Genomic DNA, 139,450 nt, shown 5'->3' on the forward strand with positions numbered 1-139,450 from the left:
CAAAAATATTGACAGTTTTAGGGATTCTCTGCAACAGTTTATTGTGTAATATATAGAAGCTTGGCTGAGTTTTTAGGAATCTGTGCATATGCAAAAAATATTTTCCAAGGATAATAATTACATTGTTTGCTAAATCAAAAGCAAACAAGAAGTAGAATTTTCTTTTGTGAAGAAAAGTCAAACGTAGAAAATAACCACTAATGTAGATCTTCCTGAAAAAGCATTGGTAAATTTACATTTTTAAAATAAGTCACAATTCTTTTGATCTAGATCTAATCCATGTCATCTGAGGGCTATATGTTATGAGAAGGAGGATGTTGGAACCTTCTAGGGATGTTTTTACCAATACAATTAAACTTTGAGTGGTTTACAGCTTTTATTGCCTTTTGAGGACTTTCGACAGAGAATAACCTTGTTTGATGAATCTTGAATCTTTCCTTTAGAAAATTTCAGCCAATAATAGAGATGTTTCTTTGAGACCACATGTTCACATAAGTTACATCTATTACAATGTTTTCAATGGAAGAGGCAAACAAACATGTTGATGAACTACAGCAAAGAAATATTAATATAACTCAAAAAAACATGATATGGGAGGGTATGTGCAAGACAGTAAATGTTGTGGGTAAAACCAAAACTGATGAAATTAAGAGAAGATGGCAGGACATAAGAAGAACAATAGAAAAAATAGCTCATAATAAAACAGGTGGGGGGGCCGGTGAAAGAGATGCCTCAGATCAATATTGCGCAGGAGGTAAGAGCTGTGGCACAAGTGCTCAGGCGTGACACTCTGGCCATTGTAGTGCACACGGAGCACACAGGCAGCTGGTCAGCACTGTATCTGGTGTGACGATGGCCATCAGTGCCCTGGCAAGAGAGGCATTATTTTTGCTTCTTCAATTAAGACATACTAGCACGAGCAGAAAAAAAGCTGTCTTCTTCCATGCCGTCTCCTACCTTTCAAACGTATAAAAATATAGACGCAGTCACAACCACCACAATTATTTTCAGGCTTTGTAAATCACATTGCGTGTGCTAAATTGATTTACAATTTAGGGTTGGTGAGAGTTGAAGTTGGTGCCTCTCTGTCTGGGGCATCTGAGTTAGATATGAAAGCCTCTAAGCGTAGACACAAAAATGCACTGATGGTTGGTCCTTTATCAATAACCTGACCTTTGGTACTGCTTAGAGAGATAAGAGAGTAACTGTAGAATGAGACAGGCACTCTTCTCTCAATGGTGTATAGATATAATGTGATATACACTATACATACATAATACAGTATATAGTGGCATACACAGTAATGTGTGGATATACAAAAATTCCTTAATGTACAGGGGAACTGTTAGCCAATATAGCTTTAAACTGGATTGAGAAAGAAAAATCAAGTGTTGCTATATACAGATTCCAACAGTGCCCTGGAAAGCATAAAAAACTCAGACACAAGATTATAGGTCATACCGTTTTAGTAATAAGAGAATAGGGATTGAAATCAAGTTTGTATAGATTCCTGCACACATCAGGGAGCAAACGACCAACAAGGAAAACAATCGATTTCAGTCTGGTTTTAGAAGGGACAGCGCACCAAAACAGCACTGGTGTGAATAAGTGACATGAAAACTCTCTTACTGGCAGAACCTTTTTTTTAACCTCTGTGACCGTGTTTCACAAAAGCATGATAACCTTTTCGGGATACCATAGGGTTCCACATTCTTGGTCCTTTACTATTTTGCTTATATATGTTACCAATGGGAGAAATTATTAGTGATCATGGTGTGAAGGTGTGAACTATCTTTGTTATGCAGATGAATTATATCTATCTGATGTGCAAAATTTTTCAATTTCAAACAGTGTCACAAATATTGCCTTTTATCATTTAAGAAACATTGCAAGACTGCTGTAATGCACTTGTACAAAATTCAGCAGCCAGGTTTTTAATGAAAATAACAGAGTATGTCCCAAACTGTTCCCTAATGTCTTGTACTTGCTTGCTCAATATCCCAAAAACAAACTACAGCTGTTGATAGTTTTAAGAAACAACTCAATCAATGATTTTGCTTTTAATAATTATATATATCTAATACAGCTGTAATATTTCTTAACAATAATATTGCCAAATGATGATGTAACCAAGTTGGTCAAACAAATAAAGATAACAACTCAAATAAAATAAAGACACATTCAGTATGGGGGCCACCACTACTCCCCACCTCCAGCATGGTCCCTTAGCATGTGTCTCTCACAGCCACGACAACAGGGCCACAGAAAAAGACAGAGGTGCCTTATATAGCCTGGCTGATCAGAGTAGGAGTCAAGGCTGGGGCTGCGTTCAGCACTGCTGCACACTACGTTCACCCACAGTGCATGACACAGGCACATCTGACAGTTGTAATCAGCAGACAAAAAGTGTAACATTCATTTTTAGTCTGTCCACAATACCATCGACAGAGACAGACACTTAGAAACTCACTCCAAAGTAACAATTAACATTAAGTCTTGGAGAAACACTACAGAGAGACTCAGGTGATGCGGGATATAGGGCGATATTCAGGTTTCTAAAAAACACAGGACTCTATCACAGAATATACTTTAACATCATGGACTGTACTGCATGGCTCGTATCCATTCTGACTCACACTCTTTTCCAGACGGTGGCGGTAATGCACCCGTAAGTTGTTGGCCAACCGCCATTAAACATCATCATCATCATTGAAGAAGAAGAAGAAGAAGAGGAGGAAGAAGAAGAAGAAGAAGAAGAAGAAAGGCGCCTCTTGATTTGCATTTGTGCCCCCTTCTTCCGGTCACATGACCCGCTGGCTCGTTCGCGGACGCGGGTTTTTCAGTGTTGGCAAGCGATAGTAACGTCGTTCGATACACAGAAGAGTCTCCCGCACCGCGGACACATTCAACTGATACTCATTAGTATATACAACATGTCTGCGTGGACGGATGGAAGACGACGGGATGCTCACAGCAGCCAACACGACGAAAGGTACGCTTTAATGTAGTTTTAGCCGCTGTGTGTGTGTATCACCGTCGCTGCGAGCTGCCGCCGTGCTGCCCTTTGTTAAGTTGAGAGGAGCACGTCTCGCCTGAGAACGTGTCAGTAATGTGAGAGGGTGTCACTTGTTCTGTGCCGCGTCAGCCTTTGTGTTAGCTTCGTGTAGTGGCTGAGCTAACAGCCATTTAGTAGAGTTTGGTGTTCGGGTAAAGAAGATATGTGGTGGTGAACGGTCTCCAAGTGTTCGCCACACTGAAGCGACGGCCGTACGAGAGGGTATTGCCGACAGTGTCTATTCGGGACAAATCTCTAGTTGTGACGGTTAGGCCTCAGTCACACGCCAATCCTTCCAGCACACAGGCCCGAGACGCTCTGTGGGATGAAGGAGGAACACACAGAGACAGCCAGAACAATCGGAAGTGGTTGGCGGGAGAATGACTTAAACCAATGATTTCAAAATACTCTATACATATGCGGACAAACAGATTAAAGTAAAGCACATTGAATCTTTAAAGAGCAGTGATACCAGGGCAGATTTTCACATTAATATCTGATCACCACAGCTCTGGTGAATATTGTTCAGCAACAGTCAACGGGAACGGGAGCAGCCATTTCTCATTACTAGCATCACTCGTAGTCTGACCACATTCAATGATCGTACCTCATGTATAGAAGTGTTGACAGTTAAGCTTCATGTGGACCTAATGAAACCAGAAACTGGCACTTACAAACAGCGGTCAAACCAGCACCACCCCCCAGAGCGCGAGTGCGCCCATATTCAGTCCTTTATGGTACGTGATGATGCGGCCCAGAGCAGCTGACAAGAGCCATCTCAAGGCACTTTACGTACTAAGTTCGAGACCTTTAACCTTAGAGAACCCCAGCATTTGTAACAAAGAGCAAGCACTCAACAAACGACAGCTGGGACACCGGCTGCTGTTCAGCCGCTAAAGTCGTCTGGCCGATTCTTTTCCCGCGTTCTGCGCGCGATTCACAGCAGAATAGACAGACAGAATGATCTTTCAGCACAATTTTTTTTTACAACATAATCAAATATTATCTTAACTTAATCGGTTGAATATGTCACCAACATACATATTCATGTATCCTACCCGTTTTTGTTGCCTGAATCCATTCTTTTTTTTTTTTTAAAGGTCTTTATTGTGAAATATTAGCAGGAGCTGAATATTCACAGCTTCATACTGTATACTACTGCTATTTATTTGAGTACACAACTACTTTTACTCAAGGATATACAGCAGAACCTCAAAGGCTGTAGTTATATCACCTAAAGAACTTCAGGCAATGGGCAGTCGTCTCTCTCTCCGCGGCTGAACAACCACGGCTGTTCCGCAGCCGGTAAGCTCCAGGCATCACTAAACAGTTGATCAGTTTAGAGAAACATCACGTTCTAAGTCCCACACCTGTGACTTAAAGACAATTGACGTCTAATAGAGGTACTTTTACTGTGTAGTTTTGGTGTGATTACCAACCATATAACCCTGCCTAGAAGTGTTCTCTTGAGACATGTGTGTGTGTAAAGAAGAGCTGTAGAAGGTTGCAGAACAAATAACTGTTTGTTTAAATCCAGAATTGTCTTGTGTCTTGCCTGCATAGGACCACTGGCCCGTCTCGAGGGTCCCACTGCAGGAAGAGAGGGATCGATGGAAACCTGCGGGCCAACAGAGAGGCAGAAGGTAGTGACAGGGAAAACAGCCGGCACATAAACTCCGACAACAGACATGCCAGGTAAGAGTATATGCCTACAAAAGAAGATTATCATATATTTGTGGAAGTGCTGTTATGTCTACACACTTACATAAGATACACACGTAAAAATGTTTGTACCTTATTGAAGTTATTTGGGGCCAGTGTATCAACTTCATGTTGACTGCATTATATTCTTACTTGGTATCAGGTGGAACTGTTCTCAAATGAATGGACTCACTGAATCTTATTAATTTAGACTTTGAAATCTGCTTCTCCGAAGCTGCTTTCAGACACGCACTGAACTCTGCAAATCCTCCATATTTTATCGAAAGAGGTGCACGTGTGAATGCAAAAGTCTGAGCGAGAGGCTCCAGGTTATCTGCAAATTTTCTTTGTCTCCCCCCCAGTATGAAAGTTGTGAGAACACGGACAGATGAAAAAAAACTAAAAGAAAACAAATATATCCTGGTGAAAAGGCGGTGACACAGAAGACACAGGCGAAGATGTCAAGAGAGCTTGTGATGAGAGCATACACTGGTGTCTGTGTGTTGTAAAGTAAATCACGTGATCCCTGCAGACAAATTAATAAGTTACTCCCTGCCTCTGTCATCTGCATCCAGCTACACCTCTGCTCACCTGAATAATTCAGAGCATTATTTGTTGTTGTTTTGAACACGTCTGTGCAGAAAACCTCTCGCTGTGTTGTGCATGTGTGAAAAGCAAACTGTGGATGAAGTCCTTACCCAATTCTCTGGACTTTCCCTCAGGTTATGTCTGAAAATGGTTCCTGTTTTTCAGTGATTCTCCTCGTGCCAAAAATGTGCACATCAATGTCAAAATCAGACAGATGCTGAAAAGCTGATTCATGCCTTAATTTGTAGCAGACTGGATTACTGTCCCAACATTTTAACAGGCCTCCCAAAGAAAATAATGGAGAGACTCCAAGTCACTCACAATTATGCAGCTCGGCTGTTAACCAGAACCAAAAGAAGAGAACACATTAGTTCAGTTGTAGCTGCTCTGCACTGGTTGCCTGTAGGATTGGCTTTAAGGTTCGCATTGCATGCATGGCTCTGAATGGACGTGGACTGAGTAACATAGCAGACTCTCTATTCTAGAACAGTACGGTTCTCAACAACAGCTGAAAGAAAATAGGAGATGCAGCTTGTGTAACAGTTGTAAAAGTTGCGGAACAGACTGCCGCTAGATATCAGAGAAGCTAGTTCAGTAAATGTCTTAAAAAGAAAACATTTGTCTTTGATCTTGCACTCGATGGCACTTCTGCACTTATATTTTTTATCACTTGACTCTTTTAACATGTTATATCTTTTAAAATCAGTTCTCTTCTATTTTGTATTACATTTGAACATGTTTTGATTTGTACCTATATTGTATGTAAAGCACTATAAGCCAAATTTCTTTTGTGAAAGGTGCTATACAAATACAGGAAAATCATTATTATGCATGAAGCTTCAGGTGTCATCAGTCATAATGTGTAAACTAGCTAATGCCCATTTCTGCCTATAAAGGGGAAAACATTTTTAGATCCAATTCTAAAATGGAACATTGAGTCACTAGATCAACAAGTTATGACCACAGTTCATTACGTAACCATATTAGCTGTTGAAATTCCTGCAGTGTTTATGCTGATATTTTTCTCCTCTGTTTCCTCCCTAGTTTCACCACCCCAGAGAGTGCGGGCCCGGTGTCTCGCTGTGGTAGAGATGCTGACTGGGGCAGCCAGGTGGAGAATGATGAGATGAGGAGGGATGTACAGAGAGACATACAGCGGTAGCCTTCCTGCTTTTGTTTAAGTGGTTTTATCTTATTAGTTTAAAGCACTAGTTCTAAGCATCACTGACATGTGCATTGTGTTCAGTTACAGGAGGAAGATTCTGGGTGCAGAGGTCACCCAGAGAGAGAGGAAGACCTCCTCTGGCTCTTCTGGGAGGTATGTCACCTCTGATGTAGTCTTTTTCTCACCATTATACTCTTCCTTTACTGATAAATGATTGGCTTGAGAACACTGTTACATGCTATAGACTGTATTAGGGATGAAACAGTTACTGGTTTCACTAAATACAGTACTGATACAGTAAAGGCCATAATAATAAATGTGTAGAGTTGGGAAGCTGTTACACATTACAATTGCACTGTTGGAACAGCTCAGCCACAAAGATATGTTCTATTTTCAAGTCAGATTTATTGTTTCCACATGAAGTGGAATATAATCTGCATTAAGTGTCTTAGCCTTGCAAGACAGTGGCCAGAGAAGCAGAATTGAGGCTCCATCTACACTGATACATTTTACTTTTAACACTAAAACAATCTCGGTCTAGACAAACATTTGAGCTCTGTATCGGGGGGAAAAATCAACACAACTGAAAATGCATATCAAGTGACACTGATAGCCCCAAACCCCTGGAATAGTTCACCAGAGAAACATCACTGTCTGATTTTTCAACCTGTGCTCTTTTCTAATCACTCACACGTAGAGCCTGCTGAATTGTGAAATTTTTATGTTACGGGATGAACAAGAGGTCTCTTCTTCTGCAACAATGAAGTTAAAACACTGCATAAGTGCCATAATCTGCTGGAAGAACTCTGCTGTCTGTGTTTCTCCTCACACACAAACTGACACATTTATTAATAGATGGTGTTGGATCTTGAATCTGGATCATTGCAGTCACTTTAAGGTCCTTGGCTGTGTGCTTCCCATCTCATGTTGTGTGTGGCAGGGTACACACAACTAAAATGCAACCCTTTACTTTTCCTTATCACGGGCCTTATGAAACCTTCGCAGATGTTTCAGATCTTTTTCAATTGCGAAAGCAGGCTGCTATTTAGTGGTTCCATTCACAACGAAATCATCTTTATACTTTCAGTCTGTATGTGTTAATATGCTCAAGCCTATCTGTCTGCTGCAGCTGTGACTCCAGAGAGGGAGAAAACATGGAGACAGATGAGGCTGTGTTGTTACGGCGGCAGAAACAGATCAACTATGGAAAGAACACATTGGCTTATGACCGATACATCAAGGAAGTTCCAAAGTAAGTTCACACAAACATACACCCTTAATTAATACAATTCTGAAACTATCATGAACACATCTCTGTCAAAAGTTGTACTTAACAGTGAGGGTCATTTAAAAAATAAAAAGCGTGCATGCGTTTTTGTATACTTTTCCCTTTGGTTCTAGGACTGTCACAAATAAGTTACACGTTTCTTTTATATAAATAACGCTCATAGTGATGAATTTGACCCAGAGGCAAGTGCGATCACTAGAAGTTTCTACAGTAGAATTTAGTCTGGAGAAGGAGGAGTCAGATTTGACGGAGCCACTTCGCAATTCTCTGTTCTTTTTATTCTCTTCTTCCGACAATGATTCATTGAAGGAAAAACCCGTCAATGATCTGAATATCTTAAATTTATTATCTGGGGCAGCAGGGCTCCATCTGATTTATTGACATGCAGAGTGTGAATACATGGCACATGGAACACTATTTATCACAGTTCAAGCCATCTTTTGTATATGTATATTGCCATGAAATTACATCTTCGATATATCGTGCAGCCCTACAAGACATTTAAAGCCAAATTGACCAGTGATCACACACTGATATGTGAAAATGCTGTACATAGATGCCCTGTCTGAAGTGTATTATATATATATAATCATTTATTTCTCCGTGAAGTTCAAACAAAGTTAAAATAAGAGTTAAAAGATATCAATGTTTGGTTTTACTCAGACAAGTGTCTTATAAGTTCTTACCTAAATCACTGGTCTTTGATGTTTACAGTTAAGAAAGCACATTTTCAACCGCAAGACTAAATAACTGAATCAGATCAGTATTTGATGTGACCCTCATTTGTCTTTAAACCAGCGCCTGTTCTCCTCAGTTCACCTGCTCAGTCTAGGTACTTGGCAGTTTGGTTGTTCAGAACATCTTATTGTTTTGTCTGGCGTCTGTCTTGATGAAATTGCACACTGGCTCTATGATTTTTGAGATCAGTTCTCTGTGGGGATCAGACACAGTAATGCTTGGGAAAAGTATTTCAAAGTAATGCTTGTGCAGAGAGGGTTACTGCAGAATGAATTGATGGTCCAACTGCTGGCACCTATCTGCATTCACATGTTGCTCTTACAAGTCTCATGTTCAATAAATGATTACAATTTGAGCCCATCTGTTTCCAATGTATTGTCTTTTCTTTTTTGTTTCCAGACACATGCGCCAGCCGGGTGTTCACCCAAAGACCCCCAATAAGTTCAGGAAGTACAGTCGTCGCTCGTGGGATCAGCAGATAAAACTTTGGAAGGTCAAATTGCACGCCTGGGACCCCCCAACAGTGGACTGCCAAGATAAAGTCCTCGATAACATGTAGGAAAATTAGGACTCCAACTAACAATTATTTACCTATCCACAATGAGTTGTTGAAAAGGAAAGTTCATAGAAAATTTTTATTGTAGTCATTATCTACTCGCCACTATCCAGACAGAGAGTTAGGGTGAAGTGTTTGAGTCCACAGATCACTTCTCATGTCTCGGGTAAACAGTGTTGCAGCTGCATTAAGTCGATCACAAACTCTTCAGACGCAATGGAGAAAAAAAACATAACGTGCCTCAATACTGCTTGTGTGGTCTCATCCGAGTGTCTGCAAACCCGACGTTCATATTTGACGAAACAGCGTCATTTACACCATGTTTCAAGTGTCCTGTGATAGCCTCCTTGGAGGAAGGTTCATGTGTGCATGGGCACACTTGAACACCGCACACGATTCAAGGGCAAGCGTTGGGTGCGTGTTCTTGTGGCTACGTCCGCTACCTTTGCTACTTCCGGTAGTGGACTTTTAGGCTTAAAAATTTGTAAATGACTTTGTTTTAAGTCGGCTATGAATGTCGGATGACACCACACAAGCAGTATGGAAGCATGTTTTTTTTTTCTTGTTTTCCCCCAAAACTCCTGTTGTGTTTTGTGGGTTTGAACACTTCACCCACCCCTCCATCTGCATAGTGGTGAGTAGATAATGAGAATTTTACATTTTTCAGTTCTCATGGGAGAGAGAACTGCATTACATGGTATCTTCAATTAATCGTTTCAGTTTTAAAAATGTTTGAACTAAAGCAAGATACAACTCACTTTAAGCCCATAAGCCCAATTGTGCACTGTCTTGATCAGCTTATGGTTTATGTTTCTTGACATCTGTTCTTTCAGTGAGGAGTTGGGCCTTGATGACATCATGGACATTGAGCTGGACTTTCCAAACCTTTCAGACTCCCAGAATGTCTCAACCTCTCTCACCTCACACAGCCATTCACTGGAGGTGAGATTGATTACTTCTCCTCAGTAGATGCACATAATTAAGCACTATAATTGTTGAAAGTGAATTGTAGTACTCTTTATTTGATGGGTCTCCTCATAGATTCTTTTCATCAGGTCTCTGCAGATTATCCGAACATGCAAAAACCTCAAAATATATGGTTATAGTTGTTTTCAGTACTAAATAATGTATTTTTATCTACTGTATCTTTATATGTCGGCAGAAATCAGTGATGTTGGGCTAAAGTAGAGATCCTGACTGAAAGCAAGAGAAATAATGAGTGTTTCTGTTGCTTGTGCTCTTTTGCTCAGGGTGACGACTGTTTGGGTACCCCAGTAAAAATCCAGAAGACAGAAACTACAGAGGAGCTTGACAAGGTGTAGCTCATCATCCTGCCCCTCTCCAAACATACATGGTCACACACATCTCCATTTGTTTGGATGTGGTACCACCACCACACAGCGTCACTATTCCATGTCTCAGGTGGTTGGTGTTGGTGGTTCAGCAATGTAAAGTTAGCATTGTCTTTCAATATGAACTAGTGCTTCTTAACTCATATGGTCTTTCAAAGATTATCTGCTCAGGGTGTTGTTTTTTATGGTTTCACTTTCCAGTTGCATGTTAAACCAAGCTTCCCATGGTTTAGGATTTGTTCTTTACAAAAACATCTGTATCACTGATGTGTGGTTCTGCAGACATCCAGAAACTCCCTGCATGTACCTGGTAAATAGAAAGCAAGAATACATAGGAATGAACTGAACTCTGAAGGGTCTCTGTATATTTAAAAGAAAATGGGTAAACCAAAAGTAAAGTATTTTCCTTTTATTGATTCATATTTACAAGATTATTTTTCATGTAGAATTTTAAATGGTGAGTTACTTCAGTGATACTGGGCTTTGGTTTGTATTTACATTGCGTTCTTTCTTTTTTAATACAAATGTTGCTATGTTTCGTATGGCTTTTTCCTTTAATGTGAAGTCTTTCCAATAAAAAAAGAAAACTGAATTGTCTCGTCTTTTAGGAGAAGGACTTTGATGGTTATTACTTGTCTTGACATGACTGAACATTTTGGACGCAAAGCCACGGAGGGATTCCAGGGGGTACATTAAAGTTTATTAAAGTTGATGAATGCTCTGTAACATAAATGTAGCATGTATACAGTCCATGTGTATTTGGGCTATTCTGCATATTTTGTTCCTCAGGCTCTGAGCTTCTTGCACTCTCAGTTTAAAATCTGCTGTGCTGTGCATGTGTGAAATAAAAACTGGAGAATGTTGTAACTTAGTTTTGCAGAGATCCTCTGCAGAGGCTGTCAAACCTTTTAATTCAATTCAATTGTATTTATATATAGCGCCAAATCATAATATACATTATCTCAAGGCACTTTACATCGAAGGTCAAGACCTTAACCTTTGGGTTAACTTTATATCAAGAGGTGGCACAGTATAACAAGAGTCAAGATCAAGACACAGTTATAGATAAATTACCATGTACGCAACTGCATAGATGTGAAATAATCAGTAAATATCTAACTTTAAATTCTGTTTCATCATTGTTATTTTGGCCTGTTTGAATGTTCTCAGTGAGCTGGACATACGTGGCTCTTGACTTGTCGACAAGGACAAACAAGGAGCTACATGAGGGAGTAAGAGCCCGGAGTCAGTTGAATAAAGTCTGCTTTGGAAGCCCAGACCTTGTCAGAAGACTAATAATCGTTGGCCCTGTCCCAGGCACTGTTAATTTTCAGAAATAACTAGTTTTTATTAGTTTCATTGTTTTAGTTTTTATTAGCATGTGGGGGGTATTTGCCTGGGGAAATATTTGTTGTATTAAATAAACATTCAATATATCATACATTATTATTATTACATTCACTATATATATATATATATATATATATATATGGTGGTGTATGTGTGTGTGTTTGCACATGTGTATATAATGTATTGTTATAAGTATAATATATTACAATATATAGATAGTTATAACATTGACATAAACATGCTTGGGTGCCTCCTCATGCTTGCTGTATTCTTCATTAGTGCCTGCTTACTATGACAACATGTGTTGCTTGTGAGGAAACATAGAGATGGCAACTGTGACAACTACGGAGTCCTGGAGTCTGTACAACATGTTGTGCTGCATTGCTCACTCTATGCCAAACAAAGTAGGGAGCTATTTATAGCAGGAGGCAAACTGGGGATTAAACCTTCTCGGTAAAAACACTGCTTGGCGATAGGATGTATAAGAAGGAGAGAGTTAGGGAAGAGATGTACCTCCGTAAAACTGTCGTAAGATCTTAGTTTTGGGGGCATAAACTGCAGTGACTTTCCCCTACCGGTGGGAGCCAGCAATGCAGTGCATTGTGCGTAGTGTGACGGAAAGAAGAAGAAGAAGAAGTACACCGAGAGTAGAAGAAGAGTAAGAAGCGAGCGATAAGAGAAACAGAGGAGACAAGCTGTTCTGGCTCAGTCGATAACACATTGTGACTAAAACTACAGAGGACCATGCTGAGGGCTTGTCTGAGAGGAGCTAATGCTACAGCCTGGGTAAGACGCGCAGCCCAACTCTGCGGAGCAACACTGAGCACCATGTTGGCACATTAGCGTGTTGTCATTCAGTGACCCACAGCCTGGCTCAAGGTGCCACGGCGGCTCACAGTGACCAGGCCTGGACAAACCGAACCCAGCTAACGTTAGACCAACATTACACCAACATTCGATTAACTTTGGACCGCATTAATAACGCCACTCTGCACTGACTGTGTCTTGAGGAGAGAACACAATGCCAGAGCTAGCTATTAGCTTCCAGTGACAGATGGCTAAGCTAACGGGTGGGTGGATGGAGGATGTCAACCTCTCTTTTTTCTAAAATATATTTGTAATGTTAGTGTGTGTCAGTAAAAGAGCAGACGACGTGTACACATATAATAGCGCTATGTCCATGTCCCCCTCAGACTGGCACTTAAAGCGCCCTCACATGTCTTGCCTCATGTGAGGAACAGATGTAGGGGGACATTTCTTACATAGTTAGCATCATTGCTGGGTCACTGTGTGTCTGAGCGGGTCAGGTTTTTGCAGCTCCGCCTCAGATTTTGTTCAGACCAAACTGAATCTTTGAAAATTTGTGTCATTTTTATCTTATATAAATATTTGTAATATGGAGTCAGTGCTGCTAATGACCTGCATGTAATATGATGACTATATTAAATAAAGGTTTGTGTGCTTAAAGTAATAACACGTGCTGGTTATTACATTGTGACGTTTTGATAACTATTATAACAATGGATGGATTTTGCGGAAGCGGGATTTGGACACTGTTTGAGTCATCTTAGCAGTTCTAGTGCAGCCAGTAGAGCAGAAACTCCCCACTGACCCAGCACACACAACAACAATAATAATAATAGTACCAACAATACTCTTTGTTTCTATAGTGTCTTTTCATACAGGAAATACAGAAAGTACTTTACAATGGAGAAATTACATTCATTGAACGCTTAAACATGACAATGTCTGCCACACTGCGACTCTACCTAGTTTAGAAAGATGTGAGATTCCTTGCTTGTAGTACATAAAAGATGCTTCATTCTTTCCTGCAAAGCACCATTTCACATCCGTTTGTGCTGATTACTACACAGCTGGATCAGCTGTCTCTGGAACATTTTGTACATTACCCTCTACACCAGTTCCCTTCAAAATGGCCTGTTTGACATCATGGAAAACGAACCTGAATTTACAAATCAGTATACTGTACTAAATTATCTGAAAAACAGATGCTATTTCTGGCAGCAAACTGTTTGCTATGCAGTTACTTTTATATGTATGTGTAAATGTTTCTCTCGCACACATATAGATTTTTCTTTTTGTCAGAATGTATGAAGAAAAGTGGAAATAACTTTTTGATTTTTCTCTCTCCCCGATTCTCCTTGTACCTCTTTTTCCCACTGTTAAGAAGAACTGTGGGAGAACCCCTCTAAACAATCTGCAACACTGCCGACATTACACAGCAGGAGAAACCAGGTAACACACACACACACACACACACACACACACACACACACACACACACACACACACACAAAGACCTTGTGCATCACGTTTGATAATGTGAGAAATGGTCACTTAAGATTCATGTCTATCCTTTGTTCTCCTCTTCTGTCACAGTGGTGCTGCTAAAGTGGTTGCCGCTGGCCTGGTGACAGTAGGTGGTGGCATTGGAGGTACGATACTTTACGCCAAATGGGACCACAAGTTCAGAGCCGCCATAGAGAACAATGTTCCATACTCCGACTGGCTGTTGGGTCTGGCTTTGGGACCTGTATCACAGGATGGTGGCCTCCCAGTCAAGAAACAGGTCAGGATCTGTGCAGTCTTGGGACAGGATGGATTCATAGCCTTCTTATGCAATATTGTAGCTGTTTTCTCTTCCTCATTTGATCAGTCAAAATCAATTTCTGAGCAAGGCTAGATATCAGAACTCAGTAGTAGTTCAATTATATTTTTCAAATCCCACCACATCATGTAAATAGCAGATTTGCATAAAGAGCTTCAGATCATTTCTCCTTGGATCTTACATTTTGTGTACATTCAAGAAATGAGCAATACTGTTTTCTTCAATATTAAACAGTGTGAAGTTGCATCATTTCCTGGATACATAACTGTTGAACAATAATTGATTTTCCTGGGAAAATGTCAAACAAATAAAAGATGATAGAGGTGAACTGATTATTTGTGGTTTAAGAATGTCAGGCCTCTGTTAAAATGGCTACTGTTTTTGCTGTTTAGATGGAGATGGCCCAGGCACCCTCTATGATGGAAAAACAGGTGAAGACATCCAAAGCCAAGTCAGAGAAAAGGGTGAAGGAGGATGCAGTGAGTCCTGCCCCAACACAGCCTGCACAGAGCTTAGAGGGTAACTTTTTATAAGGCAGTTTTTTTGAGGTGACTGCTGTTGTCATTCATTTCATTGTGCCACCTCCCTACTGTATGTCGACATAGTAGCACTGGCCTATTTTTCAATGTGGTGTTAGCACCCTCACCCCACTACAAATAAGTGGCTAACCATAAGCCATATTGTAAAAATTGATACATTTGTGGACCTTTTTGAGAGGGAACAGCAAGTGGTAAAAGAACCTTTCACTTTTCTAAGTTAAGGCCTCAAGGGCTTGGGCAAAACACTAAAGCTTGCCCCTGATGGCCAGCAATGTGAAAAACAGCTGTGACTCTATAAATAAATGTGTGCATGTGAGCTCAACTCAGTTTAAACATCTGCAGAAGATTTTGGCATATTTGACGGCTCTGTTCATCCAAATGAGGAATGTGTTATAGTGTTAATGCTTAGCTTTGTTTCATTTGCATTGTCTTTTGTGCCCACAGAGTTGTCTCATGGTAAGCTGTTTTCTGTCTGTCCTCTGTAATGCTGTAGCCTCCCTATAGAAAGCTGTGCTGCTGTGTTGTTTCACTAGACCTTGGAGATGTAACAGTTCAGGGCAACATTTTGCATATTGCATTTCAAAATTAAGATTCTGAAATTCCATTATTATTTAGGGTGGATTTCCCCTACATATAATTTGATGCAGTGCCCTTTTGTGTATCCACTCTGGTGCCCTGCTTAATCCACAGACCTATGGCTCTGACACAGGGGGAAGTGATAAGTGTAAGAGAAGTGATTGGGCCAGCCCAGTGTCAGTATAGAAAATTAACGAATGGGCCCCTGTCCCTGCTTTATGGGGACAGTGTTGTAAAATAAATTATTTTATTTTACAACATTATATAAAATCACCAGTCCAGCCTTGGTTACAGCCCTGTATGAGTTCCTTTCATGTGTGGCCCAAATTCGTTTTCCAGCTCTCAGGGCATTACATTGTAATAAAGTGATATCTGTAGACTTAGCTGTTATTACAGAAAATAGATGTAGTTTGATTTTCTTTTGTGACGAGACCAGTTGATAGTCTTTGATTCAGGGAACATAACATCTCTCCTTTTCTTGAACTGAACAGGGCCAAAATTGTGTTTTTATATTTGTTAAATTCCTCTCAAGAGTTTGTGCATCATCATCTACAATCCCAAATCAGAAAATGTTCGGACGGAATCTTACATTAAATTTTTTTTAACTAACGTTTTTGTATTTTCGTACTGTCCCAACTTTTTTTGATTTGGGGTTGTAAAATCTTTCAGCCAAATAAGTCTAGTGAGTGTTGGCACACATGATCATGTACATCCAACCAACTGCCCGTGTGGTATTTTTCTCCCATCCAGAGGCTTCAGCAGAGGCAACTCATATCATCTCCGCCATCAGTGAGGTCCCATCAGTCCCTGCTCCATGTGATACAGAGGCACCAACAGTAAAAGGTAACATCTCTCCACCACTGGGTACTTTGATACCTAACATACTCACAAAACACTTTAGTAGTCTCAGAAGTAAACTTTGTTGCAGCAGAATCCAATGCAATTGAAGTCAATGGTGACCTCAACTTTAGATGTAATAAAACAACTGAAAAAACATACCATGTCTCCATACTGCTCGTGTGAACTCATCCAAGTCTCCACAAGCCCGACATTCATATTCCACTCGACACGAGGTCATTTACACCATGTTTTTAGCCTGAATGTCTGCTGATATCTTCCTATGAGGTGTGTTCGCGGACCGTTGGACGTGCTGTCTGCTAGCTTAGCCTCTTCTGGTGGACTTTTAAGCTTAAAACACAGTGGAAATGACATAATTTCGAGTTGAATATAAATGTCGGGGCTTGCAGGCACTTGGATGACACCACACGAGCAGTATGGAGGCATGTTGTTTTTTTTCTGTTTTTTATTAAGTGTTTTGTGGACTCAAACACTAACCCTAACCATTCCATCAGCATAGTGGTGAGTAGATAATGAGTGAATTTTCATTTTTCTGTGAACTATAGCTTTAAAAGGGTTTCAGGCTAACAATCATAACACACAAAACAAAAAACCAAACACCCAGCCTCCCTGTGGTGAACTGTATGCTAGAAAAGTGAATAGAATGTGTCATAGAGTGTGCATATCTTCTTCAGAGGAGTGCAAGGATTGCCATCACCATCAGGATACCCCAGAGACAGCAGTTTACCCTGACACAGAGTCACCTACAGCATCAGAACCAATGAAAGAGCGTCCAGTGGAAGAAGTGGCTGCTATACTGGCTCAACAAGACAAGGATGAGCAGGAAATTGTTGCATGTAAGTTGCCAACAGCACACACACACACACACGGACCGACGGACACACGCCCACACACACGCCCACACACGCCCACACACGCACATACACTAAAGCAATTAATCGGAGAGAGCTGTAATTCTTTCTCGTTTAATATATGGGTATGATACAGTTTTTTTGATATTATTCTGTAAACCAGATTTTTGGACCTACTATTGGTAAACAATAGACAGGCCTACATGTGCACATCAATCCTGACCACATTTCTCCTTTGTCTCAAAATACAAATATATTTTATTTTAGCAGCTGTACATTTAAGTGAACAGAATCTCTTGTTGATTAGCGCTGTGTAATGCGCCTCAATGCTGTGGCGCTGTCAATGCTATAATCAGAGCCATGTGCAGTAATGTAGAAAATTGACCTGATACATTGAGATGCATTGAATCAAGTGAGACATGTGAAGATTCACTGGCTTTGATGTTACCAGGTTGCATAAAAGAGCAGCTCCCCCTCTGCTCTCACTCCTCTCCAAGCTCTCTCTTTCAACCTCTACTGTAGAAGTGCATCCATTTTCTCTGTTTCCCAGCCAGGGAGACATTCTCTATTCAACAATTCTCTTCATTGACCTCCATACAGACCTGCCTGAAGCAGACCGCTACAACATTCCTCGAAGGCAGTGACAGGAGAATATCTCTTAAATTAATTTCTTCACCTTGGATCAGTTGTCACTTGGACTAAAAGATGAAATGGTTATGTTTCAGTGGTAAAAGGGCAAATGTCACAGTGACCAAATACGAACCTGTAAAAATTAAAGTATGTATATATGAAAATGTATACGGAAACCGCACTCGCTAGCAGTGACATACAACTGCAGTCTGGTAATTGTAGTTACCAAAGCAGTTTGACTGTATGATAATTTTGGATGATGTAGTTTGAACTGTATCTTCCTGTCTTTCTCTCGACCTACCTATCTGTCTCTCTGACTGCCTCTCTGTCTTGCAGCTGTATCAGCTAGTCTCGAAGACTCACTGGCTAGCTCAGCTAAAGCAACCCTGCAGGCCATTGGAGCTCAGGAGGCAGCGCTGCAGACCATCTCACAGCACACACACAAACTGAAGGAGGCTATGGAAGCAGAGGTAATTGTAAAAGTACCATTTGTGTAAACAGTGGTGTAAAAACACCACAGATTATCTGATGAATTCACTGTGAGCAAGTTAATGACGTTTCTTACAAACGACCAACTAGGGCTGCACGATATTGGGAAAACATGCAATATGTGATAACATTGTTTGATATCATGATGACTATGTGACTTGCGATAAAAACAGTCTCTGGTTACTGACGCAGTGACAGACGGACAGTTCCATAGCCTGGAGAGGGCTCACAGCCCGGCAGCAGCGCCACTAAGTCTGGTGCAGACACCAGGGAGCCATGCACAGCTCCACTAAGTCCACTTACAGTGTTAATTTGGGGTCTTTTCATACATGTTTTGACAGTGAAATGTTCTTTTTTTTACAGTTTTACGCGGCTCTGTCTGTTATTTACTGCTCCTCTGTGTCTCTATCATTTGAGCTGTGTGCTATGTCAACTGCGTCAAACCAAATGAAGCGCATCGACATCTCCTCCATTTATACATACATTTACTTAGTTTATAAAGTCTGTTGTTTTTACCCTGAGTGTGTGAGTGTGTGTGTGAGTGAGTGAGTGAGTGAGTGAGTGAGTGAGCGAGCGCTGATACTTCCCTCAGGTTCTTGAATCATAAATAAGCGTTATAATTCTTTTATATAATCAACTGCTCATATTAATGAATCTGACTCGGGACAAACATGATCACTAGAAGTTTCCACAGTAGAATTTAGTCGGAGGAGGCGGAGCGAGATTTGATGGAGTGACGCAGCTCTGTCTGACCTTTTCAAATTCGTTGTTTTCTCTCTATTCTCTTCTTCTGACAATGATTCACTGACGAAAAACCGTCAATGATCTGAATGTCTTTCATTTATCATCTAGGGCAGCAGGGCTCCATCTGATCGGCCAAATATATTGAAATGCAGAGTGTGAATGCTTGGCTCACGGATCATAATTTAATTTATACGTCTATCGTGCACGTTGCTTTTGCGTTGACAAAATATTTTTCAATATATCGTGCAGCCCTACAACCAATGCAAAACTGGAAACAAAAACTAAAAGAATTAAAATATCTAAAAATGAAAAAGACTTGCCTACTACTAGCCTACATTAAACCTCCTCAAACTAATCTGTCACATGTCATGCATTGAAATAGAAAACAAGGTAGGAATGCAAAAGTGACATTTGAGGCTGTTTAGGAGCAGAGTATTCTGAGGCACAGACATACTTTGGCCTGTGAAACATATCAGAACTGGAACACTGTGACACACAGAAGGAAATAGAAAACGTGAAAAGTGTAATATGGAGATTACCCTCTGTTTTGCTTTTAGTGATTGAGTGATTACAGTTCTCTTTAAATCCAGGTTCCACCTCAGGAGAAGTCAGCCCAGTGGAAGGATCTAGAAGCTGCTCTTGCTGATAGAACTTGTGCTATGAATGATGCTGGAACTGCTCTGTTGAAAGCCAAGTAAGAAATATCTAAACATGTGTACACATGCATGCACATAGATATAAAAAGGTGTCAGGCTGTGCTAATATCTTCTGATGTTACTGAGGGGTTTTTATTTTTCACATGAGCTAGGATTCAAGATAAGATAACATAAGATAAGATAATCCTTTTTTAGTCCCACAGTGAGGACATTTGCAGCATCAAGAGGGTAGGCAAAAATAAATCAGTAAAGTAATAATTAGTAACATGCCCTTGTAAGGAGATATACAAAATATAAATGGAATAAAAAATACTATATACAGTGTAAACAAATATGTACAGCACAAATGAACCAGCTGCTAATGGATGGGACCCACTCAGAGTGGTTAAACTAACTAAACTAAACTAACTAAGCCAATCCTGATCACGAGGGATCCCCAGAAGGGAGCTATTCCTTCCAACTACTGGCCAACAACCTGCCTCTCCAAAACATCCAAGCTCCTGTAAGGCATCAAAGCGGCAAAGATGAGTAGGGACTTGGCTCAATATATTATTGGGGCTCAGATAGGAATTGGTTGTAACGCCATAGGAGCCAAGCACCAGCTATTGGTGGACAGAGCAGTCACTTGAGACTGTAAGATTAGACAGTCTAAAAAGTGCACTGCCTGGAATGACTACAAGAAAGCCAAGGGCTCTATGCCACACACGGATACTGTACATTATTAACAGGACACTAAGAGCCTTCATCAACAACTCAATAGGACTCTAATAAGGATACTAATAGGATACTAAGAAGATGCTCTGTCACTGCTGCTCTGCATATCCCTGAAACCCCCCCAGCAAGATCATCAGAAACCGTGGCTAGAGATAACGCTGGTATAACCGATGGTTTCATCTACATGGATGACATCAAATTGTGTGTCAGGAATGAGGGAGACATCGAGTCAGGCAATAAAACAACGTAGATCTGAAATACACTAACATCCTCATGTATGTTCCGTGGTGCTCAAGAGTCTGCAGCTTTGAGAGCAGTTTTTATGTTGTCTTCTGTTGATCACCTGGATCTATAGGCTCATTGGTGTTGGTGCAGAGTGGGTGGAAGTTAAGATTTACTTTCCTCCCCCATCCCAACCAGCCCCTCTGGCTTCACAAATAATCACCCCAACCTGTCGAGGCAGATGACCGCCCACATTGAGTCCGGTTCTAGAGGTTTCTCCCTGTTAATGAGGGAGTTTTTCCTACACAGTTGCCAAAGTGCTGCTCATTGTGGGAACTGTTAGGTTTCTCTATATTAATAAGATTTTAAGGTCTTGACCTTCTATGTAAAGTGCCTTGAGATAATTTATATTATGATTTGGCACTATACAGGTAAAATTGAATTGAATTACTTGAGTATATTGGTCCCTCAATGAAGCCAAGATTACATTTCTTTTGTCAACATCATTATTCTGAGTCATTGTTGGATCTTACACATTTGCTTCTCAAACCATCCTCTTCCTTCCCCCAACCTTCCCATATCTCTCTCCTTATAGTGAAGCCTTGGACAGTCTCAAGTCAGTGATTGATAAGTCTAAAGGACTGAAGGTCACTGCTGTTCGCCCACTGGTTTTAGCAGCAGAGGAGAATCTCCATAAAATGGTGGTGGACTTGGATAAGGTGGTCACTAAGGTAATCACTTTTTGGACATTATGAACAAGCAGATGAAAACACTTGTATGGGTAATAACAATTTTGTAAATGGGTTTATTCTCTAATAAGCATTAAATACATCGAGTCTGTGTGTACGTGTTTGCAGGTGCAGTCTGCTGAGTCAGAAGCCAAGATTGTCTCCCAGTACAGTGAACTGGTTAATGAAGCCAAACATCAGTTTCAGAGGGAAGTGAGCAGCCTTACTCCAGAGATCCAGGCCAACTGGAAGGGACTCAGTAAGACCATACACACCTTTTATTTTGGGACTGTCCACCTAAGCTTTTAATATATTTAGGAAATACCATACAGATTACACTTTTCATCATATTAATTCAGGAACAAAAGAGGATCTAGAATTTGTGTTTGCTTCAAGCTGCAGTTGTAGCAACTGCTGTATGGCATTATATTTATGTCAGAAGTTTTGAACACAAAAACTCACAAGTTATAAGAGAGTGCCTCTTACAAGTATAGCCAGCTGCAGCCTGGCAGATTCTACAAACCATGCCACAATTCACAAAACAAAACTGAGACCAAGGAAACAACGATGAAATTTTGTTTCACAATAGGGGAAATTACTTTACTATAAAATAAAATGTAACATTTAAAAAGGGTACCATGAATGCAAAAACAAAGTATAGACCATGGCATATCAAAAATAAAATGAAAAATGTTACAGCAATTTAGAAAAGAAATAAAGATAACCTAGTACATGCACTTGGGCCACAACATTCTATGACTTTTAGCACATATAACAGGGCTATTCAATTACAAATTCAGATGGGCCAGATTTTCAAATCAAGAAATTAGGGTGGGCCAGACATATTCAGTGGCCACTAAGCAGCAGGTAATGACTGAATGTATTGAAAAACAAGTTCATTCTTTGTTTCCCTTTAAAATTTGGTCACAGGCACTTCAAAAAGTGCATTAAAAATTCTATAGCTGAACAGAATCTGAGGTGGTATTAATACTTTATAACACTTTTGAAATACTTTTTTTTTTTTATCATATCTGACCTCGGCACAAGTCAAAGTGCATAAAAAAACAAAACAGTGCTCAGTATTAGCGATTACTTGTTTCCCTTTTAAAATCCAAATACATATTTTGGTCATATACCCAGGCACATCACAAATTGCATTTAATAGAATAAATAAGAACTATCAATGCTATCAAAGCACACATCAGGGCACAAACCCATAACAAGTGACAACAGTAACTAACACACATGAATACAGTTCTACTACTGATCAGGCATAGCTTTGTAACACATCCCACATTGTGTAGATATGTAGACTACAGTTACTCTGCTGAGTTTTTTAGTGGGAGAAGTGACATTTTTTGTTCTGAAGAGCAGTGACTTTTGAGTCGTAAGATGTCAACGCAATCCGAAGGCATCGGTGAAGAGTGCTGTCAGTCAGGGAGCAACCACACCTTCTTTTTATTGAATTCATGTGTAAAGAGCTTGATTCCCATGTTGCTCCAAACATACTGAGCACTGTGATTGCTACCTTCTTAACATTAGTGAACTGGTGTACATTGACATCAGTCCAAAGCTCCTGTGCCATGGTAACGGATGATTGCATGTCATTTCCCCTTGTCGATGAAGGGAGCACCCCTTACTTTGCTCTGGTGGATAAGTCCCCTTCTGTTGCAACAGTGAACAGGTCTCTGGCAAAACCCATCACCTCCGTGGGCAGAGCAAGTCCATCCAGTGGCCCAGCAAAGTTCTCTTTCAACCTCGCAGTGTAATCTGTCATCAGACCCGGGATTTGTGCCGGGGATACGATGCATTTGCAGAGCGTCGTAAAATGCATTGCAGGCTACATGGAGTGTTGCATTCATTCTCTGTACTATTGTAGGAATTTCAGAATTTAGTGAGCGTCTGTCTGCCCTTGAAGATGTGGACAGTCAGACACTGATGTACCATTACGGCTGCACCATTGGTGTGGAGTGACTGGCTGCTGCCCCGCTTGAAGGACATTACATACTGCAGGCTGCGGTGACTATCAGTTACCATCACTGTCTTTAGCATCAAAATGATGCACTGTTAGTAAATAGTGCATATGCTATACTGGTAGGATGGGGCACGTGGATTGTACACCAGAAAAGACATATTTGCAAAAGAATGTTTTGTCTTTGTGTGTTAGCTGGGAAACTGTCATCAGACGACTTGAATGCCCTCATTGCCCATGCACACCGTCGCATTGATCAGCTGAATCGGGAGCTGGCAGAACAGAGAGTCAGAGAGCAGATCCACATTGATGCAGCACTGGTGCAGCAGAAGCTGGAGGACCAGAAAGCCCTGGAGAAAGCCGTCAACACCACCCTGCAGCATGTCAAGGAGGAGGCCCGGCTGGAGCAGGAGCAGAAGGTACGGAAGGGAGAGAAAGTGGTTCAAGGTTTGCTGACTATCACCTCCCTATCAGGATTTATTCAATCTATAGTACATACACAGAGCATAATTCAGAGACATCATGTTGCCACTGAGTGCATTTTCTTTTATTAGTGATATCACTGCTGTGGCCACCAAACAATCTGTCTTTCTTTACCTCACCTTGATTTCTGTGTAAAAAAGTTCTCATTGCTCACTGCCGTGATTCACCCTAGAACCCCATAGCTTGCCTGGCTGCTGTCATGTAATCCTCAGAAGGTGCTTTGCATTGACCATTTATGAGAGGCGGAATATGAGGCAGATCTATCCTGCAGGTTTCTGGGTGAATTGTGATTTGTAAAGGTAACATTGCCTTCAGGTGTGCATGCGCACAATTTTATAAATTGGAAACCTTTTTTGTCTACACCATTTACGGCTTTTGTGCACACTTGCATGAATCCTATGCACTTTTTATATATGAGTCCCTTGGGCTTTGTACCAATGTGTGTGTGTGTGTGTGTGTGTGTGTGTGTGTGTGTGTGTGTGTGTGTGTGTGTGTGTGTGTGTGTGTGTGTGTGTGTGTGTGTGTGTGTGTGTGTGTGTGTGTGTGTGTGTGTGTGTGTGTGTGTGTGTGTGTGTGTGTGTGTGTGTGTGTGTGTTTAGCTGTCTGAGTTAAGGGAAGTGATGGAGGCAGAGATGAGGACACAGCTCCGGAGACAGGCAGCTGCTCACACAGACCATGTCCAAGATGTCCTCAAAGTCCAGGAGCAGGAACTGAGATCTGAAGCTGAGCAGGTCTCCACTCTACCTTTACATTACATTCAAACATCAGAGCATACAGATGAGTCAGTTATACATGTTAAATGTCTGTATTTTTGTCAATGGAAGTATTTAAACTGTTAGGCATAGAAAAATTATTTGTCATATCATGTCAAGATTCTTCATAGCCAGGACAGGCCACCTATAACCTATTTGTTCTACTCACTTATTGTGGTGTATTGTCCGACGGCCTGTATAGCTGCATGCGTTCCTTTAAATCTTTGCTGTGGATTGTGTCCAGGTCCTCAGCAGTAAGATGCTGGAACAGGAGACCTGTTACCGTCAGCTGAGCCAGGAACAGCTTGATAACTTCACTTTGGATATGAACACTGCCTATGCAAGACTGAAGGGCATGGATGAGGCCATAGACAGTAAGTTGGACATAAGCACACATAAGTAATATGGGATATAATATTGGAAAGAACAATGTTAGTAGTAACTCCAGCCATTGACTGCAGTTGTGTGGTGACAAAATGCTGACACTGCTGGTGAAAACATTTATATTCCATTTTAACAAGATGTGCAAGAGATTACAAAACTCCCAGTACGGATCATTTATTTATTTAACAGTCCACACAGACAGCCAGGCCTTACAGTTTCAATTGCAGCTGTGTATGTACTGGTGTTTACCTGCAAGTGGCATTCAATGCAGTTCGCTCACATAGAAGAACCTCTTTCACTTTAATCTGTGTACCTGTCACTTGGGTTTTCACATGAAAGCGAATTAAGGCTGCAGCTAAGGATTATTTTCCAATTAATAATTGAATAAAAAGACAAAAGCTACAGTTCACCCCTTCCAGCAGGTTATTGGAAAAGTTTTTTTTTGTACAATATAAACCTAACCCTTTGTATATGTATTGCAGACATCAGCAATTTAATTTTGACTATAATTCCAGTTTCATATATATATACAATTTAATTCTGACTAGTTATAATGAAAGTTTGTAATATAATATAATATAATGAAACTGAATTGTAGATAAATATGATGAAGCAATATGCACATGAATGACAAAAGTAGTTTGAATCTTACTATGTAATTACAGATGTTAAAAATTGGAGTTTTGAGTAGTTAAAACAGAATCAAAAATATATTTTTGAAAATGATGTATAAATCTTATATGAAAATTCCTTTTAGTCACAGTGGAGGTATGACTAGTTAAAATGACAGCACTAATCACTGGAGTTGTCTGTTTCACTCAAAGCAGACCAGCTGCACTTGCCTGAATTTATGTCTGTACTTACAGGTGCATCTCAATGAATATGAATATCATGGAAAAGTTTGTTTATTTCGCTCCCTCTTTTTTCTCTTTCTCTCACTCTTTCACACACTGTACACGAACATGAATGACAGAGACACAGAGAGGAGCAGTAAATGAATGACAGAGCCCCTAAAAACTGTAAAAAAAAAAAAAAAAAAAAAAAAAGGCTCCCTGGGTGTCTGTCCCGGACTTGGTGGCACTGGGGTCAGGCTGTGCGCCTTCTCCTGGCTGTAGAGCTGTCCGTGGTCTCTGCCGTAGCCAGTCATATCGTCATCACAATATTAAACAACGTTATCGTATATCACGTGTTCTCCTAATATCGTACAGCCCTAGTAAATGCTCTGTATTTATATAGCTCTTTTTCTAGTCTTGATGACCACTCAAAACGCTTTATAGTACAGTTTTTTTGCCGTTCTCACATGCATCTATGGACACCACTGACTGATCACTAACTGTTGTTCAACAACATTGTAAAGAATTAGTAACATGATGCCACAGTAATGCCACAGTGATGCATAACCACAGACCAGGCTTTCTGGAGGTCTTGATGATATAAACTGGTGAAAATACTATTGGTGAAAATATGACCAAATTAAAAAAAGTTTTTTTGCAACTAACTATAATAATCAATCATTGATGAAATGTTGTTAACATTTTGTATTATGATTATAGGGAACAAAACACGGGTATCAGTATTATGGTGTTGTTAAAATGGGCTGTAAATATTAAAAAATGTGTCATTGTTTTTTACCAAGTTTTATATTGACGTAATATACATTATTAATAAAAATGATGATTTTATTTTCATTTATCGAAAGTCAACCACTTTTTATGTTAAGTGCCATCTTTGACCTCAAATTTCAGAGTCGGGACAAAACATCAGAGTTTAAGTGAACGTAATTTGGAGACAGTAGCATTTGTTAGCCACCTGCCTGCCGCTCCCTCCGCCATGTTAACACAACAAATGCTGAGCTTGCTTTGTCTGCACCTTGGAGACATGCTAACTTAAGTTTCATGACCTTATTGGCCTGTCATGATTACAAATTTCGTTGGACGATATATTGTCCCTGAAAATATTATGAGAAATTATATTATTGTCATGTTATACCACTGATAAACAGCATAATCATGCAAGTACACCCTTTCAAAGAGTAAATAAAGGTCCAGTGTGTAAGATTTAGGTGAAAGGGATCTATTGGCAGAAGTAAGTATAAAATAGTCCTAGTGATATTTTCAGATGTTCCCCACCATTGCTAGGGATAGACCCAACAGTTCCCACAAGTTATAAGTTGGTGACTGTGGAGGAAAAAAAAAATCCTTTTTAACTGCCTAAACATCTTCCTGTCTTTTGTAGGTCATGTGGTAGCAGAGGAGGAGGCCCGTAAAGCTCACCAGCTCTGGCTCTCTGTGGAGGCACTCAGCTACACTCTGAAGACTGCTGATGCTGAATTGCCAACTGTTCCTCTTGACGGTGCCGCGCAGGTCGTGCGAAACAGCTGCCACGACAATGAGTTTGCCTTGGCATTGGCAACGGCTCTTCCAGAAGAATCCCTTCAGCGAGGCGTGTACAGCGAGTCTGCCCTCCGCGCACGCTTCAACTCTTTGCGATCACTGGCCCGCCAGGTCGCCCTCATCGACGAATCTCATAACTCCTTGTACCACTATTTCTTGTCCTACCTTCAAGCTGCTCTCTTGTTTGAGGCTAAACAGGAAGCCCCGCCCGCCCAGCTGAGTAGTGAGAATTTAGATTCTTTCAAGCTTCTGTCATATGCAAGTTACTGCTTAGAGCATGGGGATCTTGAGTTAGCAGCTAAACTGGTAAACCAGTTGAAAGGTGAGGCTAGGAGAGTGGTGGAGGATTGGCTGACTGAAGCCAGACTCACACTAGAAACCAGGCAGGTAATCAGTTTGCTCTCTGCCTATGCAAATGCTGTGGGGTTAGGAACCACCCAGGCTCCATAGGCTGCCACTCTCACTGACCCTTTCAATCTTTAAAGGCACAATCCACTGAAACTCTGTCTTTAGAGGATCATGTAGTTGCTGTAGATTTGAGAGATTTTCAGTGGTGTATTCCTTTAATCGACCGATGTTAAGATGCAGCATAGATTTATTTGAAAGCACTAAGTCACTATGGATGATTTATTGTATAATTTAATTGCTACACCCTCTTATTCAAATAGTCTTGCCAGTTCAGGCCTACAGGTATATATTTCCGGATAATTGTTATGTCAGTCATTAAACCTAACTGATTAAAGAATGTGTCTAATTGCATTTAATTGTTCTCACCCCTGCAAATGTTACAATAAATCTCTATTAAAAGTTGTTTCATTTCTTCATTCTTCATTGTCTGCAGTCAATAAATCCCAGGGAATACATTAACATAGAAACAATAATGTCACATCTGTAAGTACTGGTACCACCACAGAATAAATTATGAAAGTTTTACTCACTGCATCTCATTTTGAATAGTAATTTAAACCTATGTGTAAATCCTGTCTTTGCTGAACGGTGGTTTGACATGTAGCCTGGCTGCTGTGAAGTACAGACATACCCCAGGACATAGCGACATCTCTGGCTGTGTTCAGCAGTGAAATGAGTAATGGAATAATGTATGAAGGTATCTTTTGGTGCAAAGAAACTTAACACCTGTGACGGTGAAATATGTACTTGAAGAAAATAATTTGTAATTGTAGAAAATAGTCATATCTGTATCAGTAAAGCAAAGGTCACCGGCAAAGGGCTGAAGCTATATTTAAAAGTATAAATATATATATATTAAAAATGTATCCATAAGATTATGAGATATACAATTAAAATCAGGAAGTTCATGTTACATGCAGCTTTAATTATAATGTTATATTTTCCTAAACTTGTAACCAAAACAGGTAAAACAATATATAATAAAAAATCTTCTAATATCAAGTAAGAATATTATCAGCAAAATTTCTTAAAGTAAAAGTATTGGTTCTGTATATGACATCATTGGACTGATAACACTATGAAACAATGTGTACACTCCACTTAATTATGAAAATAATCACACTGCTTATTTTAGTAGTAGTATTTTTCATATTTGTTATCAATTCTTTGTTGGCAATATTCAAACTTGCAAAGAAGATTGAGTGGTTTAAAAAGACCTTGACCCTGCATATAGTATAGTGCATAGTATAGTGCACATATGATACTATACTATTCTATACTATACTGAAACCCAGACTGTTGTTCCAGCCAAAAATAATTCCTATTAAAATCAAGTGATTTTTTCAAGAAGCAAAAATGCCAAACCTTCTCTGGTTCGAGCTCCTCAAACATAAGGACAAGACATTTAAAGACTTTCAATATTTATTGTGAAAAACAGTTGATTTATAATGAAAAGAATTGTTAGTGACCTACAGTGAAAACCATCTCATGTTTGATGAGAAAAATCTCAGGCAACAATACAATAGGATTTTTCCTCCAATCATAAATGGCTCTGGTCACTGTTGATTGTGAATAGCCCACAGATTAAAAGATGATAACCATTACCTACTGGACATTTATTTATGTGCCCTCAAATATTAATCTGAACCATCAGGCTTTATATATCCGGTTTATTTTAAAAGAAATCAAGTGATCACAACTGACAGACAGACTTGTGTTACCTCAATGGCTGAAGAGATTTCAGGCTTTCCAGACATACCTTTCATCTTATTACACTCCTATGGTAAAGGTACAGCTCTTTAATAAACACTGTGAACTCACTGTCTTTATTAGAAACTGACAGTTATTGAATCATCTGGCTAGTTCTTTAGCTCTCTGACTCACCAACTAGAACTGCAAATAGTCACTGCTTAAGTGCTCCATCAGTGTCTGCAAAAGATGCGTTCAGCAATAGCACTTTTGTGGGGTCACCATTGTTTAATAATTTGTCAAAGCCCAGTAAGCATTCATTGTAAATACGCACACAAAACAGAAGAAAATGGACTTTAAGTTTTAAATTCTCTTCTGGTTGTAGTTACAAATAAACCACAAGAAAAATGAACGGACATGTGAGATGGACAACTGAAAACTGGGGTTAAAACAAACAGTCTGCATTATCTTTACTCTGAATTAGGTCTCTAACATTGCATCAACTACCTAGATGACCTTTGGATTCTTCATATGCAGATTTTGGGTTTAAAATCGTATGTATTAAAGAGTGGATGGAAAAACTATTCTCACACCATGTGTGAGGCATGTGATAATACAATCACATTCACTCTACAGCAACAATTTGGAACCAAATGTATGATCAGGAATAAGACCTGATGTAGATCTTAATTGTTTGTTTGGTGGATGGAGCAATAGCCCCAAACACCATGTGCAAGAATCATCAGAAAATGGCAGATGTGAATCGAGACACACATTTAATGTATTGCCTGGTGCTACACATGAATATAGTAAAGAGACCAGTTTTTCAGATAGTAATGTTCATACTGATGATTTTGTATATGTCCATCTGAGTGAACTTCTCTGGTTGGTAATAGTTCATGCAAACAATACCTACAGCACTGTATTGAATTTGTGTAGCGTTGTATCTGTGTCTGTTGAGTTGAGTTTATCTGGATTGAATATTGATCTTTCTATTCATATCCTGGGAAGGAAGTGTGTCGTAGTCATGTTGGTGGTGACACGGTTGCCTCTCTTGGTTTTGCCAGTCTTGCTGAGGCCTATGTACATGCCAGGGTGAGCAGCAGATTCATAGGCATTATAATTGTTGGCCAGGAGCTTCTCCTTAAACTTGCATTCATCATTGTAGTGGCCCTGAGGAGGATAAAGAGAGAAGCACACCAGGAAACAGTTATTTATCACTGCTGTCGTAACTCAAATGAGTTTCCTGTTTTTCTTTAATTTACTTTGTGAATATTTGTAAGATGCCACTTCCATTTTCACATTTTATCTTAGTTGGATGTAAACACTGTTTCTTTAAGGCATTTGGAGAAAAGTCATTAGTGATCAATTAACATTTTACTGCTCCTTGGGGTTGATTATTTAATGTGTTTCCTTATCTCTTGTTAACCACACATTCAATTTATTTTGATTGAAATTAAAAAAAAGCCAACAACCCCAACGCAAATCTCACAGTGTAGGTATGTTATGTTGCAATGCTCTGAGTTGGGACATGGTTCCATAACTATACGTGAATTTACTGACAGTGACTTGACATATGTAGAAACGAATGATGCAAATAAAGGGATTTGTGAGAGAAATAAGTAGTTTGCTTCAAAAAAGAGTATGGCATTGGATTGGCAGAGTATGTGGTTATTTTAGCTCTATATAATGACCTCTTCTATAATAAATACTTATAAATACACTCCATCCACACAGTCAGTGGTAACTTCATGAGGTTCTATAAAAACAAATGCGATTTAATATGACAAGAGGTAATAATTCAGTTATCATTTCATCTATGCTTATTATTGAGGTTGAGATTGATGTTGAACTGCACTACAATATACTGTAATGTGTACTTTTCCCCCAGCCCATTCACATACATGAGGGTGTAACAACATGTTTCAATATAATTAAGACCAGTACCATTGACCACCACTCACTACAACCTTAGTAATAGACATTCAGCAGAATTAACTCCTGAAAGATTTGACAAAAATATAGTGTTGTAAAGATTTTAGAATTAGAGGTCAAATCTATCTACCTGGACTCTGGACTAATGTAAAAAACATGGCGGTCTCCGTAGAGAGGGTTCCCTCCATGTAAATATAAAGTATTTAAATATAAAGGGCCTTTTCTGGGGTAAAGAAAACTACAATTCATACAATTTAGATGAAATGAACTAGTGAAAACATCATGAGGATTATTCTACATCAAATGTCTGTCAATAGTTCCCTTTCACCTAAATCTTACACACTGGACCTTTAAGACAAAGTTTCTTCTAAAAACCCACATAGTTTTTATGAAGACTCTGACACTCACCAATGTTTTCTTATGTGAGATTTGTTCTTATGTATGAACAGAATCTACGCACACTGAAGAGCACTCATATGCAAATTTGACAAGTTTCAGTGCATACTATAATTGTTTTAAATGCATTGAAATGCTGAACAGGGGAGCACACAAAGAATATTTGGTCAATACAGCAAAAGATAACACTAACATTTTTTACCCATCTTTAGATTGTGTTAATATATTAAATATGTCACACGATCCATAGTTTTACTGCTACAACTTTTCATTAAAGGTTTCTGTCCAAGTATAGCCTATTAATTCTGAAAACAAGGTTTATTTCTGTTCTGAGACGAGAGATGGCTCAGGAGATGCAACCGCACTACACAGTGAGCATCGCACCCAGGTCTGTGGGTGCAGTACTTTCTGGGCCTGAACCCCAATATTTCATCTAAATTGTATGAATTGTAGTTTTCTTTACCCCATAAAAGACCCTTTATATTTAAATATGTTATATTTACATGGAGGGGACCCTCTCCACGGAGGCTGCCATGTTTTTTACATTAGTCCAGACTGGACAAACTAAACATCTTTTGAGTTTTTATGACAATTAAAGGTTACCACAGTTTCTTTTTCATGTTTGGAAGGACAGGGTGAGGTAAAGGGTGTTCAGCTGCAACATGTAACCTCAACACTAGATGTCACTAAATTCTACACACTGTACCTTTAACAGGCAGACTGAGCTGAACAGGTCTTCTTTGAATAACCTCCAGCAGTGTTTGGCAAGTGGAAGCCCATATGCCAAAACAAGCCCACCAGCAATATTATCTGGCCCACCAAATAATTTTGATAATCTGATAATTTATTCAGATATCGAGGGATATTGAGGGTGCTAATCTAAATCATGGAATAACCTTCATATGATCTCTTCCTCTTGAGCTACAAAGTAAAAGCACAATGTTCATTTTGTTTGCCGCAATGCTTTAACAATGAAGTGTTTCATGACATAGAACATAAAAAGGAATGATGTTGAAAACAGAAACTGACTTTACTGTAGTTACAAATTGAGAAAATATTTTTTTCACATGTGGTTGTAAATAGGCATAATGAGTAAATGATAGAAGAAGAAAAACAAATATAGTGAGCTGATTAAATAAGGGGCTTTGGGCTCTTACTGCTGTTTATGTGAACTTGAGAAATATACACATCATCAAGACAATGATACCATGTAATGCTTTCCTCTGAGGAACCATTTGAGAGCTACATGTGATTATTCAAAGCATGGCTTGGCATAGATGTCATTGCTGCATTGAAATATAACATCAGTGAAAGGTGCTGTTGGACCCTTACCACAGAAGTTGTGACAATATACTTACACAGAAAAATGACTATGGCTACATTCCCCCACTTCAATTGAGCCCCCTACATCTGTTCATACACTGTAGTTTGATGAGTAACTGGATGAGTAACTGCTAAATTACGAACTGGTGTTTAACTTATGACTGAGATGGTCTGAATTTCTGGAACAAGGAGCAAGACGTCGAATCAACAATGGTGTTTTGTGGGATGTATAAGACTTCAAATAGGAAATGGTGCTTAAGTGAAACCAGGGTGAGGCTCTGCATTAACTATATTATTTCTACAATGCAAACATATGCAATGGATCTGTTGTCACAGTACACTGTGATGATCTTTTTAGACCATTTGTTTCCCACCATTATTTCCTCAAAACCCTTAAATCTCATTGATCTTGGCCTGGAGACTTCCATCTACAGTTGGATACCTGACTTCCTGATCATCATGCGCCAGGTTGTGAGAAGTGGCAGCCAAACCTCCTCACAGCTGATCCTCAAAATGTGCGCACCTCTGAGCAGCGTGCTTAGCCCCTTCCTGTATTCCCTGTTCACCCACGACTGTGCTCCCAAGCACAGCTCCAACATCATCATTAAGTTTGCTGATGACATGACCTTCTTGGGCCTGATCAAGGACAACGACAAGACAGCCTACAGAGAGGAGGTGACATCACTGACCAGCTGGTGCAAGGAAAACAACCTCTCTCTCAATGTCAGCAAAACGGAGAAGATGATTGTGGACTACAGACGAAAGGTGGGTGGGCAACCCCCATCCGCATTGATGATGTTGAGATTGAGAGAGTCAGCAGCTTCAGGTTACTTGGTAACACTCATCTGGCAAACAGGAGCAAGGCTGTATACACCACCATACTTAACAACAGTTAATTTAGTTTAATTTTTCACCAGACCATCACATTTGTAAACTCATAGGTCGATTACCTCTGCATGTCTGTTTACAGACTTATTCAGGGAAATTTGCATTAACTTATACTTTCATATTCCTATACAGTTTACACTCGTCTTTCATCCCTGAATGTATATTTATTTGATAGTATTGTATTTGTCTTTTCATATTAACTGTTTGAATTTGTTTTCATTTCAATTTTAACTATTATTTCACTGCTGAGCTGACCTGTCCTTCTTGTCCCGCTCTTTTCATTGTACAGTTGACCCTGTTTTAAGTTACAAATGACAAATAAAAACTCAAAACTTGACACTTGTAGAGAGGAGTGTTTTCAAGAGGGATTGCCTAAGAAGCCTGATTTTAATAATATAGTTGAGATTTCGAGTGGAATTCCAGTGTATTTTCTTGTGCAGGACTGCATGGAGTCAAGTGAGGATAATGCAAAAAATCCCAAGTAAGTGCTGGGACCCTCTCTTTTTTCTAAGAACTGCAACTTCGAGGAATACAGAAGTCAAACTGGGAGACTGTATGATGGGGTGAAGATGTAAGTCACCCAGGAGATGGAGGAAATATGAAGTGTATATTTGTAGCTGATTGTCAGGATCAAATGAAGTCTTTCCCATAAAAAAGATTTCTTCAGGCTTGTGCTTCTGATGGTCAGCTGCAACATGAAGTAATGAACCCTCCACCAGAGGACACAGAAAAGAAAACCGTTGTCACTTTAAAAGTGCTGGTGATTGCAGAAATTCCACCCTCTTAGAGGGAGGCAATTATTTCAATTATTTCTAAGGAAGAAAAAGATAAACACACAGTGTTATCAATGTAGACTACAAATTATTTATATTTATCCTAGCCTGCAGAACATCTTGCCCAACCTTATCTGCTCGTCTTTATGGTCTGTTGCTTGGTTCACAGCTTATTATTGTCGTGCATTTTATTGCTGCAGTGTGATCAAGCTGCAGCCTGTGAGGCTGTGTGGTTGGGCTCTAAAAAACGTAAGCAATTTATTCCATTTGACAAAACCTGTTATGTGCCTTTTTCTAGAGGCCCTGGTTTATTATTTGGACCCTCATTGGCCACCACTCCCTGGATTCCTCTGCTATTCTGGCTCTTTGGCTCTCTCTGGCTCTTTTTGGATATCCGTTGGACCAACCTTTCAAAGGACATGCATTATATCAATCGTTAGCTTTATTAATTCACCTTCAATTTATTTTTTGTGTGAATGTTGAAATGAATTAAAATGATCTTTCTTTGATTTGTGTTATTAATTAAATAAGCGTTTTGTGTTGTTATTTACTTGTGTTATTTGGCATATTCCTGAATTTGTTTTCTTTTGTTATTTCATTTTCAATATAGATTTTTGTCAGCACCACTTATGTCTCACACTTTTTAACTCTCTCTCTCTCCTTGTTGGACAGGTGCTGTTGGCCTAAGGTGGCAACCCAATCCCTGGTGGTGGTAGTGTTTTCCTCACAATTACTTTCTGTCAGTACTCATGCTGCAGCATTATGGATCAACTGGAGTTTTTTTCACAGATACCTGGGACATGTTGTGAAAAAAAGAATTACATTAGGCTGTCCTACAGAATTGTGTTATGTACAACTCAAATTACATGTCATTGTCAAAAATGAACTCTTAGGTTCCTTACAGTAGAGGTCAGGGCCAAACTAATGCCATCCAAGGTAACTATCTAGTCCGACAACATTTCTCTGAGGTGTTTAGGGTCAAGTGCAACAACTTCAGTTTTTTCTTTATGTAGTAGTGAAAAGTTCAGGCTTCATAGATAAATACAGCTGGGTGTCATCTGCATAGAATGAGCATTGGGATATAGAGAAGACTCCTGGTACACCTGCTGATTCAGTGTTTAAATGGATTGCTATCTGAAGGGATAAGAAGCTCCTGATTCAATGGCCATGTGAGTCAGTGGTCAGGTGTACTTAAAATCTTTTGTTGTGAAAGACGATGGTTTTGGCATGGTGTTTGTTCAATAGCCTCATATATATATATATATATATATATATATAAAACTTTCAATTGTTCTAATATGCATATACGTTTATTTATTTATTGAAATGTAATATGATTATTATTAACTTCTCTTTGGATATTTTAAGTCTGAATCTTAAACTTAGATATTAAAGTGATTTTAAAGAATAGTTTTTAGCATTTTGAGAAACCCTTAAATGAGTGATAATGATATATACATTCCAAACCTCAGTGAACGTTCATCACCAATGGCTATTGGTGGCCACTCACACTGTTTTACACTTGCTTGCCCAAGAACACTTGCGGAATAAAGGAGACATGAATCAAACCACTGACCTTCTGTTCAACGGATGACTGGCTCAATCTCCTGAGCCTCTCAGTTTTGTTAAATTGAAGCTCATCTGTGCTACAATACAAAGTGTGCAGATAGGGTTCCTCATCTGACAGAGTCAATGCACTGGTTAAAATTGTCCAAAAATGCCTCTTAGTTCACTTCACACAGCTTGTCATCAACTTAGCAATTGCTGATCAGTTCTTACCGAGCCATAGAGTTTGCCTTTGTCGCTCATGGCAACGAAGAAACCACTCCTCATTCCAAACATGGTCACCACTCCTCTCTCCACAGTGGAAATTTCTAGAAGGGCTGGGATGAAACATAACCATGATAAGTAACATATAGCGTTCATCAAAAAGAAAAAGCTAAAATAAATGGAAAACAAATACTTATTATATACGTGCTGTAATTATTTGAACAGGAAAAGTGGGAAGCACCCAAACAACGTATAATCAGAGTCTCAGCAGAGATGCTTGGAGCCTAAGTTTTACTCTTAAAAGCAGGGATGGAAAATGTTTGACAGGCTGTGTGTGGCCCATGAGACAATTTGAAATTACAAAAATATGGACAAATAAGGACAAAATGCTCTTTGATACAAGTAATGCTCTTCAGCTGAGTTTGGTGCCCAAATATTTATATTGAGTGAGCAACTGGTTAAAAAGTTGCAACCTTAGTCAGAAAGAAATGCAGCCAGGTTGATGCTGTGGAGTTGCCAGAACCAAACACAGTGTAACTGTATCCAAACTGTACCAGTTTGTGATGAAGAACTTTCATTTAGCAGATTACTGATGTGGCACAAGAAAACTGTTACTGACAATTCATTTGTCATTGCCGCTCCCTTCACCTCTATCAGACATTTTCTTATGTACAAACACTTTGACACACTTTTCAATTATGTTACAAAGTGTTTCTTCTAATCAATGCTGTAAATACTGTTATTTTGCTGATGTTCTCTATTGCACTTGTGTCCGTCCTGGGAGAGGGATCCCTCACAATGCTCACTGAAGTTCTACATCCTTTTTCTCCTGTTAAAAGTTTTTTCTTGGTAGTTTTCCTCACTCTTGTTGACTCTTAGGCTCTATGAGACAAATTGTGATTAGTGAATATGGCTATACAAATACAATATGATTGATTAATTGATAACTGACAACAAGCCGATATCAGACGCAGTCACATCTACGTCCTAACTATTTTCAAGTATAGGTAGAAACAGCCCAAGTAGGTGATGATGATAGGACATACCTATGCCATACAAGATTTTTTAGTGCACTCCCCAATTAACAATTGGAAAACTAAACCAACTGGATCAAATATAAATTACTTAATAAAGACATGAACTTACAACATGCAGTGAACTTAAAAATAATTTTCAGAGCCAGCCTGATGCATAAGCAAACTAAGCAGGTGCGTTGGGCCCCCATGGCCACTAGAGGGCCCCCAATGCCCAATGAGAAAGATAGATTTAAAAAAAATTATATAATATTATAGGATATTATTTATTCAGTGGTGGCAATCATACAAAAATGCAATCTCACTTTAAATGAATGGCAAATTAATACTACTGGTTTAATCCGTTAGTCAAAGGAAAAGGCACCAGTATAATATTTAAGCAATGTCATAAAAAAGGACATATGCCTTTGGTGCAGATAAAAGGAAAAGAAGAAGAATACATTTCAAATTTCTAAAAACATTTTTATAAGTTTTCTGAACCTTATGCACAACTATTGTCATCTATGTTGCATTATTTAAAACTAAAACTTGGTTAACTTGTTTACAATAAATGACTGTCTGCTGGTTAATTTTTTTACTTTTCAGTACACCACAGTCAGAATGCCACTCAGTACCGTATCACTTAGAATATTAATGTGAATATGAACACTAGATCACTCTCTGCTAAAAACCATAAAGAGACACAAAGGCTGGCATAAGTATAAGGAACACAACTACAACTAATAAAATTGATAATGGGTGTGTGAATAATCAAGCATTGACAATGGCCATTGTATTGGTGACATCAAGGTGGTGGTGGGGGCAAATAAAACTATATGAATGATAACATCAATTCACTTTTATTGTATGTATAGATATAAGTACAGTAAGTAATTATTAATGTTTTCTAAAGTTAAATTTCATAGAAATCATGGCTGCTTTTTGAGTTCACACGCTACAGCTTTCAGTAGGGCATATCGCACCAGCCAAGTCAATCAGCCACACATGTCAACAGTAATTAGTGAAGAGAAACTTCATTTTCATTTAACAGAATATGGTCGATCATGGAACAGCTTCACTGCAGATAAACCATGTTGGATGAATGCAAAGTTTTCTAACTTCACCTTGCACCACAGACTATATATAAAAACCTTTGCACACAACGTCCAACATTCAAGCAATATAAAAGTGACATTGTGCCATGTAGACCTGTTTGAGTAGGACTCACTAATGACAAAGAATAATTCTGAAGTAAAGTTTATCAAAGAAGAATCATCCTTAAAATATAGATACACATTTATTATTCACATTATGGAAAGGGAACAGAGATCTTTGAAAGCATTCCAGATGTTTGGCATGAGTAGAACTGACACCGCACTAGTTGTTGAAAATGGGCATTTGTAGGCATAATGCTGATAATGAATTCCTTATTAATTAAAAGTGGAGATACATCTTCATTTAAATAAAAAGTCTTGAGTTTTGCTTTTTTTATAACTTTGTAAATGTATGCACAAGCTGATTATGACTAGTTCCACAGTTATTTGCATACTTTACATAGACTTCAACAGGTAATGACAATGACTTACTGTATCTGTTTTCATTATGCACGCCTGTGATCTTCCCGTTTGGTAAGACTTGGATGTGGAAGCCGATGCCAACATTACAGTAAAGCTTTCTCTGTCTTTTTATGCCCAGCAGGTATTCTCCATCTCTGGCTGTCACCTCCCTCTTGTCCAAGGAGCGGCTGCTAGACTGAACCAATGACACAGCACTCTGTATGGTTTGTCTCTTGCCGCTGATAACTGGGAGAGGAGCAAAGGAGCTGCACAGGAGGAGCCCAAACAGGAGTAGTGGCAGCTTGGACCTTGATGATGACATCCTCTGCTTACCAATCCGGAGGTGCACGACTATTGTGTTCTTCAAAGCCCAAAGAATTCACTTAGTATCAACAAAAATGGTCCTAAAAATATTTCCAGCTTCAGTTTCTCAAAGACATGCCATGAAGAAAATGTTTCAACTGGTGCACTCTTTAAAACCCAGAGAGAAGTTTCAGCATGCATAGTTCGACATCTCGAAACACTAAACCCATGAGGTCCAGTTTGCAAGTGAGTTGCCTCCTGTTCCCCAGTTTTGTTTCCTCCTCAGGTAGATCCTGCAGACAGACATCAGACTTATATGTGCCCCATATTACATCACACACCACCTGCTGTCTTGTTTGCCTGTGAGTCACAGATGCTGTAGAAATGCACAAGCTTATAAATACATAAAACACATAGTGACAGAAAACAAAGTGAAACACGCAAGTACACAGAAATTAATAAATAAACAGACAACTAGACAGAGATTTGTCAGGGAAATGGATATCATTTCTCGATATCAGCATGTTAAATCATGGCTGCCCCTGTCTTCACTGGTTTGATTGGAAATGTGTTTGTGAGATTTGATTTATTTAAACTAAATGATCAAAATGGGGGATCCAGTATCGTGCTGGCTGATGGTGATCGTATTGGCATCTGATTGTAGATAGTGGTGCTAACAATGATCGAGATGGCGGCCGATCGTGGACTATGATTACAACAAGACTGCTTGATAAACAATATACTTACTCAGATACTCCATTATAGATAGCTGCCATTATTGACAATAATTAATTCATTTACTTTCCATTATGTTACAAATTGTTTATTCTAATCAATGTTGTAAATACTGAAGTTCTCCTCACACTGTACCCACTCCACCATGGCTTTCTTCCACTCAGTGGTGACACCATTGTTCATGGCCTGTTGGTCCCCTTTGAAGCTATCCACTGTATCCCTGGACCTTGTGTACTTAACCTGAACAAGCACACACAAACGTGGGTTTTGTGGGGTTTTCCCTGAAGTAAGAAAGTGTAAAGACTTTGTTGATGATTTTTAAGTTTACTTTATAAACCACAAAAAAGTTTCACCATGAACAACAACGAAATCTTGGAATTTAAAATAGACTCTGAGCTCAGAAACAAAGTTGATAAAACAGATTAAACAGCAATGCAATTAAAACATCACAGCAAGTCAATTTCTCCAAACACCATCTGTCACAATCCCAGACTTTGTTAAAATACAACAGATGTAATTCTAAATCCCACCTCAAACTACAATAAACTAGTTCTGCACAGATGCTGGATACCTAAGGTAGAAATGAATTACAGATACTGGAATATTAGGTTTGCTATTTGAAAACAGACCAAGCACATAGAGCATTTTAAATGGAACGTAAAATATATTTTGTATCAATTGACAACCACAGCATGATAATCAGTTTTATATATTTTTATACAGTCATTGGGAGCAACAGCATCCCAGCTTTCCACAGCTGCGGAAAACACTCCAGCTCCATATGGTTGCGTATCCTGATTACACCGGGTTATCGCTGTTCAGCTGAATGTTTGATATAAATGCCTGCTGTCAGGGGCAATCTGGGGGATAACTGTCGGTTCTGGGTGTGCGTCCATGTGCACTATAATGAGAGTGATGATGGTGTAGTCTGATCATGACTGCATGTCATGTTTACAGATTACAACAATTTTAACACAACATTTAAAAAAAACGATTAAAATATTCTGTCACAACAGCATTAGGAAGTAGACTAACCAGTCACTTCACCAGTCAGCCTACCTATTTATATCTAAAGGTCCACACACCATTAAGTCTGCATATGAGCCTGTTGACCTCTCAGACCTGTGCCACCTTGGGAAACACCTTGGTATTCCGGCTTCAATCCCAGACATGAAGAGATGTTAAAGTTTTTAAATACATTTTGTGTGTTTGTTTATTTGTGTTTTAGAATGTAACATTAGTTTCTCTGACTCATTGCCTCACCATAGACTGTATATACAGTATGGATGATGCATCTCAACTTCCTCCCACAGTCCAGAATTGAAGCCAAAATATCACAGATACGAAGGCTACCATCTTGCACATTTGGAGTCTGCAAAGTAGCAGTCATGGGACGGAGCCGCAATAGCGAGGTTTCACTGATACACGCACTCAACCAATCGTGAGTCGGTTTCAGTTGTCAATCAATTTAGTTTCCCCCAGCTTTACAGCATCAAATAGCTAATTAAAACTTTAAACTTGATCGAATGTGAGTCTTTGAGAAAATGTTACTTGCTGTGTACGTTGACTTTTTAGTTTGGTTCATACATCTTTCTTTAAAATGGAGAAAACTGGATTTATGATGCATACTGCAGCCAGCCATCAGGTGGAGACACTTTTTGATTACTGTTGGGGAGCAGTCATATCATCCATATTTATATACAGTCCTTGGTCCTCATGAATGATGTTCCCTCTCCTCATTCACTCTCAATCAAACAATCAATCAAAATATTTGAATAGCTTAATAGGCTTGATAAGAAGCAACATCTTCTGCACCTAACCCTCAGCAAGAGGAACCAAAAACTATGAAGAAAAGAGACCACCACTGCTCTCACTCACTCACTCACATGACATGATAGGCCAGTATTAAGTGGAAGTAAAACAATGTGCTTCATTACCACACTCTCCAAGAAATGAGGCTGCAGGCAACATAAAGCTTATAACATATGAAAATGAGGAGTGAATTTGAGCTGTCACGAAGGACAGTTTTTACTTTTATTATCATCTATTCATTTTTCAGAAACTAAAGCAATTAAAGCACATATTTTACCACTGGAAGGAAGAGAAGTATACAGAATCATGCTCCCCTTAATCTTTCACATCATATCAGTAATATGAATTATTTCCTTTATATAATCATTATCTTGCATTAATGTTTCATATTCCATCTTTACAACACCATTAAGTCTGGTGTTAATACTAGCATGCACTTCCCAGACCTTTGATGAGGTATTTTCATGGCCCTGGAGGCACACAATGCAACCGTGTAAGGAAGATTGCTTTAGATGGAAGATGATGATGCCAGACATCTGATTTTGATACCAATAGGAAAATGACTTGACAAATGTTACACAATTACAGCAGAAAGCGTTCACTCTTCCATGCTTCCATGTATGTTCTGCTGCCACTGGTCAGCATACAAATAACTCAAGAAGACATATTGCAAACAACAGTGTGATTCATACCAGCAAACGTTGGTTTATCTAGTCTGCACATACAGCAAATAAAACAGCAGCAGTGGAGGACTGATATCATGTGACACGTGGTGCGTCACCACACTGTTCATGTAGGGCTCTGACAGAGAAAGCGAGACAGAGGCAAAGATAATTCATGTGTGTGCACATGTGAAGGACTAGTCACCCCACCAGCAGAAAACCCCCTGGTAGTTATGACGTGGGTAATCATTTACTAACATTACCCTGACATCACACATCGTCAACAGAGTTTCCCTCAAGCTATGAAGGCAAAATTAGGCCACGGACAGGATTAGAAAATCGTTATAATCTGGGTTAAAGGATGAAATGATGGAAACAGGGTTTTCCTTTGAATTCATGAGAAGGATCGACTCTGTCTTCTTAACTGCTGCACCTGTGTTTCAGCCTGCACTGTCTGTGCCTCATGGAAGGCCTCCCATCCGCCTGGTGACTTGTGTCTCTGTGCCTAGTTGCCCATGATCAAATATTGGCCTTGACTTTGTCACAGATTTACCTCCTTCACATGATAACCACTCACCACTATCAAGTGTTTCTTTAAGACAGTTCACTTTGTGTCTCTCACCAAGCTTCTCTCACTCTGATAAATAGCTGACCAAGAGGTCAACCACATCTCCTGTCTCGCAAATTCTAAGTTTTGAAGACCTTGCTAGGCATGTTTTAAAATGTTTTGGAATTCAAATCTCTGCAAACATTATTTTCAATTTGAGGTTTCTTTCTTTAGAACTACAGCACATTTTTACAATATTTCTCCAACACATTTTCAGAATGTTTTTTGCTGTTCTCCAATTGCAGCAGTGGCGGCTGGTGGAGTTAGTAACTCCAAAATAGACATATACCAAAAAGCAAGCAAACATATACCAAGGCATCACACCAGTGTATTTACATGAATGAAAACAACAAGAGCATAATAATATGCAATAATAGAGATGAACAAAATATCAGTATTTTACGGTAAAAAACAAAACAAAACACTGTTTTTATCCAAAGTAAAAGATGAACATTGTTGTGATAACAGTGTTAATTTTACCAACCATAATGGATATAGAAATTGACTCAATATTATCCATGATACTTTGCAATGACTACCAACTGTAAACAGTTGCAGGTCATCTTTAGTTGAGGGAGGAACACATGAAGTGTTGTACAGATTAAGCTTGTGAAGGTCGTCCTCATGTTGACCAGCCTGAAGCTGCCGATCTCCACCATGTTGCTGCTGTCACAGTGGATTCTAAGGACATCAGGTGTTGCAGTGCTTCATGAAATGAAATGAAAAAAGTCACGATAAAGGATGTTTTATGCTGAAATCATTGTCACATCTGTAGATATTAAAGAACATAGGAGAAACACAATAATTTACAGATACTGTAGAATACAATAATTACAATACTTTTGACACTTGAGAAAGCTGTAGCCAATCAGCTGCGTGACTTTCTCCATAAGAACAGTTTATTTGAGGATTTTCATTCAGGATTTAGAGTGCATCATAGCACAGAGACTGCACTAGTCAAAGTTACAAATGACCTCCTAATGGCTTCAGACAAAGGACTCATCTCTGTACTTGTTTTGTTAGATCTCAGCGCTGCATTCGACACCATTGACCATCAAATTCTTTTACCGAGACTGGAACATCATATTGGCATCAAAAGAACCGCCTTAAGCTGGTTTAAGTCCTATTTTTTAGATCGATCTCAGTTTGTTCATATCAATGATGAATCCTCCGTACATACCAAAGTTTCACAGAGTCCCACAAGGTTCTGTGTTAGGACCACTTCTATTCAGTTTATATATGATTCCTTTAGGGAACATTATTAGGAATCACTCCATTAATTTTCATTTTTATGCCGATGACACCCAATTATACTTATCGATCAAGCCTGATGAAACCAATCAGTTAACTAAACTTCAAGAATGTCTTAAGAATATAAACAGTTGGATGACCTACAATTTTCTGATGCTAAATTCTTGTAATTGGACCCAAAAACCTCAGAAACTCTCTTTCTAGAGACTTAGTTACTTTAGACCGGATCCCCCTGGCCTCCAGCTCCACCGTTAAGAATCTCGGCGTTGTTTTTGATCAGGATCTGTCTTTTAATGTCCATATAAAACACATTTCAAAGACTGCTTTCTGCCACTTACGTAACATCACCAAAATTAGACGCATTGTTTCTGAAACGGATGCAGAAAAACTTGTCCATGCATTTGTTACTTCTAGGCTGGATTATTGCAACTCTTTGTTATCAGGTTGCTCCAATAAGTCTCTTAGGACTTTGCAGCTAATTCAGAATGCTGCTGCACGTGTTCTAACAGGAACCAAGATCAGAGATCACATCTCTCCCATTTTGGCTTCTTTACATTGGCTACCTGTTAAATCCAGAATAGAATTTAAAATTATCCTCCTTACATACAAAGTTCTTCATGGGCAAGCACCATCATATCTCAAAGAGCTCATAGTACCCTACTACCCCTCCAGAACACTACGCTCTCAGAATGCTGGGTTCCTTATGGTTCCCATAGTCTCCAAAAGTAGATTGGGAGCCAGAGCTTTCAGTGATCAAGCTCTTCTTCTGTGGAACAAACTACCATTTTGGGTTCGGGAGGCAGACACGGTCAACACTTTTAAGAAAAGACTTAAGACTTTCCTCTTTGATAGAGCTTATAGTTAGGGCTGGCTCAGGTCAGCCCTTAGTTATGCTGCTATAGTTATGCCCCCCCCCTCTCTCTATTATCATCCCCATCTCTAAACATACATGTCTCATTGATGCATGTTACTAACTAAACTTCTTCCCTGGAGTTTCTGTGCTCTCTCGTCCAGCAGGTTCTCATGGATCATGGCTGCTCCCTGTAATTGATCGTGGTTGCCACTACTGCCATGGCCCTGCCTGACATCCACTCATTATTACTATTAGTCATAATTCCATGAAATTAATATTAACTTGTTTATTATTGTAGCATTGTTAAATGTACCACCACTGCTAACCACTGCTCCTGCGATCATTGTCTTTCATTGTAATTGTACAATATGTTTCTGTTGCTTTGTTCTGTACACGTGACATCCATTGCACGTCTGTTCGTCTTGGGAGAGGGATCCCTCCTCTGTGACTCTCCCTGAGGTTTCTTCCACCTTCTTTTCCCTGTTAAAAGGGCTCTTTTTGTGGGCAAGTTTTTCCTCACTCGAACCGAGGGTCTAAGGACAGAGGGTGTCACTCCCTGTACAGATTGATTTGATTTGATTTGATTTGACATGTAATATCAGCTGTGTTAAGCAGCCAAGACTGGTACTTACAGTTTATTCTGTGTTCAGCAGGTGGAAGCACCACAGATTTCAGCCAAACTGATGTACTAAGAGAAATAAACATTGTACAAATATATAAATTGTCTTTCTACCACATCTGTAATATTCAAGGTGATAATCTCTCACAGTGCTGGTGATAACTTCAAGTCCCTCAACTTCTCGCAGTGTTAAAACAGATACATATATAATAAATATGAGAACTGTTTACAACAGTAGTGTGTGGAGATTATAATCACATCTAAACTGTTATATAATTACACATTTGCACTGAGTCTAATTCACTGTGAATTCCATAACAGGCTAAAAAATGAGGTTGTGAGAGGTGGTTCTACGAGTCTGTATCACATGCAACTTACACATGCAGCTTATTAATATTAAAATGATAACACAACCATTTACTAAAGCTAGTTAAAGTTTGAATTTCCCTACGGGAATTAATAAAGTATTTCTGATTCTGATTCTGAACGTGCTTCAAACTGTTCATTGGAAGTGTTAAATAAATGGTAAATTACCACAATAACATCAAAAACCACTTGAGGCATGTAAGTATCAGTGGCGGCTGGTGAAAAATATTCTTGGTGGGGCTGTGCCGTGCCATACTCAGTTTTCAGTAACCATCTCACTACGATTTAATACAAACTGCAGGATACCAGTTCTTTGTGAAATAGTAGGTATTTATTTGATCAATAAACAAAAATAAACATGTCAGTCATTTTACACAAAAACAGACAGCTAACAGTATACTGCATACTGCACAAACCAATTAAAAAAACTAAACTTAGAAAACTAAATCAAAATAATATATACAAAAATAATAATAATATAATTGATAAATAATGTAAATTATTAATAGTTGTTGCCGTGTGCTCAGATAGTAAGTAGAGTATGCATCATCAGACTACAGACTGAGTCTCGTTCTTAGTGTTTACTAAGTACACATTCCTGAAACACACACAGTGCTATTAACAAACACTATTAAGATGAAATAAAAGGAGGTGCCATATACTGCTGGATATCTTATGACTCATACTCTATACAACCTGCTAGCCAAGCCTTTCAGCTGTACCATTTACGGGAAAATGCTTGGGTGTACGTTTGACCTTTTTCGTGGGCTTGTTTGATTTTTTGATTTGATTTTAATATCAGCTTAATGTGGTCCAATTTCACAGTTTTTCAACCAAAGTTCTCCTCTCGAATGGAGGTTGGAGAAGAGATTGTATGATCACTGCTGCTCAAACTCAGGTTCCAACTGACGGCAAAAGCACGAGATGGCAGCATCACTACCTGAGATATTTTTTAGAGGAAGTGGTCGTCTATCTTCATATACAGTCTATTTTCTATACAAGATTTCATTGTTGTTGTTGACATATTTCAGTTTGGACCAAAGAAGAGAACTGACCAGCAGTGCTATATCACTTGACAGTGTCTGAAGAATGTTATAAAATTGTTGTGAATCTAACAGTTAGCTAGAAATATCGCACTGCCATTGTATACCTGCAACAAACAGTGCGACTGCAACTGAAAACAAATCAACAACACACATCACGCCTAGAAGGAAGCTGCAATCACTGTCAGCAAGTCGTGATGCCAAACGCAAGAGATTAGAGGGCAGTAGAGAATCTTCAGAGAAGTCAGATACAAGTATTTCTGATTTGCTGTTTGGCATTTGCATGCTAATAATAGCTACCTAGCCCAGCAGCCGTGTACACTGCATTAAAATACTAATGATTCCTGTACACTTGTATTGATGTGCAAGATACAGAAGTTAACCTGATACAAACAAACACCCTCTGGGTCAGTCATGTTGTGTATTTACAAATATAGCCATAGGAGACGGTCTAGTTCCACTAAAACCCTGTGACCTGCAAGTGTTCAGTGCTAACTTGCTGTTTGTCATAAATCAGAATCTGGTTTTATTGCCAAGCAGGTTTACACATACAAGGAATTTGCTGTGGTGTATTTGCGCAAGTATAAATATAGAAAATATAAAAATAGGAAACAAAGAATTAAATATAAAAAATAAATATACTACAAGCATCAAGGGGAGGTATTGTGGAACATGGGTATAGTAGCTGCCGAGCTAAAGATTTGTGTATGCTCTGCAACAATGTGCATCATATAGAAGTCAACCTGATAAACCCCCAGGGGCAGCCATGTTGTGTAGTTATAAAAATCGCCATGGAAACTGTTGCTTCTTAAAAACCTTCTTTAATGATTTTTGTGGGGGCAACCATCAAAGTGATTGCTGGCTTGCAAATCCTTAGATGTCAATCAAAGGACCAAAGACTCTACAGACTGTAGAGGACTTTGTTCCTTCGAACTACCAAACTTATGAATAACAGACCATCAACTGAGAAGACCACAGTCCTTGTTTGTGAAGACAACAATCCTGCCTACGGAGACAACAACTGATTTGTTCAGTAAAATTCATCAAGAAGACACTTCTCTCTTAACCACAAATCCCCCTTTACCGAAATGGACATTCCGGTAAAACATTTTTTTTTAAGAAATGTATGGTCAGGTTGTGTTGAGTCTACTTCTAAAAATGAATTCCATGTTTCTGTTTTTCAGACTCGTGGAACATTGCAGTCTAAGATAGAGGCTCTGAGAGAGAAGCTCAAACAGGAGGAGGAGATTCTGATAAGGATGAAGGAGAAAATAACAGCTCGCTCTAAAGCCCACAATGGCAAACTGGCTGTACAGAGCAACAAAGTGAAGGCTCTGGAAGAGGACAATGTGGCTCTAAAGGAGAAAATGACAGCTCCCTCTAAAGCCATGATTGGCAAACTGGCTGTAATGAAGGCTCTGGATGAGGAGCTCAAACAGCAGGATGAGCTTCTGATGGGGGTGAAGGAGAAAATGGCAGCTCGCTCTAAAGCCCACAATGGCAAACTGGCTGTACAGGGCAACAAAGCGAAGGCTCTGGAAGAGGACAATGTGGCTCTGAAGGAGAAGGTGGCCCCTTTAATAAGGGATTTCAGCAGGGTTGAGTTTGTGGTGACAGAGGTGGAGGAAAGGCAAGCTCACAACCAAAAGATTGACTCCATGGACAAGGAGACTCACACCAGCGAGCTGCCTCAGGATGAGAATAACGCTCTTCAAGAAGAGCTGATGAGGCTCAGAGCTTCTTGTCATGAGGTCTGCCACTGTCATGAAGCTGATGTTTCCAGTCGTCAGCTCAATGGAGAGAGTAAGGATGATGTCACTGAGGAGAATTCTCTCTCCAGTGTTCTCCCTCAGAAACCAAATAAGACTTCACTCTGGAAGAGAATCCGCCACGCTCTGGGGTTGAGAAAACCAGAGCGTTGGAAGAAGTCAGCAGTGCCCATCCAACAGCACCTGAGCTGACCTCACCTTCTTCACCTGCTTGAGGACTGTCAGGGTTAATGGAGGGATTTATGTGTGATTACAATAAATGTTTTTTTACTATTTTTACAAATACTTTATTGGTTATTGTATGTTTTTTAAAGGAAACATAAACTTGAAGAGCTTTTATGGGCACAGTCATGGAAATCGCAGTGGAGTGCTGCTTAAAGCTGTTCATTACTGTATATATATTTGTCTATCATTGCGTGCTGAAAACCAATGATGTATTCATTCCAATGAATACTAGATGGTCAATGTCCTTCTCTAAGTGGGTCTGGAACTCACACATGTGTAGGTCTTAAATGGTGGAGAACACGGGCTCTCCGGCTCTGCAGGTTGATGATAATGAGGAAAGTAGCAAAGTGAAAAACATAGAAAGACTGAAAATATGAGTAAAAATTGAAACATTATATACAAAAGTAGGGATAATGCTTTATATCAATTCAAGTGTTTATTGTTGTTGAACAGCTGTACAAGGAAACTTAAGTGCAACTCCTCTCAGTGGTACAAAGAGACAACAAAAAAAGTCAAAAGAAAACAAAGATCACAGATCGACCAACAACTCATCATGTAAAGAAACTGTCGTAAATAAATAGATATTGCATAGACCAAGGAAAAACAATGAGGGAGGCCTAGGCAGATTCCTGTGGGGAGGAGTCGCCCTCTAGTGGATGGAAAGACATACTATACGTCCAGTGGCGGCTGGTGGAGTTTTCTCCGGGGGGTGCTCTAACTCCAAAATAGACATATACCAAAAAGCAAGCAAACATATACTAAGGGATCACACCAGTGAATTTACATGAATGAAAACAACAAGAGCATAATAATATACAATAATAGAGATTAATGTCCTCTGATAGCCTCCTTGGAAGCACTTCACATGCTCACAGACACACCAGAAAACCGCACACACCCTTGCCAAAGGGCATGCACGCGGTGTGCATCATTACTTCTGGTAGTGGACTTTTAGGCTTAAAACATGTTGAAAATGATGCCATTTCAAGTATGAATGTCGGGGCTTGCGGACACTACACTGACACCACAGGAGCAGTATGGAGGCATATGTGTTATTACATCTGAAGAAGGGGTCACTGTTATGTCTGAAAACAGAGCCTGTTGTGTTTGTGACAGGTTACTGTGCCTTTAAGAGTTTCAGCACTGAAGTATGGCAGGTGTCGTAAACTGTGATGTTCGGACAGTTCAGTAAAGTAATGAAACGAAACTACACGGTGTGATCATTGAGTCCTTGCAAACATAATAGTTTGGCTGCAACAAAGTTTATCCCTGAGACTCCAGAAGTGTTTTGTAAACGTTCATCCCCTCAGTTGATTTGAAGTGCCAGATAACTGTTGGATTAAGCCTCACTGCCTTAAATGTTTGAGGCATCAACAGAAATAGAGATGAGGTCAACATCCATGATGTGGTCCTTCAGACACTCCATAGTGTGAGGGGCAATTATATTGCACACAATTGCCTCAGCTTATAAGTGAATGTAGACATTTCTAAATAAGCCAGTTGATTGTAAGCTCTAGTTCTGTTTCACTACATTGTAGGCAAACTTTCCCTCTTGAGCTGATTGTTTCAGGGAACAGCCTTGACAATGACTGACAGCCATGACAGCGAACCATTATAATAAGCCTTTTTCAGAAAAGATCACCGGAGAAAATCCCGAGAATTGGGTTCAGACTTTCTGCGAAGATTGCCTTTTACATGAAAAATGCAGCGGGAGATTCTCAGGAAGAGACTCTCTGGAGCTTCAGACAGGATATTGATTCTGCAGCAGAGATCTTGTTTACAGCACATCGTGTCAGTTGTAATGACCAAAAGCTCTCTTGACATCTTTGTTGGTGTCTTCTACGTGTATGGCTCCGCTTTTTCATCAGAAATATATATTTTTAATTATTAAATAGTTTTGTATTCATTACTCTCATGTCTAACCCGTTGCTCTCTGATCCCACCCCCCATTCAAGTGCTGAGTCTACGGTGGTGGATTGGAATCCCGGTGGTGGTGTCCCTCCTGTGTTGTGTTTTGCATGTCGGCTTGTTTTTGTGTCATTTTTAGTTGCTTCACACGTGGTGTTCCTGGGATTCCCTCTGTTTTGCACCATCTGGCACAATGAGGCTCAGCCCTGATTGGCTTCCCTGGATTTTCCTAGAGCAAGTGATCCTTTACCTTTTTAAAATAAGTTATTTTGTAATTAATAAATCTTGTATTCTTGAACTGTTGTCTCTGCCTCGGTTGCAAATAGATTATCTTAATACTAGATATAATTGTTATATTTAGAATATTTCCCTGGGTGAAACTCCCAGGGTGGCGTTGTCTGGCAAACTAAATTAAAAACCTTTACACTGCCCTAATTCACACATTACGCCCTTATGTTGCCACACTAGCAACAGCCTTGACAATGATACATTTATTGATTGACACACATCAAAATCAGTGTTGAATACATACACATGGTGCTTGTGGTTTTTGTTTGATTTAGGTAATGGAAAGTGGGTCAGAACATGATAAACATCTATTTATGTAATGAGACAAGTCAAATCATATAATTGTTATTTTGATTGTGATGAAAACCGAGACAAAACCAGCACAATGGGTATGATGCCAGAGATAGAGAGCAGGGTTTGGAGGGAAAACATTACAAAATCTAAACGTAAAATGAAAAACTAGTGCTCTCAAAATGAAAGACCAACGTATTGAATGAAATTAGGAGAGAAATTCAAATCTACTTAAAAAATTAAATTAAATTAAATAATGTCAGTGTAATAGAGGCAGTGGCCTCAGTGAATGTCACAGGCTTAGAAAACAACACATGATTGTGCTCATTCCTCATTTATTCATCTAAAATTTGATGCTTAAAATTCTGTACTATTGTATTGTTTCTTTATTGGTCCCATATAAATTGTAATTTCTTCATACATATATTAGACCAACGATCCACCCAAACACATAATGTATGCTTGATAGACATTCATATTGAATGGAACTGAGCTGCTTGTTCCAAACTACCTTAATAATTATTGGTGCACTTTCAGGTTTGCACCTATAAGTCTATAAATTGTACACCTGGCAAAGTACAATTAAAAGACTATCATTGTCAGATCTCTTTATTTCAGAAGTCTCACCAGGTCAAATTTCCACCATAATACTTGCTGAAGCTTGATTCATTGGTCCAGTTCACTCCTCATGTGACTTCTGCCATCCACAGCAAGCACTTCTAGCTAGCTCTGTAAGTGAATAACTTCAGTGATAGCAATCAAGTCGAAAATGAAAATAAACAAAACATCAACACAGGCACTATGCTATACTATGGAAGAGGATTAGGGCCACTGTGGAAAAAAATTTGAGTTCTGACTTTTTTCTCAGAATTCTGACTTTTTTCTCAGAATTTGACTTTTTTCTCAGAATTCTGATTGAAAAGTCAATCAAGGCAAGACCTTCTATGTTCAATACCCTGTTTTATGTTGTGCCCTTTTTATTTTTGACTCTTGAATCTTGAAAACCACAAAGAGAGAAACAAACAGACGCAACACCACCACACATCACACCAGACCATAACACATTGCACTGGCTTTTAAAGATGGACCCTAAAATTGTATTACTTGACTATAAGGTACCGAATGGCCTCAGACATTCTTTGCACTTTGAAGCACAAAACAACACACGCCCATAGAAGGCCCCACCCCCTCCTCACGATCAGACTCTGTGCCTGTCTGCCGCCAGCGTAAAGAGGACACTCTCCACTACCAACACCCGTAAGGCCACAGGTCCAGACAACATCCCTGGTCTTGTGCTGAAGGACTGTGCAGAGGAGCGCAAGGATGTCTTCACAGACGTCTTTAACACTTCTCTAAGGCAAGCTGTGGTTCCATCGTGTTTCAAGGCCGCCACCATCATACCTGTGACAAAGAAATCTGCTCCATCCTGCTTCAATGACTACTGTCCTGTGGCACTGACACCCATCATCATGAAGTGCTTCGGACAGCTAGTCATGTCACACATCAGTTCCATCCTCCCCCCCACCCTGGACCCCTTCCAGTTTGCATACCGAGCCAAAAGATCCACAGAGGATGCAATCTGCTCTGCCCTCCACCCAACCCTCACCCACCTGGACAGAAATGACTAATACGTGAGAATGCTGTTCATAGACTTCAGTTCAGCATTCAACACCATAATCCCACAACACCTCATCTGCAAACTGGATAAACTGGGGCTCAGCACCCCCCTCTGCAACTGGCTGCTGGACTTCCTCACTCAGAGGCCACAAGCAGTACGTGTCGGCAACAACACCTCGAGCAGCATCACCCTGAACACAGGGGCACCCCAAGGCTGTGTGCTCAGCCCCCTGCTCTTCACCCTGCTGACACACGACTGCACAACATCCTACAGCACCAACCACATAGTGAAGTTTGCGGACGACACAACTCTGTTGGGTCTCATCAACAAGGGCGATGAGACTCACTACAGGAAGGAGGTCAAACTTCTGACCACGTGGTGCAGAAACAACAATCTCCTACTGAATGTCAGCAAGACCAAGGTGATTGTTGTCAACTTCCAGAGAGGCCACACCCAACACCTGCCACTGACCATCGATGGTGCTGCTGTGGAGAGAATGAGCAGCACTAAATTCCTGGGGGTGCAGATCAGTGAGGACCTCTCCTGGACCACCAACACCGCATCACTGGTGAAGAAAGCCCAGTGGCGCCTCTACTTCCTGCGCAAACTGAAGCGAGCGAGTGCACCACAACCCATCATGTGCACATTCTACGGGGGCACCATTGAGAGCAATACAATGGGCATCTGCGAACTGCAAACTGAAATTGACAATAAAGCTGACTTTGACTTTGACATGTTTACATCTCTGTTTACCTTTCATGATGGCTCAGGTCATGTGGGACAGATTTAGTCAGTGTTCGCAATCAACACTAAGCAAAGTGTAGAAGCTTAAAATTTCTGTGCTCCCACATCGGAACAAGCTTCTATACCTATATTATTTTCTCTAATTTTCTTTTAAATACAATTTGAATGGCATCTATTATTTTAATGTAAAGCCCTTTAAAGTGCCTTGTTTCTGAATGAAACAAGGCACTTTGCCTTACCAAATGACCACAAAGATTGTTGTTTATGGTGGCTTTGTGTGTATATCAGTGTGGAGGTCTTATGTAGGATGGGGGGGGGTCCATTGTCTTATAATACATCATTGCTTGGAACCATGTGAGCAGCTGAATATAATGGATGGATAAACAAACTAAAAGATATATGTGTTATTTGAAGTTCCCTTCTCTCGTTTTCTCTCGAGCTGAAGAAGTAGATATTCAAACTAACAGCAATGCTAAATTGCCAATTACCTGGAAGTAAAACCAAATAATATTGACACAAAAGGAAAGGAGCGTGAAAAGTGCCTGGGAGCTTTGTGAAGTGTGGGGATAATATCCCTGCTGAAATCATTAAGGCCTGTACTACTGTTGGTAAATGTTAGCCTTTTATTCAAACTGGTAATAGTTAACAGTGATGGCAAATGCTGGGAATGAAATGGGAATCCCTCTGTTTGTTTATCAGGCTAAAAGTCAGATGTCTCAAGCTCTGCTGCTTCAATCTTACCAATCTTTTAAAAACGTGCTTGGACATGACGTCAACTTTACTACTTGACACTGCCTGGTGGCATTTTATTAGTTGAATTATATTTTTGTAAAATCTGAATCTGCAAAGTAACTTTAATTTGAACTGTGCAATAAGTGTAGAAGAGTAGAACTCGCACTGTTGGTTGGTGAAGTTGAACAAGAGAACGACATGATATGAAATGGAAACGCTCTGTTACTTTCAACTGCCGTTAGTTCTATTATGTGACCAGCAGGTGTCGCTCTCCATCAGGCAGCGCGCCGCATGTGAGAGTTCACACAAACACATGAAATCAGCGGCGAGCAGAGCTTAAAATGAAGAAATGTGAAGGTCATACAGTGTCACTGGTGTTCCCCCCCCTGATAGCTGAGGGTCTATTGATAGTTTGTTAACCACCAGAGCGCGGATGTCAGTGTTCGTCTTTCCCACTGCACTGTGAACGCCGCATACAGTGGATCTCGCGAGAAGAGACTTCAGCAGCCAGTCCAGTACGTGGCCTGACAGCTGGGAGTGTTTGCTGTGGCTTGTCCGCTGGCAGGTTGAGGCCACAGGCTGTGCGTGATCGGGACCCGTATGCACCAGGACGCCTGATACCCGCTGTAAATCTCCTCCACGTCTTCGAATCGTGTCACGTCCACTCTGTCAGCGTGGCATGGCGGAGAGCGGGTCGTCGGTTGCATTCTCCGGCTCTCTGACGAGCTCCACTCTTCCTCCGCCGCGGACCCGCATCTTCAAAATCATCGTGATCGGGGACTCGGGGGTCGGAAAGACGTGCCTCACCTATCGCTTCTGTGCCGGCAAGTTCCCCGAGAAGACCGAGGCCACGATCGGGGTGGACTTCAGGGAGAGGCTGGTGGAGATTGATGGCGAGAAAATCAAGGTGTGCAAAACACAACACTCTCTAAAACCTGTGTGTGTTCCTGTTCTTATATCTTTGTGAGGAGCATTTTAACCACAGACCCTACATAGTGGGCACATTTTCCCTGTCCTCACTTTTTCAAAGTCTGTTTGAGGGTTAACACTTAGTTTTAGGGTCATGGTATGATAGTAAATAGTAAATGTTTGTTTTCGTTTTTAAATGTAGATCATTTGAGTGGAAGTGTCTGTGCTTTTTACAATTTGATTTGAATCGTTGAAATACGTTAAAAAACAACAACAAGCTGCAGTGTGTTGTGTATCTGTATGTTGTGTGTCTGTGTAATGTATTTGAGATTATTTAGGCCAACAGTGGAGCTCTAGCACAGGGTGTGGTGGCCCTCTGCTTGTATGTGTTTTGTATTGTTGTCTCCATCTCTAGGCCTTCCCTAGGCTGACAGGGATCACTTGGGCCAGATGCACCCAGCTACTATAAAAGCACACAAAGTGTCCCCCCCTCATGTCTCATATTTCCTTTCTACTCTAGTTTTCTACCAGCACCCACACGCTACCCCTCTCATACATCGTATGCAACACCAATACCACCAATTTCTACAGCTTGTTCCCTCTGATTGGTTCATTTTAAAATGCAAGATGTAACAACAGGAACAAGCTGCATCAAGCTTTGGTGCACACACAATACTTCTTAGTAGCACAATCAATTGCTGGTTTGGGTCTTCTATTGGGATTTTATATTTCCTTATTGTCTTCTACAGATCCAGCTGTGGGACACTGCAGGACAAGAGCGCTTCAGGAAGTCCATGGTGCAGCACTACTATCGCAATGTGCATGCTGTTGTCTTCGTCTATGATGTCACCAACGCTGCTAGCTTCCGCAGCCTCCCTGCCTGGATTGAGGAGTGCAAGCAGCACGCGCTGGGCACGGAGGTACCCAGGATCTTAGTTGGAAACAAGTGCGACCTCCAAGACTCCATCCAAGTGAGCACAGATGTGGCGCAGCAGTTCGCAGATGCCCATTCCATGCCACTATTCGAGACATCTGCAAAAAGCCCTAACAGCCAAGGAGAAGGAAGCTGTGGCAGTGGAAACAGTGACCACGTTGAGGCTATTTTTATGACGGTGGCCCACAAACTAAAGTCTCAAAAGCCTCTAGTGTTGAGCCAGCCCCCTGGGGTTTCAGGAGGCACCATCAACCTGAGCAGGGGGATGAGTGATGGGGGAGATGCGAACAGGAGCTGGACTTGCAGCAGCTGCTGAAGAAGAAGACTGGAGGGAAAGAGGGATATAACTTTAGCTTCAGACTGAACACGGCCACTGAAACTGAAGATAAAGTGAGCTGAGGAAACAGTGGTGGTCTAGAAAGATTGAGTGGATCCAGCCAAATGGCTTCAAAATCAGAACAACAGAAACGATGTGTTCATTTGAAAACAATACATTTTTCATGTGCTTGTGCTTGATATTGCAAATGACCTTTAAAGGGTTTGGGGCAATGTGTTTGCTGCCTTGGGATGTTGGTTTATGGAAATTATTGTGAACACAAAGTCAGAACCTGAGTCAGTTATCCTGAGATAGTCATTTTTAAAGTCTCAAGTAAGTTACCTTGTTTTGTGGCAACATAAAACCCAGAAGCACTGTGGCATTCATATCGTTTTTTATTATTGGGGGGGGGGGGCTTTTCTTAAAATGTAAAATCTGAGCTTTGAGCTCTTGTGAGAACAATGACTCAAACAACTTTGATTTTTACGAGTGTAGACCAGTCCAGATACAATCAGGATCGTCTCATGTCATGAGAATGTAAAGTGTGAAGAGCAGCTAATGAGAATTACTGGTGAGGATATAAAATAATTTTACAGACAAATGACTTGAATATAATTTGTTCATGCAGATAAAATAATCCAACACATAACATCCTACAACCTGTGATGCTGTGTAGGCCTTAATCTGTGGCACTGCAGTACTGACTGCACCATATGGAGAAGAATTGGGCAATGCCTTCTTTGTTATATTGCCGATATATACAGTACATGATACTCTTAGCACTGGCGACCAGTCAGGGTGTACCCCACTTCTCAGCCAACATCATCTGGGATTGGCTCCAGCTCCCCCTCCACCCTCCAAGTATAAGCAGTATAGCTATTAGAAGGATGATATTCTTTTAATTTTCATTAAAGGTGCCCTGTTGAATGTTGCTTAAAAAAAAGTTTAAGTCCAGTGCTTTTCATCATGTTATCATGTTCATTATTGAACCCTCTTAGACACATTGAATCCTGTTCCATCTTTAAAAACCATCTGAAATTGATCGTTCTGCATATGAAGACAGACGCTGTTATCAAACAACAGAGGGGACATGGATTCAGATCTACAGTAAATCTGCTCATTATGGTGTTTAGACCCAGAACATGACTGTGACTAAGGGTGGCATTTCATTCTGCTGTTAGCATCCACACTATTTATAGATACTCCTTTGAGGGGCTTGAGTTCCTCTTCAGCATGGTACAGCAACCTCTGAGGCTGTTTAAAGCCTTTGTTGCTGTGTGCTTCTCAACTGTTTTGTTTATCATCCGCTGTGAGATGTGTTTTCATCGAGAAAACACTTCAGACATCTGTCAGGTCAATACAACTCAGGGGCTGCTTATAAACTGTTAATCACTGATTTTGGTGTGTTTGTGCCCAGCTCAGACTTTTCTGTTACAGCTGATCATTAACTGTACTAACACTAACCTCATTAACATCAACTGTTACTGTAGCTGACTGTATAAAGTCCAGTGCTGAGGGTTTATAGCACGCAGTTGCTTCTTGCACAAATTCAACACGTAGAGACAAAATAGGTTGCAATGTTTCATAGTGTCAAACAATTGGAGGTGTTGGATAAAACCTAAAAATAATAATAAAAATGGCATTTCTACAGTGTAATAAACTGTAATCTTAAATTCTGTATATATTGACCCTATGTCTTTTAGTGGAAGGGAATAATTAGAATATTTTTTTCACAAGTGTTGGAAAACACTGTTTGTCTGCTGGAAATCTACTACATAGGACAATCGTGATTTATGCCCATGATATATGGCATAACCATTTAGATGTCAGGCTATCCTGAGAAAGTAACTTTTAACAGCATCCCCAACAAATAAGAAAGTAGCGAGCTTGTTACAGCCACACATCACCAAAGTCGATTGGAAGAAAACCCTTGCATTTTGCCCATGTAACCAATTCATGTGCTTCACCTTATAAGAATTAAAGGTAGTAAGTGGTTTGCAGGTAAATTTTAGATGTGGGAAGAAGAGAGTATGGTAAAGGATCACTATGTGGCATTGGTAGTTGCCCTCAGTCAAACTATTAGTATCAATACTGGTAGAGAAAAGACACATTGGATCCCTAGTCACCTCAAGCCAATCAGTATGGCAACATAAAGCACCATAATCTACAGAGCCTATAGAGAACTTCCAGCTGAATCTGCAGGTCCCCTCGGCTTCACTGAGTTTTATAGTGAGTCTATAGTGTCTGGACCAAAACTTGATTGCACTGGTTTGCTGTCATTTCCCTAGCTTTGTTACGGCCACAACAGCAGCTGTGTACAGAGATAGAGCCGGCAGACACAGTAAAGTAGCAGCTGTTGAACATGGTGGAGCATTAAGCAGTAAAAGAAAGGTTCCCTCAGGTGAACACTGGACTTTAGAGTCATCAGATGGACACAAACACCACAAATTGTTTGACCACAAATTCAACTTACCAACTTCAAAGCTGACAATCTAACAGCTTCGTTTTTACTGCCTTCAAGTAATGGTCTGTATTTATATAATGTGTTTCTAGGCATACTTTTTTACAATGCAGCCATTAATAACAAATACTGCTTATGCATGTCTCAAAAACAAAATCTCAGTTACAGAATAGTGTTTATTCACAAAGTGACCAATTTGTCTCCAACAGTGAACAAACTATTGAAGACAAAAAAGGAATACATTTGCAATGGATATGTTTTGTGCAACCTTGCAATAAACAACCCCAACAATTAATACTGTAGTCTTTTCTGTTTTAAAGTAGTTACTGTAAGTCAGTAGTTGCAAAAAGTCAAAAACTTCAGTCAGGTTTTATTTATTAAATACACATACATCTTCAAATTTAGAACAAAAATATCAGTCACATATACAGGTATTTCATATAGGCTTTGGCAAGGTTTAAATGGAATCTGGTCATAGAGCAAATAAAGACGGTGCCACAGTTTTAAGTGCTTGGTCTTATCAAGAGCTCAAGTTATTTAAAAGTCATTTTATAACGTATAATGTTTAAAACTGCTGACTGCTTCAGCAGAGTTGAGATTTCTCCCCTCAGTGCATCCATAACAAGTAAGGCACATCTTAAATCACCGGAATAAAGAGAGTGCAGACAGGATTTGTGTCAGGTCAGTCTGCTGTATGGAGGTAGTTTGGAGGGTCCCTCCTCTTCCTCAGCAGTGTACTGCTCAGTGGACTGAGGTGGAGAGTTGAAGAGCCTGTCATCACCTCCTGCTGCACATAGAGGAGAACTACATCACAGACTGACAGAAGCAATTGCCAAACGATTGCAGCAAAGATGGCTTCCAATCAAATTACCTTGCCAGGTACAAACCATCTCACTGTCCCCAGGGTCGCACTGAGGAACCAGGGTCTCCTACAACATGCAGACACACAAATTGTACATAAAGGTCAGTTGGATTAAAAAAGTCACATCCTTAAATATCCTTATAGTCACTCATATCAACAAAAATCATTGTTCTCAGAGTAGAACTTCTTTGGAAGGGAGGGATCTGTGGTATCCTGTACTTGGATTACAAACAAATCAACATTTCAAGTGAAAAGTGCAGCTGCAGATGCAGCTCAGGAGTAAAATAAACAGTTCATGCTGTGATATGTTTAGTTTCTACAATGCTACAATAATGTAACAAATGCCAATTCTAAATGAGCTGTATTTTGAAGTCTAACGAATAGTTCAGGGGAAAACTGTTGAGTTATTTTAAGGATCAACCATCTCGTGTCATGTAAAACCTTTATGAACATGCATCCAGAAGTTCAGTGACAGTAATTACCAAGTGAACTACAGTAGTACAGTATTATTGATCAGGATGATAATGAGCATCGCCGATCTAACACGCAGTGTCAGGTGGCAAAACAGCAATAGAGACAAAGAGAGAGAGAGAGAGAGAGAGACTATGGGAGGGGAAAAGAAACACTTAGTTAGCAACATGTAAAATAAATAAATGTTGGGGCAGAGAGACAGAAAGAAGGGGAGAACTGCTCAGTGCATGATGGGAGTCCCCCATGCTGCTATAGGTCTAGACTGACCTATAGCAGCATAATTTAGGGATGGCTCAGGACTCACCTGATCCAGAACTACCTATAGGCTTTATCAAAAAGGACATTTTAAGTTTAACTTTAAATGCAGAGATGGTGTCTGTCTCCTGAACCCAGAGTGGGAGCTGGTTCCACAGGAGAGGAGCCTGGTAGCTGAATGATCTACCTCCTGTTCTACTCTTACAGACTCTTGGAACCACAAGAGAGCCTGTGTTTAAGGAACGAAGTGATCTATTTGAATAATAAGGTGTTATGAGCTCTTTGATATATGAAGGGGCTTGATTGTTAAGGGCTTTATATGTGAGGAGCTGGATCTTGAATTCTATTCTGAATTTTACAAGGAGTCAATGTAGAGAAGCTAAGACAGGAGTAATGTGATCTCTCCTTCTAGTTCCTGTCAGCACTCGTGCTGCAGCATTTTGGACCAACTGGAGACTTTTCACAGACTTCCTGGGACATCCTGATAATAAAGAGTTACAGTAATCTAGTCTAGAGGTAACAAATGCATGGACTAGTTTCTCAGCATCCTTCTGAGACAGGATGTTTCTAATATTGTGCAGGTGGAAGAAAGCTGTCCTAGAGACTTGTTTTATGTGTTGGTCAAATGACATGTCCTGGTCGCACATAACTCTAAGGTTCCTCACAGTGGAGCTGGAGGCTGAACTGATACAATCCAAGGTGACTATCTGGTCAGACAGTGATTCTCTGAGATGTTTAGGGCCAATTACAGCAACCTCAGTTTTGTCTGAATTTAGAGGTAAGAAGTTTTGGGTCATCCAGGCCTTGATGTTCTTGAGACATTCCTGAAGTTGAACTAAGTGATCAGATTCATCAGGCTTCATAGATATGTACAGCTGGGTGTTGTCTGCGTAACAATGGAAGTGTATGTGGTGCTTTCTCATGATGTTGCCTAAAGGGAGCATACAGTAGAGTCCTGATATTTAGTTTAGTACATAATCTGACTTGTGTTGAAGGAAATGTAGGAGATAAACCAGCAGCTCCGCCGCCAGTAGAGGACACACTGCCGTATGAACAGACAACCGACACACAGCTGATATGCGGAGCAACGGCAGCCAGTGAGTCCAGGGAGCCACGGAGATCGACGGTGAAGACTTTGTGATCGATCGACGGGATGGCAAATTTAATCCCTACATGTTGTTCCAGTCTCTGTGACAGAATCTTATGATCTATGCTGTCAATTAAGGCCCGCGGGACACTTCCAGCCTGTGGTACAATTATATCCGGCCTGCAATAAAAAACATCATATGTCTATCTTAACTGGCCCGCCACTAAATAGGACACACACTTTATTTTGTGAAATAAAAATGTATGTATAATGAAGGCAGGGTCACTAACAGAAGTGGTTGTTGTTTTTGACCAAGATCTGACTTGATGTACAAGAATAAACGGTCATGTCGTCCTGGTTCAAGTCCACATTGTTCAGTTCTTATTTCACTATCTTCACTAATCATAAAAAATTCTACCTGTACATCTGCCTTCTTCCTCATTGCCAGCTCCATTTACACACATGCAGATGAGAGACTGACAGATGCAGCAAAAGTAATAATGAGACATGTCAGCAGGTATAATTTAAGATTCTTTTCAATAACATTCATTTGGATTATGTTGTTCCCTACCAGTCCAGTTCTGGCATCATAGCAGCCACAGCAGGGAAGACTGCGGCAGCCCACGTAGGCAATGAGAGAGGAGAGAGTCAGGCTGATGGTGCAGGTCAGCAGTATGGTGGCATTGGCCCCCTTCACCATCCGATGAAGCACAAAAGTCTGAAGACACACATAAAGAATGCCAATGCAGCAGATCATGTTTTAGAAAATAACCTCAAAACCTGAACTTACAGGTCCGTTGCTGTTGCACTGCTCACACAGTTCACCAAGCAAATCTAAATTAAAAATCTAATGAAATTGAAATTCTTTTTCAAAATTTGTACAGCAATGTATGACGTAAAAAATATTGCATTAATTAATTTCACTCCCCGAACCTAAACCCAGGAACAACATATATATTTCCTAAACTACTATTACAACCTCATGAACATGGCATGTTACTGACAAGAAACAGCATGAAAAGCACAGGTATAACCAACAACATTTGCGACGCCTTTGTTCCATTAACTTTAATCAATGTTTAGGGTTGGGTCAATGGAAAACGCCATCAATCACCCCCCCCCAAAAATGTGCAGCATGACAGATCTTAATTAAATTTGGCATGCTTGTCACACGACAACCTGTCATCATCTTTTCTTCGTCAGCGCAAACTACAGGTCTGAAAGCACTGGAGCCAGTATGGAACACGTACTCCTACTACTTTGTTATTTGTCCTTAATCTCTCTGCTTTTCTCTCCCCATTTCACTGCCAGTTTTCTGTTGCTCTCCATCATGTGGGGTGACACTGCATTGCCATTGATTGAAGTAAAAAGTAGGAGTGCTTGATTTGATGCAGCTGAAGTCTCTTATTAAAGCACTTTTCTGAAGTGAGAAATATTTGTTGAATTTGATATGGTACAAATAATAGAATTTTAGGATACATTTACAAAAAATGTTCTTACATGAGGTCCATTAGTGGTAAATATTTCAAAAAGTCAATTTCAAAAATATTTTTAATTCAAGTAAAAGGCTCTCCGATTTAAGTACGTCTTAAGAACAAATCAATGAATCAGCCCACCGAAGAGCCATGGCTTTGACTGCAAATGCTCTCTCCCCCATCGTCTACACGCTTCAAAAAATATTGGGTATCATTCAGAGGAATTTGTTTGTCGTGATGTATCTATGTGTGATGGTTACCACTTGAGGACTGTCATGGTGGTGAAAGACGTCTTCATCCTCCTCTCCGTAAGTTAGTGTCAGACAGGCATACCCAGAAATAAACAGCACAGCCACACAGGAGAGTCCTGCTGCTGCCACCATCACACTCACCTGCAGAGACAGGAGGACATGTTCAACCAACTGCTAAAACACTGCGCAGAACCCTCAGACTCCCAGGAAGGAGGAAACACGCTTCAGAAAGACATACCACCCCATGTCCCATGTTTGAATTTTATAGGGTGAATTTGGGTAATCTGGGACATGTTTTGCACTTTGTATATATATATATATCATACCTTTCTGTAATCCTTAGTATCTTTTTAACCACACCAGTATAAATCGATCTTACTCAGAGAAGAGACGATACAGCTTTGAGGGTTCTTTGTGCAAAAGAATTCTGCCACAACTGATAATCTGGGACAGGTCACTTTTAAATGTTACATGATATTTCCTTGTGTACTGTTTTTTGTTGTTTGTTACACAATGTACTGTTCTGCAGCTGCTGTAGCACTTTGGTCCAAGAACATTTCTCCCCTGGTAACAATAAAGTATATTTGACTGATCTGATTTGGTAATCTGGTACACTTGGCCTCATCTGTGGCTGAGGGGGTAGAGTGGTCGTCCTCTAACCAGGTCAGTGGTTCAATCCCAGTCTTCCCTTTTCCTTTTCTTGGGCAAGATATTGAACCCCAAATTTCCCCTTCTCATAGAGAAAAGAGCACAAGTTTTGCACTGTGTGAATGTAAAACTGTACTGTAAATCAAGGATTCATACGAGGTTAGGGTGGGCGGTGGAAGGAAAAGTGGATCTGGTGTGTTAATGGAACGCTATGCACTGGTCCGTGCACACCACTAATGAGATAACACTTCCATAGGATCAGATAACTCAAACATCTTGGTGGCATAAGACTTTTGGAGTTAAGAAATACAAGTATTCTCAGATACAGATACTTACCAAAACGGAATTTTTCCTTTGAGAAGCAAACAGCGCCAAAACACCTGGAGAGGCCATGATCTGAAAGGCAGCGAAGCTTCAAGAGTAAACGAACAGTCAGGCAGCGTGAGCGACACTCAGAGGATTAACGCGAGTGACGTCTGGAGAACAACAAACATTCAATGTGTGTCACAGTACGTGCCAAGAAACGTGCCACCAGCAAAACAACGCACGTAGCAGCCGCAGGAGAAAGTTTCTAACAAAGGGTCAGGAGCTCACCAGTCCTCCCCACACCGGCGTCCTGGTGCCACTCAGCACAGTGTCCTTGCGGAAAACAGCGTCCATAAAGCCGCAGACTATACAGAGACCCGCACAAGCCACCTGGAGGATACCGAGGCCGAGCACGCTCTTCTGGTTCAAATTAAAGTACCTGTACCGGTCCATCTCCGGGTTCTCACCAGCCTACTAATACTCCGCACTCCCCGGCCCGAGCTAACTCTGACCGCGGGGATTTGTGTTGTACTTCCTACCTGTAGTTAACGTCACCACCGGCCCACTTGACTTTCTAAGACAAACTTCAGTGTAACATTGCGCTCGCCGTGGGTTTGTGTCCCCTCGGGGTTAAATACGGTGCCGGTATTGACAGCTATGTGCAAAATAACATGTAGTTGTTTATTCCAGTGTCTGGGGCTGTCTGTGTCTGTCTGTGTCTGTCTGTGGCTGTCTGTCTGTGGCTGTCTGTCTGTGTCTGTGTGTGGCGCTCCAGCTGCCCCACCGCTCCAGTTTATCATTAACCTGCTGCTGAGGGCTGCAGGGGCCCAACACCCGGGACTTTGTTTCCCACAGTGTAGACTCCCAGGCTGCTGGCCCCGCCCCCTTCTCCTGATGTGAGTCAAAGAATCGTGATAGGGTTAGGGTTAGGACATGTTTTCATGTGAATCCATTAAAACCATTCTCAGATTTCATTTAACGATGGTTATAATCAATATTGGCCACATTCAATGTGGTTCCCCGTTGTATCTCTGGGTGTATGAAACATAAATACATGAAATATAATAGCTAATAAGGTTTTAGCATTACTTAAAGGTCCAGTGTGTAAGATTTAGGAGAAAGGGAACTATTGGCATAAATTTGATGTAAAATAATCCTCATGTTTTCACTAGCTCATTTCATCTAAATTGTATGAATTGTAGTTTTCTTTACCCCAGAAAAGACCCTTTATATTTAAATACTTTATATTTACATCGAGGGGACCCTCTCTACGGAGGCCGCCATGTTTTTTACATTAGTCCAGACTGGACAAACTAAACACCTTTTGAGTTTTTATGACAACTGAAGCTACCACAGTTTCTTTTTCATGTTTGGAAGGAGAGGGTGAGGTGAGGGGTGTTCAGCTGCAATTGCAACATACAATTTCAACATTAGATATCACAAAACACTGATCTTTAATACATTTGCATTAAAAGCATTCTCTAGCATATTCTTCCTCAGTCAGCACTTCATTCTGATCCTAAAATGTCATATTTGCAAATTAAAGATCACCACCCATGAAATAGTATTAGTACTTACACTTATACTGCTACTTTTTTCAAATCACACCTAAGTCTTTGGTCCTTAACCCTATATTTAAAATATCAATCAATCACATTTTATTTGTATAGCCCATATTCACAAATCACAATTTGTCTCATAGGGCTTTAACAAAGCGGTGACATCCTCTGCCCTTAACCCTCAACAAGAGTGAGGAAAAACTACCAAAAACCCTTTTAACAGGGACAATAAATAACGTAGAAACCTCAGAGAGAGCCGCATGTGAGGAATCCCTCTCCGAGGACAGACAGAAGTGCAATAGATGCCACATGCAACTACTGATAGCAAAATGAATAACACTTAAATATATAAATACTACAGTATTCCTATTGCAGTAATGTAAAAATACAGAAAAATTAGGATTGCACTCAGTAGAAGGCATTTCACAATCAAGGCCCACACTCCCATTCAATTAAAATAAACCTTGTAGCTACATTGGTAGTATAGGTTTCTAGCCCTACTTGTTTGTTTCCATATGGTGGCTGAAAAAAGTATACAACCATATCAATTGACTAGATCCAGATTTTTATTCAGACCTGCACAAAATTATTAATACTAATATTTCTGAATATTTTCATCAAGACTGGCATAAGGGAGGTTAAGTCTTCACAGTCCATTTGCTTGTTGGTTTGTATGCTTATTTGTTTGTATGCAAATACCCCCCCAGAATATTTGACTGATTTCTACAAGTGTTTGCAAATTAATGCAGCTTATTTGATTTTAAGGGGACCATTTGGCCTTGGCGATAGAATGCACAGACAAAAACCTAACCTCCAAACAGATGAAAACCTAACCTCCTTTGTGGAGGTTTGTATTGTCATTATATAAAAAATGAGGTATGCAGATACATTTTCTTTATCTCTGACTTTATTTTTGAAGGGTCTGAACACAGACAATTGGGTTAGAAAAGTGAAATAGGCCAACATAGAGTATATAATGTAGTACTGCCAGATAATACAATACATTACCAATTTCAGATATTATAAATAGTTACCGTAATATATACTGTATATAACATAAGTGTTGTGTAAGCCTAAGTGTATATACCTTCAAAGTGACACTTTTAATTTTTTGTGCAAATGTTTTACGCACTTTAAAAAGAAAAACCTGAATCAAATCAACATTTGGTGTGACCACCATTTGTCTTTACACCAACATCCAGGACTCCTTATCCTTTTGACCTCTGAACGTGGTTCTGTATGACGGTTTGGGCTTGTTGCGATGCTGTCCAATTAATCTGACAACATCAAACACCTCCTGATGGGACTGATGGCAGAGAAAAATTTACACCTGAAGTGTCTAAAACTTTTGCACAGTTTTGTCTGCATGGAACCAGCTGAATAAATTCAAATGTGTAAGCTTAACAGTTTAAACAGATATGATAAATATTATGTCATACAAACAGTGTTGTTAATTTCTACACCTCAAGGGGAGCCCTGTTAACTGCAGCTGCTGCGTAAAACTATTGGCATGGAGTTATGTGAAGAAAACTGAATGAAATTAATTTGTCAGCACCAATCGGCAGGTAAATCCTTCCTATATGTGTAATATGTGATGAAGAGTACAGTGAAACAAATGGGCATATCAGCACATCCAGCTACTGACATGTCTCATAACATTTGGTTTCTTGCATAGTTCTTGTGTTGCCCTGGACCTCCAAGGCCTCCAATCATACCGAATTGCTAAAGCAGTATTCCACATGAATACCACATACAGGAGCATAATATATTGTCAAAATATCTATGAGCTGCACAGGATATCAAGTGCGATAAATCTCCAGGAGTATTGTAAGGTTTTAGCACAGTTAGAGGTTATTTTATTTTCTAGAGGTATTCGTCTGCATTCTCATTGGCCAGTGGCAGCAGCCTGTCTCTGCTGAAACACTTCCAATTGCTGCTTGTACCAATCAGGAGCCTCTGGACCATTCGTCCCAGTCAGCCCATGATCATAGCCATAAGCTACAGTTAACTCCTCCTCCTTCTGCACGGCCCTCAATGTTCGGATGCACTTGATTGGCCCAAAACGAGGATGGACAAACCTGTACAGAAGACATAACAAATCATCATGCAGATCCCACTTAGAAATAATAATATTTGTTCACACCTGGATTCAAATAATATATACAGTATATGTATGTAGATTGTTGAGGGAAGAGGGGTCCCCTTATGAAACCACATTTAAATTGAGTAATTCTGGATTTTAATTTTGATCTGCACCAAATTGCACACACTCAACTTCCCAAAAGTTTAAGATTCTATCATTCTATCAAGGTTCTATCATGCCAATGATAAAGAAACTGGATGCTGTTTTGCAGATGCTTGTTGATACACTAGATGGTTGCAGCCAAACAACAATACCACTTAAAGTAATGTAAAGTTATTTACAAAGTATTGAGGTGCTAAAAGGATGAGATTTTCTATAAGCATTTTGATACTTGATTTTATAAATCTATTAAAAGAAGAGTGCAAAACTACATGACTTGACTTTAAATTGTGTGGTTTCAGTTTACATACATTCTCATACATTTCCAGATTCATACAGTATGAGGTCACCGTGACCTGACCACTGAAATATACTCAAAAGGGACAAATCAAATTTGAAGAAATGGCAAACTTGATTTTTCATTCTCAAGAGGCTAAAAACATGTTTTGAGAGGCTTCCCTGACCTTGACCTTTGACCACCCAAATCTAATCAGTTTATACGCAAGTTTTCAGACATGCAGTGAAATTAATTTAAAATCTGCTGAAATTTACCAGATGTGAAAATGAAAGCGTCTGAGTCACAGGCTCTGGACAATCTACCCTTTTTTCCTGCCAGCACCTTATTTAAAATTAAAAAAAAAATACAAATGAGGCCATGACAGAATACAGTAGGATATTGTCCAAGGGATTTAACTTGAGCAGGTGATGATGTTTCTGCAAATAAAGAACACCGAAGAAGATATCAATTTGGAAAAATAACAAGATCCGAGAGCTTTCTGCAATAAGTGCCAAAGCTGGTGTCGATGTGCTGTAAACAAAAACACGTGATCTCTCCAATGAAATTCATACTCCGTGTTCTTGCCAGCATGCTCTGGCCAGACACCACCTCTCTGACTGCTAGGGAGATTTTCCAGTTGATGTGAAAACTTCTGATTCTGAGAATCTCCTGCTGTGTTCTTCATACGTGAAGACCAAAGTCTGCACAATGTCTACACCCCATTGTCTGGACATTTTCCAGAGTTCATTTCAACAGCTTGTGTGAACATTTGAGCAAACTTTGAAAGGATTCTCTCAAAGGGCTGCTTTTGACAGTCATTTTTTTCTTAAAATTTAACTGAATTTGCTATATTATCGTTCACTTGTGTGACATTTCTAAGTTTGAATGATTTACTTAACTGGTACTTGTAAGATTGTGTCATAACTTTTCAAAATAAAAGCTGTTTTAGCTCAATATAAATCATCACAGCAACATAATGAACATTGTGCTTTTAATTTGTACTTGCTAAAGAGGAAGTGATTGTATGGATGTTGTTGCCATGACATAGATCAGCAGCACTCACAACACCTGTGAATGTCTGTCAGTCCATGTTGGTAAAATAAAAAATAACAACTTGCACTTCCTCAGACCATTACGAATACTCATGCCAAGTGTGAAGATGATTTGCAAGATATGTATTCCACAGACAGATATTTGTGGAATTAGTTCAACCACTAAAATATGACCAGTTCATCTTTGAGTCCAAACAAGCGTTTGTTCCAAATGTGAGGAAATTCTCCACAGGATGCTCCTGAAATTTCCAAGACCAAAAATGCATATTTTGTAAGGTCACAGTGACCTTGACCACCAAATTCTAATTAGTTCATCCCTGATTCCAAGTAAACATTTGTAATAAATTTGAAGATACTCCCTCAAGGTCCTCTGGAGATATCGTGTCCACAAGCATGCCATGGACAACACAAAAACACAGATTAAAATCTGTTTCTTCCCCAGATTGTGTTTACCTGTAGCTGTCTTTACCTGTGACTCCTAAATAGAGGTTACCAGTGGCTGTTGTGAATACCGCCCATGCCCTAAGCTGCACAACTGATATAGCATCACTGATATTTATGCAACTTATCCCACTTACCGACATATCGCACTCTTAAAATTATTGACTGTCACACGTTTCTGTGTGACCTATTATTAGATTTTGATGAACCATCTTATTTTAACCTTCACAAGTTGTCTCACATTTACAGTAGTCTAATTATAACCTGCTCTTATTTGTTTGTATTTAAGAGAAGATGATTCAATAAATATAAATGACAGTTTTTTTTATTTTTGATAAATTCATTATTATATAATCGAGTACTTAAAATCGTCTCATATGTTCCCAAATATGTTATGATCTTTAAACATTTTTAATTGTTTTATATTGTTTGTTCTCAATTTCTTATCGTTTTAGTTTTGTAAAGCACTTTGTAAATTTTTTTTATAAATTATTATTGATATGGCACCTTTCAAGATAACAATGATAATAATAATAATAAAAATAAAAAAAGAACTTTAAATTTCAAACATTTGAATCGTATTTTGAAAACTTGTGGACTCACGGGTCATATTTGCAGTTGGGGGTAAAGGAGTGGTTTGCCTTGTGACCCAGAGAGGCACAGTATCTCTCAGTCTGGTCAAATGGCTGAGGGACATCGATCACAGTGTCTTCGTCCAGTGAGATGGTGTTTCCATTCAGGGCCCAGTCTCTGCTGTCGACCTGAGGAGTCCATGTTGTCAACAAAGACAGACATTTAGTTTAACTCGTAGAAATACTGAAAAAATTACCTAAAAACACTAAGGATATGAATGGCACTCATAAGAGCTCTATCTTGCAATGTTAAAGAAAGTCAAAAAACAATCCTGGAGGAGACCCTGATCTGCACCAAAATTGACTGGTTTCTTCCCTGACCAATACCAGATCCTTCCACCAAGCTTTGTGATAATCTATCCAATAGTTTTTAGTGTAATCTTGTATACAATGAAAAGAAAGACAGGGGTAAAAACATGACCTCTTTGGTGGATGTAATAAATATTTCAACTGATAACTCATAATTCTTTTGCTATTTCAACTTCTTTGCTTGCCAGGGAACTAGTACATTTACATTGATTCAATAAAGGGATATTTCTGCAATTGTAATTACCTTTTATTTTTCACATTAGTTCAGCGAATCCACAATCTTTTCATGTACCTCAAAGCAACTGCAGAGGTACTTGTACACAAGCAGATCTAACTAATAGAAGATATTTCTACACTTGCTCTGTGTCATACCTCAGAGTGTGTGATGCGTACTCCGTTATAAAAAGCCATCACAGTGTCCGTTTCAGCATCTGTCTTGGCAAACAAGCCCTGTCCTGCTCCTTTAATCATGGAGTCTGCCACAAACACCCTGACAAGTGAAAAACCATATGGTGACACTAAGAAGAACAGTCCTCAAATGTCCACAGTAATTATCAAGACAGGCACAGGTATAAAGCAGACGCACCTTTTGCTTTCATATGGGTCAGGAAGCAAAGTGTGAGTGGCAATACAGGTGGATGTGGACCTGTCATACGAGTACACAGGACCTTAAAAACAAGGGATGTCAGATTAACGTCTGTTTGTTTCCATAAACGCCTCCCTCCATTGAATAAAATATATTATAAGCCAGAACAATAGAGGGCAACTTGACTGAAATTGCAATGTGACTCACCCATATTCCAGCACATGTGATTACTACAAATTTAACACCATGATGTCACCATTAACAGCCTAAATATAGAAACTCAAATGACTAAAGGATTTTCTAAATGGTTGCCAGAACTGTATCATGATGTAAGTTGTTAAGTAAAAATAAACCTGGAAGGTGATGGTTTCAGACTCTGAAATGTGTGGATTTGCTGACATTCATCATCTTCCATCACAGTAAAGTAACCACCTGAGGTTTTATACTGTGGATAATTTCCTTTTAAAAATGTTCTTTACATATCATTTAGCTGACACTTTCATTCAAGGGACTTACAATAAGTGCATTCGACTGTGAGAGTACAAACCCAGAACACACGAATCATGTAAGTACATTGGCTTCAAGCCAAACTACAAAGTGCTGCATGTAAGTGCAACTACACTTGATTATTATTATTATTTTTTGACGATGGTTATTAGACCATCATCTTCTTAACCAAAGTGTAGTCGGAAGAGATGTTTTTTAGCCTTAGAAGCCTTAGAGGTAAAAGATGTGTAGACTTTCTGCTGTGCTGATGTTAGTGAGGAGTTCCACCATTAGGGAGCCAGGACAGCAGGAAAGAAAAGGAAGAAGAGAGACAGGTCTGTAGTTGTTAACTTCAGACGGGTTGAGGGTGGGATTCTTGAGGAGAGGGTTCACTCTTGCCTCTTTAAGAGAGTGAGGGAAACAGCCAGTTGACATGGTAGTGTTAATAAGATGGGTGAGAAAAGGAAGAAGGTCAGGAGCAATAGACTGGAGAATATGAGAAGGGATGGGGTCAAGGGGGCAGGTGGTTGGACAGGTGGAAGTTACCAGGGTAAGAACTTGATTGGGAGACAGGAGGGGGTGAAAGACGACAGAGTAGGGAATTAAGATATGGTTGATGGAAGGTACTTTCAGAAGGTGGGTTGCAGAATGAGGAGCGTATGTTATTTGTCCCCAGAGGCCAATTCAAATGTTCTTCTGCTTGAAAAACCAAAGTTCAATTGAGAAAATAATTGGCAGATGAATCAATAGCATGGCTTAGTCGTTCTCTCTCCTGCCTCTGGCAAAAAAACATCTTCATCAGAAACATAGATTCAAATGGGTAGACTATGTGGCTAAAGCAGGTCATAAAGATGATACGTGCACTGACTGTTTGGTGGAACTTCAAAGCATGGCTTTCCACTTTCACTGGAGATCAGGCTGGCAAGGCGAGCCTCAATGAGCTCGCTGTCCACAAAGCTTCCATAGAGAGCTGTGTGTCCGTCTGGGTAGATGTATGCTACAGATTCACCGGTCATCTCCCCCTCCTCATTCACCTTCCCAACCACACAGCCCCCATCCTGGAGACACCACAGTACACATCGACACACACAAAACAGAGTTATGTTCTTCTGATTTCCACGTGTGTAAATAATGAGCTGCTTTAATAAAGCTTTTAAAACCTATTTGTGCCATACAAAACTCCTGATGCTAAGATATCAAACATAACTGGGTGAAATCTCCATTCATGTAACCATAAACAGAATGTGATAGTGAAAAGTGAGCCGACTCACAGGGTAGTAGACCCAGCACTCCCCACAGCGGTTGTTGTCTTTGTACTGGCCCTTGAAAACCAGACAGCCCTCTCCATCAAACTCCTGAGCAAGCCCATTGAGCTCGCCATCCACATATGTTCCATTGAGAACACCGCCATCTTCATACGTGTACACGCCGTGGCCCTGAAGAGCATCATCTACATAGAAACCCTCCAGGGTACTGTGTGGAGGGGAAAGAGGAAAATGAACCTTCTAAAACCATCACGGAGGAGGATGCTTACATATGTAGGGATACCCTTTGTGGATAAAAGACAAAAATATTAGAAATATTACTCATTTATATTCAACTTCGAAAAACAAGGTAGGATTGCAAAGTTTAACAAAGGTTGTAATGATGCGAGAGAAAAAACATTGGTTAAAGAAAAATTAAGATTATAATGTGAGACAAGCGGATTGTAATGTGCAAAGCTATGGTTTGTGACTGACTGCAGGCTCTGTCATCTCTGCTTCTCTTTGTCTGGCAAAGTGATGATTGATGAGAATGTAGATGTTTCTTTGGTAGTGAACAGTTTATTAGGTAACCCACACTGGGTACTTCCACTAAACAGCCTTAGACCTTCATGACATAGATTGTACAAGATGTTGGAGAGATTCCATTCCATGTTGACATGACTGCATCCCATAATATTTGTCAGCTGCACTTTCATGCTGCCAATCCCCTGTTCTACCACATCCCAAAGGTTCTGCTAGTATACCTCTGGTGACTGGCGAGCAGGGTCACTGAACTTATTAAAATTTCATGAAACAAGTTTGAGATAATTTGGTAAACTGTGGCTATAAATGGATGGACATGATAGGCAACAATACTCTTGTATTTGCAGAATTGCACGACTACAACATAGTTGGCTGATTGGATAATTATAGAATACAAAGGGTTCCTAATAATGCCCTCAGTGGGTTAACTTCTCCACTTCTGATAAAAAAGGGGTGAACAGGAATTTCCTGAACCATTCTGTGTAAAGCATGTGTGGTTCCAGGTGCCTGCCGGATGGAGCTTTGAGACACAGCTACGGTTTGCAGTAGTATTAGCATGATACCAAAAGCTCACTGAGGTTCACTCATAACACAATACACAATTTCAACAGATGAGTCTGGCTGCCTTCATATATTTTCAACAGTCATAATGTCCACTGTGCCTTTTCCATGAAATTAACCTGTGATTCGACCTGGGACTTCTTAGGTTCAGCTGTCTGGAAGAAAACCAGTACCTACTGTACTTCAGCCACTGTCCTCAAACATGCCTGGTTATGGATTTATACATGATAAAAATCGAGTTAATCCATTTCACATGTGACAGCTGATAGAGAGACATACCAGATCATTTTCTACCAGGGATCCTGATTCTATGTCACAGTTTTGCAGAACATGCTTGCGTGCTTTATGAGTGTAGAGTAGACATCAAGATTCACATTTTTTTTTCCTTTCTTATCTTTATGGTACCTTCCATCAAAGAAGAAGAACTTGCCCATGCCATTCTTCTCTCCATGGGTGAAGTGTCCCTCAAAACGATCACTGGATGAATAGGTCAAAGTGCAGAAACCATGGGGCTGACCATCGTCATCCAATGGACCTGCACATACACACTTAAAGTTAAGTCATTTGACTTCACAGCTGACCACTCTCCATTCTCCTACAACTCCACTAAGTCCTAAAAAAAAATATCCCACTTAAGCAAAGGGCTGCTGAGAGTCATACAACCAAACTATGATGCAATGGTTCATCACAATGAGGGAGCTGTTTCACATTACAGTCATCCAATGTATTGTTAATATACAAATATGGATCAGTGCAGCTTTGCTTTCTTCTATGAATTCCCCTTTGTGGCAACTCTCAACTCTACATCTGTAAACTTAACTAACCCAGAGCTGCAGCTCATGGTTGTTTTCATATGCGCGTTCACTTCCTCACACATGAACAATACAGTGCTTGAATTGTGTATTAGCATGCTGCGTTGCTAACTGTGATGTGGAGTGCACGTGTAACAGACTGTGAAAACATACATCAACCTCTCATGCAGGCAGCGGGACACACACATGACCCGGGCCGCACTCTGCCGCCCGTCAAGCGGGTTCACTACTGAAATAAAGTCCCTGGCGCGGGCCTGCAGTACGACTGACGCGTGGAGATTTACGGAGAACTGACACGAGCAGCTGTGGGTGAAGGGAAATGTTGCACATGACCAGCATTCCTTTGAGTTCAATAGACAGAAAGAAGTACAAGTGAGAAGACGCTCACCTTCCACCAGCTCCTCTAGATTTTCCTCATCGCTGTCCATGCTGCGGGATGAGCTCACCAGCCCCGACTGAGTCACTGCACACACCCGAGCGTCCTTCACTGTAAAGCTGACACATATGTTGCATTCTGATTATTCCTTTCCTGTTTTAACTCGGCTCGATTAGATTTCCACTAAAAGTGACGTGACAACGTGACAGAAGTTCTGCGAGGGGAAGTTCTGCGTGGAGAAAACAAGAAGATATCGAACACTGACTGGTAAGGCAGCTGTCAAAACACAGACAGTGTTAGCACTAACAGTTCGATCAAGATGTACCAACATCAGAAAATGCAATGCACCACACATCGCAGTCTTACTGATGATAAAGCATTACAATTCAATTTCAGATTTATAGTTAAGTGCAATTTAAAAAAAAAAAATCCCTAATGAAAGCTGAAGATATTGTGAATGTCATTACGCATACTCATTTCAATGCAAGCATTCCCCAACCTGTGATGGTGACATCAAGGAAACATGCTCTGATGTATTGGTATGTCTGTGTGCAGCTTTTCAAACTAATGCATAACTATATAGAATAAATTAAACATAATGAAACTGCTTTTGAAATGACATGCTCATATGCAGCACCCCAGACATGCAGGGTGCAGTGCAGGATGTTTACCTGGTGCAAAGGGCTAACTTCCACATTTATAGGAATGGGGACACATCAGACATAAGTAATAATCCTGACATCTCCTAACTCAGCCTTTGTGTTTGGAGGTGGTGGTGGACTTCTACCTGTTATTAAAGCAGACCTTGGTCAAGGAGAAGAGGCTTCTAAAATCATGCCATAAAGTTTATACTTAAATGGAATGCCAGATGTTTGATAGCTAATGGGCAGGAGTTTCAATCCATCTTGACAAGTTAAAAACGAAACCAGAAATCTTTTGCATTCAAGAAACTTGATTCAAGTCAAATCTGGATTTCATCCACATCTGTAAAAATAGCTGGGAAGTACTCAAAGGAAGCACTTTAGGGAGTGATCGCTATCCAGTATTGATAAATATAGGAGTAGAACTGGAAATAGTACAGGAAGAGATATGGTGGAAGTATGGAGCAAATTGGGCTAGGTGAAGAATAATAAATCTTAGGTAGGGTAAAGTTATATCACACCATAGATGATCCCAAGACAGAAATATGCAGTGTTATTGTAGAAGCTGCAAAAGAGTCAATTCCAAAAAGTTGTAATGAAAGGAAAAAGAAAGTTACATGGTGGACAAAAGAATGTGCAAATGCAATAAAGAAAATCTAAATAAGGCATTCAAAGTATCGTAGAATACACATCATTTTCAAAATTTAGAAAGCAGGCCATTTCTGTGATAAAGCGAGGTAACAAGAGTTTTTGGAAGAAGTATTGTGACTCACTGTAGAGCTACATCACTATGGGGAAAGATTATGATAAGGAGAATGGCGGTCATAAAAATAAGAATAAATATAGGTTAATATCATTAAGATAAGGGAAACGCAAGCCCAAAGTATGTAGTGAAATATTGTACTCTGTAAGGGAGTACTGTCAGTCCAGTTTTGTTTTCAGTCAGTTTTTCAGTGACATTTTATTTATGTAGATTGGTCAGTTGGTGTGGCTTTATTTGCAGATGGAGTAATGTGGAAGGAGAAGGACTATGGAGTTTACAGTAAGAAAAAACACATGACCCCAAGAAGGGTGTTAATAAGATCTGATTCAAGTAGTGCAAGTAAAATTATATATAGTCAGATGGGTCTGGGTATCATCATATAATCTATGATTCCAGTTTAAACCAAAATCGAGAAATGAAAACCCCTCTCAAAAAATGTATTTTTCATTCATTTAGACATACCTGGTGCAGCACGCAATAGAAGTCCAACTAGATATATATATTGAATATTGTGTCATATTTCCCAATTAGTGATGAAACAGATCTAAAGTGTAAAATTTCCTCATAATAAAAAAAACACGACCAGCTCATTTTAAAGGTCCAGTGTGTAAGATTTAGGTGAATGGGATCTATTGGCAGAAATGTAATGTAGAATAATCCTCATGATGTTTTCACTAGTTTCATCTAAATTGTATGAATTGTAGTTTTCTTTACCCTAGAAAAGGTCCTTTATATTTAAATACTTTATATTTACATGGAGGGGACCCTCTCTACAGAGCCACCATGTTTTTTACATTAGTCCAGACTGGACAAACTAAACACCTTTTTCATGTTTGGAAGAAGAGGGTGAGGTGAGGGATGTTCAGCCTTTCACCAATTTCACCACTTGATAAATTCTACACACTGTACCTTAAAGTGTTAATGGCCATTCTCCTTCTTGAAGCTGTGACATTAGACCTACATACTGGACACATCATTCTGACACAGCAGTAATGATTATCATCCTTGCAATGGACTTTCTTATTATATATTTAATAACAGCAAAATGGTCATAGCCAATTATCAGCCTCCTGGACAGAGTCTAAAGGAGACTTACTCTGGGTCCTATTCTTCCATTTCTGTTTATTTGTACTGCTTTTGTGATTCATACAAAAACTTTAATATTTTACTGCACTTTACAAAACAGAGAAGACACAGAATAATGACATTATAAGAAACTCAGATTAAAACGATACAGTGGTTAAATTCCCTGACTTTGGGAAACCTGGCTTGAATCTTCAAGACACTGAGTAATGACATTCACAGTTACCAGTGTTTGTCAGAGGAGTTTGGAATTAGAAAAGTCATTCAGACCTTACACTCCAGCTCAGAAAGAAGAAGAAGAAGAAGAAGAAGAAGAATTCTGTTTCTGTGGAGTCTCATATCACCCCCTGGTGGTTGGATGGGGGACCGAGCGGATGATGGTGAACTGGACACATCGGACAAAGCTGTGTGCATTTACTTCAACCTGTCACACTTTCTGACGACAGTCCACATTTCAGCGTTGTTGTTTCCCACGTCGCGAGGTGTGTGTCCAGACTGCACGATGCCGTTTGTTCGCTGCCGGTCGCTGTGCGCAGCCCCTGATGCCAAATAGTGAGTGTTAGCATGCTAGCAGCTCGGTGCTCGTGTTTGCGACAGGCTCTTCCGGTAGACCAGCGCAGCCACCATACCGGAAAGTGGAGATGCTGGGATATAGGCGGTGCATGCAATGGGAGTTGGGTGGTTTATGGATGAACGTCATCTTTACATTAGACGACGGTGGCACCGCAGTCTAAAGCGCTTCCATCCCATTTGTCAAATTGTTCATTGTGAGTGAATCTGTCACGAATCTTTATATCTCACATTAATGCAAAAATGAATGTAGAGATGATTTCCTGGAGTGTTTGGAAATTCACCTCCAAAAACCTAACATTTCATTTTGTGTAATGAACAGTGACGTCAGACCATTGATTGCATTGAAACCTCTTGATCGACACTGCTCAAACTACATGAATGGAACACTCAATCGTCACAGTACAACGGCAAGTCAGGTAAACTGCAGGGATGTCAGTCTGTCCATTTAGGAAGCACAAGTGATGTGAATCAGTTGCACCTGCTTTGATGCAAGTGACAACAGATGCAATGGAGAATAAAAATCAAGACAAGCACCAAAAGAAAATGATTTTACATGTGGTGGCCACAGACGGCTGCTCTCTCTTTATCCTTCCTGACTGATTCTTCTGTAGTGTTGTGTTCTGCTAGTGTCCTTGTCACTACTGGTAGCATGAGGCGGAACCTGCAGCCCGATCAGGTTGCACAGGTAGTCCAGCTCCTCCAGGAAGGTACATCCATACGTGTGGTCTCAAGAAGGTTTGGAGGAGATACCAGGAGACTGGCTGTTTAACAAGGACAGCTGGACATGGCTGGAGGGGCATCAACCCAGCAGCAGGACCGGTATTAGCTCCTTTGTGAGAGGAGGAACAGTAGGAGCACTGCCAGAGTCCTACAAAATGACCTCCAGGCTGCTGGTGTGCATGTTTCTGACCAAACTGTCAGAGGGCGGAGGCCATACACACTACTGAGTCACATGATGAGTTGCTGTGATGAAATTCACATAAATTGGATCAACCTGTGAATTACATGTTTTACTTTGAGTTTCGCTGTGGTTCTGAATCAAGCCATCAATGGGTTGACGATTTTGGTTTCCTTTGACAGTTGTGATTTTCACTTTGTTCTTGGTAAAGATTTTGATTCTTGAATAATTTGTTCATCAAGATCTGATGTGTGATTTAAGTTTAAGATTTAATCTTTAAACAGTGTACATTCTCTGCTCCTGATCTTTCAGGAAACCTGTATCGTCGGGCTCTACCAGGTGTATCTTGTTCTGTAAACCCAGAACACTGAACAGATCAAATGGTACTCCCTCAAAATTAACAGTGTTCCCAAGAACCGCAGCCCTGCATTCCACACAGGAAGACGAGAATTTTACCATGAGTTCAGATGAAGGTGAGACACACACATACTGTACATACACATACACATGGTCTGTGTTGAATTCAATTCATTTGAGTCAGTCCGTGTGCGGTGTTTGACTATTTCATGGCTGCAGGTGACCAGGCTGAGCTGGAAGAGAAGACGAGGCTCATCAACCAGGTTTTGGAGCTTCAGCACACTTTAGAAGGTATCATATGCACACACGCACACAATTGACAGAATCCTGTTTTCACCCAGTCAAATGTCAAATTGTCTGTCTACCAATCACAAGCAAAGACTCGAAAAGTTTTCATCTTAATATTCATTAGAGGTATTGACTTGGCAAATTGGCTGCCAAAATAACTGAGATGAAATTTCTTCTACAAGACATAGAATACTAGTCACACCCAGACTGTTGAAACTGCAGAACCAACCATGGTGTGATAACATCAAGTCACTCTGACTGATGATGTCTTGTGATTTTTTATTTTTTTTTTCACTTCAAATTGATATTACTGTGGTGATCTCTGTACTTCATCCAACCGTCAGCTTACTCTTTAGGGTTTGTTGTCACCAGAGCAATGACCGAGGCTGAACGTGAACATCACCCGACTATCTGCAGATAACGGAGAGGATGCTTGGTTTTGTAGATAAATCACATCTTTCTTTTAAATTGATCGACGTACATGAAACAAAACATGTACAAATTCACACAAGCAGATACATACAGCTGCAGCAGCTGTTAATGCAATAAAAGAGGTTAACCTTTTGCTGCACCCTCAGAATTCAGACCAACAAGAGGAGGTACTTCACAGTTAACCACTTATTTATTAAGCATTTATGTTGACGTATACATGCATAGCTCATAAAATCAATAAATGCTTCATTTACAGTGATATTATTTAGCACTTATCATTTGGTTTTGTCTTCATATTATTGGATTTCAGTGCATCATTTGATATATTTAAATATAAGTTTTCTATTTTTACAAATCATTTACCTTAAACACTAAATCATGTCTCCATTGTGATGTATGCCGATGATCACATAACATCCCATAACATATGATGGTTTTAAATGAGTTATTAGTCTTGATAAAAATAATGGCTAACTAAACAAATTGGTCCTTAATCTAGAAAAGACAAAGGGTGTGGTATTTGTGTTCAAATTCAAATTTGATTGAAAATCCGGCCTATTTCACACAGCCATAACTATCAGGTAACAGTTATTGGGGTGGCTGAGGGGTAGAGTGCTCATCTTCCAGAAGGTCGGCTTAGCTATTTAACCAAATAGTCACTGCAAGTATTAGTGTTACCACAGTTCGATTAATTGTCCTGTGATCTGGTCCAACACAACAGAGTCATTTTAAAATATAGCAGCACACATTGCTCTTCAGTGCAATTCTTCAAGTAAGAGTAGTAGAGCTTTGAGTGGTCATCAAGACTAACAAGCGCTATATGAATACAGATAATTTAGTTTTTAAATTAAGAGCTATTTTTTTTATTTGTACCTGAGATCTACTTTCTTGTGACTTGTGGTGACCCCAGGAAGAGTAATCAGTTTTAGAAAACAGTGGCTAATAGGGATCTAAATAAACATAAATGCTCAATAATGACGAAAGTGGAGAATAGAATATTAGAAAGTCTTGCAAATGTATTAAAAAAGAAAAAATTAAGTATCACACTGACATAATTATTCAGAAACTTTACTCAGTAGAATTATCTTAGAAGAATGCAGAGTGCGTCTTGCTATTACACAATGTTTCCAGAATGTTTCCAGTCACTGAGGACATTTCATACAAAAACCTATTCGGAAGCTTTTTAAATGTTTACAAGCATAATAATATAAAACCATACTTTGTTTATTTAAAACTGTAAAAGAATAAGTACAGAACTCGCCTCATATCAAGGTTGTTTTATAAATCCCAGTTTTTTTATTTGTGTTGTTTTTGTACACCAAAGCCTTTATGAGTGAAGCCCAGAATAGGCTGGATATACCTGATTTAGAAAGCAATACATGACATTTATTCAAGTCTATACATTTTTTGGTCATTGCACTGGTGCTGAATAGGAATCGTCTGTTGCCACCTCTAATCAGGTAAAAGGGTATGTGAAACACCACATTTTATTTTTTGGATCTAACCTGTACATCTGTATAAGTCCTTAATCTTCGATTTCCTACTGATTAGTATGGACTGGTTGCATGGAATTGATTATAATGATAGCAGATTAAAGTGAAATAAAAGTCAGGAAGCAAAAATCAATGGCAATGTAACAGCAGCTACAATTATTTACATCTTTGATTTCACCCCAACGCCATGCAACAGAAGACAACTAATGCTTAACTGCTTTACAGGGCAGGTGACAGGTGAGTGCGTCGCAAGTAAAGTATGTACATTTGCACAGAAACACAAAACACAGTGTTGAACAGACATCCGTCTATCCATCTATCTGGGGTGGGGCTACACCCTGGTCATGCCACGGTGTTGGATGAAAACTCATAATAAGCAAATAATGCATGTAAACAATGATGAAATGTACCTGCCCAACACCATGTATCATCTCTGCAGTCAGACACAGCTGACAGTAAGTCATATAATGTGTTTGTAAAAATACTGAAGTGCTTATGTTAGTCTGTTTTGCAGTATAGTGGTGTGATCAATGTAACCTTCTTCCTAATGCATAGTTTTGTTGCCAAATTAAGCTCTTTTGGCTTTTAGCCTTTTGTTTCTTACACAGTATTTTAATCCCGTGCTGAACTCATAGTTTGTGGAGCTGTTTCTCACAAATTACAATAGTTAAAGGTTTAGTGTGAAAGATTTAGGTGAAAGGGATCTATTGGCAAATACTGAATATAAAATAATCAATAGTGATACTGTGTGATCATCTAAATTGTATGAATTGTTTTCTTTACCCTAGAATGGGCTGTTTATAATGAAATACTTTATATTTACATAGGGAGCAGGTGCCCTCTACGGTGGCTGCCATGTTTTTTTTTTACAGTAGTCCAGACTGGACAACTAGTCACCTTTTGGGTCTTTATGACAATAAAAGTTCACCACAGGTTCTGTCATATTTGGAATGGGAGGGTGAGGACAGTTGTATTCAGCTGCAATATGCAACTTCACCACTAGATGTCACTAAATTCAAACTGAAAATATTAAAGTTACAGTGTGTAGAATTTAGTGATATCTAGTGTTGAAATTACATGTTGCAGCTGAACACCCCTCACCTCACCCTCTCCTTCCAAACATGGAAAAGAAACTGGTAGCTTCAGTTGTCATAAAAACTCAAAAGGTGTTTAGTTTGTCCAGTCTGGACTAAAGTAAAAAACATGGCGGCCTCCGTAGAGAGGGTCCTCTTGATGTAAATATAAAGTATTTGAATATAAAGGGCCTTTTCTGGGGTAAAGAAAACTACAATTCATACAATTTAGATGAAACGAACTAGTGGAAACATCATGAGGATTATTTTACATTATATTTCTGCCAATAGTTCCCTTTCACCTAAATCTTACAAACTGGAGCTTTAAAGGGATAGTTCACTGAAAGATTTAAATTCACTCATTATCTACTCACCACTATGCTGATGAAGAACATTTCTGAGTCTCAGGGGCTCCATACTGCTCTTGTGGTGTCATTTGTTGTTATTTGGTTCATCAGTCATGACTGAAAGAATATCACCATTTTGATCTATGTGTTTTTCTTAGACCTGTCTTCCCGTGTGGATGCTGTCAAAGAGGAGAACCTGAAGCTAAAGTCGGAGAACCAAGTTCTGGGTCAGTACATTGAGAACCTCATGTCTGCCTCCAGTGTCTTCCAGACCACTGAGACCAAGGGCAAATGAAAGTAAGGAGAACATTCCAAACCTGAACCCAACACTTTATCCCAAAGCAGCCTGGATGACTGGATAACTCTGATAACAACTTTACTCTTAGTGCTTAATCCTAAAACATGTGAAATATCTGACTCTACAGGTGGCGGCATTTGCTATTGCTTTCATTTGTGAAGAAGGTGGAAATGTATAGGACACACAAATTCTACAACTGGAGCCTGTTTTTTTTCCAGTTAGGGGAAATCAGTTTGATAACACATTACCATTTAGACCTGGTATTAACATATGTCCTGAGTGATATGATCACAAGTACACATTAGTGCAGTTAATGCAGCAAATCAACAACTAAAAATCAATACAATAGTAATCTATTAGTTATTTACAGTGACTTAAATCAAATCTCTCTAATCGGAAATCAGTATGAAGGAAACTGATAAACCATGTGATCAGATGTTCCTTGGCCCGGAGATTTCTGTGATGCGGCCTCATACCTGCCACCCTCTTTGGAGATAAAGTGTTTCTGTTTCCCTTCCTTGGTTGACCTTGTTTCCAGGTGGAAAGCTGTTGAAGGATCATGTCATTGACACTGCATATCCCTGCTGTCACAAAAAATCCCCCAAAAAACCCTTTCCTCCTGTTTTACTGGGTCAGTATTGCTGTTACAGCCTGTAAAGCCTGAAGGGCGATTTGTCAGCACAATGTCACTTTGCTTTGCTGCCATTTTGTTTTTGCTTCTTGTAGGTTGCACTGCATTTGTACATCAGTAACATTTGTTATTTTTGTTTTCTCATTTGAAATGACTTTGGTTTAATAAAGTGAGGATTCCCTTTGATGAGTCATGTTTCCTAATTTAATCATTGGTTAATTGAGTCTTTCACAGGCTCATGGTCACTAAGGGTGCTGGCAATGACAAGTGACTCACTGCTTTGTGTTCTGCACCGCCTCTCCACCTGTAGCTTTATATGTTGGATAAAAACTAGACACACTTCGACTGATAGTGTACAGTCATAGGTTCAATGAATCTAGTGACAGTATTGGTCTCTTTATACTAAACTATTAAAAAGGATCGGATTTCTCATAAACATCGTAATACAAACACCTTTAGTGCTATGAAGTTTAATAATAGAGATCATTGAAGTGCTATCTACATACTTTTGTGTGTTTCGTGAATAGGACTGTTTGGATCAGCCCAAACTTTGGCTTGTCCTGCCTGTGTAGGAGCAGAAGGCCTTTGTCTTCGTTTCTCATGACACCAGTGACTGATGGAACCTCCTAAATGTCCTATTTTGGTCCTTTTTTCCAATGTCCTTTAAAAAAAAAAAAAAAAACCTCATAAATTTCCTAATACTGCTGCTCAAAGTAGTCTTTATCAAATGTTACTCAGACAGGATGAAATATTGGGACTATTTTCAGCAGCTGATTAATCCACATTTAGCGGTGCAGTGAGCATCTGTGGCAGCAGGACTGAGTTCATATAAGTACTGTATATCTGCCTCCCTGGCGAGTCTTCATACACCAGGTTTTGGAGTCACACACAGTACCTCTCTGTTTTGGATTTAATAGTGAAATAATTGAATGTGACCAGCCTTAACCCAGTAATGTAATTGTATCTGTTCCTTCACAACAGGGAAACAAAATGTGTACAGTCCTCATGAGAATATAAGTGTTTGTACTCATGGGAAGCTGTTTTCACGCAAGACAACTAATGCTTAACTTCTTGACAGGGCAGGTGACAGGTGAGTGCGTCACAAGTATGCAAATTTGCACGGATTATTGAAGCAAATAAAGATAGGACAGGGAACTGGTGTCTCTGCTGGGTGTGCAAACACAAAACATAGTGTTGGACATCCGTCTATCCATCCATCTGGGTTGGGGCTACACCCCGGACATGCCACAGTGTTGGATAGAAAACTCCTAATGAGCAAATAATGCATGTAAGCAATGATGAAATGTACCTGCCCAACACCATTTATCATCTCTGCAGTCAGACACAGCTGACAGTAAGTCATATAATGTGTTTGTAAAAAATACTGAAGTGCTTATGTTAAGTCTGTTTTGCAGTATAGTGGTGTGATCAATGTAACCTTCTTCCTAATGCATAGTTTTGTTGCCAAATTGAGCTCTTTTGGCTTTTAGCCTTTTGTTTCTTACACAGTATTTTAATCCTGTGCTGAACTCATAGTTTGTGGAGCTCTTTCTCACTAATAAGGTGAAAGGGATCTATTGGCAAATACTGAATATAAAATAATCAATAGTGATACTGTGTGATCATCTAAATTGTATGAATTGTTTGAATACTCTGAGGTAGTAACATGGGCTATTTGAAGTTTAAGTAAGTGACGTCAGTTTGGCTCAGAACAGAACCCAAAGCTAAACGTCTTTAGTCTGAAGGCACCTCCCAGTTCTTCTTTGTAATGAAAGGTATTTGTCCAGCAGGAGGCAGGTTTTTTCAGGTGAAGCACTGGACTGGATGGCAGCAAGTTTACGACTCCTCAAATCTTGATATGTATCTGAAGGACAAGAACAAGAGTGTTAGGTTGCAGAACTATGTGATTGACAGTTTCTAAAAATATATTTTAACATTCCAAATGCTTTGGTTTTTCAGATCAAATCAAATATATTTTATTGTCCCATAGGGACATTTGTCTTGGGCCAAAGTGCTACAGACGCTGCAACAAGAAATCGCAACAACAAACAGTACACAAGTACATATCACACAAGACCCAGAATAATAATGCAGGATAAAAGTGAGTTGAATATTGCACCTGCCCTAAAAACACTTAAAATGATAACACACTAAAAGGATATAAAACGATAAGCAAAATGAAAAACAGTAACTGCCATTGAAACTTAAAAACCAAAGTGTGAAAAGTGCTAGACACTCAACGATTATGGAGATACATGGACAAATCAACACGTCTCCTTATTGACTAGCAGGTACAGTTCACTTTCTATAAAAGCCTGCTCTCTCTGTCTTCTTCCATGCTGTCTCCTTACTAGAATAACTGCAGCCATCTTTGTGTAACGCTGTGCTGCTTAGCACCTACCATTCAAACACACTCATTTTATTATCGAAATGTTACACATGAAAATAGAAAATTGAGAGCTAAAAAATGCAAAAGTCTAAATTTCTACACCAAATCACATTTGTAGAGGGTCTGAGCCACAGGTGTCAACATTCTTCGGAAGAGTGTACATGTGTGTCCAGGGCCACATATGAAGGATCTCCTACTCAGCTGACAGCCACTGACCCACTGCAGTTTTACTTTAAATCATTGTAGAGGCATCTTCCAGCCAATCAGAGGTGTATTGGGAGGGCGGGAAAAGCAGCCCCTGTCAGCCAAATCAGACTTCAGACTCAGATTTGAATCCAAATGCTTAGGTGCTGCTCTCTTAGTCAGCCCAACACACAAATAGAATGTTTCTATTTCTCAATATTCTAGATTTTGATCATTTAAAATAATTTGTTCAAATTGATAAATGGAAAAACAGCTCCTAAATCTCAATTTTATATTGTTCTGACAATTACAGAATATAACATTTGAAAATATAATTCAAATGTAAAATCTTTAATTTTTCATATAGAAAACTGAACTGGTAAGTGTTGCATGGACCCTGGTCCCGTATGAAGAAAATGATCAGACTGATAGCTGGCTGTGTTCAGTTATGTATTATGCATATGCACTTACTCTGAAGTAGTTTTAATAACAGCCTCCGTCACATGCTCTGACATTATACATTAACACCCTATCCATGTCATTATTCAGTTTAATGCGAATATTAAATGCTCTTTAATTGCGTTTACTTGTGCAATGTGTTTAAGTTTCTGTGCACAAACACAGGATAATGCATTCTTAATTCACACAAGCTCTCGGGTCAGACCTCACTCAGTAGAGCCCAGACGGTGGAGTCAGATTGAACCACCAGCCGTAGCGCTGAAACCGGCTGTAGCGCTTCTTCAATCTCTCCCTCAGCTACTCCGTTTTCAAATCCACCTCAAACACACAAAACATACATAACAGATTCAATCACATAGAAATTGGATTTTAAAATGCATTTGTATATGAGTATATATGTATTTCTCTCTGTTGGCCCCTTTGATGGACCAACGACCTGTCATCATCACGAGCCAAGCGAACAGCCTATTCCAAACATCGACATCATTTGTAGAAAGGGCATTGCACTTGTGTGTGAATCACAGGGACATATTCATTCATTCTTTTGTGTGTCTTACCAATAATGATGAAGCTCTTATTAGACTCTTTGTGGAGTGTGGATGAGCCAATGACTTGTCTGCTTTGTGTTGATGCCTGAGGGAAGAAAACACAAGAGATGCAGCAACATGAGGAATAACACATCCTATTTTCAGTGTAAATGTATTTGGTCACATTTACTGATGAGTAACCAACTAACTGGAGTTGATCCAACCATATAATAAGACACTGTAGGTTAGGTCAGATCACGTCATAGAAGAGAAGTCAAAGAAGCAATATAGCTACAGATCATTCAGACTCATAAGCCAATGGACAAGGACAAAAGTGTGACATTTTTAGTTGAAGCTGCAATAATTGATGTTTTTTCCTTAAGTGCAGCAGGAAAGGCCATATATACACAACGTTGACCTAATTATGGATGAAAAAATTTGAAAAAGGTTTTTTTGAGCTTTTTAATTTTTTAATTTTTAAATCTTTCAGTTTCAGATTTATGTCCCTGAGTGGGTCATGTCATCTTGGGTGACAGATTAACAAAGAAGGTTGCTGAGGACCTTCCTCAAAAACATTGCCTCAATGACTCAACAATTTCTATACACAATTTTCACATGATTGGCAGTAAAAAAGTGACACCAGTGACAAAGTTCTGTTTAGCAAGTTATATTAGGAGTCATTTAGACTGTGTTTTAAGTCTTAAAGTTCACTAGTTCATGAGATATACTCTTCACAAGGCAAACAAAATATTCTTATAAGTTCATCCTTGAGTCCAACTTAATGATTGTACCAAATTTAAATATATTCCCTCAAGACACTCTTGAAATATGTTCACATGAATGAGACTGACGTATGTAGGTAAGCTGCTGGAACCATGAGATGTCCTTCTAGAGTATATGCAATAGCAATCTAATACTACATTGTGTTTTACATTGAGCTAGTTTGTAGTTCTAGCTTAGTGAGGACACTCATTGACACAATACAGTCACCTTACCCTAACCTTAACAATCTAAACTAAATGCCAAACCCTTATCCTAACCCTAACTTAACCCTAAAACCAAGTCTTAATCCACAAACAGCCCATTGAAAAAGTGAGGACCTGCCAAAATGTCCTCACGCTGTAGGGTCTGTGCTTAAAATGGTCCTCACAAAGCTGTAAGTACAAGAACATACATGGATGAAGTTTACTTACATTACTGGGCAGAACCTCTACTGTGGTGTTGTGGAATTTATCTCCAATGGTCTCAATGTTTCCACAGCGAAACAGGTACCTACGGTAAAGAAGAGAGCAAAGGATGGATATATCTAAAATACTGCATCACATTGTGACATATCATTTTCAGACCTGTCATATAATCTATAAATTCTCAGAAAGTAAAGGCTAGAGACCAAAACTTCTGCCAACAACGAATGAAGACTCCAACCCAACACTTGCTGACAGTTCATACTTTATTCCTTGAGCCTTATTTTATATATGATATTGACCTAAAATAACATATGGTCAAAAGTAAATTCATTTCAAGATCATTCAAAACTAATTCTAAACAAACTAAAACTGCATTGCTTTCTGTACAACACAGCCAAAATAAAAAGTCAAATTTTTACTGTCTTATATCAAATTATGACAAAGACGGGTCAAATTAAAATGTAGTTTCATTAACTGTATTCAAATCTTGTAATGTTTCACATCACATTGTTAAAGAAAAACCCACAGAAGCACTTTTCTGCAAACACAAATGGAATGTCACGAAAACGAACCAAACCGAAAACTACAAAAAAGTAAGCAGAGTATTACTGCAGTTCAAAGAACATTTGTCTGAGAGGGGGAACAGAGACAAAGAAGGCCCCCTTCATTGACCAGCAGTGGTCAGTTTGAGCAAGCGAGACTGGGAGATGTTGGTGGACTTGGGCCATCACATATTGTCACTACCACCTTGAGACCAGACCTGATACTCTGGTCCAACACCCTGCGTATCGTCTACTTCACAGAATTGACAGTACCATGAGCGGATGCTGTTGATGAAGCAACTGAGAGGCAAAGGATCTAGCAACGTGGCTGGAAAACAATAGTTTGCTCTGTGGAGTTTGGCTACATCACCATCAGGGTGCTCAGTGATAAGGGAATCCATGGACAAGCCCTTCATCAACTAGGCCACAAGACGCTAAGGTACACAACTGAAGTCACAAACATTTGCTAACATCAACTGGTGCATTTTAATTAGTGTGGTAGAACATACAAGGGATATTCTCCATCTTGTCCTATGTTCTAAAATGGGACAGCTTTAAACTCTGCTGCCTGTGACAGAAGGGGTTCAGTTTAAAAATGGGCATAGAGGTAATGATGTTGGATCTACTGAGCAGGTCATATGGCTTAATACTTAGTACTGCAATACAAGCCAGTAGCCAGTCAGATTTACCTCAGCGTACCATCATGGTCAGTCTGTATTGTTGATTCCAAGGGCAAAACACGTTAAGGTACAAAACTAAAATCACGTCCCTAACATCCGCTGGTGGAAAACACAGTGTAAATGACGCCATTTCGAGCCGAATATGAATGTCGGGGCTTGCGGACACTTGGAAGACACCCGGTGAGCAGTAAGGAGGCATGTTATGTTTTTTCTGTTGTTTTATCACGTCTGAAGAAGCGGTCACGACTGACTTAAATTGTATTGGATTCTGCTGGAACACTTTTTACCCCTGAGACTCTAGAAGTGTTTGGTGGACTCAAACACTTCACCCACCCCTCCATCGGCATTGCGGTGGGTAGATAATGACATTTTTTGGTGAACTATTCCTTAAATCCCAATATATTTTACACTTATCCCTCATCCGGGTTACACATCTGAGTATTGACAGCAATAAAATTAATGTGTATATGGCGTGGGATTAAAACCTCATGCACAACAGAGGAAATTATTTGTTATTAAATTAACAAAACTGACCCAGATATGTGGATAGGCTGTAGGAAGTTGAAGAGGATGTAGTCACCCCGGATGGGCGTTGACGCCCAGAAGAAGCCTTCTCCTCTGTAAGCCATGTCCAGACTGTGATGCTGGTACTGTTTCAGGCTGCTACTCAACTTTGCAGCTGGGTTTTTATGGGGCTGGTACAGGATCTGCTTTCCAAACTCTTTATCCTGGAGGGCCAAAAAGACAATAACACATGCGCACAAACTGAGAGGTATTTATGAATGTGTCTTGTAATTAAGTTGTCAGCAATCACAGTGACTATATGACGATGGTTATTATGGCTACTTTAAAGCTCCAGTGTGTAAGATTTAGGTGAAAAGGATCTATTGTCAGAAATTTAATGTAGAATAATCCTCATGATGTTTTCACTAGTTTTTTACATCTAAATTGTATGAATTTTATTTTTCTTTAGCCTAGAAAAGACCCTTTATATTTAAATACTTTGCCATGTTTTTTACATTAGTCCAGACTGGACAAACTAAACACCTTTTGAGTTTTTATGACAACTTAAGCTACTATATGGTTATTTTTCATGTTTAGAAGGAGAGGGTGAGGTGAGGGGTGTTCAGCTGCTACATGCAATTTCAACACTAGATATCACTAAATTCTAAACACTGTACCTTTAAAGTCCTGAAGTCTATAAAAGACCACAATTTGTGTAATACTGCACTGTTGTGATTACAATAGTCTCCAAATTCTTCACGTGAGAAATTATGTTTTCAGACTTTGGGAGTAAATCTTAAAATAGTCTTTGCAGAAAGAGAGCACAACGTCAGTTTCAACTTAAAGACATTTTGTCAAGCATTGTCATGTCACAGAACTGAAACACACATTTAAATGAACCTGTATTTTATGTATTACAAATATTCTACATTCAAAGTGTAGTTTAACAATGTTCTGAATGTTCTAAAATGTTCTGTGTATACCAAACAGATTTCACAAGGCTGTTTACTGTCAATCCTGAAGAGTTCATGTCCGGGGTTTGGTAAGGCTTCTCTATCATTGAGAGACTATCTCTCCTCTCCGTTGCATATTCATGTACAGGGAATACTGTCAAGGTGCAAGGATATTTACTGAAGACACAATGGCTTGCCCGGTCATGCCTCTCAGTTTCCCTAGAAAAGACCTGTGTTGCCGTGGAGCCAGTTGAGGATGCCAGTTTCATCTCTGCCCTGAGTTAGGTATGACGATCTGGGTGTTGAGTATGTGAAAGCACACTCATACAATGTATCCAATTACTGTTACTTAGTTGGGCGCCTGTCTTCGGGCACCCTCCCTGGATTGCTGTTCCCCTTATCTGTATTTTTCTGTTTCTCTTTTACCGGTTGTGATGGCTGTGACTCCTCATTCCAGTGTATTGTTTGGGGTGTGTGAACTAACGTCTCTGTGTCCAAACCTGTTTGGCTGGCCTCTCAGTAACGCCTTTCCTTGTTGTAGCTGCTGTTTCTCGTCACTCGAGTGTATTGTTTGTTAGGTCATGAACTGACACGCTTGGTAGGAGCTGCACCCCCTTTCACCTAAATCTTACACACTTAACCTTTAACTAATACAGCCGACAAATATGAATTGTCTGTTGTGTATGTTGAGCTAATGTAACACACTCACCATCAGATGCTGGAGTTTCCCAGGTAGAGAGGAGTGCAGGCCTACATGCTGGAAGAGTGAGGGAACGTACCTCGGCCTGAGCAATGCCTTTTGTTTATCGCAGTCTTTCTACATCACACAACACACAGGCATGTGGATCACTACATTGCATACTACAGAGTTTATTGGGGTGTTGTACCAACATACAGAAACTCCTCAAGTATTTATGTCCATTTTATTTCTGTTATGAACCTTTTAGAAAAATAATTGAGATAATTAAGCAGCATTATATGATTTAGGATCTACTTGTTTATGACGTGAATAATAGAGTCATGAGCAAAGCTGAAGATAGTTCAAGAATTAAACAGTTTTACTGTTCTACCAGTATATATGTACATATAATATTCATAATATTTAACCCTATATATTATTATAATATATAATAATGTCTAATCTAAGTTGGTTTCTTAGAGTATTTGTCATCTTAGTTTATTTTCATTATGTGTGCATTCAATCACATTCTGTAACTCCCTGAAACCGTAAACTGAAGTAATCCAAACTACGAAACTACAGCCTCTGATACATCAGGACGGTACTGCAGGAAGTAGACTGTACATTTGTATTAGACTGGTAACAATAAGACTCTGTTCAGTCCAGGTATTAACATCTAAATTCTAAGTTAAGGTGTGAACTCATCCAAGGCACAGAGAGGATGTACTCTTTAAGCAGTGTGAACACAAATCTCTCTTTGTCTCTCACATGCAGATGCAAAACTTTGTTGGTTTTGTCGGTTGCTGAATAAATTCCCCTCTAAGATACAGATAAGGTTTTCTTATATCTTAAACCAAATATTAGATTGGCTTTGGCCCAGAGCACCTCCATATTGTATAAAATCTCCCCGCTAATCAGTTCATCATCCAAAATACACGTGTGATGTACTTTCACCTCTTGGCACTACGTACTCACCTCATCTTTCTCTGGGTTGCAAACTTTCACCCACAGAATATGATCCAACAGCCAGTCAATGGGTTTGTCTCTATGGAACATCAGGAAAAACTCAGCAATCATCGGGAGGTCACGAGTCTGAAACATCTTCCCTGACAGACAGACATACAGAAACACGCACACACACACACACACACACACACGTTATCAATATGTGGATATGTACACCACTTCATGTGAAACCTCTGGAATGACCTGGTTTTCTACATTATTAGTTCATAAACTGTATCTGGTCTTCAGATAAATCACAAACAGACAAACACAATGGGCCTCATGCAAGAACAGTTTCTTTGAACAGTTCTGTTCTTTTGGTGCTGACTGTTGTGCAGCAGCATTGCTGTTTGCAGTGTTGTGTCAATTCAAACGAACGAGTTCAAAGTTACTTATTGTACTAATCAGTTCCTGATGACTGATGAGAGATTATTAGTTAAAGTGAGAGCAGGTCTAAGAAGAAGAAGAAGAGATACTTTATTGATCCCTCAAGGGGCAAATTCTTTTTATACTCATTTTTATACATGCAGTTTTTAACCCTGACAGACAAAAAGGGGTCAGAGACATGCAAATATGGAGAGAGTAGATGGTAGAGTGTAACGATTAATCTTGTCAAATTTTGTCAGAAGGGCCTCAAGACATTGATGATGTAGGCATATGGAAACTGTGAGTTTTCATCGAACACCATGTTAGTGGCGTGGCATCAAATTTCAACAAGTCGCCGTGACACACAAACATTTTATAACTTCAATGTACATTGTTCAATGTACCTCAAACTACATGACAACAGACAACAGCACTTGATGGTTAGGACCAGGATTGGTTGGCATGGTTTGGCGTTGCGTGACAGACACAGGATGTGAAGTGTTTATACTTCCCGTGGTGCGCAAAATACACGCAACACTGAGCTGTTTTGCCATTTTTTCCCCCCCGGCTGCATCAGGTCCCGAGTTTGCAAGTGCTCGTATGTAATTTAGTATGTAATATTTTCTTTTCTTTGAGCCAAATCTATAGCATCTGATCAAGAGAACAGTGCACCAAATGCTCTTATTGTTAATCTTTCTAAACAACTTTATTTAAATAATTTTTGAAATTTTGGACTGTACAACCAATGCCAATCGAGAATTGAGCTTAATTAGTCAGCACCGGTTCCAACAGCAGCCCGTCAGAAATACACTGACTGCAGGCCTGCACCAACAGTCTCATTCGAAGACCTGCTGGCTGCACTCACTGCTTAACAACTGACTGAAACCCACCTGGCCTGCAGCCCCTGAGGCTGAGGAGCTCCACAGCACAGCAGCACCCAGGCTCAGACCAATAATTGGATTCTGCTATTATTGACTGGGTTGACGTCATTATCAGAATTATAATCTTTAAATCTACCTTTGTAGATTAATTCACTCATTCATTCCCTCACAGTCCTATTTTGATATATTATCTGCCATCATCACTCAAATGATCACCTTTCAATTCCATTGAGTATGTGTTAATTTACACTTTCATTACACTCTCCTTCATGCACAACAGTACATGAAGGAGAACATAACTATAGCTCATAGTTCAAATAGATTGTGTTTGTAAATTGCTGAGAGGGGATTTAAATTTCAAAATGTACAAGCGTCGTCATAAACACACAGAGACACACCTATAAATCCAAGCTGGGAGAACTCCAGGTAGAGCCATGGTGTTGAAACTATCTTAGAGGCAAAGGTCTTCATTTCATTGTAGTAGCTTGCCTTCGCAATAACATCATCCTCTAACTGGAAAACACACACAAAAAGAACTTATTTAAAAAAAAAAATCAAGTAGAATTTGATTACTTCACTATTAAAATGCTTAAAAAGTTTAACATTTAAACTTTTTAACATTTAATATATGCAACAACAACTCCTGCCACCAATAAAAAAAATCTCTCTTCACTGGTCCAGTCTGCATGAGAATGCCGTAGATTAAATCCCACTCTTCTCAGGACTATGTGGGTGTGGGCAAATTGTTTGATTGACAGCTCTCCCATTTGGTACATGGTGCATACAGTTTTGTGACATCATTAGCAATTAGCTATTGTCATTGAAAACACTGTGGGTGTGCAGAGGCTGTAAATATTAATACTTTGATTCAACTAAATTGTACTTGTATAGCGCCAAATCATAATATATACATTATCTCAAGGCACTTTACATAAAAGGTCAAGACCTTAAAATCGTATTAATATAGAGAAACCCAACAGTTCCCACATTGAGCAGCACTTTGGCGACTGTGAGCGAAAAACTCCCTCCATCCCAGTATCACTTCGTCCTAATTGTCAAGTGGCTACAGCCAAATCACCCTTTAGCACTCCCCTTGCCCTGTTCAGTATTTTATATATACATATATGTATTTATTTTTTTTACAATTTTAAGTCTACGTATGGAATGCATTTTCTGTTTTAATATCTTGTTTAAATTGTTAGTTGTTAAATAAATGGTTATAATCCTGGGTCCATCTTTGACTGCAATGTGTCATTATAAAAGATCTGTGGGCCTCTAGTTGGTTGGAATCAGCATAAAGGGTCGAAACACTATAAAACTTGAACTAAATCCAGCCCTTGCCTGGGCCTGGGGTCACACATGCATAAGCAGATAATACATAGTATAGTATGATTCTATAATTTTCCATTACACATGCCAAAATGACAACCAAAGTCTGTATATTTGCCAGAGCCACATTAGCACCATGGAGACATTAAAGCTTATGTGTCCAAAAATTCTTGCCGGGAAGTGGGTGTAGAAACTGGCAGCCAACCTGAAATGCCACTTGCCAGGTTGACATGCCATTTGGTGACTAAGACATTTCGTAGGTAGAAAAGCATACTCTGCCCTGAGAAACTAGAGAAATGAATTGTATTCATGTAAGTATGGGAACCAACTAATATCAGCAGGTAAACTCTGACCTTTGACCCCTACCTGAACATAGTAGGTTCCTCTGTCCTGAGCATATAGCATGAGAAAGCAGAAGTCCAGATTCTGCTTAACTCGCCATCTAAGAAGAGACAAGGCATTACCCACAATGTTCAAAATGTTCAGTACAAAATTTGTGTTTATTTTCTTGAAAATCTTATTTATATAATGAATACACTAATTTCTTCTCCCTTTACTAGTGAAGGTGATGTGATGTAAATTATCCTATCACAGCAGAAACCAATACAAATAGGACATGAATGAGAATAAAGATATATCAAAGTTAACAGAATCAACAATTCAATTCAAGAAATGGTAAACATACTTGACTCTGTCCTTGGAGTCTCCTAAGGTCTCTCTTAGGCTGGTGAAGTCGGGGTAGTAGTACTGTGAAGGATAGATCACCTCCAGTAACCCTGATTGCACATCCTTGGGAAAACTATAAATAAAGACACGTTTAACTGCAGAATTGTATTCTCCATGAACAGACATCATCTGCGAAATTGTACATGGTCTACTGGCCTATTGCTTTGGGATAGTAGGTTTACACTCCTTAAAAACAGGATATTTTAAAATTATTTAAAATCTGTCTCATGCCTTTGTTTGTTAACAACTCAATCAGCTCCATCTGCCCTATAAACATGTAGATATAAAAAATCTACCATCCTCATTATTACCAAGTGGAGGTTCAATGGTCTTAGTCAGATGCTATTGTCCAGATAACATATCAAGTTAATTCTAGGTCTGACTGAACACTCAGTTTGTGGCCTTAGAATCGGCCTGGTAAATTCAGTTGTAATAACGGTCAAGATTTCTGTCACACAGATTTATGAATACATGAAACTCAGAGTGAGCAAGGGGAAAAGCCCGCTCGCTGCTTCCACAGAGTTTCTATATGAATTTGCAGAATTTCTGTCAGAACTAGTCCTTAGTGCAGATAAATGATAGCCTTAGAGGTGCGTTTAATTCTCTGATAGATTCATTTGGTTTCAGTCAGCACATAGATAAACCAACTCATAACTTAAACCACACCTTAGACCTTATACTGACACATGGCATTGATTGTTGAGAATCTAGTAGTGTGTGATTCCAACCCTTTATTATCAGATCATTTCCTTCACTCATTTCAATTTATGACTAGCAACTGTACTCAGGTGAGTCAAAAATTCTCCCATAGTCGGTTACTGTCCAATAACACAATTGATAAATTCAAGGAGATAATTGCTTCTATTCTGCAGCCATGCGTAAATGAAACGCGTGATAATCGTGTCAACCTCGTGGATAGTACAACCTCAGGACTTCAAACTGTCCTTGTTAGTATTGCTCCTCTGAAAAAGAAGTTAATTCATCAGAGGAGGTTCATTCCGTGGTTTACTTCTGAAACTCGGACCCTAAAACAGGCAACACGGAGGTTAGAGAGGAAGTTTGAAGTTTATTTTACTTCCTGGAGGAGTAGCCTTGAAGTGTTTAAAAAAGCTCTTCAACGTGCCAGAACCTCATATTACTCTAGACTAATAGAGGACAGTAAGAACAACCCCAGGTTTCTCTGACCAAGAGCCAAAGCTCTATTGAACCAAAAATCCCATTGTCATTGAGCAGCAACGATTTTATTCACTTCTTCACTGATACAATTCAAACTATCAGAGAGAAAAAATTCCCCTTTATTCCCTAAACACTCAGTCACAAACTGTCATCTATGAAAAAAGTGTAGACCTAGACTCACGGTTAGATCAGTTCTCCCAGATAACCCTTTCACAGTTATCTTCTTTAGTCTCATCCTCTAAAACTTCAACCTGCTTGCTGGACCCATCCCTACTCAGCTCTTGAAAGAGGCTTTCCTAGAAGTCGGCAGCACTGTATTGAATCTTATCAATAGCTCTTTATTAACTGGCTATGTACCACAGGCTTTTAAACTAGCAGTAATTAAGCCTCTGCTAAAGAAGCCTAGCTTAGATGCAGGTAATTTGCAAATTACAGACCTATATCAAACCTCCCCTTTACTTCAAAACTTTTAGAAAGAGCTGTTGTAAATCAGCTGCTCGATCACCTCCAGAGAAATGACCTGCACGAGGCCTATCAGTCTGGATTTAGAATGCACCATAGTACAGAGTCAGCACTTCTACAAGTCTCAAATGATATTCTCCATGGGGCTTTGGAGCCATGGGTCCACCTTCTGCGCATGTCGGACCATGAGGGAGGCAAGAGTGCCCGGGGGGACAAATGCGCCCTTGGAAGACCATGCCAACGTCCACATGGAGATTCAAGCCCATGACCTTTTAAGATCTTGGACTTTTGGGCAGTACCCTGAGACAACTGTTTGTTGTGATTGCGTGCTTTATAAATACATTTGATTGATTGATTGAATGCATGATGGGAGGCCTCTCACAGGTGCTACTTTGTGATATAGGCACTGATATAGGCTGCTGTCACTAATCACTGACATTGGAGGACATTAAACAAAAGTAACCAACCGGTATAATAGTTGAACTGCTTCATTGGAAGCAATCTAAACACACTCACTTCTTCCTGATGGTCTCAGCTACGCCTTCCACATAGTTTGAGTCCATCTGACATGACAGGGAGGATAAAAAAGAGAATGTCAGTGATATTTTTGTGATGTGGTGTTACAGCTGTATGTGTTTCCTGTACTGTGTCCCTGTTTTTCTCTTGTCTCTCCTCTAGCTCCACCCTGATTAACTGATCAGTCATCAGTGTGTTGCACCTGTCCAGTGGATTGAGGTTCTTTCTCAGTTAGGGTATCCTATCATTTCAGCTTATTGTGTAGTATCATGTGTTCAGTTTCATTAATTCCTGACTGCCAGTGGGATTAACACACACACACACACACACACACACACACACACACACACACACACACACACACACACACACACACACACACACACACACACACACATTGTGAAGTGGCATATCACGTATCATGTTCTACAAAGTAGTTGGACAGGTTTGGATGGGTAAATGTGTTTACCATTCTCTTTTTGCCTACACCAGATTGAGTTGCTTTCATACCCGTAGTTTATAAAGGTATACAGAAAGTGAAAAAGCATTATAAGTGACAATTATATTATTATAGTTAATGTTGCATAACTACAATAAATGACAATTTAAATGAAATTGAGCCTTAACATCTATCTAATGTGCCCTTGGCCAGATTATTACACTCCCTACTGAGTTGACGTCACCTGTCCTGCTACAGTTTTATAATGAAAATGATTTATTTGTGACCACTACCACAATATTAATGTACACACACACACACAGACACACAGACACGCACAAACACACACACACACACACAAACACACACATGCACACAGCCATTGAGTCAAATTGTGTCCTTGTGTGTGTGAGTATTTGTGTGACCTCAGCAACAAAGACGATGATGAGGAGATCTTGGCGTTGCGAGAAAGTCAGACTGTAGAGTAGAGAGTTGAGTGTGTTGACCAGGTAACTCTGTTTATCACGCTTCACTGTCGGAATACCCAGCACCATGGATACTGGGAGCAGACAGAGACACATGTATACAGATTAGGAGAGAGAAAACAACAGTGATCAACGCACCTGTCTTCGTGTCTCTTCATTGGCTCTATGTTAAATTCAGAATAGAATTCAAAATTTCTCTCTGTCTTAACTGTCAATCATTATTATCTGACATAACTCTCTTTCTTTCCATCTAGACTTTGCAGCATTCTACTTGGTCTTCATGTGACAGTATCAGGACGTTACATTTATGTAACATATTCAAATAATACTCGGATAAGGTTTTGAGAGACGCTGACTGCAAAGAGCCTCGGTAAAGGTGTGTGTTTTTATGGGTGTATTTGTGTTTATGGGAGAGTGCTCCATACCTCCATTGCGCCCCCGACCCAGGACTATGTTGGGAATGAGGCTGTCCGGATGTTGTTTGAGGTGAGGCAGGTAGAGGTAAATGTTGGGCTGAAGTAACGTCTGTCTACCAGGAGAAACTGTAACGTAAAAAAACGTATCAGAAACATTCCTGACTTCAATTAAAGGGTCATCGAGAGGTTTGCTACTCAGAAGAGCAGAAGGGCAAAATTTCTGCCCAAGAAGATCTCACTTGCTCATACTGAGATACACAGACACACCCACACACACACACACACACAAACCGAACACTGTCATCTGTAAATTCAGACTGGTCCTTGTATACACAAATGACAATCAGGATTATTTGCATTTAGAGCAGGGAAATTTCCCTGGCTTTCTCTTTGTATATAGTTGATCTTATCACTGGCATCACAGTCAACAGTAGGGCTGCAGCTATCTATAATGTTTGTACCGATTAATCTAACAACTTTTTTTATTACTCGATTCATATAATAATGAATTGATCAAAAACACTATTTTAAAACTTGTGTCATAAATATCTATTCAATCATCGTCTCTCAAATACAAACACATATGACAAAAAACAAAGTATGCACTGCAAGGCACTATTCCACAACAAAAAATAGCCCAGTCTGAACTGCTAATCAGTCTTTTATAGTCCCATACAAAATCTCTCCTAAATAAAATTAGCTTGTTCCATTCAAGTAAAAGGAATATAACAATCTACATTAAGCTGTCCAACAACATCTTAATGAAAACTGGTCTCTGACTAAAAACTCCCACACTTTAAATCAGGGGTATTCAATTAAAATTCAAAGAGGTCCAGTTAGAGAATTTCCTCAAGCAAAAGTCTGAAACATGTCTAAAATGTGTTATGATTCAGTGCCATATATTTTGAAGTAGTCTAGTAGTTGTATCAATAAGTAAAAAACTGTCAAATTAAATAAAGAAAGTACATTTCAATAGTATTTCAACAATGTTTATAACACATTTTCACATTGAACTAGAGGGTACTCTAATAATAAAATAATAATGAAATATTTTATTGAATTTCAAGTAAATAAAGGTTTGCAATGTAAATTAAGGTTTGCATTTAAAATCAAAAACTTTTGAAAAATGCATCTTAAAATAAAGTGCTTTATTTTAGAAAATAAAACAGTTTAGAAATAGTTTGAGTGTCCCCTATATTAACAAATAAACAGCTTATACACTCCTTTTCTCTTTGTTCTCCACTTTCTCTTGTTCAGTGAGAGAAGTAAACTCGTCCTTGTTAGTAGGAAGTAGATAATGACTGAATTTTCATTTGGGTGTGAACTATTCCTTTAACATAACTGTTAGCTCCATTTTAAGCTTGAGCCTCTTATCGATTGAATTGAGTGGGGTATGCAACATAGCCATATTTCTAAATTGTAAGTCATATGCCAATTAATCCCACCCCAGTACTTCAGTATGTGGACTTTTTTTCATTCATTCATTTGTTTAGGTTTGAGTTAAATCCAGTTTGTTTGAGATAAAAGCAAGCACAGTCAGGGTGATCTGAATGAATGAATCTCTCTCTCTCTCTCTCTCTCTCTCTCACTGAGGAGTTATTGTCAGGTATGGTCAGATGGTCCATACCTGGGGCATACCTGGTTAATGTAATGATCCATACCTGGTTCTAGGCTTCATTATTTTTTTAATTGCAACCAGTTTTACCACAGGCAAATAAATAGTCCATTGTAAATAAAATAAATTCTATGGCCATGAGATTAAGTTAAAGAGATTTTATTCTCTCCATCCAGCCTTGCATACCTGTGGAGATGATGGTGGTGGTGCTGGAGATGGTGGGGTGGGTGTGATTGGCAGCTTCGGACAAATTCCTCAAATGCTCCAGGATGCTGCTGAGATTGCTTCTGACCTGCCCTCCCAGTTCCTCAGCCACCAACATACGCTTATACAGGTTCTGCAGATCTTGCAGCATATTTGAATCTGGAGACAGTGAGAAAAACATTCAAATTGTTGAAACTATTAAACACAATTCTCACTGCATGCTAAATGGCTTTCTGACTCTGTCTCCAGCTTATTTAGAGGTAGTATATTGCTGTAGTGTTGCTGAAGGAGAAGCCTAGAGAAGTATAAAATGTAGGTATAACTGTCTCTGCGTCACTCCATCTCTTAAAGTTGAACTACTTTCAGTCATACATGTCAAGGGACATTTGTACATCCCAGCAGTTTTCTTACTTATTTGTTGATATTTTAACTTTCAAGATTATTTTTCAAGAAAAAAAACATTTTTGCTACGTTTGGACAATTTTAAAGCTTCATGAAAACAATATTTAAATGTATAAATGGCCCCACACCTAATGTCATCAGTGAGGCTATTTTAAACCGTTAACATGATTGATTCCTGTGGTGAAAAGTATTGTCATATCAGATGATGTCTCCAAAGCTGCATTGCCACAATTTCATGCCCATCTATAACCACTTGTCTCAGGCAAAAAGAAACCTCAGAGCTCAGTATATTCTTCAATTCTTCAATATACAAGTTGACAGCATGAGGTTCCATCAGTGGAATTCCTGTCTGAGCATCAACACCTTTAACCTTGCTTCACATACAGTGACTGACAATAGTTTCTTCTATAGTTATGCTGCAAGTTACACACTGGTACACTGGCAACTTACCTACATCACGGTGAATAGATTTAATCCAAGTAAATGACACAAAACAGAAAAAAACCAGCAGACATTTAAACCTCAGGGAGTAAACACTCATCTTATTTCTCACTGAGAGTCGTTCTGTTTTAAAGCGGTGATTTGTGAGCAGGTGATGTGATGTGTGCAGGTAGACAAAGGTGACGTTAGAGGAGGGGAAGCACAGACTGACAGTGGTGACTCCACCTCACCACACACTAAACATACCGGTCCTTCAACTTGTTCACTCTCATTGAAATCACCACTACTTCAATATAAAAGACCTCTTAATTCTTATGATATCAAAAGTAAAACCGCAAGAGCAAACTATTTCTCCAAACTAATAATCTAATAATCACCATAATCCTAGATTCCTTTTTAAAACCATCATTAGACTTATAAACCCTGCTCCTTCTGCCCTTCTGGCCACTTCACATACCGACTGTGAAAAGTTTTTATCTTTCTTTAAGCAAAAAATCCATGACATTAGAACCAACACTGCACCATATATTGCAGAGAATCCTGCCCGTCCCATTCTACTTAGCAACTTTCACCAAGTTTCATTTCCTGATTTCATCGACACTGTGTTGCACATACGCTCCTCTTCAAGCCCTTTCGACCTCATACCCACATTGTTATGGAATTTTCATAGACACTGTCTCTTGTCCTCTCTGGGGCAGAGTGCAACAGGCTGTTGTGTTTGGGAAGTGCGAGAGCTTGGCAAAGGTCAAAGCCTCCACTCCCTAGACATCACAGATATGAGTCTGCGTAAGCAGGCACTACTGTTTACATAACTAGAAAATACATTTGATTGTTTAGGAACTAGCACACCCATAGATTAAATAATCTGTTGGGGTTTAAAGTGTGACTGCAGGAAAGCAGACTTCAGAATATGAGAGAGCATCATGCACAGACGTTGTATGGATGAATTCTGATTTTCTAAGCTTCAATAAATATTTCAGCATAAGACATCAAAGGGCTCCTGAACGCTTTCTTCATTGATGAGGTGACCATTGATCAGCAGGTTTTCCACAACACACATCACTCCTAAAAAGAGTAATCAATTTATCAATTTATTATTTAAGGATGGATCATCTGCACCTTCTTGTCCGACCAAATATCCATGGTATAAATGTCCAAAATACAGTGACAATAAAATGTCCTTTTCAAACTTTGTTGTGAGTAGCATAAAGAGTCCTGAATCTGTAATTTCATTATACAATCTTGTGATAAATGAATTGGCTTCTGTTTCTCTTTTTAGTCATTATTATCTATATTCATGTTCTTGTTGCACCTCTGTGGTAGTTTAGTGTCTCCACGACTGTTTACACTTACTTAAGACAAAAGCTCTGACTCAGCCCCATGGCCCTGTAGGCCTGATCAGTAAACCTTCCATGGTGGTTAATATCCTTTTCTGTGTAGTTATGTACAGACGTTTCCATGTATCTTCAGTGAATCACAGTTCCAGCTTTGTATAGTGACTTCAATGCAACACATGATAGGCTACTGCAGTTGATTAACATTACCTGCATCACAGGGTGGGTCTCACTGTGTGATCTAACAGTGTGGTCAGGTATCTTTCAGTCTGAGGTCAGTGAGAGTGTGTTATTTCCTCTCCATCAGACTGGGAGGCTGCGCCTGAGGGGTAGAGTGGTCGTTCTGTTTCCAAAAGACCAGCAGTTCAATCCCAGTCTTCCCCATCCGCATGCCAAATTGTCTGTGGGGAAGAGATTGAACGCCTCATAGAAAAAAGTCCTGGCAAAAGTTGCACTTTCTGAATGGGTGAATGGCAAAAAAAACTGTACTGTAAAGTGCTTTGAGTGGTCATCAAGACTAGAAAAGCGCTATATAAATACAAATCATTTACAGTCTGATAACCACTGGCGGCACAGTACAAATGTTTATTTTTTAATGTTCTTGAGCTAAATCTTGTGTCTTTATTTGGAAGAAAAAGCATGATAAAACATGTCTGAATTATTTCTTATAGCTAAAACAGTTGTGGGGTTCTGTTTAAAATTGAAACCATTCAACCCTTAAATGTAAATATGTAACATGACATGTAATTTCTCCTCATACAAACAATAGTTAGATTTCCAAGTAATACATTTTTTTTGCAAACCCACTGTTACATTATGGTCATTAAATCCTTCTTTCTCAAAATAAATTGGTGCAACCAATTTCCTTTCCTGTACTTTCAACCCTTTCAATGAATTACATAATTCATCTGTACAGTTGTTTGTTATCTCGTCAACATGTAATCTGTCTTGTTATGAACACAACTAAGCTATTAGCAATCACCTCACCTCATTTCCTGAATGTATGAGGATGATGTGCCTCGTAACTAGACAGGCCCAGGACTCTTCGCCTCTCGCCTGTATGTGTCTGCTGTTGTTTTATAACTGAGATCCTGAACATCCACATTAACAATCACAGTTTTACACTGCTCTCTTTGTAGATTGGGAGCCTTGGCCTCTTTTCTCATCAAACCATAGCTCGTCTGGTGGTTTACCATTATCTGATCACCAGTCACTAACAGGTCAGCTTCCTCACAACAACATCAATGTCAGTAACATTATCATGCAGCACAGTAGACTTTTGTTTTACAGATATATACCATCATCACCTACCCACAGTCTCACAGATACTGCATCCCAAAATAGAAGTAGTTGTATCAGTGACCTAAACTTATTATTAATGTATAACAGGAAGAGTTATATATAATACATTGTTACAAAATGTTGAGTATAAACCAAACTGCCAATAAAGGTATTTTGTAAGTAAGCATTGGTCTTTAAAACCCTGTCTCAATCAATCAATCAAATTTAATTTGTCTAGCCCATATTCACAAATCACAATTTGTCTCATAGGGCTTTAACAAGCTGTGACATTCTCTGCCCTTAACCCTCTGTCAAATTTGAATGAGGATATGTCCGGAGGAACCCCATGTGGGCAGGTCTTCATAGAGGAGACATAGAGACACACTGCTCACCAGAAAGAGCATTTTTGCTGTTGTGGACAACAGCAGGCTTGGCCCACATAGTCCCAGACAACCAGTTCAATTCACATATGTACCACCCCACCCATGCATCACCCAACATCCATTGTCCGTTACCCCAAAGTAACCTTTGATCCCCCCCCCAGCAGCTGCATTCATGAGGAAGTAGCCTGTTGTCATGGTGAAAGAGGAACCCATTTCATTTCTATTTGCTAAATGGTTTTTCGTGTTTAGCAGATAGTGTACGGTGGGTTTATCTGACTGAGGTTACAACCAGCATAATAGATAATAATAAATGGCAATATATTATCTAGCAGTACATAGAAATAAATACTTGACAACAAAAATAATCTATCTGAAAACACATTTAGGTTTAATGATGATGATGCTGTTTTAATGTATGTATTTTCTTATTTTTAACATTTTGTTGTTGTCTTAACATTATTTAGTTGTTGCCTTTTCTATTATTGATTGCTTTGGTATGTATACATCGTTTTATTAATTTTTAACACCCTAACCTATCTGCAAAGCACTTTGCATTTGATTTGTTTGAAAGGTGCAATACAAATAAACTGTATTGATTGACTTATTGATGTAACCAGGCTTGGATTCATTGCACTTTCAAGATGGTGGGGAAAATAAATTGCAATACAGCTACTTGATTTGTCATGACCAGGACTAAAAAGCAATCTAGAGCACATGACCAAATTAAACAATGCATGATGAGACAGTCAATCTGTAATTTTTAAGTGACCCTATTACTGTAGCAGCATTTGTTTCCTGGTTCACCTCCAGGAAGTAGTATCCAGTATGGGGACAGTGGCTGGCGTTTTCAGTATTATGTAGGAAGGAGCATCCTCCCTGAGTGTTGCCACCAAAAATCACATTAAAGTTATTCACTTTGTGTGTAGTCACTCTAAGAGTTTAATTGCATGTGCATTTAACAAAAGCTGTGTAACTCATCTTCTGCTTTCGACCACAAACTTATCAATTATCTCTCAGATATACATGGATATTGAGGCAGCTGTGTTTAGGTGTTTGAGTTGGCAGGGATGTGAGGAGAGGTACATATTGTGGAAAGGAGCAGGTCTGAAAGGGACGAAGGAAAGAATAGAGACAGCGTATAGGGACGAAGGGGGACAGAGAAAGTTGATCACTATAAATTTAAAAAAAGTAAAAAGAAAAAAAATCCCAACAAATGTGACCAGCACAGAGAAAGCTTTGTCACTGGATCTGGTTCAACAACAGCTATGGACGTGTTAGTCCCTGATCAAAGATCTGATTAGACTGAAATTAATGATCACAATGGTTTGTTGCATCAGCTAATTTGGAACAGAAAGAAAATATAGTATTGACACATCAGTCAAAAGGATTATGGAAAATATATAAGTTCATCATAGTTTTTATTATGCTGCTGTGAATCATTCCAAAAGGTTATCCCACTTTATGTTCTTGTGCATTTAATGGGATGTAGTTTAGTTCAGAGTTCAGTAGAGGGGATATCATTTGAAATTAGAGAGAGAGGTCATGTTGACCCTAATAGTGAGAATGAGACACAAATCTGTTTTCATTAGTTTTTCCAATCCTCATTCTAAGAGGATTTTGAGTAAAATTTTCATGTGATCATTAGAGATCACATAGATTTACATGCAGATGTTGCACGCAAGATAAGATGCGCACACACCCATTCAACACACTAATCCTCCCAGGGTCAAAGGCAGGATTTCAAGTTCAGAAAATCGAATGTTGGAACTGAATGTTTTGATTTAAGAACAGAGGAATAACAAAGAATTAATTATTTATTTTTTCATTGTGAATTTGGAGCTAACAGAAAAACAGTGACACAAATCTTGGGATATCACGGCATTGTGGCAGAGGGTGGGGGCTGGGAAGAGGGGGTTAGGAGCAGGGCTTTGAGGGAAGAAGCAAGAGAAGAGAAAGGACCCATCTGTTCCTCTTGTGCCAGATCCAAAGAGAAAGAGAGGGAGAACGGACACACAGAAAGAAGAGGAAGGTAAGCGTAGAAACACTTCATTTTAATGTTTAGTTTGAATTAAACTTGTAACGTGCTCTAGTATTGGGCTAAGGTTGTTTGCAGTCTGTTTGGACTAAATGTTCTCAATTTTACATCCCACAAAGCTAATCTGATGTGTGTGTTGGAGTGAAAGATTTGAGATTCTAATTATCTATGTGTCAGTGCTAATATAATCAGAATTACTGTGCAGCTTCAAGCAGTGATGCAAATGCAGTTTGCTGTGTAGACTTGTTTTATTGTTTTTGTTATTGGAAAAAGAGAAAGTAAACGTTGCAGAAAGTAAATCTGTTTTGGATATTATATATAATCATATATATTATTAATATGAATATTATTATTAAATGTATATCAATAACACTATATGTCTGAGTATTTTGAATAATGGTCAGAATATATGGATTACACTTTGAATATAACCAATAACCACAGCTTCAGCTGGACTACAGCCAGCACAGCCTTTTACAGGAATGACCAATAAATTTCATCATGTGAAGTGTCACCGTGTCTTTCCTTTCTATTGTTTAGTAACTGGAGAAAGTTGTCCCTGAACTGGCAGTGTATGACAACTGGTCTGGACCAACATATTAACTTCCACTACTACCCTTCAGAGGTCCTGTACTTATCATACAATGTGTACAATTCTTTAAATGTGTTAGAGGTCCTGCAAAAAGATGAATCTCCCTTTATATATTAACAAAAACAAACGAAACCGTATGAACACTCAATAATCTCTTAGTAAGTTTAGCATATCAAACAAAAATAATTCACAAAGTTTGATAGGTCTCTTTTGTTTTCTCTCTTTTTGCTGCTTTAATGTCATTACTCACTGTCCTTATCCTCCATTCATTCTCTCCCTCCCTTATTTTCTGTCCTATGCTTTAACTGAAATGGTACATCCACTAACTTAATTAAATAAAAGCTCCTCCTACTGACACACATGCTTACATCTACCAGTGTCCTGCACAACAGTTCACAGCCCCCCTACATTTTATGGTAATTCCCTTCCATCTTCTGATTGCATCTTGAATATTTCCTGTAAACGTGTACTGACTGCTTTAACACATTCATGCTATTGTGACACTGAATGTCATGATGTCTTTTTGTGAAACTGCAGAATAAAATTAAAGACTATATAGTCATCTGACCTTATTAAAATGACATGTGAGTTCTGTCTTTTCTAGTGTTAGTGAATGAATTGTGGATAAAACCCCACTGAAAAATGTGTCATTTGTGTTAATGAAAGGAAGGTGATAATGACCAATATGAAAAGACCAGAAAGAGAATGTGTGCACAAATGATATACAGTACATCCTGCAGCAAGGCCTTGACAACACTGGTTTAAGAACAAATGGTTATTTATTTATTTTGTTTTTATTTATGTATTTTGTCACTTATGTGATGCAGATACTCTGGTGTTTGCTTATGGGACAGAGTTTATTTGGAGGATCAATAGCTCTCTGCTCGTATTCTCTTGTTAGTCTTCTATGCTTGTGGGTGTGAGGGACAGTCCCACAATCAAAGCAGAACCATCTGTATAACTGAGCAGTTTCCATCAGCTGATTAGTATTGTTAGATTTGGCTGAGAGCTCTTGAAAAAGCTATAGACTTGGTTTTGTGTGACCAGGGTCCAGGGTGGACATTTACTGCTGAAAATCACTGTATAGAATTATTGAGTGTTGTTTTCTGCTTTAATAATTTGTACTTGTTCTAGTGCCTGAATTGACTTAAAGTTAATGCCATATTTTATTGTGTTTGTTTTGTTGCACTGCAGGGATGAAAAGTGGATTAAAATTGGCTGAGAGCACAGAAGATTCCTTTTAAATTTCACCCAAAAGTATGTAGCCAAGATGAAGATGTGGATTATTTTCCTTTGCCTGAGCAACGACTGGATACAAATGCCCTTTACTGCTGGTGTGACCCTGACACCCCCCTCTGCAAAAGTGACTCCTACTGAAGATGAGAACACCCGACTTGTGGTAAAAAAAATAAAAATACATCGACCTGTGTATGGCAGAGGCATGCAAAGTCGGAACTGCATTAGTAATAGTTTATACACACGCACGCACACACACACACGAGCCTTAAATATGCAATTCTCAACATGGATGGGGAATCTTACAGCAAAATGTAAGGTATAATTGGCAACATCTGAAACCCGTGTTTCACAGTTAATGAGAGGATATCCTTACCTGAGATGAGGTCCGATGGCATATTTGGCCCTTGCCACTGTCGTATATTGGGGTAGCAATGATGTGAAGATGATGAAGGAATCTCAGATGACACCGTCTTAATTGTATAAAATGTTTATTACAAAAAAGTTCAGCATCAATACAAGCAATGCAATCTGCATATGGAGAGATCCAGGGTCAATGTGCATCTCTCCTGCCTGGAGAGAGATCCAGGGTCAATGTGAATCTCTTCTAAGGGGGCAACTTCAACTCCTCGTTTATATAGGAGTGTTTTTTTCTTTATTTTAAAGAAAACACATCTGGTTTCCATCCAGCTCTTCTCGGTTGTCCGGTGACAAGAAGAGAGAAGACACTAGCTCAAATTTAGTGTACCCCTTAGAACTGTGACCTAATGCCCTACCATACATTCAGGCTTTCTCCAAATTCCTCAGGAGCTGTGGACCTCAAACCTACAGATACATTTCTTTTATGGGGAGGACTACACATAGCATTTCAGACACCACACCACTTTCTCACAACCTGAACCATTTGAATGTTTATATCCAAACGACTCTCTGAATATACACATTAGCAAAAAAATGCTAAACTTTAGCCAAAGCCAGTTTACAGTTTCATTACCAGCATGCAGGGGACAGAAGTCTAATAATTTAAGCCTGTTCTTGGGCCAACTCATGTACCAACTCACAAATAAACTTCTCCAAGATAGTTGTAGTGGTTTTTCAACATGTGAACAGGAGCAGGTCAAGCCAACTCTGTGACCTGCTCAACCTCCCCAACCACCTTTTGGGCTTCGATTTCAATACCATTGTTACATCAAATGTTTAATATGCCTTTCAATTTTCTTCTTCAAATATTGAGATCATGCTCATCCTAATTAAAAGAAAATATCTCCAGATCCCAGTTAGTCTAAAAAGAAAAGAAATGAAAATAGTGATTGTGGAGGTGAAGGGGCTGGGAGAGCACCTTCACCTGCACCACAGAGGATCAGTCAGTGCAGGTGAGAGCTGTTAGCTGTTTGATCCTCATGCTCAAAAAGGCAGACTGGGAAATGAGAGATGCAGAGACTCACACGGTGACAGAGCTGCATAGTCGAACCATTCGTCACTCAGCAACATCTTTATTTAAACTTAAAACACAGCGCAAACATAAACTCAACACAACTATATAACATGTCCCGCTCTTTCAGCTGGACGTCTCGCTCTGCAGCTTTGTCACTGTGTGAGTCTCATTTCCCAGTGTGACTTTTTTGAGGCAGCTCTGCTGCTGCCTTTTTGGGCATGAGGATCAATCAGCTAACAGCTCTCACCTGCGCTGACTGATCCTCTGTGTTGCAGGTGAAGGTGCTCTCCCAGCCCCTTCACCTCCACAGTGATCGTCATGAGGTAAAACTGTCCTTAATAATGTTAAGCGTTTAGCACAGAAAATAGACACAGAGGTATGAACAAACGCTATTATTACAAAAATGGTTGTCTGTTGACAAAAAGATTACAGTGAGAATGAAGCTCAGAGTGTGTAGTAGGTTTAGGCTGCTTGGCATGCTGGCTGGGTGTGGTAGGCCGACAAGAAAACAAGCAGACGATCCTGGGCACAAAGAACAAAGCCAGTTAAACTACAAATAGTTTGGGAGTGATTTGTATGAAAGAGTGATCTGCCATTACTTGCATCTTTAACGTGAAAACACTTCAGTCAAACTCTGAAGGGCATCTTAACCATTCCATATTTTTATTTTATGTAATTAAAATAAAAGCAGATTTTATTTTTAATATCCAGTTTGAATTATTTGTCAAACAGCACAAGCAGGAAGTTTTCTGCTTTTACTTGAAGATGGTTTCCTTCTTTTTTAAGATGGTTTGTTTGAAGCATAGAGATTGCATCATTGTAGGATTTTAAATGAAGGAATAACACTGCAATTATCTGCTCTTGTTTTAGGATTGGTTGGTGAAATTTGGCTACCTTCCACCCTCAGACCCCTCCACCGGACAGCTCCAGGCCTGGACAGCTGTCACTAACGCTGTCAGAATTATGCAGAGGTTTGCCGGCCTCAAAGACACTGGAATTGTAGGTGAGGATTTTAGACAATGGTTGTTAAAAGTAAGTAAACCTTACTTTTAAGACACATAGTGCATTGATTTTTCTGTTCTGTGTTCTATATGAGCCTCATTGAGTTTACTCTGATTCTGCTGTGCTGTGGTGTTCAGATGAGGAGACAATGGCTTTGATGAACAGTCCACGCTGTTCCATGCCAGACCAAGAGGAACCATCCAAATCCCCTGACAACCAAGAGAGGAGAAACAAGAGAAGGAGAAGGACTATTTCCATGTGGACACGCAGGAACATTAACTGGAGGTGGGACAAGATTACTCTCGTTATCTTGACTTGATTATGATCTGCTAACCTGGTTCAAACATTAGTATTTTCCATTTTCAACCGGTGCGTATTGGCTTCAGCCATTTATAATGTGATAATGTCTCTCACTCTCTCGGTCTTTCCATCATACACAAACACTTACATTTCTAGGTTGCATTCATATCCCTCCTCCTCCCATCTGTCCCGGGAAACAATTCGCTCACTGGTCTTCTATGCCTTAAGAGTATGGGCAGAGCCGACAACCCTGGAGTTCCATGAGGTTAGTGTATCTTAACTGATGCTGTATTAATGGCATAAAGGATAGATAATTGATGCATATCCTATGGGGCCAAAGGCCTGCTAAAGAAATCCATTTCAGAACAACTAGCTGCTGATACTTAATGTCTTTTGCTATTTATTTGCCTAAAAAAAAGACATTCCATTCTACCCTTGGTCCCTAGGTAAGTAGTCCACATGCAGCTGACCTGCAGATAGATTTCTTCCATGGTTACCACGGCGATGGCTATCCCTTTGATGGGGCAGGTGGTGCAGTCGGCCATGCTTTTTTCCCATCAGACCCTACTCGGGCAGGAGGAGTTCATTTGGACGCAGAAGAGGAGTGGGCCTTCAGACAACTAGGTAGAGTGGTGGGAAAAACATTTCTGTTGACTTCAGCTGATATAAGATAAGATAAGATAAAACTTTATAGATCCACACACCAGGGAAATTCAGTTGTTACAGCAGCAGGCAAGTCAAAATGTAGTCAAGAGAATAAAAAAATATAAAAAGAAGGCAATATAAAATAATAATAAGAAATTACATTATATACACCTTTTCAATTTAGTGGTTTGTATGAAATGTTATTAGTAAAGTGCAGTGACACAGGATGATAAGATAGAACCCAACACAAATGTGCAAAAAGTAATTTTCTATTAAAAATAGTGCAAATAATATAAGTAGACTGACATGACCGGTGCAGTATTTTATTTTTGTTGTAGAGTCTGACAGCAGTGGGAATGAAGGACCTGCAGAAGCTTTCCTTCTTGCACTTTGGGTGGAGCAATCTGCTACTGACAGAGCTGCTCAGGGCCCCCCACGGTCTCATGTAGGGGGTGAGAGGTGTTGTCCATGATGGAATTCAGCTTTGCTAACATCCCTTGATGTTAACTTCCTCAGTGGAATCCACAGGGCAGTCCAAGACCGAGCTGGCTCTCCTAACCAGTTTAATTTGTCTTTTCTGGCCCTCTCAGTGCATCCGCACCCCCAGCAGACAATGGCGTAGAACACCGCATAAGCCACCACAGTGACATAAAAAGTCCTTTATAGTGTCCTGTGAAAGTCTTTCCATCTTGTTTTGGTGGCGTTGATGTAAAGGTGATTCATTTCACACCAGTGGACAAAGTCAGCGATGACCCCCCTATAATCCAGTTCATTGCCCTCTGATGCACGACCAACGATGGCTGTGTCATCAGGGAACTTCTGGATTAACAGCTGTCTGTGTTGTGTCTGAAGTCTGATGTGTATATGGTTAATAGAAAAGGAGAGAGCACTGTTTCCTGTGGGGCTCCTGTGCTGCAAACACATCCGACACAGTCACTGTAACTATAGCTGCTACTAGGCAACATCCTGGAACTCCAGGAACTTATTTCAACTCCAGGTTCCCATGCATTCTGGAAAACCTGGGGGGGGGGTTTAATTTCCAGTCTTGATTAACTTCTTATATTTAAATGGGAATGTCCGAAAAAAGGTTGGCTTATTCTGGAAAATAACTTTTGTGAAAGAAAAATCAACATGTGGGAGCTGAAATTAGGGCTCTGTATGGGGAGCAGATGAATTCAGAATGGCAAGGAGCCAAGGACGAGCTTTAATTAGGTGAGCGTATTGGACATTTTATTAAAAGCTCTGATATGCCCCACAAAACTGTGGACATCAGGAATTGAAATGTAACAAGATTAAAAGGAAATGTCAGTGAATTTGTCCATCAATGCAAACAGCATGAACTGTTGACAAAAATTATGTTTAAACAGACACACAAATCTTAGGGCCTGATCCACTAATGGTTTGCGTGTAAAAAAATAAATAAATGTGTGCAAACTTGATTTCACAAAGAACATGCAAGCTGATCTAAACAGTACACACTGAGGGTTGCGTGCAGAATAACACGTACTGTTCATTTAGTACGTCTGCCTCATTCGCCGAGGTTTTATTATGAGTTGTTTTTTTGTTTTTCTTCCTATGTCCTGCCATCTTCTCTTAATTTCATCGTTTTTTGTTTTACCCACAGCTTTTACTTTCTCTTATATGGCGTTTCTTTGAGTTATATTAATATTTCTTTGCTGTAGCTCATCAACATGTTTGTTTGCCTCTTCCATTGATCCTATGCGCTTGCAGTCACTCTGCTTTCCGTAAAAAATTATCACAACCATGTCCTCATGATATGCCGTCATGACCATTAGCCCTCAAGCCCTTTCACTGAACTGATTTTCTCTCCTCTCTCCCTCATTCCTAGCTTCTGAGGGTACTGACCTGTTCACAGTACTGGTGCATGAGTTTGGCCATGCACTTGGCCTGGCTCACTCCTCATCACGCCACTCAGTGATGAGGCCTTACTACCAGGGTCCTGCTGGTGACCCCCTCCACTACCACCTGGGACCCAATGATCTGGAGGACATCACCCAGCTCTATGGTAAGAATTATTCACTGTAAAGATTGACTTTGCATTTGCTGTTTGAAAAGTCAGCAAATCCACCATGAGAATTTATTTTATGATCTTTTTGCCATAGATATTCTAGCCAGTGTAATGATGATTGATTCATGCCATATTGTGGAGGTGGGCATGGTTTGGGCAGGTGCGGAGAGGCGGTCTGGAGCAGTACCAGATGAAGTGATTGGCATAAGTACATTGAGGTGGCTATACAAACTCTCCTTCAAATGCAGTAGCAATGGACTGAGAGACAGAGGAAGAGACAGACATCCCATCTGCACACAGATTGTGGTTGGAGGTCAGCTGGGATCCCAGACATAAGAAACATTTGGAAGTCAGCGTACACTGGTGCAGACGAGGACTGAGTAATGTATGCAGAAATAAAGAAAAATCTCAAGCTGACAACTCAATGTGCTGTGTGCGACATGAGAACCCACCTTCTGCAAAACTTGACATTCCCACCAACCTCTGCTATATGCACTTGGTGCTAATTAATTAGCAAATGTAAGCATGCCAACACACTAAACTGATGGCCATTCTAAAAACAGTACCTGATAATGATCAACATGTCAGTGTTATCATTGTGAGCATGGCAGCACATTAGTGATTATTACTGATACAGATTTAATGTGGTGATCATCCATTATGAGTAGATTTAAAAGCCTATTTGGCTCTTATGTTTAACAGTAGTTGATAACCTTTGTAAATCAACTAATGGAAAATTCTGTGTCACAGTATAGTGACCAAACAGTAATAATGATTAATAATGAATAATGAGTATGACATCACAACATTTAATCCACGAACCATAGTTTGGTATACTTGGTCATATCCGATCAGAACGTACGGGGGTGTCCACCTGACGATGGTTAATGTATGAAAGATAAATGAGAAATTATACTTAGAGAGAAGTAAAGAAGTGTTGTATAAATGTGTGTATGTATGAATGTGACTCATAGTGTGAAGCACCTTGAAACTAGAAGAAGAAGATATACTTTTATTGTCACGTTTTAACACTTTTACATGCATACATGAAATTGTTCTCAACATTTAACCCATCCAGTTGGCACCAGTCGAAACACGCATAGAAACGCACATTGACAGATGCCATGTACACACAGTGTCCATTACACCTGCATAATTGTTATTTTTATCAAGAAGAACCATCTACTGTATGGAGATGATTTGTGGTAATGACATAAATGTTCTTGGTTTAGGTAAACGGAGCCTGCTGCCCCCTACAGATGCTTCTCACTTTGCACCAGAGCCTCAATTGCACCACAGAGCTACACACCACCATGACCACAGATATGGGTATGATTTACAAGTCAAAATTAGAGTTTAGAGAAATAGGTTTTTTGAGATATTCTCTTTGGTGATTATCTTTCATCAGCAAATATGCCATACATTTTCTAGGGTTTTCACAATAACTGTCAACAAATACAAAACATGTTATAACATAATTGATAAGAAGATAGAAAATATGCACAAGTTAATAAGGGCAGGTTTACAATTATTCAGGTTTGTTATTAATTATTCAAGTACAACTGGTATTACATTTAGTAATGCAAGGAAAAAAGGTCTTTGGACGAATATCAGGCCACTGAATGGGCATTATCAACACACATCTGTCCAATACTAGTGTGTTTCAGTTATTATTATTATAAATCATTATAGATAGATAGATTGATAGATAGATAGATTTATAATCAACCCTACTCCAAACCTCACTTTGCAAACAAATCACTCAGATTACAGAGAGGCCATGTGTTAGATCAATGTAGATAAAAAAAATGATTTTAACCTTAGAAGTAATCCATCTGTTTGTTACTCAGTTATTTTGTGTAATGTCATGTCACACCCTTGTGATATCAGTAGGGGGTAGTAATTAACTATGGTTCACAAGGAATTGGAGTAAGGAGCCACCCTGGCTCATAAGACAAATATTTGCAGAAAAGGAAATGAGCCACATATGTTCACAAACTCCAGGTTTGTAGTTATATAAAAGCTTTCTGAAACTGTCATGAAAGTTTTATATGGAAATGTAGAGGCTACATGTTGTTTCTGTGAACACGGTTAGGGACAATCTGTTTAAAAAGCTTTAGTTAAGACTAATTGGGCCACTTGACATGTTTATATATGTGTTACATTAAGTCAGTGTCAAGGATTTGAAATGCCAACTTACATTTGTGTTCTGTTCACTCTGTTTAGAACATGGTCTCAGTTTGTCTTCCAGTTTCTTGTTTTATATTTGTACAGAATTTCTGTGAGGTGAGCACTGAGTTTTGAGCTGAGAGATGTTTGCACAAACATGCAGTGGTGGATAGTCTATTTGAGACTGAATGAGAGTGTGCCAAATGGGTGTTTCCAGATTGTGCTAACAACCAATTTATATAATGCGTGTAAACTAATGCAACCAACCCTTCTTTGTGTTTTCTACCCTCAGCTCCTCCTTAGATCGATGTAACACCAGTTTTGACGTTGTGGCAAGGATAAGAGGAGAGATATTCTTATTCAAAGGTCTGAATGCATACAACTGTTTCGTTAGGCATTACAAATTTGCCAATAGGCGGATCGCTCCATCTTCATCATTACACCCCTCCTTTGCAGGTCTGACGATGTGGCGAGTCAGTGGTGCAGGTTTGGTGTCAGGTCACGGGGCTTCAGTCAGGAAACTGTGGCGGGGTCTACCTCCTGACTTGCCTCGACTTCATGCCGTGCTGGAGAGACCATCAGATCATGCTATCATCTTTATCAGTGGTACATTCCAACAATATAGTGTGATAATGTGAAAATGTTATTTTATATCCACAGACATTTACTTATTGAAAGTGTGCAGGAGACTTTTCTCTTCACAGTCACCAAAGTCCTTACTCATTGTGGGAACTGTTGGCTTGCTTGATTGTGTGTAGAATTCAGTGACATCTAGTGGTGAAGTCGCACGTTGCAGATGAACAGACCTCACTTCACCCTCTCTTTCTGAACATGAAAGAGAATCTGCGGTAGCTTTAGTTGTCAAAAAAAGTTGTTTAGTTTGTCCAACTAGTTTGTACATTAATATGAAACACTCTAGTGAAAACATTTAAAGGAGAAGTTCGTTTTTTTCAACCTGGACCTTATTTCCAGCATATGGTATGTAGATCTACTCACCCATAAAGGTTTGGAGTAACTTGGAGTCCTTCGGACACTTTTTGATCCACACGCGATCGACGTATATCCATACAACGCAAGTGACTGGGGCATCCACAATACAGCCTCTAAATAACACATTATCTTCCGCGAAACTCTACTATGAATCGCCAGTGAGTCCAAGTTACTTTGTTTACATCTCGGGCTTTCACTGGGGTGACGTCACCGAGGTGCGCAGTCGCAGCACATCTGACGATCATCTGTGTTTGTTTACACGGAGTTTGCTGTTGCTGACAACATGGTTCGTGTTTGCGTATTTCAAAATTGTATTCAGCTTCCACATGATTCCTTTGCGCAACTTGGATGTACTAAAGCTCTGGCTGGTTGCGCTGTTGATCTCTGGCCAGCTGTTCCTCTCTCTGCCGCTGCATCCTCCTTTCAAGGAGCTCCTCATCTGTGTACTCTGGCTCACAACGGCAAGGGCGTCCATCAAAGTCAAAGTTGTCGTCCACATTTTCAAAATCTGATGTATTCTTCCATGTTGCGCAAAACTAGCGGCAGCAGCAAACTATGTGTAAACAAACACAGATGATCGTCAGGTACGCTGCGGCTGCGCGCCTCGGTGACATCACCCCAGTGAAAGCCTGGGATGTAAACAAAGCAACTTGGACTCACAGGGGACTAGTGCTGGCGATTCATAGTAAATAAAGAGTTTCGCGGCAGATAATGTGTTATTTAGAGCTGTATTGTGGATGCCCCAATCACTTGCGTTGTATGGATATACGTCGATCACGTGTGGATCTAAAAGCATCCGAAGGACTCCAAGTTACTCCAAACCTTTATGGGTGAGTAGATCTACATACCATATGCTGGAAATAAGGACCAGGTTGAAAAAAAACAAACTTCTCCTTTTCTGCAAATAGATCCCTCTCCCCTAAATCTTACTCGCTGAAACTTAAGTGTCTTGGGATAATGTATGTTATGATTTGGCACTATACAAATAAAATTGAACTGAATTTAATTAATAAATACATTTGTCATTACAGGTCATAAATGTAAAGCATTCTCACTCTCCACATGTTTTGCTGCAGGCTCCAGATTCTGGCTGTTCAAGGACCTGTCCCTGCAGGAAGGCTACCCTCAGCCCCTCTCTGCCCTCAGGATGGGGCTACGTATGGTTGGAGCAGGTGACGTTGATGATGATGATGATGAGAAAGCAGCAGCAGGGAGGTGGGGCCTGGTATGGGATCCAGAGGACGGTCCCATGTGGGGAAACTTAGGAAATGCTGAGGAAGAGAAACAAGAAGACACCTGGACTCAGCTGCTTAAAGAGGGAGTCAGTGGCATCACGACAGACAGCAATGGTGTGTGTATGGAAGGAAAATAACTCAAACATAGTCATCGTCCAACTGGTTCAGTGTTTGTTTGTTTGTGTGAGTGAGCGAATGAGTTATTAACACATATTCTTCACAAAAATATTTTTTATAATAACATATCAAATTATATTCCTGGATTTGTCTGTAGTAGCGATTATTCTACAGAAAATTATCATATTTACAGCTCATTGTTTAGCTTTCCAGAGTCCCTGGGCTACAACTGCTCTATTTTACGCTGACAGCTCTCTTCAGATTATTTTCAACAGGCAGCTGGCAGTTGGCAGTTGTGAACAGACACTGTCCACTACCTGCTGCAGACACAGCCAAAGAGAAGCTGCACTAAGAATCATTTAGGAGCTAAATGTCTCAACTACCCCCCTCAGGGGGTAGTTGAGACATGGAGATTAAGAGAGGGAACACTGGATTTACATACAAATCGAATGGCTCAAGTTATTGCAGTAGTGTTGATTACATTTAGTTTGAAAAAAAAAACTATAAATGAACTACAGTTGAGCATTTTAGGATTTTAGAAGTTGTGTGCATTAGCATCACCAGTGTTAACTTTATCATCATAAATCATTATCATTGATTAGAAGAATTAAAAAAAATTATTTGGACAGCAACCACTTGACAAAAGAAAAATGGTTTGCATGATTAACATGTCTACAATTTTTTGGAAATGCATATATATATATATACACACAGGAAAATATCAGATGTACTTGAGACAAAGAAAATCAGATGAACCAGAAGGATAATGTTAAATAAGCAAGCACTTTTGTTACTGTGCAAAAACTGTGATGATGTTTGTCTCCCCTCTCCAGGCTCAATTTATCTCTTCAAAGGAGACTCTTACTGGAAGTTCATGTCTCCAGGTTCGTCACCACAGGATGGATACCCACGATCCTCGGCTGAGGACTGGCTGGACTGCCCTGATTCCACCTCTTCCTCATCTGTTGTGGAGGACCTCTCCTTGAATCTGTCTCCACCTGCAGGAAGACAGGGACTCAGGGAAAGATGGAGGGAGGTAGAAGCAGGAAGAAGGATGAGGGAGCATGAGAGGGGCAAACTTGGAAATTCAGGTGATGACAGACAGGACAGAAGTCCACATTGGACACAGTGCACTTGTCAAAATGGAGGACTGGGTGATAGGACAACAACTTGTATTGGTGCCTTGCTGCTGGGCATATGGATACCTTTGTTGTTTTAAAGCTTTATAGAATTAAGGTCAGCAGCCTTTTCAGGCTATAAGAGACAACATACACTCACGTGTGCATTCATTCTACTGACACAGTTTTGACGTGAAGATTGACAATAATTCTCATGAATGTGATTAATCAATGCAGATGATGTTACAAAACGTGGCATCATTACACTTATTGAGTGTAAGTTCTTTTTTCTTATCTTCCCTCTAATTTTCTGAGGCCTCCTAGTGCCTCCCAGGGGGCTGCAGCCCCCACTTTGAAAAACACTGCCCTAAGTCATTGTCATCAGTACTCCAATGTTAAAAAGGCCCTTTTGTCAGCTGTCCTGCATCCGTTTACCTCTTTAAACTCTCGCCAACAAATGAAATGCCTGATATTTATTTTTGTCCGGTTTCTAACTTGTTCACTTTCTGTTCTCCTCTTCTATTCCTTCAACAAAGTCTTATTTGTCTCTTCAAAGGCTCAGTACTGAGATGATTTTTTTCTCATTAGATATTGGTAAACTCCAAACAAACAATTTGTTGGCATGTGATGAATGCTGAAATGTAAGTGTTCCTGCACAATTACACTAGTGTTACACAGTGCCGTGGAGGGGATGATGCTACAGATGAGGCCAAATGATCTATTTCACTATTATATGGCTTATGATAAAACAACTAATGTTAATGTGAGAGCTAGACAGCAAACATTATCAGTCATGCCTGTTTGTATGTTAATAGATAGTGTTCATTTAACAGGATAACACAATTGTATGTTTCTCTTAAAGTGCCAGATTGAAGATGAGAAAAGTCAACCAGCAACTGTGCATAAACAGTGATGTTGATGTTATTGTCTGTATTGTTCTAATCTTAAAAAAAAAAAAAAAAAAAAAAGTCTGCCTCTTAATTGTTTTTTATTTTCCCCCTCTGTGCTATCGAAAATGGTGTCAAGTATCAACTATTTTCCTGGGTATCGGTATCGAGTTACGGAGTACCCAACTCTGGAAAGGAGTAATATGATCTCTCCTTCTAGTTCCTATCAGCACTCGTGCTGCAGCATTGTGGACCGACTTTCACAGACTTCCTTGGGCATCCTGATGATCAAGAGTTACAGTAATCTAGTCTACAGGTGACAAATGCACGGACTAGTTTCTCAGCATCCTTCTGAGACAGGATGTTCATAATTTTCATAATATTGCGCAGGTGGAAGAAAGCTGTCCTAGAGACTTGTTTCAGATGTTGGGACTTACTATTTGTGAACAACAGTTGGGCCTACATGTGTAGCCAAAAGCCTGACCACATAGTCTTCTTTGTTCTGGAGACAAAGGAGAGCTTCCAGAACTCAGTCACCCAGGGTGCTTCATCTTCAGAGTATTAAACCTGCCCCTTGACACAACTTTCAACCATTATTGATTACTGTGTGCCCCATGACCCATGAGGTCACCAGGAAAATAAAAACCTTGTTACCCCTCTCTTCTACATATTTCTACTGTCCTCTCCTGGATGAAAGGTGGGTATCTCTCCTGCTCACCCAGGCAGGGAGACTTCCTCTCTAACCAAGCTCTTCCAACCTCTATGCAGGCCTGCCTGAAGCAGACTGCTAATACCTTCCAAAAGGACTTCAGCACGATCAATTGGCTACGACACAAGGTCTGACCAGCAGATGAACAACAGGAGCCATAAACCTGAGAGACTACTTCACTGGACTTCAAACAGCAGATCAACAAGGACCTTTCCCCATTTTCATGCACAGGTAACACAACTGGGCTTAATAATTACACTTGGCTAAGCAAAGGACTGTTTAATTATATTTCCTGTCATATATATAAGTTTATATATATGTATATAAGGTATTAAATTATTTGAAAGCTTATGATAGTAATGTTATGCTGTTCACAGAATCAGACTCTTTCTTTGTATGCACCTACTTTCTCTAACCTGGGACCAACACCTCACATCTCCCCAACGATGTTAGCACATAGGTGTCATCAACCACATGGTGTAACCATTCCATGTGCTCTTTTGTTTCATCGTGGCCAGCCGCCATTTTGAAAGCACACTCACATACACATCTACACATATTCATATACTAAGTATCTTTAGTTAGTTCATGTGTTTATAATTTTATTATACTACTTTATTATTTTCATAATAAATGTCTCATTTAACACACATGTTTTTTTCATTAATATTGCATAAGTTTGAATTTTGCCAATCTCTACACTGTCAAGAACTCCATATCCTTCAATTTTGTTAACTACTGATGTGGTAATTTGAGATATATTATTAATTTCATTATTATCAGAGTTACACTTTTGTAATTAGTAATTACATAAGACTTAATCACTAAATGGCTATCTTTTTCCTTGCTTTGAAGGGTGGTGCCCCGATGTAGCTTTAATCAATGAATCAAATATTTATATTTTTAATATTAATTTTTTCGGACAGCCAAATTTATTGAATGCCTAAAGGCACACAGTTTAATGGTGCCACACTTAAGGTATAATAATCACAACAAATATGTGGGTCAAATGTCAAAAATGACATGTCTTGTCCAAACATAACTCCAAGATTCCTCACAGTGGAGCTGGGGGCCAAAGTTATACCATCCAAGGTGACTATCTGGCCAGACAGTGTGTTACGGGTGTGTTATACACGATACTGATGTGAGTGGTGCTAAAACCATCGAACAACATCCGTGCAGAATTGATCAGATAAAAAGAGACAGGATGAAACAAGAGACACAATATATATTTATTAAACCATGGGTTAGCGGAACCCAGCACCAGTTCATGGAGCTTGCTCTGTCTGTTAGATATGAAGTCAGATGGTACCCCCAGGTTTATCACAGATTTCCGTAGAGTAAATGCTGTGACCTATCTGATTCTTATCCATTACCATGAATGGAAGATTGTGTGGATAATTTGGGGTCAGCTAAATTTGTAAGTAAATTTGACTTACTGAAAGGGTATTGGCAGGTGCCCTTGACAAAACTTGCATCAGAAATATCTGCTTTTGTGGCACTGAACCACTTTTTACAATACACGGTTATAGCATTCAGTATGTGCAACGTGCCGGTGACCTTCCAGTGCCTGGTAAATACGGTTCTGGGGGGTGTAACCAACTGTAACGCCTATTTGGATGACCTAATAGTGTACTCTACTTCGTGGACTTGAAAAGTCTAACTGAAGTGTTCACTCACACTAAATCTAGCCGAGTGTGAATTTGGAAAAGGCACCATCATCTACCTGGGAAAACAAGTGGGTCGGGTACAAGTGCATTCTGTTGACGCGAAGATTAGTGCTATAGTTTCCTGTGCCAAACACTCGTCGCGCATTGAAACACTTCCTTGGGATGACAGGCTATTACAGAAACTTCTGCAAAAATGTCTCTATGGGGTCCAGCCCCTAACCAGTCTCACTAGCCAAAAATTATCGTACAAGTGGACCGGAGTCCAACATACGTTTGAGAATGTGAAATCTCGTGCCCACGCTCCTGTTCTCACTCCACCTCATTTCTCTCAGCCATTTAAATTTGAAATGGACGCCAGCGCCATGGGTACAGGAGCTGTATTGATACAGGAAGACCTCCATGGCATCGAACATTCGGTCTGCAATTTCTCAAGCAAGTTTAATTAACATTAACTGAAATATTCCACCATCGAGAAAGAAACACTGGCATTATTGTGGGCTGTGCAACACTTCAAGGTTTATATCTGTATATATATATACAGGAATATATATATATATATATATATACACACATATATATATATATATATATATATATATTATGGCGTGCCGTTCAGGAAATTAAACCTTTGAATATATGGAATGAACCTTGAATATATTGAATGAAACCTTGAATATATTGAATGAAATATTGAATACATGGAAGCGCAAGAAGCAGCTTCGCCAGTGCCGGAGAAGTGCCGCGTCAGAGCGCAGTGTCATTACGCACGGCCATTCACTGTGTTTTACCTTCATTAAATCACCTGAAAACTATATCAAGCTAACCATACAGTGTCTTGGGCCCTTCCTTGTGTACGGGTGAGGATTGTACACGGAGTGCTGTCGGGCACTCCTGTGAGGTTGAAGACATGCTGAGGTTGGCCTGATAAACAGCTGCCTGTTGTAGTAGGTCTGCCACGATTAAAAACGGAGCGAAATATATTCAAAGTTTCATTCCATATATTCAAGGTTCATTCCATATATTCAAGGTTCATTCAATATATTCAAAGTTTCATTCAATATATTCAAGTTTCATTCAATATATTCAAAGTTTCATTCCATATATTCAAGGTTCATTCAATATATTCAAAGTTTCATTCAATATATTCAGACTTCATTCAATATATTCAAAGTTTCATTAAATATATTCAAGGTTCATTCTGTATATTCAGACTTCATTCAATATATTCAAAGTTTCATTCCATATATTCAAGGTTCATTCCATATATTCAAGATTCATTCAATATATTCAAAGTTTCATTCTATATATTCAAGGTTCATTCAATATATTCAAAGTTTCATTCCATATATTCAAGGTTCATTCAATATATTCAAAGTTTCATTCAATATATTCAAGGTTCATTCCATATATTCAAGGTTCATTCAATATATTCAAAGTTTCATTCAATATATTCAAGGTTCATTCCATATATTCAAGGTTTCATTCCATATATTCAAGGTTCATTCAATATATTCAAAGTTTCATTCTATATATTCAAGGTTCATTCAATACATTCAAAGTTTCATTCCATATATTCAAGGTTCATTCAATATATTCAAAGTTTCATTCCATATATTCAAGGTTCATTCCATATATTCAAAGTTACATTCCATATATTCAAGGTTCATTCAATATATTCAAAGTTTCATTCCATATATTCAAGGTTCATTCCATATATTCAAAGTTTCATTCCATATATTCAAGGTTCATTCAATATATTCAAAGTTTCATTCCATATATTCAAAGTTTCATTCCATATATTCAAGGTTCATTCCATATATTCAAGGTTTCATTCCATATATTCAAGATTTCATTCAATATATTCAGACTTCATTCAATATATTCAAAGTTTCACTAAATATATTCAAGGTTCATTCTGTATATTCAGACTTCATTCAATATATTCAAAGTTTCATTCCATATATTCAAAGTTTCATTCAATATATTCAAAGGTTTAATTTCCTGAACGGCATGCCATAATATATATATATATACATAAATACATATATATTTATTTGATATAGCTATATTTGGCGATGACTGGGAGGACGACCAGGGTGAATATACTGCTGGTAATGACCGAATGAGCTGCAGGTGTAGTGGTGAGCTGATCCTGGCCGTGCCTCCGCTGTGTCATCTGGATACACAGTTACTGAGGGGACAGAAGTGCTGATAATTAGCTTTCTCTACTGTTGTATCAACCTTCACAGGGTATCTCCATCCTAGTAGTAGACTGATATTATTCCCTACAATGAATGAGGTTGCATTATTTTTGGTAAGTGATTTGTCAAGGCTGTGAACTCTCTCACTGGAACTTCCCCAGCTGGATTACTTAAATACTGATAAGGGGAATCCTCAGATTCCACATCATCTATGTGATTTACTGCAAGTGCAGTGGAACTGTTGCTGTGGTTGCTCCATTAGACTCATAGTCTATCTAGTAGTAAGATAAGCTGCAATCCTTCACACTACCACACTTTGAGATAACATCAAAGAAAACATGAATCAGTCTAAACATGGAACATACTGTATTCAATTCACAGCTATGTCATTAAGGCTCTTCATCTGTAATACCTGTATAATTCACTCTCTCTTCATTAGCATGAAACTATTCACAAAAACATACAAGCAAATTGATAAAAATGTCTAATATTCAGTGACTCCACTTTCTGAGCACTCCTCATAAGGAGAATATTTGACTGAGCTGTGGAAGTTCAGAGGAACATTATGAATTTTCCCTTTCTGATAGGTGGAAAACCATGTGCTGTTGTGTTCAGACCTATTTGTCACAGCAACAGAGATAAGACAAGCCAGCTGCTTCTACTTTCCCTATCTCAGCCATCAGCCTGTCAGAGTTGAGAAATAAAGACCTTTCAATTTCAGATTGACTGCGCGTTTGAAGATGAGTTTTAAATTGATAATGGAAATCCAAAACTTGCTCAAACCCACAAGACAGAAAAGAATAAAAAAGAATAGAATAAACTATTGAGTTATCAAACAACCAATGATACCTTTACATTTGAATAAATATTGATAAAATGACACATGATCCAATGTAAATGTATTGAGTAATTGCATTAATAAACTTAAATAAAAATACCTTATTAATGTAATGTTTTCTGTTACATGACATTTAAATTGCAACTTGAATTTGCTTCTAGGTTCAACCTTGGAAACATAACATTAAGAAAGCAAAACCTATTTCAGTTTGTTACTTTTCATTTGTAGTTGCCAATTTTGAGCCAAAATGTCTAAACTTGAGATTGTGTCTTAGCTGTGAGCAGCCTATACTCACATATTACACACCAATTGTTTCAGCCTACATGTAGACCTTACTGTTGTTACTTTTATTAGCACTAAAATATTCTAAACTAAAGGTTAATCTATTTTTCAAGCCATAAGTAGCAGATGAAGTCATGACGTTTGGAACAACGCTTGCATCATAAAGATCAGTAAAATGAACAGTGAATGTTACGGATGTCTGGTGGGAGGGAGTTCCAGAGGAGGGGAGCAGAGCAGCTGCAAGGCTCCAGATCCCATGGTCGAGCGGGCAGGTGAGGTCAATGGAAGAAGAAGAGCTGAGAGTGCAGGAGGGTGTATCGATGTGCAGGAGATGGCTTTTAATTTGAGTAGCAGAATCTTAAAAACAATGCAGTATTTGACCAGGAGCCAATGAAGCTTCTGAAGGACAGGACTGATGTGATTAATGAAGGGGGTTTTGGAAACGATCCGAGTAGCAGAGTTCTGGTCTAGTTGGAGTTTATGAAGGAATTTGTGAGGGAGAACAAAAAGAAGGGAGTTACAGTAATCAGTGCAGGATTTTGACCAGGGTTTAACTGATAATGGCAGCGCTGTTGGGTTTGAGGGATGGGCAGAGGTGATTAATTTTATGTATGCATACCGGGTACCTTTATTGATGTGAGCTTGGAAAGATAGTGTGCTGTCAAGGATGACACCCAGACTCCATCATGAGAGGAGGGAGAAACTAAGGAATTATCAATGGTGAAGGAAGGTGGATTTGGTGCCAATAAGGAGAACCTCGGTTTTATCACTGTTGAGTTTGAAGAAGTTGCAGGGATTTGATTTCCTGTCGGATTTGATTTCCTGCCGGCAATAAGAGAGGGAGTAAGGCGGAGGATGTAGTAAGGTTTAGTGAACAGGTAGAGCTGGGTGTCATCCGCATAGCAATGGAAATTGGTCTTACATTTACAGAAGATATGGCCAAGAGGAAGTATATAGAAGATAAAGAGAAAGGGCCCCAGGACAGAACCTAGGAAAAGAAATATTAGGACAGTGGAAGAGGGTCTAACTTACAGGTAGATGGCTTTGCTTTCCAGATAAAGTTGGAAATTTTAACAACAGAGGGAAGATTGAAATTTGAAAGTGAACCAACCTTTGGCATTAAAAAGGACATTAAGGAGTGACAGTTAGCGGCTGAGTATATATGAGGAGCAAGAGAGTCAGGTGGTATTAGTATATTGTTAAGCAAGTGTGTTCCCTCCATTTGAGCTGATTAAAACCATTCACATACACATTCATAAAGTGCATCTATTAGCAGCACTTTTTTTGTTCTATGAGGGACAATTCGGGGCTCAACATCTTGCCCAAGGACACTTCGGCATGCAGATGGGAAAGACTGGGGATCAAACTGCCCACCTTCCGGTTGGAGGATGACAGCTTTGTGGACGAACTCATCAGCGGTGGATAAACGTTATGCTGGCGAGGCTGTCAATACCACTGGAGAGAGCATCAACATTTTGAGATATGAAATGACTCTCCACAATCCTCTTTCATATACACCATCCAAATTTGGCAGATTTTCAGAAGATTTTCCATCCCTCCCTTTGCATGTCAATGCCTCTGCTGCCTTGCTTCAGTATCGCTGCCCCATCATCCACCTGTAGGCTTCAACAGGGGGTATAAGAAATAATAATAATAATAAGAAACTAGTTTAAATGCAAAAGTGCAGCAGAATATGTTATCTGACCTGTTTAAAAGACAGGTAGGAAGGTGGCCAATGCCACCCAATAGCTCCCATCCCCTATACTCTGAATTCTAGATTTTTCCTTGTGGCTCTTTATTCAGATTCCCCTCAGTTAAGACATACGTGCAGGTACAAAAGCCCTATCATCCCCTCAGTCATCTCCCTTTTAAATTCAGGATGGGGCAAGAGTTGTGTGACCAAGCCTAATCACTTGGTTGAGTTTGTGGTGTAGTGTTATTTTATTGTGCTATGTCCATGTTGCACCCCTTGCTGTGAACACAAATTGGGGACAAATAAAGTTGAAAATTGAAATTGAAGGAGAAGAATTAAAAGAGAGCCTAAAAGAGCAGTCCGAACCCTGCTTCCTCTCTTCCATCGGGAAGAAAGTAAGAATGGGCATGATCGTTAAAATGTTCACTTGAGAAAAAAAAGCTGTTGTTAGCGGTTCCCTTAAATCTGCTGTCAAATGTTTGCTTTTTGCTTGAGAATGTTCTGTTTCACAATCCCTTAACCCCTGAGTCTGTTCCAAAATTATCTCCAGCTTGTTTGAAGTAATAAATTATAGATAAAACAATTATAGATAAACCTGGATCCATTCTCTAATTGTGTGATTTAAATCAGTGCCCATTAAAATCTGCTGACCTGCCACAAACAGACTGTCTCTGACACTGTGTATTCTAAGTGTGGGTTAATGTTAAGGACCCTCAGAGGCCCAGTTGAGATAAAGAGAACAATGAAGGCTGCTAAAACCTTATGTGGAAAAGTGCCTAGAGTATAGAAAATGGACACGTAACCATCCTAAATAGGTCTGAGCTCTGTTGGTTACAGACTTTGGTTAACTTTATTTACTTAATTTGATTTTCTAAGATTTGTCGAGGGTCAACTGATACTGACCACTGAGCAACTTAAATAGCGGATCATGTTGCTGAGTATTTCAGTACTGAGCTGGGAGATAGGTACGAGTACTAGAGTAGATAATACCCCTTCACTTTGCCCACCCACATTTTCCAGGTGACCCGATGCAAAAGACAGATACATTGAATGGGTTTGGCTCCATTTATATCTCCAGACAGAAGAAGAGGAAACCTATTGTATGGACTGAACTCAGGCGAAGAGAAGTCTGGCTCCAGCAGCTCTGTTCTATGGTCATTTCAAACCAGATGGGAGAATCTCTACTAGCAACACGCCTCAGGACTCTGAAATTATTTACAAAATGATTTATTCTTTCTTGAGCTTACCAAGTTCACTTTCATTCACAAAATCTTTGATAACTGCATTCCCGTCTTCAAGAGGATTCTTTTCCTTTTCTTTATCATCTGACTTTCCTTTAACAGTCATGAAGCTTTAATGCTAATGAGGGATTTTAAACAGGAAAGCAGATGCTTGGATTGTCAAATTTTGTGAGTATTTTGGTTGGACCATTTCAAAAGGAGACTTGGATCGGCGAATCAAGCACGGAATTTACTTTGCATTCCTGCTTATGAATGAATGTTATTCTTTAGGCTACGCAACAGCTGATTGGACAAACCACAGCTACCAACGAGAATTGTTAAAAGGACCTGATTTACATTCACTCAACACCACATCAGAAGGGACTGATCATGGGCCTTTGCACAAGCAAGTCCACTGTCACTCTGGATCCCAGCGCTCATACTCTAAGTGCAGACCGAGCCAATCAGGCAGCAGGAGAGGAAGTCAGCCCAGAAGGGACCTCCATTTTGGATGAGGGTATCCTGATGGTACAGCCGGTCAAAAGCAAAGCTGAAGGCGGAGGAGGAATAGGGGGAACAAAGAGTGACGGGCTGGTCAACCAAACTGCCAAGGGCTATCTGGAGCTGGGGGGAACGGGAGGAGGAGAGGGGGAGGCGCAGACATCACAGGAGGCTGAGGAGGAAGATGAGGATGAGGATGGTGATCAGGTTGAGGAGCTGATCAACTTGTCAGACAGTGAGGGAAGTCTGAGGAGTGAGTTTCTGGAGTAGAAAAGATGAAGGGAGGTAAGAGGAGGAAATGGAATGACAGCAAAAAGTTAAGAAAGACAGGAAATTAATAAAAATCACAAAACATGTGTTTTTTCTTGATCTTGTAATTGCTGAATGAGATGTGGAGCTTTAGAGTGTTAGGTTGCTAACTTATTTTGTGTTTCACAATGTTATCTGCTGGGCAACAGTTTATCTTTATGGAATGCGTTTAGAATATAATAATTTTTTTAAGCTGTCATCTTCTGTAACTGTCACAAAGAGAGCCTTGAATAAACATTTGTGAATACAGCATGCAACTGATCATCATCTGTGTGTCCAGAGCAGTCATAGGTCTAGGACAGCATAGCATAGAAACCTAACATTAGAGTGGTTTATTATATATATATATATATATATATATATATATATATATATATATAGATATAGATAGATAGATACCAGGCACAACATCTGAAACCTCTATCCAGAAGAGTGCAGTCCTTTAATCTTCTTTGGACCCGAGTTTGACATACGACATACATCACACAAATATATATATATATATATATATATATATATATATATAATTGTTACATAAATATAGTACATATATATAGTTTCTGTTACTCAACCCAGCTCAATCAAAGTAGCTTTCCAAAAAATTCCAATTTACATACTGTTAGTACTATAAACTAGCCAGATTAGAAGATGAAATGAAACTGAACAATTAAACAACTCACAATATACCAAAAGGCATATTTGTCTCTCTCTATTTCCACACCTTAATCACACACATTAAACAATGTTAAGTCCTTAGAAAATGCTTGCAAACAAAGTTTTTGACAATCAGATCACATGGCGATTAAGGGGAATGAAATCAGTGGTGTATTGCAATTCTGTGTTCCAAAATGTAGTTTTAAAATTAAAATACTTTAGTGAGAAAATCATCCTCCAGATTTTTATTTTGCAGGTGTATAACACCTGTAGATGTGATACATTTTTGCAACACCAGTAAAGTCCTGAAATCGGATACGTTTCAAATTTGATAATGTATGCCTGGGCATCAGAATATTTAAAAGAGCTAAATGTGGAGAACCCATGTTTCTTGAGTTTACAAAAATAACTGAATTTATTAAAGGTAGGGTAAGCATATTAATTCAATACATCTTTAGTGAAATTCTGGATTATCAAAATTCTCAAAGGCCAGAGACTGTTGTGTGTGAAAATCCCTGGAGATCAGCACTTTCAGAAATACTCAAACCAGTCATACTGAGATTGCCTGGTGGATTTAATACAAACCATGAAATTCCACAAACATGTACTTTTTTATTGAAGACACAGTCTTCTGAGGACAGACTAAGGTGTAAGTTATAGTTTACATATTCCCTTCTTTTCCCCTGAGCTTTCATCCACACTACGCTTTTGAGCTTCTTTTGTACTCAGGTAAACACTCTGGCACAGTTAAGGCTTATGTGAATTCCCAGCTAAGGATATTCTGGCTGGATGAAATAAACTACTGCAGTTCATTCAGTGACCTATAAACTGCAGAAAAACTGACTTCACAGAGGTGAGGAAATGCCGTAACAGTCATATGCAATCAGATTTCCCTGATATGTGGCGAGCATCATGCTGCATCACTCTTGCCACCATGTCAGGGTCCTGTTGACTAAGGACGTCCTGTGTAGGAACATGTTGACAGAGACAAATAATCAAACGATTGACAAAATAATTCAGGGTTTCCCCAAAAGTTTGGAAATGACCCATCCTGGTATGTTAAAAGCTACAAACCTGGCACCTATCCATTGCCAAAGGTGTAAGGAGAAGGTTCAGGTGTGTACAACTTTGTACAACATTTAGAAAGAGAGTACAGGTGTAGGTTAAAATAATTAGTTAGAGCTAAAAAAGAACAGCCAAGACACAAAATTTACTGATTTTCTTATTCATACACAACACATTTCTAGAATCTTAATTCACATAGTGAATTTGGATCTTTATAGTCAACTTAACCTATCTATCAGCCATGACTTGGTTCTCCATCTCCTCCACATGGATGCTTCCTCTACTGATGCTGCCAATTTTCTGTTGTGCAAAACCCTTGATTGAAAGTGAGTTCAGCGCTAATGTGAATGCCTTTGGAAGAAATATTACGGTAAGGTAGATATTTGTGAGTGTTGTTTGGTTACAAATGTGCTTGCTTATGCATGTGTGTGTTCTTGTGTGTTTGTGAGAGAAAGAGAGCGAGAGAGCGAGAGTGAGAGAGAGTGAGCGTGTAAAAAGGAAACCAACAAGCTGTTTTTTTGACTCGATGGTGCTGATACCTCTATTGAGATGTTGTTTCTTGTTTTGATTGACAGCAGTGTCCTGAGAACTGCAGCTCTGTCCACATAACTGTAAGTCTGAACCCTCACATTCGTTTTTTCATCCGGTATCTTCTGTTGCTGTTACTCTGACTGTATCTCAGCACTCTGTCACCTTCTCTGTCATTTGCATTCACCAGATTTGGCTTAGTCATCTTTTGCTTCATTCTATGATGAATCAAAATGTTTTTTGAATTAAATTAATGACTTAAATGTCTGCTGTTTACAAAGTATAATAATGTACCTCTCATTATTTTATCAATCAAGAAAATATTAACTTTATATTGTGCTCTTTAAGTGTCACAAATTCCAACTCTTCAGAAGAAACAACAGATTTAGTGTTACATAAGATGGAAATATTGTTCCCTCTTTGTCACATAACGGGAGGGAAGGTTTTACTGATTTATATCTTCATGTTCACTGCGCCACTGATAGAAATGCTCAAATAACTGCACTCTCTAACATGATTTTGTTGCTCTATTCTGTTGTGAGCATACACAGCTTCAGGACCACAGCATCTTTACCACTTCCTCTTTGCTGTAATCTGCTCTGAATCAATTTCAGTTACTCATGTGTAGCTTTTTTGTCTATATGCATTTTTTGTTTATATATTTTACCACAATTTTTGTGCAGCGGTATATAACTATTTCTCTTTCATCCTTTTGAATGTACCAATCTATAATATATTACATGAATTCAATTATTTTCATTTGTAGCATGACAAGTTACAGCAATTTAAAAAAGAAGGTTACACTGGATTACATTTTTATGTCATCTCTTTATGTCATCTCCCCAGGAAGAAAGATGTCGCTGTTTAAACTTGACCTTGTCAGCAGGGGTAAGTGATGTGTGTATATGTGTGTCAGTACTAATACAATAAAGTCTATTATCATAAATTATGTAATGATGATACACACAATTTTATGATAAACTATAAAGAAAATCAAGGATGGAAAATTGCCCTGATACTTGGTAGGATTATATACCAGCACATAGGACATGCGATGATAGAGAAAAGCATGTGAAATGCATGTAAACAGTATATGAAATGAGAATTGTTTTAAAATAATCTCTGATCATTCAGTGTAGAGGTGGGTCCTTGGTCTGACCCAGTATAAACACGGAACACAGATAGAAACTACAACCTTCCAGCAGCTCTACTATTCTCATGTTTATGGTTTATTAAGTTATAGATTAAGATACTACTAAGACATTGTTTTAAGATGCATTTGCAAAGTTCTGACTTCAATGTTACTGTCTGATTTCGTTCAACTTGACACATCAGGAAATATCAGATGATCTTCATCTGTAGAAAAAAAACGCAATTATTAATCAATCGATTTAATCAATATATACTGGCAAGCTACTGCTGTGTTAGGTGAGAAATAATAAACATCAGCAGATTTCTTTATAGATTGTGGAATATTTTTCTATTCCAGACTTTCTATTTCATCATTTACATTTCACTTTGTTTAATGTCACTTTTGGATGTCGCTGTTACTAACATTTCTTCTCGTATCATTTTAAGAACTTTATTCATGGTTTTGATGATAATGACTCTGCCTCTGTCACATGAACATTAATATCAACATAGTTTACTGAGACAGTTGATAATCAGATACATAGTGCTGGTTATCTAGGATGGCTCATGTGAGGTTAACTTAAGCTGGAAATGGTCGACATTTATATAGTTCTTTTCTTATCTTGATGACCACTCAGAGTGCACAGTTTTGCCATCCATTCATCTATGCATCTATGTGCAGCACTTTCAGCACACAGCACAGGGAAAGTATAACAATTTTGCTTTGTTTCATCCTCCGAAAAAGGAATGTGGCTTACCTCATTATTTCACTCAATGCCTGAAGTCCATGTACCCCACTCCTCCTGAGGATATCAAAGATCTGATCAGTAATCTGGAACACTTGGGTCGGTCAGCTCTGGTAAGTGATAATGGTTGATGATTTTTGCACATTTTAAAATGTCTGGCATTGAGATGTTAACAAAGATCTTTCCCAAGAGATATATGAACATATTTTTTTGAGTTAACAATCAACAAACCAGTCGAAATTGACTGACAATGCCATTTACAATGTTCTCATTCAGATGGTAAACAGTTCAGTATCCTTCTCACACCATTTTTTTTTAATCCGTCAATGAATGTCTTTGAGCGGCACAACTAGGCTGTCGATTTAGAAGAGCAAAACATCCTTCCAATAGGTCCAACCTAACCCAGGATTCATGCCGTTAAGCTTACACAATTGTAAAGGTGGGACAATCAGATAAGGGCTTCTGCACACTAGACAATAATCGGGCCAATTTTAGACCTGATTTGCCCCTTCCAACAAGGCTGATGGTTAACTGCTCAAATAATCCTGCAGTGTGAGGGGTATACAAAATAATCCTAATGCTACAGATAGAGTAGCAGTATCCCCGATCTTGAAGGTTGATGTTTGATATTTACGATATGACACCAGCAAAGCGAGAGAGAGAGAACTGATTGGGAAGCAACACCAACTGGATGTTGCCTACCTGTACAGCTGTCACTCAAAACAACAATACATTTCCAACTCATCTCCAGCTCACGCTGCACAACCTATACACCTTCTCAGCCATTACAACATCCATAGTTAGAAGAAGATATTGCAAGTTTCTGTTGTTCTGCTGAGATTTCCAGTCTCTGGAATCGCCACTGTGAAAACGCTTCCTTCAAACAGAAAGCGTGTGGTCTGACGTTCTGGCCAATTCGTCCAGTGTGTGTGTTCTGAAGATATTAAAATGATAAATCTGATCAATTTGTTATTGTATCTGTGGTCGCCCACATTTTTAAATAGGTCAACCGATCTGATTTATGCCTTGAGATATCTAAAAGAAAACTCTGCAGGATCAGTTTAATTATTTCCAACTAAAGACACAAGAAAACTTTTCTTTAGAGCCTTCATATTAGACCACAAGTCTCTTAACTATGTTCATAAAAACAAAACAATGATCAACAAGAGGCTAATAAGCTGTGATGATTTTTTGCTGCATCACTGCAAGCGATATATTGTTACATTTTAATATGCAACTCTCATGTCTTCTGTCTCTCTGCAGAAAAAAAGCATGTGTTTGCCTAAAGAGATGAAGGAAACCGTCAAATCACCAAAAAAACTCCATGATGTACTAAAAAATCTGGCGGCCAGGTATACAAGTGGACCAAAGGACAACACAACAACTGCTTTTCATTAATGACCCAGTGCATCGTTGACAATTGACTGTGTGATAACTGCCATGTTTAAAGTATATGTCAAATGTGTTATTTTTATTTTCATGATTTAGCAGGTATGATTACCACTAGGCAGTATTTTGTTTTAAGTTCTTATTTAATGTTAAGTGTATTTATTAACAGAATCACATTTTTTTTGCTTTTACAAGTAAAGTAAAATAAAGACCAATGTCAGAGGAACTCTGAAACCAGTACCATTCTGCTCGTAATACTTGTACACTGTCTGGCAGCAGCATGTTTTTTGGATTTTAATTTGTTAATGATGACATTGATGCAAATTTCAATCATCCAAATTTTATTTGTTTAGCCCATATTCACAAATCACAATTTGTTTCATAGGGCTTTAACAAGGGGTGACAACCTCCGCCCTTAACCCTCAACGAGAGGAAGGAAAAACTACCAAAAAACATTGTAACAGAGGAAAAATAATGTAGAAACCTCAGAGAGATCCATGTGAGGGACCGCTCTCCCAGGACAGACAGAAGTGCAATAGATGCCATGTGTAATGGAGAACGTCAGAAAAATAAGAGTATTTACAGCATTGGTTAGAGTAAACATGACTGAAGGTAAATGAATTGAGGAGTCATTGTCAGTAATGGTAGAATATCTGAGGAGACATATTGTATATCAAGGAGTCTTGTTTTAGTCATAGTCCACAATCAGCAGCCACCACGATCAGGATCCACCACCAGCTGCCACCTTGATCATGGTCCACCACTATGATCAGATGCCAGCACAATACAGGATCTGCCATTATGATCACAATCTCTTATTCGTGATCCACCATCATAATCCACGATGTGGCCACAGTCACGGCCCTGGATCTGTGAACGATGGCACAGGGACACTGAGGAAGAAGTCAAGTCAGTGACATGTATTGATGAGACATTGAGTTATTTGATGTGATAAGGAGGGAGAAGAGGAAAGAGAAGCTCCATGTGTCATGTGTCCCTCGACATTCTAAACCTATAGCAGCATAACTAAGAGCAGGCTGAAGACAGGCCTGGACCAGCTCTAACTATAAGCTTCATAGAAAAGGAAGGTTTTACTCTCAAACGTACAGAGGGTGTCTGCCTCCCGCACTGAAACTGGGAGATGATTCCACAGCAGAGCTTGACAGCTGAAAGCTCTGGCTACTACTCTAGGGTGACCATATGGGGGGGGTCATGTGGAGGATGCTGCTGCTTTAATAGTATTTTATTATTATTAAATGATACCGGTATATTATATTATATAGATAGAACAAGATATTTACAGTTGGTTTATTAAAAATGCTTTTCAGTTAAAGTCAATAACAATAACTCCAATAACAAATGATAATTTTATTCAAAATGAATCGGGGAGGGTCTTTTTGAGCAATGTACTAGTGCAGTCCATGGATCTGTAACTGTTGTGGTGTTTCACTGTGTGAAATGACCATGCAGCCTCCGCTGCATTCACTGCATCCTCGTTCCCTGGTCTGAGAAAGTACTGTGTGATCGAGCTAGCGCTACCCTCGCCTCGGACAGCTGTTTTGTGCTTCTCGGTGTCCAGGTGGATTTTCAGATCTCTTGCCCCTCCATTGGACACCGAGACATATGTGCCTGCTTTGCACACTGTGCACGAGGCTTCCCATTTGTCTCGACCCGGTCTGAAAGCCGGGAAACTCTTTTGTAATTCGTCGGTAAACGAGCACTTGCGCTTCGGCATGTTGCTTGCGTATGACTGACAGTCACGTTGTCTACGTTCTGATTAATAGGGCTGACAGCATAGGGGTGGGGATTAGGCTACGTCACACGCAGCGCCGTGGGCAGTGCCCTAGTGCATGTAAATGAAATGGTCCAAAGAAGGTAATTTTAAAAACCAGGACATTTCCTCACTTTCTGAAAATAACCCGGGACACCCGGGACAGGACGTGAAATACGGACATGTCCCGGGAAATACGGACGTATGGTCACCCTATCCTACTCTATTTTTCGATACTTTAGCAACAAGTAAGTCTGAATTCTGGGAGCGCAGTGCTCTGGTAGAGTGATATGATACTATTCTCTTTAAGATATGATGGTGCCATATAATTAAGGGCCTTGTAGGTTAGGAGGAAAATCTTAAATTCTATTCTCAATTTAACTGGAAGTGAACTGTAAACTCTTTTCCTGGTTCTTGTCAGGTCACG

At 39.4% G+C, this 139,450-nt stretch overlaps 10 protein-coding genes across 28 annotated transcripts; 6 read left to right on the forward strand and 4 right to left on the reverse strand.

The window, feature by feature from the left end:
• The first annotated feature begins 2,711 nt into the window (after positions 1–2,711).
• slbp (stem-loop histone mRNA binding protein) lies at positions 2,712–11,035 on the forward strand. Of its 2 annotated transcripts, none has more exons than XM_020086132.2 (8): positions 2,712–2,992; positions 4,619–4,750; positions 6,389–6,502; positions 6,591–6,662; positions 7,639–7,761; positions 8,935–9,090; positions 9,925–10,033; positions 10,342–11,035. In XM_020086132.2, the coding sequence occupies exons 1-8, from the start codon at positions 2,934–2,936 to the stop codon at positions 10,411–10,413; spliced, it is 837 nt and encodes a 278-aa protein (XP_019941691.1). In that variant the 5' UTR covers positions 2,712–2,933; the 3' UTR covers positions 10,414–11,035. The 2 variants fall into 2 exon arrangements, with proteins under 2 accessions (XP_019941691.1, XP_019941701.1); XM_020086142.2 differs by having other exon boundaries at positions 6,597–6,662.
• Positions 11,036–12,372: 1,337 nt separating this feature from the next.
• immt (inner membrane protein, mitochondrial (mitofilin)) lies at positions 12,373–28,224 on the forward strand. Its single transcript, XM_069531491.1, has 14 exons — positions 12,373–12,579; positions 13,982–14,049; positions 14,194–14,383; positions 14,815–14,941; positions 16,288–16,380; positions 17,070–17,231; positions 18,213–18,346; positions 19,700–19,803; positions 21,297–21,432; positions 21,559–21,688; positions 23,597–23,820; positions 24,484–24,615; positions 24,881–25,010; positions 27,256–28,224. Exons 1-14 carry the CDS (start codon positions 12,538–12,540, stop codon positions 27,861–27,863), a joined length of 2,280 nt encoding a protein of 759 aa, XP_069387592.1. The 5' UTR covers positions 12,373–12,537; the 3' UTR covers positions 27,864–28,224.
• A 1,001-nt stretch (positions 28,225–29,225) lies between these two features.
• On the reverse strand, positions 29,226–39,619 carry LOC109624838 (fibroblast growth factor 4-like). The gene is made up of 3 exons (XM_020079758.2): positions 39,195–39,619; positions 36,605–36,708; positions 29,226–30,683 (listed from the first exon to the last, which is right to left on the reverse strand). The coding sequence occupies exons 1-3, from the start codon at positions 39,484–39,486 to the stop codon at positions 30,507–30,509; spliced, it is 573 nt and encodes a 190-aa protein (XP_019935317.1). The 5' UTR covers positions 39,487–39,619; the 3' UTR covers positions 29,226–30,506.
• An 8,737-nt stretch (positions 39,620–48,356) lies between these two features.
• On the forward strand, positions 48,357–49,469 carry LOC138411434 (paramyosin-like). The gene is made up of 2 exons (XM_069531750.1): positions 48,357–48,515; positions 48,600–49,469. Exons 1-2 carry the CDS (start codon positions 48,504–48,506, stop codon positions 49,374–49,376), a joined length of 789 nt encoding a protein of 262 aa, XP_069387851.1. The 5' UTR covers positions 48,357–48,503; the 3' UTR covers positions 49,377–49,469.
• Positions 49,470–55,491: 6,022 nt separating this feature from the next.
• On the forward strand, positions 55,492–57,750 carry rab33ba (RAB33B, member RAS oncogene family a). The gene is made up of 2 exons (XM_020084087.2): positions 55,492–55,897; positions 56,649–57,750. The coding sequence occupies exons 1-2, from the start codon at positions 55,670–55,672 to the stop codon at positions 57,147–57,149; spliced, it is 729 nt and encodes a 242-aa protein (XP_019939646.1). The 5' UTR covers positions 55,492–55,669; the 3' UTR covers positions 57,150–57,750.
• A 2,200-nt stretch (positions 57,751–59,950) lies between these two features.
• Positions 59,951–65,757, reverse strand: LOC109627538 (uncharacterized). 3 transcript variants are annotated; one of them, XM_020084099.2, is made up of 6 exons: positions 65,254–65,757; positions 64,996–65,055; positions 64,021–64,152; positions 62,857–63,003; positions 60,482–60,539; positions 59,951–60,397 (listed from the first exon to the last, which is right to left on the reverse strand). In XM_020084099.2, exons 1-6 carry the CDS (start codon positions 65,416–65,418, stop codon positions 60,288–60,290), a joined length of 672 nt encoding a protein of 223 aa, XP_019939658.1. In that variant the 5' UTR covers positions 65,419–65,757; the 3' UTR covers positions 59,951–60,287. The 3 variants fall into 3 exon arrangements, with proteins under 3 accessions (XP_019939658.1, XP_069387874.1, XP_019939667.1); XM_069531773.1 differs by having other exon boundaries at positions 59,951–60,394; positions 65,254–65,727; XM_020084108.2 differs by lacking the exon at positions 64,021–64,152 and having other exon boundaries at positions 65,254–65,728.
• Positions 65,758–67,413: 1,656 nt separating this feature from the next.
• setd7 (SET domain containing 7, histone lysine methyltransferase) lies at positions 67,414–76,204 on the reverse strand. 2 transcript variants are annotated; one of them, XM_020083913.2, is made up of 9 exons: positions 76,098–76,204; positions 75,863–76,012; positions 75,303–75,432; positions 73,821–74,022; positions 73,418–73,607; positions 72,064–72,145; positions 71,850–71,967; positions 71,140–71,297; positions 67,414–68,602 (listed from the first exon to the last, which is right to left on the reverse strand). In XM_020083913.2, the coding sequence occupies exons 3-9, from the start codon at positions 75,329–75,331 to the stop codon at positions 68,410–68,412; spliced, it is 972 nt and encodes a 323-aa protein (XP_019939472.2). In that variant the 5' UTR covers positions 75,332–75,432; positions 75,863–76,012; positions 76,098–76,204; the 3' UTR covers positions 67,414–68,409. The 2 variants fall into 2 exon arrangements, with proteins under 2 accessions (XP_019939472.2, XP_019939465.1); XM_020083906.2 differs by lacking the exon at positions 75,863–76,012 and having other exon boundaries at positions 76,098–76,198.
• Positions 76,205–76,214: 10 nt separating this feature from the next.
• Positions 76,215–85,151, forward strand: LOC109627413 (short coiled-coil protein B-like). Of its 10 annotated transcripts, none has more exons than XM_069531864.1 (6): positions 79,012–79,124; positions 79,465–79,561; positions 80,356–80,516; positions 80,620–80,691; positions 84,192–84,330; positions 84,459–85,151. In XM_069531864.1, the coding sequence occupies exons 2-5, from the start codon at positions 79,524–79,526 to the stop codon at positions 84,326–84,328; spliced, it is 408 nt and encodes a 135-aa protein (XP_069387965.1). In that variant the 5' UTR covers positions 79,012–79,124; positions 79,465–79,523; the 3' UTR covers positions 84,329–84,330; positions 84,459–85,151. The 10 variants fall into 10 exon arrangements, with proteins under 10 accessions (XP_069387967.1, XP_069387969.1, XP_019939487.1 ...); XM_069531863.1 differs by lacking the exon at positions 79,012–79,124 and adding an exon at positions 79,198–79,339; XM_069531868.1 differs by lacking the exon at positions 79,465–79,561 and having other exon boundaries at positions 78,919–79,054.
• Positions 85,152–85,298: 147 nt separating this feature from the next.
• On the reverse strand, positions 85,299–103,697 carry LOC109638879 (alpha-1,3-mannosyl-glycoprotein 4-beta-N-acetylglucosaminyltransferase A-like). 2 transcript variants are annotated; one of them, XM_069531858.1, is made up of 15 exons: positions 103,538–103,697; positions 102,668–102,844; positions 100,876–100,992; positions 100,391–100,524; positions 99,527–99,573; positions 97,332–97,445; positions 97,013–97,088; positions 95,716–95,830; positions 94,041–94,171; positions 93,096–93,203; positions 91,464–91,657; positions 89,714–89,792; positions 88,551–88,626; positions 88,199–88,311; positions 85,299–86,826 (listed from the first exon to the last, which is right to left on the reverse strand). In XM_069531858.1, the coding sequence occupies exons 1-15, from the start codon at positions 103,626–103,628 to the stop codon at positions 86,809–86,811; spliced, it is 1,590 nt and encodes a 529-aa protein (XP_069387959.1). In that variant the 5' UTR covers positions 103,629–103,697; the 3' UTR covers positions 85,299–86,808. The 2 variants fall into 2 exon arrangements, with proteins under 2 accessions (XP_069387959.1, XP_069387960.1); XM_069531859.1 differs by having other exon boundaries at positions 103,542–103,660.
• Positions 103,698–108,438: 4,741 nt separating this feature from the next.
• mmp17b (matrix metallopeptidase 17b) lies at positions 108,439–122,411 on the forward strand. Of its 5 annotated transcripts, none has more exons than XM_020089224.2 (12): positions 108,439–108,555; positions 110,348–110,552; positions 112,695–112,827; positions 112,964–113,111; positions 113,283–113,391; positions 113,573–113,750; positions 115,621–115,797; positions 117,033–117,129; positions 118,262–118,335; positions 118,426–118,575; positions 120,036–120,308; positions 121,145–122,411. In XM_020089224.2, exons 2-12 carry the CDS (start codon positions 110,424–110,426, stop codon positions 121,528–121,530), a joined length of 1,854 nt encoding a protein of 617 aa, XP_019944783.2. In that variant the 5' UTR covers positions 108,439–108,555; positions 110,348–110,423; the 3' UTR covers positions 121,531–122,411. The 5 variants fall into 5 exon arrangements, with proteins under 5 accessions (XP_019944783.2, XP_069388026.1, XP_019944876.2 ...); XM_069531925.1 differs by lacking the exon at positions 108,439–108,555 and adding an exon at positions 109,103–109,186; XM_020089317.2 differs by lacking the exons at positions 108,439–108,555; positions 110,348–110,552 and adding an exon at positions 111,851–112,200.
• Positions 122,412–139,450: the final 17,039 nt, after the last annotated feature.

This window comes from Paralichthys olivaceus, chromosome 9 (genome assembly GCF_024713975.1).
Source record: "Paralichthys olivaceus isolate ysfri-2021 chromosome 9, ASM2471397v2, whole genome shotgun sequence".
Taxonomy (NCBI): domain Eukaryota; kingdom Metazoa; phylum Chordata; class Actinopteri; order Pleuronectiformes; family Paralichthyidae; genus Paralichthys; species Paralichthys olivaceus.

What these genes read in the sequence shown, in the direction of transcription:
- LOC109627538 (XM_020084099.2), bottom strand. Translation starts at nt 65,418, where the DNA reads ATGGACCGGTACAGGTACTTTAATTTGAACCAGAAGAGCGTGCTCGGC. An exon ending in CGCCGGTGTGGGGAGGACTG is followed by an intron (nt 65,056 to 65,253) that starts GTGAGCTCCTGA and finishes GCTGCCTTTCAG; the next exon opens with ATCATGGCCTCTCCAGGTGT. An exon ending in AAAGGAAAAATTCCGTTTTG is followed by an intron (nt 64,153 to 64,995) that starts GTAAGTATCTGT and finishes CTGTCTCTGCAG; the next exon opens with GTGAGTGTGATGGTGGCAGC.
- LOC109624838 (XM_020079758.2), bottom strand. Translation starts at nt 39,486, where the DNA reads ATGTCATCATCAAGGTCCAAGCTGCCACTACTCCTGTTTGGGCTCCTC. An exon ending in GCATAATGAAAACAGATACA is followed by an intron (nt 36,709 to 39,194) that starts GTAAGTCATTGT and finishes GTTTCATCCCAG; the next exon opens with CCCTTCTAGAAATTTCCACT. An exon ending in AAGGCAAACTCTATGGCTCG is followed by an intron (nt 30,684 to 36,604) that starts GTAAGAACTGAT and finishes TATCCTCCTCAG; the next exon opens with GGCCACTACAATGATGAATG.
- immt (XM_069531491.1), top strand. Translation starts at nt 12,538, where the DNA reads ATGCTGAGGGCTTGTCTGAGAGGAGCTAATGCTACAGCCTGG. An exon ending in TACACAGCAGGAGAAACCAG is followed by an intron (nt 14,050 to 14,193) that starts GTAACACACACA and finishes CTTCTGTCACAG; the next exon opens with TGGTGCTGCTAAAGTGGTTG. An exon ending in GGCTGGAGCAGGAGCAGAAG is followed by an intron (nt 23,821 to 24,483) that starts GTACGGAAGGGA and finishes GTGTGTGTTTAG; the next exon opens with CTGTCTGAGTTAAGGGAAGT.
- rab33ba (XM_020084087.2), top strand. Translation starts at nt 55,670, where the DNA reads ATGGCGGAGAGCGGGTCGTCGGTTGCATTCTCCGGCTCTCTGACGAGC. An exon ending in TTGATGGCGAGAAAATCAAG is followed by an intron (nt 55,898 to 56,648) that starts GTGTGCAAAACA and finishes TGTCTTCTACAG; the next exon opens with ATCCAGCTGTGGGACACTGC.
- LOC109627413 (XM_069531862.1), top strand. Translation starts at nt 79,524, where the DNA reads ATGGAACACTCAATCGTCACAGTACAACGGCAAGTCAG. An exon ending in TACCATGAGTTCAGATGAAG is followed by an intron (nt 80,517 to 80,619) that starts GTGAGACACACA and finishes TCATGGCTGCAG; the next exon opens with GTGACCAGGCTGAGCTGGAA. An exon ending in GCTTCAGCACACTTTAGAAG is followed by an intron (nt 80,692 to 84,191) that starts GTATCATATGCA and finishes TGTTTTTCTTAG; the next exon opens with ACCTGTCTTCCCGTGTGGAT.
- mmp17b (XM_020089224.2), top strand. Translation starts at nt 110,424, where the DNA reads ATGAAGATGTGGATTATTTTCCTTTGCCTGAGCAACGACTGGATACAA. An exon ending in AGAGATATTCTTATTCAAAG is followed by an intron (nt 118,336 to 118,425) that starts GTCTGAATGCAT and finishes CCTCCTTTGCAG; the next exon opens with GTCTGACGATGTGGCGAGTC. An exon ending in CATCACGACAGACAGCAATG is followed by an intron (nt 120,309 to 121,144) that starts GTGTGTGTATGG and finishes TCCCCTCTCCAG; the next exon opens with GCTCAATTTATCTCTTCAAA.
- slbp (XM_020086132.2), top strand. Translation starts at nt 2,934, where the DNA reads ATGTCTGCGTGGACGGATGGAAGACGACGGGATGCTCACAGCAGCCAA. An exon ending in TCCTCTGGCTCTTCTGGGAG is followed by an intron (nt 6,663 to 7,638) that starts GTATGTCACCTC and finishes TGTCTGCTGCAG; the next exon opens with CTGTGACTCCAGAGAGGGAG. An exon ending in GATAAAGTCCTCGATAACAT is followed by an intron (nt 9,091 to 9,924) that starts GTAGGAAAATTA and finishes CTGTTCTTTCAG; the next exon opens with TGAGGAGTTGGGCCTTGATG.
- LOC109638879 (XM_069531858.1), bottom strand. Translation starts at nt 103,628, where the DNA reads ATGAGTGTTTACTCCCTGAGGTTTAAATGTCTGCTGGTTTTTTTCTGT. An exon ending in CACCACCATCATCTCCACAG is followed by an intron (nt 100,993 to 102,667) that starts GTATGCAAGGCT and finishes TTTACGTTACAG; the next exon opens with TTTCTCCTGGTAGACAGACG. An exon ending in CTCCCAGCTTGGATTTATAG is followed by an intron (nt 94,172 to 95,715) that starts GTGTGTCTCTGT and finishes TCTGTCTGTCAG; the next exon opens with GGAAGATGTTTCAGACTCGT.
- setd7 (XM_020083906.2), bottom strand. Translation starts at nt 76,137, where the DNA reads ATGGACAGCGATGAGGAAAATCTAGAGGAGCTGGTGGAAG. An exon ending in AGTGCTGGGTCTACTACCCT is followed by an intron (nt 73,608 to 73,820) that starts GTGAGTCGGCTC and finishes TGGTGTCTCCAG; the next exon opens with GATGGGGGCTGTGTGGTTGG. An exon ending in TACGCATCACACACTCTGAG is followed by an intron (nt 71,298 to 71,849) that starts GTATGACACAGA and finishes TGGACTCCTCAG; the next exon opens with GTCGACAGCAGAGACTGGGC.